Source organism: Centroberyx affinis, unplaced genomic scaffold, assembly GCF_046629955.1.
Source record: "Centroberyx affinis isolate AG114_WGS23_722 - 3 ecotype Tasmania unplaced genomic scaffold, CSIRO-AGI_Caff_v1 ptg000297l_1, whole genome shotgun sequence".
In the NCBI taxonomy this organism is placed as follows: domain Eukaryota; kingdom Metazoa; phylum Chordata; class Actinopteri; order Beryciformes; family Berycidae; genus Centroberyx; species Centroberyx affinis.
This window is the reverse complement of record NW_027278975.1, coordinates 237,561-359,253: the sequence shown is the minus strand read 5'-3', so window position 1 is coordinate 359,253 and position 121,693 is coordinate 237,561. Positions and strand designations below refer to the sequence as shown.

The 121,693-nt window shown below is 42.7% G+C and overlaps 3 protein-coding genes across 10 annotated transcripts; 1 reads left to right on the top strand and 2 right to left on the bottom strand.

The window, feature by feature from the left end:
• Window positions 1-44,844: 44,844 nt before the first annotated feature.
• rimbp2b (RIMS binding protein 2b) lies at window positions 44,845-77,596 on the top strand. Its single transcript, XM_071515018.1, has 23 exons — window positions 44,845-44,961; window positions 46,485-46,589; window positions 48,397-48,447; window positions 50,825-51,029; window positions 52,161-52,309; window positions 54,592-54,671; window positions 55,638-55,747; window positions 55,853-56,001; window positions 56,125-56,794; window positions 60,009-60,160; window positions 60,729-60,891; window positions 61,026-61,033; window positions 61,104-61,382; window positions 61,751-61,900; window positions 63,118-63,279; window positions 67,021-67,129; window positions 67,647-67,772; window positions 69,194-69,375; window positions 69,809-69,977; window positions 70,532-70,635; window positions 71,663-71,734; window positions 74,588-74,722; window positions 77,121-77,596. The coding sequence occupies exons 2-23, from the start codon at window positions 46,488-46,490 to the stop codon at window positions 77,313-77,315; spliced, it is 3,522 nt and encodes a 1,173-aa protein (XP_071371119.1). The 5' UTR covers window positions 44,845-44,961; window positions 46,485-46,487; the 3' UTR covers window positions 77,316-77,596.
• A 3,145-nt stretch (window positions 77,597-80,741) lies between these two features.
• Window positions 80,742-92,568, bottom strand: piwil1 (piwi-like RNA-mediated gene silencing 1). 7 transcript variants are annotated; one of them, XM_071515019.1, is made up of 20 exons: window positions 92,486-92,568; window positions 91,801-91,901; window positions 90,082-90,214; window positions 89,773-89,983; window positions 89,146-89,267; window positions 88,430-88,510; window positions 87,780-87,977; window positions 86,623-86,731; window positions 86,307-86,433; window positions 85,908-86,025; window positions 85,396-85,510; window positions 85,118-85,305; window positions 84,593-84,665; window positions 84,121-84,321; window positions 83,050-83,153; window positions 82,810-82,880; window positions 82,559-82,712; window positions 82,187-82,312; window positions 81,941-82,088; window positions 80,742-80,858 (listed from the first exon to the last, which is right to left on the bottom strand). In XM_071515019.1, exons 1-20 carry the CDS (start codon window positions 92,566-92,568, stop codon window positions 80,742-80,744), a joined length of 2,580 nt encoding a protein of 859 aa, XP_071371120.1. The 7 variants fall into 7 exon arrangements, with proteins under 7 accessions (XP_071371120.1, XP_071371121.1, XP_071371123.1 ...); XM_071515020.1 differs by having other exon boundaries at window positions 89,773-89,987; window positions 90,086-90,214; XM_071515022.1 differs by having other exon boundaries at window positions 91,801-91,903; window positions 92,500-92,568.
• Window positions 92,569-113,684: 21,116 nt separating this feature from the next.
• Window positions 113,685-116,778, bottom strand: fzd10 (frizzled class receptor 10). Of its 2 annotated transcripts, XM_071515016.1 has the most exons (2): window positions 114,684-116,778; window positions 113,685-114,620 (listed from the first exon to the last, which is right to left on the bottom strand). In XM_071515016.1, exons 1-2 carry the CDS (start codon window positions 116,130-116,132, stop codon window positions 114,381-114,383), a joined length of 1,689 nt encoding a protein of 562 aa, XP_071371117.1. In that variant the 5' UTR covers window positions 116,133-116,778; the 3' UTR covers window positions 113,685-114,380. The 2 variants fall into 2 exon arrangements, with proteins under 2 accessions (XP_071371117.1, XP_071371116.1); XM_071515015.1 differs by having other exon boundaries at window positions 113,685-116,778.
• Window positions 116,779-121,693: the final 4,915 nt, after the last annotated feature.

Sequence of the window (121,693 nt, the reverse complement as noted above, 5' to 3'; positions counted from 1 at the left end):
CAGAAGTGTGATCGGGGCGCCCTGGTGGATCACCGAGTAGAGCGCGTACCATAAGGCTCAGTCCTTCCCGCAGCGACCTGGGTTTGAGTCCGGCCCGCGGTCCTTTGCTGCATGTCCTCCCCTCTCGCTCTCCCATACCTTCCTGTCTCTCTCTAACTATCTCCCTGTCAAATAAAGCATGAAAATGCCAAAAATAAAAAAAAATCTTAAATCAGAAGTATAATCTGTTGAGCTCATCTTCCTAGTGTGTGTATCACAGGTAGAGAAGTCCCATCCCAACTAGTCCTGGTATTTGGATTTGGCGAGACTTGTTGCCATGTTGAGCGTTTTCTTTGCTGTTCTGTATTCCTCTCTATTTCCTGCCTTGGTTGCCTGCTCCTTAACGACCTTGATGTCTCAGTTGCCTGAGCTCTTTGGGTTGTTATTGTTGTACCTCACAGTGTTTTTTGTTGAAATGCAGGACCCATCACAAAAGGAAATGTCAAAACAGTTTTTCACACCTCCAAAAGTGTCCCAGTCAGTTGAGTTGAGGCAGGCCTGTAGCTCCCACTCTGCCTCCTGACTTCATCTTTTGACAGCTGTCTGAACAGGTTTGGCCCTCTTTAACATTTTAATGTAGGCAGGGATCCTCTGAGATTGTAAAAAAAAACGATTCTAAGAAGTAAACTTGTAAGAATTGACATCTTTGTAATACTAACACAAGCCTGGCAGCATCATTAGTGAGTTAGCTGCACCCTTCACGTACCTGACCTGTGTGTACCAATTGCATTGCTCCATCTTCTCCACTAAAGGGTCAGAAGAGGCCTTGGTCCCACTTTGGAGAGCTCAGACAGGAGCCACAGCTTGATGTTAACAGTTAATGTTCATTTTAAAGTGGTCTTTCAGTCTTGTAGCTTTCCCAGTTGACATGAACTTTAAAAGCACAAAGCCATTTGACCCGTGCAGCTTTGATATGTCATGGCAAGGCAAATACAATAAAAGATTACATTATTCTGTCTCATGGAGAAACATTAAATCAGCAGCAATTAAGCAAATGTCTGAAGGCCAGTCATTACATATACATTCATTAATTATGGAATAAAAGCAGATTAATGAAGACAGTTTCCTTGTCCATTATTACCAAGACACAAAAGAATAAAAAAAATCTGTGCTATGGTTTTAGTGAATTTACCCCTTGAGGAGAGAGAGCCTACAGTAGCCTATAGTAGTTGATGTTATAGTGAACACATCAGGTGTGCTGCTGGCTCATTGTCAGAGCTCAGCTCCTCCTTTCGTGTTTACAGTCCAGAGTAGAGGACATGGGCGGGAACATTTGACATCAATCGTGTGTAATGTCGCAGTGCCTTGAGTGTTAAACAGCCGCTGTGCAATATAAGCTCTCAATTGGGATTGCAGAGAGGGTCCCGCTGGAGGGGGAGGGAAGGCTCTAAACAGAGGAAAGGAGCCACTGCGGTTGCTAGGCAGCCAAGCTGAGGAAAGCATATCTGTTTTGGGCCCTGTTCCTCCTCTCCTTTTCCCACAACAGAGTGCAGCACCACTGACAACCAGAGAGGGCAGCCAAACTGCATGCTCTGTGCCCCTCTCCTCCATGTCTCCCTACAGAGGAAAAACCCAGGATGGCCCAAATAATCCCCCTTAATACCCTTCTGCGCTTGATTTCCTGATCTGTGATTGGATGGTAATGTTGTTGCTGCTGTTTGTGATAGCTGATTGGTCTGGCACACCGTGCAGTGAGCGAGGGTTTGTCAAGCTGAGCCTCAGGGGAGCCTCTTTAGCATAATGACCCACGAGGAGGCGAGGCAGAGTCCCAGTATCAGCTTGCAAAATAGCTGAGAAGCACTGCAAGAGAACGGGGAGGAAGGACCAAGGGGGACGCCAAAGGCCAACAGAACCTCATATGACCTTGCCAGCTTCAATCATGGCTGGTCATCAGTGGTGGGGAGGTGGGCTGGCGGCATGGGGGAACACGGTGCTAGGAGGGGTTATTGACAGGATTCCGTGTGACTGCTGAGAATAAGACAGAGTGACCAATTCTGATTAAGGAAGACGAAAGACATCCTGGAGAGAGAGCGCTGCTCAGTGCTGCTGCGCACTGCACTGCCTCTGCACCCCTGCGTGCCTGTGTCTGTGTGAGTAAGTGTGCGTGTGTGTGTGTGAGAGAAAGTGAGCGAGCGAGAGCTGGGGAGAGAGAGAGAGAGAGAGAGAGAGATAGAGAGAGAAAGGGGGCGTGTAGATGTGTGTGCTCTGCTGCACAGCCATGGTAGTGTGAGCTGAATGATGCTCGTTGGCTGTCTCTCTCTCTCTCTCTCCCTGCGCTGCCTGGCTGCGCCTCTCTCTGCCGAGTGCTGATGAACCATTTTATGCTACGGAGCTGCCATAGCCATCGTCCTGGTCCCACTGCTGGCTACTCCGTCCATCTGACCCAGTAGGAAACAGCTGCCTCTGCACTGGTCCTCTAGCCGCTGCTGAGGTACTGTACCGTCTACTGTCTGCTGTCAAGCCTTGTGTTTTTCTCAGCCAGGGTTTGTTGTACTGCTTCTGCTGCAGCATCCCTGTGCTGCTGCTGGGGGAATAAGGATGATCATAACATGCCTCGGTGTCTCAGGCTCTTTGCGGTGCCCAGAAGATAGAAGATAGAAGATAGAAGATTGTTGCACTGGCAACACAAGACAGTTGAAATTTGTCTTTCTGCTTATCATATGCTTCCTAGATACACACACGTAACCCCCTACCCTTACGCATTTCTTCAGAGACCCATGGATCTGCCTGTTTAGAGCTGTTCTACAGCGGATTGCAGAATATCCCGGTTTGACAGCACTGTGGCTAGAGGACATTGCACATCATTTGCATGTAATACAGATTCACTGTCATATTTCTGTGTTCGATTATATGAGTTTCTTGTCCTAATTGAGGACAAGCTGCAGTTTGTATAAAATAATACTTCAGTTGGCATAGCATGAGCAGTGTGTTTATTGTCTATGGTTGATATGACATGGTTTGACAATGTTAGTTCTGGCTATCACTACCATGCCTCTGAAAAGGCTGTCTATGTTGAGGCTACATGCAAGGGAAGTTAATGGGTTTGTGTTAGTTTTGAGTTGAGACAAATCATCAGGGACAATGAGGTTGTATTAATGAGTGGGAGATGTGAAATGCTGATTGTGAGACAGTGGGTGTCTGATATTGATTAATTTGCCATTTTGTCAAACATTTGTGCAGATTATCCATCAGTGTTGGGCTATTAGGATACCAGTAGCCTTTATTAATGCCTAGTGGGTCTGAAAACAGATGATATGGTTAGTATGTTATTTCAAGTATCAAAAATGTATGTGTGTGTGTGCGCGCGCACATGCGTTATGTGTTGATAGGTTGTAGGGGACATTAATGGATAAGGAAAGGAGATAACTGTTTATGTATTTTCTGTGTGTCCTCAAAAGCAGTTTGCAGTGAGACAAGATCCTATAGATGGCAGTCATGAGAGAAAAGGGTGATAGTGGGAACACATAGTGAAGGTTACTGTGATCTGTAGTTTCCACTGTGTGCATAAGAGAATATGTGGGCTGTGTGTATGTGTGTGTGTGTGTGTGTGTGTGTGTGTGTGTATGTGTGTCTGCGGGTATGCATGCATGTGTTTCTGCTGCTTCCCAAGGTCACTCATTTGAAGAGGTTCCATAATTAGTCGCGACCAACACCTAGAATGTGAGAGAGTACTCCAACCCCAGGCTCCCATTCATACTCTAGCTCCACCTGCCCACCTTGACAGGGAGGCACGGCCATTCATCATTCTACCGCTTATCCCTGAGCTGCCAGCAAGGGACTTTTATCTTCACTATGCACAGTGCACGGGTATCCATATTCCTAACTTAAAATTGTTTGCTCTGCAATGAAATGATAGCAAGAGAGAGAAAGAGACAGACAGGAGAGAGGGAGCCAAGGAGGGAGTAAGGAAGGGAGGGGGTGTACTGTTTAGTGTTTGAAGTCCAGACCTGGGTCAAATAGTATTTGCATAAAATTCTTAGCTTTTTGTTTTTTCCTACTGGGGGCACTAAATGGGTGGGGTTTACCGCATTGGGACAATTCAGACATTTTCAGGTTTTTAATGAATGAGAAAAGTATGCTAAATTGACTTTCAAAAGTAAATACTGTCTCACTGATTCCATGCATTATGGAATCCATCTAGTGCTTGCCCATCTGGTATTTGAAGCAGGTTAAAACAAATGCTAAGAATAATTTGCAAATGTCCTTTGAACCTGGTCTGTTTAGCTCTATATGAATGGGCTGTATCTTCCAACATGATGTTGTTGGGGAAACCAGCAGCTTTGGATGGTGATACAATAAGCAACGTTTGGCCAATATAGATGGTCAACACAGCCAGCAATAGAGCAATGGAATTAGGCACAAAAATCTATTGAAATGTTTCCTGACAACAATTTGCTCCTGCGTGATTAAAGCAACATGCGGCGGATGAGCTGTGTAGTAGGGGTAGTGTCTATGAAGCGATGTCCCTCCAGTACTGGTGTGAATAAGTCCACAGTGGCTGAGGCGGAGGCTGAGGCGCTGGTCAGGGCTGCTCAGTGGAGGATGGGGTTGTGTGAGAGGAGCGTGGCTCAGCGTGGTCCCCAGTGACTGAAGCTAGGCCGTAGTAACAGCTGGATCACTGCTGCCGCTGCTGGCGCCTGGATGTGGCCTGGATAAGGCACGTGACCGCCTCGCCATGGTGCGAGGCATTAGTGATATGAACAGCAGTGTCCACGGCCGCTGTTACATAACACCATCTTCACTGGGAAATCTCTGTAAAGATGAATCCGGGAGACTCGGGAAAGTGCATAATCATCGTCCGCAGCCACATCACTGTCATTGTTGGTTTGATATTGGACTGTCCTGTGCATGACAAAGCAAGCATTTTTTGTCTCTCTCTCTCTCTCTCTCTCTCTCTCTCTTGTGTGTCCTGAGGGTATTTTCATGTGTGGGCTGATTTATGTAGATGTTCTGCGCTGTAGATTTATAAACCCTGGTTTGTAATGCCTCTCTACACTAGATCCTCTCTACACACATATGTTCAGTGTGCTTGTGTGTGTGCGTGCTTGTCCATATGTGTGAATCTATGTGCATCCGGTTTTCTAACTGTGCCTGTTTGTATCTATACATATGCATGCGTGTGTTTGTGTGCGTGAGTTCATGTGTATATTTACATACAGCACACATGTTTGTGTTCCGCCGCAGCTCCCTGAGCACAAATGTAATGTAAGTGGATATGTTGTGCCAGCTGTCGTCATGTCGGCAGTTTGACTGCTGACTGCTGTAGTCGGGCTCAGACGTCAGGGAGGGGCTGGCTGCTGACTGCGCTGGAGGTCAGAGGAGAGTAGCCAGTAATCACCTCAGGGATCTGACTGCATTCATAATTGATTGTTCCTGGAGTTGATCAGGGCTGTCCACTCAGTCAGATGGACCACACTGATCTGGCTTAAAGAGCATGAGATTAGATGAGCCCCAAAAGTTTGGTTCGGGAAATTAAATGGGGGTTGATGAAGTGGGGTTGTTGTTAGTACTAGCTGGTGACGCTAATATGTCACCCCTGTTTACTGATGTGCAGGGAAACTCTAAATTGCTTTGCCATTTTCACAGCAGGAACATGTTTGGATGGATTAATAGTTTCAGGCCCATAGGGATACAACCTGAGAGATACACAGTATTTCAAAACCATGACCACAATGTTTGGTTGATTTTTGAGAGCTGTTCTGTATTGAGCCATTATACCTGCATAGATATGGCCTATGCTAATGCTTTAGCTTTATCAGTGTTTCTGTATAATAGTCAGGTCATTGATTGTCTTAATGAGGATACAGCGCAGGGGAGGAGGTAGAACTCCAAGGCAAAGCGCCATTCTTGGGCAACAATGTGGTTTTAGTCAGCATTAGCCAGTCTCTCATTTACACAACTTATAGTGCCAAGACAATCATTTGAACATGAGTATGGAGAGAGCATTCAGATGAGACGTCCAGTTTTTTAGAAATTCCTCCTGTTCCCCTCTAGCTATCAGTAAGCCTGTGGCTGTAGTCAGCTCAGAGAGGTGGAGGGCTATTTGGATCTGTCCTGAAAGGTGGCAGATCACGCCTGGGGGTGGGGGGGTGGGGATGGGGGGTGATTATGTTGGCCTTGCCAAAATCCAGAGGCAGTGGCGATTATTTGCCAGGATTTGCTTTGTAATAAAAAAAGCTTATCTCCACAGGTTCAATCTCTGTCTCCATCTCTGTCTCTGTCTTTCCCTCCTCAGGTTTTGCTTACTGGCTCTGATTTGTCCACACTGCTTTAGCATGTTCTTTTTAAAGGAAAATGATGCATGTTGCATAGTTGCTCGCAATGCAAGTATATAATGTCGGATGGTCTTCCTTTTAGCAACATTACTTTGTATGTTTGTTAATACAACTCAAATGCCCAAAATTGTTTGTGTCTAAAATGAGGGGCTATTTCTAAAAAAATCCCTCATCCCTCATCACCAAGAGACAGATATTGTATTGATATGACCCCGGTCTGTGGTGTGTTTGATTTATTTAGCTTACTGTTGCCTACAATAGGCAACAAGAACATGATCCTTTGATGCATGAGGTGTGTGGTGAACAGCATATCTGTTCAAGTTCCTCCTTCATACAGACATGTGGTGGCTAGCTCTTCTCTGTGTATTGTCCACCATGTCGGAGGTTAATTGCACAGGCTTGTCTTTGATAACAGCATATTATTGGCAGGCAATGTTACAGACACACTCTGCCAGTCAGTTCAAGGCACACGTGCTGTTTCCACACCACTTTTAATGTTGAGGATGATTAATGGAATGCTAATGTGCACTGGTGTTAATGCTTTTTGTTTGTGTGGGGTGTAATTGATTCTAATGTCCTGATCAAGTGGAATTTCACACCAGATAACTAGAAAAAGCTTTGCCAAGCAGTGGGTGCTGCAGCACGATGATTCCTGTTTTGCAGTGATTCATCTTTGTTAACCGTATGGTAGGGCACGCTACACTGTAATATGTTATAGGTCTCTGTGGGGTTGGTAAGCCTCAATCTCCAGTCTCTATGCAGACCCATCAATGAACAGGGGCACAGGGTAATTGCATGAAGAAGCTGTAATAAGCTGGATTGAATTAGCCTTGCCCAGACTAAAATGAATTAAACAGACAGTCATGACATGCAGACTCCTAAACTGACTCATTACACCTGCTCAGCCAAATATACCATAATATATTATCTTATAAATGTTGACAAACTAGGACTACAACCCAGCATGATTTTTGTACAAATGGCTGTATACTGGAAATCATAAACAGTGTTTAATCCAGCCTTAATTAGACATGCCTGTATGAATGTCGATCCTAATATGGATGAAAACAGAAACCAGCCCCTCAGTCCTGACAATTATGATGACAGAATAGTGCACTCCTATTGTTCTGAGATTTCATTCACTCTCTGATCCAATGTCCATGCCTGAGCAGGCCACTCACTTACATAGTGAATAAATGTTTGTAAATGTTACCTCTCAACAAAAATTGCAGTTATAAATAATTTATGACCATATAGTGTTCTAAACCATGAGTACATGATTACTATGAATGGCCCCTTTGACAAACAAGTAGGTCCTTTGATTGTGAAAATCAAACCTAGACTTAACCAAGGAGTCACTATCGCTCAGATTTAAACACGGCTGCAGGAAGATTTCATCTTCGGCCAAGGCCATGAAGTATTATCTGGAGAGAAATAGTGAATGAGTCACCTAGTTCCCAGATTAAAGATTAGTAGATGTTAGAGAGAAGAGCTTCTGAACACCTATGAGGGTTGAGGTAGGACATAGCGGTAGGACTAGTGCCTTGCGGCAGGGGCACGGGGCGGGACAAAGACAGCCTGGGTCCAGATGTCCGTTTGCGTTAGGGAGGTTACGGCGCTGCCTCCTGCCAGGAGAAACAAACACTAATTGCCCATTGGCCTCGGGTTGGAGATGTGCAGCTGGGGACAAGCGGCTAAAAATAGCACTGCCTGTTCCCATGAGTGGCGGGCACACAGCACCATAGCATTAGTATTCAGCACTAGAGCATGGCATGGACAAAAAAAAGGTCATCTTCCGGCCATGGCCACAAATGTCAGGGCGGGGTACAGAGCGACACCAACACAGGGTGGGTGAACTGCAAGCAGCACCTTAGGCTTCGCCCCATATGGACCAACCTACTGAACCATCGTCCTCTGAGCACTGGCAGGGAAATGTCACATGGAAACAGCCAAGCTAGTGTCATGACATGCAATGTTTTGTTTGCCGCCCGGCGACATCCAGGCTAATTCCTATGAAGTCCAGCACTTCCATGCAGAGATGGCCTACCGTGCTTGAGTCGAGTTACAGCTCTTCCTCTATGACACAAAAGCAGCATCTGGTTCCACCTGACTGGAGCCATGAATAATTTAAAAGGGGGCATTATTATTTCCAGCTAGCTCCACTGGCTTGGCAATAACAAGCAGTTTAGGTAGTGCTATCAGCATTGCCTGCTAAGTGGTTGAACATGGAGAGAGGATGTTATTTTACCACGTTGGCATCTTATACTTGTGTGGGTTTGTAAGTATTTGGTTGAATGAGTACTGAAGCGTTACTTTTCCCTGATATGTCAACTTGTTCATTACTTGTTTACAGAATTAGGCATGTGTGTAAACAGAGCTAGGCGAAGCATACCCATTTAGTTGACTTGCATAATACAATGTGGATTTCTGGTTTGGAATATTTTGACCATTAGACCAATCTGTATTTCACAGTTGATGTATTGTGACCATTTTGTCGCACAGTCTTACAAGCACACTGTTCTCTTTCAACTCCATTTTGCGACTCATCCGTAATGAAAGCATTAATTTTCCTTTTTTGTTATGCGTGAGTGTTTTCACTGAATTGCATAGTGGTCCATTTCAATGCATGTTTATTTTCCATGTAGTCAAAGCTCTTTGGGACACTGTTTACTCAATGCAGCAGGTGGGCAGGTGGTCTAGTATAGCTACTTAATCCTTTGTATTGTGAAACCCAACCTATGAGGAGCAATGGAGGGGGGCAAACACTCACTATGCACTACATGAGCATAGCTGTTTTTCCACTCCGACCACCTGCTGGCTTTAGGCTACCACTCACCTACACTTATGGATACTAGGATACCAGATTTATTACCAGCTAAATGTAGCAGCTCATTTGGAATAGCTTAGCCAACTAGTTTATGAACTACCATCGTTATAGATCACTAGCCATTGAGGAAAGGTATCCTGAAAGCTTTGTACAGCACTGCATTCATCTGGCTGGAAGAATTCAAAAGACTGTGACTGCAGCTTTTGTTTTCCATCTTTTCCCCCACAGCTGAGAAATGAAGTTTTGCCCCTCCAGTTCCCAGGCGTACAGCGTTTAGACAGCTTTCGTCTTCTAGAGGACAACAACAGAGCTCTGAGACTCAACCCAGGGACCCTCAGCCACCAAAGGCTACAACAGAAGTTACTGGTGAGTTTTCTGTGTGAAAGGGAGATAAAGGCTTGTTGATGCCATAGTGAGCATAGGCCATTACAGAGCAGCCGAAGACTGCTGTGGAGGCATTTTGCTTTCAGCAGTTGTCTGGCTTTCATGTCATTTTCCCCTGCTTTGGATTGTGAACTTGTGAACCATGAATTATTTTTCCTCCAGTTGTTGGTTTAATTTTGAAATTAGTTGAACTCGCCTCTCCTCTGTTCGTTTGGAGTCGCCTGGGGGATTAATTGGGGTCAGAGTGGCGGTTTTCTCAGTATTTAATGATCACTGATCATGTCCGGAAAAAGTCAGGAGACAGAATGCTTCTCAACTTATGCCAGTGCTTTCCCTCATCCCTGTCTGTGAGAAGGCCAAGCTTAAAGGAGCTGGAAGTTTGGCCTGTTGGTCAGCTCACCCTTTAGGCTAGGTGATGAAAACATAGACACCAAAATCATCCATGTGTCCCTGGTAGATCATTTGCTCCAGTGCTCCATGCTAACTCTTTAGCATAGGCCTATGCTATGTTGAGCGATAGGAGGAGACTAGCATTATCTCAAAAGTGAAAAAAAATGAGAACTTATAGCAGCGCTAATGCTTAAAGGGCAACTTTGCCGATTTTCAACCAGCTTTGTATCAATGTCGGTAGTAGATGCAAATGAACAATGTTTAACTTCCCTCCATGTTGCCTGCAGCCAGAGCTCCCAGTTCATTTTCCCGCAAAAAGCCCCCGGGTGACGCGAAACGTGTCATCCAGGGGAACTTTGGAGCTCGGCCTTAGACTACAAACTATGTTTCCGCATTTTCTGTAGTGGTGCCTTCAAGGACGGTAAAATGTGGGTCTCCCAAAACACTCCCGTCCCATGCTACGCTAGCGATAGGGAAAAGCAGACACTAATATATCATACTACTAAATACTTTAAAATATCAGTATATTTGGAAGAAAACTAGTTTCATGATACGAGGCCGAATATCGCGCTGTTGAATCAGACACAACAGAGTCTGGAAGAGGAAGCGACCACCGGAGCAACGTTTCAGCCGCAGCTAAGCTAAGCTAAGCTAAACTAAGCTGCTAAATATCTCCGTGATTCATCCAGAAAAGCTGAATCTAACACAGCAAAACAACTAGCCATTAATGTCAGAGCGGAGATGTGGCGCCACTATTACAACTTATGAGGCCGAATATAGTGCTATGGAATCAGACAAAACAGAGTGTGAAGGAGAGGGCGACCACGGGAGCTGTAACAGCGTCAGCCGAGAGAGACGCGCCTGCAGCCAGGAGAGACGCGCTGCAGCCGGGGAAGAGGAAGCGACCACTGGACCAGAGCGACGTTTCGGCCGCAGCTAAGCTAAGCTAAGCTGCTAAGTTTCTCCGTGATTCATCCAGAAGAGCTGAATCTAACACAAAAAAACAACTAGTTTTACAATATAATGTCAGGGCAGAGATATGGCACCACTATTACAACTTATGAGGCCGAATATAGAGCTGTGGAATCAGACAAAACAGAGTGTGGAGGAGAGAGCGACCATGGGAGCTGTGACAGCGTCAGCCGAGAGAGACGCTCTGCACCGGGGGCTGCACACCTGTGAACGCCCGGTGATGATCGTCAGGGGGACAGACAGAAAACTCTGCGCTGCAACAAACTTCACGGTGCTTTGGTGAACCTGACTTTGTTTTCTGACAGAATATTATATCGGACTTTGCCAACTCTGAATGCAGAACAACAGCGAACAGCGACTGTGTTAACTTTACCTGTAACTTGCGGCTACATCCAGCGGCACCATTCAGCACTCGGTGAGTTGATCCACATAACGTAACTGACTCCAGCGCGCTGGTTTGTTTTATGATCCTTTGAAAACGGGTGCGATTTGTCCAGACTCGATGAGGAAAAACGTTTTGTAAATGAAAATAAGCCTCAGTAAAGAGATATAATGCTGCTTTCTCTCTGCTAACTTTGTCTTTGGTGCTACACTGACCGTGAACGCACCATCAGAGTCAGTGACGCGCGCAATGCATTCTGGTTGTTGTAGGATTCCCCCTTAACAGCGATATGGGGAATCTACAGCCGTTTTCTCAGTTTTCTCTGGTCATAGGGCTCCAATTTCAAAAATAATTGCACATTTCTACTAATGGGTGATCTAGTTTTAATAAATCATCATATTCACAGCAGTGAAATAGGCCTTTAATGCTAAGTAATCTTAAATGATATGTTGCCAAGTCTGGCAGTTTTGTGTAGGAGACTTGTAAAATTTACATAAAATATGTTATAACACACTGTTTTGAACTACCAGGGACTACTTTCCCTATTTCCATAAGAAGTGAAGGTGGTGGGTGATGGGCTAAAAATCACTGCCCAGCGGATGAATACGTGGTTGCTCACCTGAAATAGTTCCAAACCTAACCCTACCCCTAAATGACTACATCAGCTAAATTGGGTTAATGATATTTCATTTTTTAAATGCATGATCCTACAGACCATGTAATAAAAAACACTAACAAATTTCAATACTAAAAGTCAGTCTTCTTACTTTGGATAATGCTAGTCGCCATGAATGGTCTACAGGGGGTGCATGGATGATCTTGGTGTGTATATTCTCATCACTTTCCCAAAAACTTGGTGTGTTGTTTTCATGATCTGGTTTAGTGGTGTTGCACTTGTTTAGTAAAGAGTGATATTTCCTGTGGTGTGAGGAGACACAGTAGCCATGTTGTCTTGTCATGGACAGTAAACAGCAGGTTTCGAGAAGCAAGCTGGCTTCCTGCTCCTCAGGCTTACTCCAGGCTGCGACTTCACAGCAGAGGCTGCTTGTAATTCCCCTGGCTTCCCCTGACGTCTGTGGTTCAATATGAATGAGCTGCATCGATTAGCCCAGTGTGGTGCTTGTGCGAAGGGGATGAGTCGTGTGTGTGTGTGTGTGTGTGTGTGTGTGTGTGTGAGTGAGTGTGTTGAGGGGGCTCCTCTTGCCCTGTCTGTCGGCTTTCTCTCCTCTGTCTCCTCAGCGCTTAGCAGACTGTTGTTTTCACTGGAGGAGCACATGATGATGGACACCTTTTGGCTGAACCATAAACTGAAGCAAGCAGCTGCTTCCTAGTTGTTAATGTACGATTGATGTTAATAACTGACGTTTTCTTGTAATGTTGGAACTCTAATTGCTGACAGTAATGATAACATAAGCCAACAAGACTGATAGAAAATGTTGCTTGTACTCCATTTTCTCTCTTTAAGTTTCAACCATGGTTCCTGGTTTTGATTCGGTTGCATTGCATGAACATACAGAAATGCAGCACCCAGACATTCTCACTACCCTTCTCACAACCCTTAAATGTCTCACACACTGAAAGTGTCACCTTCTTGTGTTAAAGTCCTTCAGCTGTAGTCTTCAAGGGTGCGAGGTTAGCACTACTGAATGTGATTGTTAGCATAATCAGGGCGATGTGAACTTTATTTTTAACCTCTCAGCTGGCTTGTGACAGGGTTACTTGATAATTAGGTTGTCAACATTTCTTAAAGACTCGCCTGCCTTTTCAGTCTTAAAACCCAGCATCATGTCAGTGCAGCAGCGTTTTCAAAGCAACCAAAAGGGAAGAGTAATATCTATTTAAGGAGTTGAATGTGAGATGAATTGGTGGGAGTGTTATCTTCCTAAAGAACTCTGTAATGCGTTTGTGGAAAGAACACTTGACTGTGCGATCCCCTTCATGTGCTTTTGCAGTGAATGGACAGGTTGGTTGACATTAAAGAGGGAGTTTGTGGTATTAGTTGGCAGGTGTTGCCTTCATCCAGCCTTAATGCAGTGTATCTCCTGATAATTGTAACATCCTTGAACGAGGTCTGGTCACACAAAAGCTCTGCCCTTGTACCTGTGGCGGTTGCCGGGAAACGAGCGCTTTCAAAGTCAACGTGCATCCTATCGTGTCATTAAGCTGGTGTTTTGCATCGCTCAGTCAACAGAGAAATGGGCTGGGAGTAACAGGGGTGTTGGAGAGAGGGCTGGGTGGGTGGAGGGTTGGGAGGCGGGTGTTGTTAGTCCCATGAAGTGGAAAAACAGCCGATTATGGATTCTGAAAGATTGGCGTGGCATCAGTAATTACCGATACTGCATGCTCCCACGTAAGACTGAGTGAAGTGGTAATGAAAAACTGACAGAGCATGAGGCACCTCTGCAGCAAGCTCCATTAGCCTCTAGCTCTGTTATCTTCTGATGGAGATGCAATCAACAAACCGCAGACGCGCTCTGGCAAAGGTATCATCCTCATGTACACAGCTGTCTGCGGCCATTACATCTTTTCATGCTACGCAGCATTTCTATGTATTTCTATGAGGAATCTTGATAAGGGAGTCGCTTTTTTTGTCTTGGCCATAGAGTTTTTGTACCTTTTTAGGCATTTAGGCATGCAGCTTACAGTTGAAGAGGGAATTTCACAGATATTGACTTCTAGGATGTTATTCTGCAAAAGTCTCCATCTTGCCTAAATTTCCCAAGATTTTTCTCTGTTGTTAGATGAAGTTTGAGTATAGGTTTAATTTAGTTTATGACTGTATGAGTTCTCAAAATGAAGGAAATGCATTCCTATGATGCCATTGAATGATCAGTACAGTCACTTCCCTGTACTTAAATTATGCATCTACAATTTTTGAAAATTGTAGGTAAGTGCTAAATATACTGTATCTTTCAATCATCTCACACAGTGAATTTTATTATTGTAATGGGATTTTCCTTGATCTTGAGAACTCACAACTCATAACTCTTTTATTTTTAAGAAATTTTAGGAAAATGCCCAAAAAATCAATAATGCTACTGACCTCAAAGTCGATTTCGGTAGAGGTGCTCTTGTACATCTCTGCTGTTACCTCGATCTGCTGTGCAACAGACTATTCCTGTCTCCATGTCCCTAGGTTTCCTGTCCCCATGTCCCTTCCTGTGCTGTGATTGGTCCTTTATTCACCCGCATATTAGGCAGGTGAGGATATGACCCATTACCCATCTGTCTCTGGGAGCGTCTTATTCTAACTGTGGAGATGGTAAGGGGAAAGACTTGAGGACAGTAGTTGGGGACGCAAACTACATTGGGTCTTCAAGGTCTGTGCGATATTGTAATGACTCTCCTTGGTGTACTGCTGTTCTCATAATTATTCATGACTGGAAGTAGACCTACAGTCAGGCCTACAGGTTAATTCGGGCTGCGTTCAGATTGATGGTCAAGAGAATCATCAGACCAAGGCATGCTGATCATAAATATGCATCAAGCAGATTGGGAAAATCACAAACAGTCATCGCTGAGTACAGATGTCATGACGGTGGCACGGCCATCAGGCGCTTCCAAACAAACACAGCTAAAAACATTCTGAAGGCTTATAATTCCTATCAACGTTCTGTCTTATGCATGCTCTCTTCTAGCAGTTATAGTACCACCACTGCCCAGATTTCATCATGACTCTTTGAATCCTTCACCATAACACGCCGTGGAGTAGATGGTGAAATAGCTGACGCTGCCCTGACGCTGTGTTCCTGTTTTTCCTGTGCCACACAGTGCTACATTTCTTCCCTCTGATCCGTCTTTATTCCTGTGTTAGTGCAAACTCAGAAATCTCACAAACACACACGGGCAGAAGCCTCTTTATGACGAACAGGATGCTGCTATACGAAGACAAAAATCTATGGATGTAGGGTTATGGTTTGAAAATTTGTTTGTCTGTGTGAGTGTCGGTGTGTGTGTGTTTGTGCATGTATTGATGTGGGAGGCTACTGCGCTGGGGGCCAGCCTCCAAATGCCCCATGTTTACATCACTTGTAATGAAATTAGAGCCGCGTGGCGCCCACACTACAGGCCTCCACTGATCCTCTAATTCAATTACCCCCCTTATTAACGCTCTGATGCTGCTGGCTGACCCAGGACCGCACTGCTTTTTGCTACACACCATTCACTCAACAACCCTCTCTACTCTGCCTCTCCAATGGACTGACTAGTATGGCTCCATTGTCTAATAGATGCACAGACGGAGGCATCCAGGTTTCTGCTTGCTACCAATCTCTCTTCATGCCTATTAGCATTACCAACTTTCCAGTCCGTTGACGGCAGAGACTGCCAAATAGGCAATAGTCGACTTGCCTAACATCATGACAGGCATAGATGTTTTTGGTTCACTGGCAATCTAAAAACAGGTCGTTTGGGTGGGAGTCTAAGAGCGTAGGATGTTTTCTGTGTTTTTTTCCCACTTTGCCTCGCCTCTCTCTCTATTTTGTCTATCTGCACAGAGCAAAATCCATAATATTTATATGGACATGGTTCTGAATCCTGTGTTATTTCCAGTTGAGAATTGTCCATTGTAACTATTGAGTGTAAACTGTAACACGGTGTTACTACGGCTGGAACAAGGCCCATTCCTTCTTTGCTCTAACAGGTCTGCAAGGAGCGGGTGGGATGTGTAGCATAACTTAAAACACAGGGTGATATGGGGAGGTTGGCGCGGCTGGTGTCATGCCAGCATGCACGCAGACAAGGACACACACACATGCCCAGCACTGTGTATAGCCAGTGGGAGAGCCTTTATCAGATTACTGTACACTTATGATGCTGAGATAACATTTATCACAGCCTTATCAGAGATAGCAGAGAGAGAGAGATAGCAGAGAGAGAGAGAGTCCTTCCCAGTCTCCTCCAGGGTCAGGTATTTCCAGGCCTGCTGACACCAGCCCACTTCATCTACAGTCTAGCCTGTCATGATGGCCACAGGGCTTCAGCATCACAGTGCTTCCTCTGTATTCATTCAGCAGTGGTGTGGTACCACAGCAAAAAAAACTAAAGATCACCTCTGCTAGAGACTTAAAATAACAGCATAATGTATCCTAATGTACAGTAATATACCTCCAAAACCGAAATAAATGTAGTACTATTAGCACCACTGCTGCACAAAATACTAGAAGAAACATTGCTTTATATCGCAGATTAAATGCCAGGGGAAATGTCTTAAGTTAAGCCGGTTAATGGGTTTATCACAGGTTCATAGAATCCCCTGTCTTTTGACCCGCTGGAGTGTATGCGTGATACCAATGGGTCTAAATCATCTCAGTGCCCATATTCAGGATTGCAAAGCTAAATCTCTGCCAAGTTTCTCAATCTCCAGCCACTGCATTGAGCTTATTAAAATTTCAATCTGCTGCAGGCTCTCTTTCTCGCCTCGCAGGATGAATGTGCCCTTTTAATAATGTAACTGGTTTTAACAAGATCGTAAAATGTTCATCTAACTTTCATAAGCCCTGTTAGCCAAGTGACGAATTCATGCAATGGCAGGAATCACTTTGGCAGTCCCTCAGTTTTCGAGATGAGAGCACAGCTTTTTTTTTTGTGGCGCTACACAGAGGCTAGAGAGTTGTGCCTAAGTTTAGCCTGCAGGGAAGGCTGAGCTTGCTGCTGTGTCACCCCTGTGGCTCTGAAATAGAGGTTAGTCGTGATGGGGGAGATTTAGATTGGCCTACTGGTAACTGATAGCGCTCCACTGAACACTCCCCTTCTCCTCTGCCTCATCCATAATGTACATATGTTACACTGGGCTAAACCCTGAAAAGTCAGCCTTTTCAGGCAGAGTGTCTGCCGTGTGATGGCCTTCATAATCCATTTATGGCTGATGAGCTGTCTCTGTTTTTTACTCTCTTTAATACAGTACGTGGTCCTGTAACATTAGTTGAACTAGGACAGGGTCAGGCCGGCGTGAATGCAAAAGCTGCCGGCTGATTTAGCCGAGTGTGTGTGCCTCATCCTCTCAGGCACTGCTGGAGTAATGTGACCTTCATAGGGAGATTAAAATATGTAGCAGGCGTGCATTGATTTTTGGACCGGCCACTGAGATTTATGGACTCAGCCAGTGCATAAATATTGATACTTGCTCTCCTAAAGAGAGATCTGACTTTGTGTCTGTGTGTGTGTGTGTGTGTGTGTGTGTGTGCATGAGCACTTGAGATCTGAGAACTTGAGATCAAGAAAAAAAAATAGGATGATATGATGGCATCTGATAAAAAAGAATCATTGGTGGTAGCACATAAGTTTTGGTAACCTGAATCTTCTTCTGACCCAGCAGCAGCTTAATAAGGTCATTCCCATTAAGTGATGGCTAATTACAATGCCTGTCACTGAAGTCCCCAAGCTGCATTGTCAAGTGAAAGTGCAGTTTAAGATGGGAGTATTAATATTTAGGCTAGTATCTTCTGCTTGTTTTTTGGCCAGAGATAGTTGTGTTACTCTGTCTCCCTGTAATCTTTTCCCTCTCCACATTCCCACTGTATAAATACAACTTTAAAATAGTAAAGGTGCCCACTCTCCTAACAGTGTGTTTTACTGTGGAGCACGTTCTTGTTCAATACACAATGGGAAAATCATGTCAGTATGCTTTCTTGGTTGTTTAATAATGCACACCAATTAAGGACCAACCATAAACAGAGCAGTACACAGTTGTATTATATTTACATGCACTGTGACATTAAAAATCAACTAGAGCCATAATCTTTTTTTTTTTATAATAACCACTTTCATTGTTATTGTTTTTTGTATTCTGTTTTTTATTTCTTGTACCTGTTTTGTATTTTATTTTCACTTTAAGACATTTTGCCTTTTTCATGCTGTCAGTGATTTGTAACATTTATTTACAAAAACACAAATACTAATAAAGTTTATTATTATTATTATTATTATTTAGATATTATTATATATTTAGATGTTATTATAATAATATAGCCATCATTCGTATTCTGCACTTACAGGATACACAAGTGCTCAGTAAAAACAAAGTGCAGGCCAGTATTTTTTATTTGGCTCTGCTGTTTCATGCATGTCTGTATCATGTCTGTATTAATGTAACCTATTCTGTCATCATCATCATCATCTTTCTCTCTGATCTGTCAAACATGCACACTGCTTTGCATACACACTTAGAATATGAAAACGTTATTAGATTGCGTTTTCAAATCTTTTAATATCTAATTGTACACCATCAGAAGGTGGGATGTGCTCAATCTAGTGCTCCTTAATTAGATTGGTGTCTGGGTGGAGGCAAAGGGCAACGATGGCTGCCAGCATTTCTCAGATAGATAGAGGAGCTGACTGTTAATCTGGCCACTCAGGGTGTCTGAGAAGCCGGGATGAGCTGTGATTGTGCCGTGGAGTTGAGTATTGTTATTGTACACTGCCTCTAACGCTCCTTTGCCTCCTCAAATTGTTCCTTGGTTTCATTGAGGAACGCTTGCTCATCAGAGCGTTGTTGGTGGTTAGGCGGCTTTCTCTGAGCTTGTTGACTTTTAAGTTCAGACTCTCGCTACTTACCGAGTTTGGGACGTTGTCCTATGCGACGTTTTGTTCTTAGGAGGTAGTTTAGGATGAGTGTGAGGAGCAAGTGGTCCTGACAGGCCGACTCGGGGTGACTCACACTGCTGACGTGACTTTTGTCCAAGGAATTCACCAGAAAAGGGTTGTTTTCTGGGTCATTTGCTTAGATTACGTCTCTCTCTCTCTCTCTCTCTCTCTCTCTCTCTCTCTCTCTCTCTCTCTCTCTCTCTCTGTTTCTCCATCCCTTTCTCTCTGTCTCTCTGCCGCTGCCCCCCCATCCCCCCTTTCTTGCTGTTTCTGTCTCTGTCCTGGCGTTGGTGCTCAGTTGATGTCTTAGGTGTCACAGGGCTTTCCGGTGAAATGGAAGCCACTTCAGGATCTCCTCAGTATGAAAAGGAGAGTCCTGGGAATATGTCGATTAGAGAGCAAAAAACACTAAGTGAATAACCATGCTCTATGTTTTGTATATTTTGTCAACATCCAAACAAAGATGGCAAGGGACTAATCTCCCACTCTCAGAGCTACATCTACATTTACTCTACAAACTCAAAGCTTAATCTAACAGAGGTCTTACAGAGCAAAATATAGGATTGAGCCACTTACAGGGCCATCGGTGGCTGCAGGTAAAGGAAAAACGTCTTTGCCCTTTTGTTTTTTTAGTGTATGTCCCTCCTGAATATCTCCCTCACAGTCAGACAGCTGAATAAAAGAATATCCTTCACCACTTGGACTCGTTATGCTGGCAGTGAGTCCATATTCATTTACTGTGTCAAACACGCTGCTTATCAGTTAGAGTCTGTCCATTGCCGGCCGATGGTGTATTATTGGGCGACTGGAGAGTTGGCAGCGCGCAGTAATTTAATCAGGGGGCTCGGATAGCACCATGGACTTCAGCTGAACTTCAGGATCAGGTTGCAGACTTCTGTGGTGGTTTCAGGCTTCGGTGAAGAGAAGTCTGTCTATCTCTCCCATCTGCGCTCTGGTCCGGACAGTCGTGTGGAGACCGAATCCCGCTGCTAGCTACCTGCTGCTGCTCTGGATATGAGGGAACTAGTCTTTCAGTCTTGCACCGTCTGTGTTTGGGAGAAGGTAAGGCCAGTGAGAGTGCTTGGAGAAAGTAGCTTTTGTACAGTGTTGGTGAGAAAGTTCAGGGTTCAGCTTCAAGAGAGTGAAATGTGACTGAATTGTGAATTGATATTCTTACGATGCTAAGAGAGGCCAGCTTATTTCAGTGCCACACAGGCTCCATCACTGTCCTTGAGTCACAACAAAAGGGACTGCTGGCATTCTAGCACTGGTTAGTTCAAAAGATACCCTTTTGTGCTAAATTAAGCATTCTTGTAGAATTTAATAAGCATGGAAAATTAAGATTTCATTGACAGCAAGTATTTGTTTATCATGAGTTTTCTATTTCAAATTTCTATTTCAATTTCTATTTGGGTAATAAAGTCACATTATATTGTTTACACTGCAAAAATGTATTTCTGAAAACATCATTTAGTCTCATATACAGTCTTAAAATCTTATTTTTCTTAAAAGCAGTGAAAAATTCAGTCAGTGGGATGAGATAATTCCACTTGTTTCTATGCAGTTACACTATACACTCAGGAATTTTCTAGAAACAAGCGTCAGTAGGCTATCGTATAACAAGGCACAATAAGGCAGATCACTCCACTAGTATCAAGAAAACGGACACTTGATTCAAGTAAAAAAAACGTTAAAAAAAACTTGCTTTACCTGTGTTTTGTATTTGCCCTACGCCCTATACCATTTCATACCGTGTGAATTTGTCTTCATTACAGTAACATGACCACAGGCGTCAATGGAAAGTCACATCTCTCATTATTCAAACAGTAAGCCTAAGCCTTGGCCCAACCCAGCAGTGTCTGATGCCCTGATCACTCAGTAGGCTACATGGAGCTGCTGTGCTGCCCTGTTGTTACATAACACTGAGCTTGCATATATTTTCACCGGGCAGCAGTCCATTACCTGCCGTTGTTTGATGTTTGTGCCTTGGATTTTACCCCTTTTAATGGGTTGAAGTAGGGCTTCTGGTGTTTCCTTGCTGCATTGCTGCCGTAAGCGCTGTCTTCGACTTAAAGAATGCCTCTCTCTCTCCCTCTCTCCCTCTCTCTGCACTGATGATGACTCACACTCCAACACACCCCTGCAGAAATCTCTTCTCCAGCACCCGCGAAAGAGAGAGACAGAGACAGAGAGAGAGCGAGAGAGAGAGAGAGAGAGAAGGAAAAAAAAAAGATGCATTCTTTGATGTGGCTTTAACACACACAATATCCGTTCATGCATCCTGCTCCACCTGCTCTGTCTCTGCCTCTGTGCTTCTGTATACAGGAATACCTATACTCATCACTATTCTCTATGGTTCCCTCCTGGGTGGGAATGCAGCTGGTGTTTTCGTACTGTTAAGCCCCTGAGTATATTGTACGTTTATTCGGACAACAGATTCTCTTATCTGCAACGGAGGGACTTCAGGAGTGCATTTACATTCATCAGATACATTTAATGCCTCTAAGAAGGAGGCAAAGTCAAACCTTGAATTACAATTGACACATTTATGCACAAATTTAGGCCTTTATTGCAGCCAAGGCAGCGGAGTGTCAGATCAAAGAATTACCAGACATTGCACACTTGAAGAGTAGGGTGCAAAGGTTCCATTTATAGGTTGTCCTTATGATCCCCCATACCATAGTTGTCACCGTAGGCTGCCCTCCAGTGAGCGAGCTAACACTGTGTGACATTTGCAGTGATGCTGAAGTCCAGTCTGCACGTGCTGCAGTGCCGTAGGTCCGCTGCCCTCAGGCTTCCGCTTCTCTGGAAATAGGAAAAGAGCAAAGAGACCGAGCGTGATTAATGGCCATGTATGTGCGGCAGAAAACACAACAGGCCCGCCTGACGCCATTTCCTAACACACAGCCCCACAGGCCGAGAATTACATAACAGATCTGCAAAGTTACTCATGCTGATTCTTAATTGCTTCAGTTCGTTTATTTTCTGTGATTGTGGCTGTGCGGCCTCGTACGAAGCACGGGTGTCAGGTGAGATCACAGTCACAGACAGATGTGAGAGGTTTCTGCCCTGCCCGGGTCGCTGTCCTCTTATTTACCATGCCCCCCGGTTCAGCTCTCAGGACTGTCTTTGGAAGAAATGTTTTATCTCTCTCCCTCGTGCTAGTCTGGATTTGACTGGCACTCTGCTTTTTTTCTATTAAGAATCTGCTATTTTTAGCACATTGTGTCAAAACAAGGCTGTCTCATCCTGTGTATGTATGTGCTCACTGAAATAACTTCCCTCCCCCAGAAGGCTGGAGTGGTCTCTTCAGCTACATGTGCTGAAGCCCTGGCTGCTGTGCTTCACCCTGCATGAGGCCCATTATGCAACCCTGTGCATCAGCCGCCGGGCTGCAGGGCCAGAATGGTAGCCAGCTACCAATCACTCTCCCTCTCATGTTCTCTTTCTCTCTATCTCTATCGCTCTCTCTCCCAATCTCTGCTGCCCCGCTCCCCTCTTCTTTCCTCGCAATTTTGGTGTTTTTCAAAGGAGATAAAGGAGAAGGCATGGTGCACTGATTTATTTGTTGCATACCAAATTATCTCAGTCTGCGTTGCAGAGATTCAGTAAATGCTGTGGATCGCCGTTGGCATGCAGCATGGCTCTCTCTCGGTGTACTGGAGTGTGAAGGCAGGTCAGTGGGGGCCAGCAGAAGAGGAGAGGATGATCTGTCCTTTGTTGTCAGTGAGCTTCCTGCGTACTCTGCCTCATCTTAGTGCAAACTGGACGGTTGAGTTTTCAGAAGTATCGGACATCTGCATGGACATAACGGGCATTACTCCACTAATTCCGTCATCTGCCATGTTGCGCAGTGCTCTAACCAGGTGTAACACAGCCACATGTGCCGTGAAGTCCTAATGTGCTGCTATCTACTGATAATAACATACTGCAGATTGCAGACTATATCATATAATGAATAGTTATAGTAGTGGTTTGGAATTCATACGTCCATTTCGACAGGTCTTAGCTGCACTTATCAAGGTGTTCCTGAGGAATTTATCTCAATCTGTCAGTCTGTGTGAGAAAATTTATGGTTTTCGTGTCGAGACAGAATTGTTGGCCATACTAGCAGGACAGCTGTATTTAAGCGCTGAATCAGAATCACTTTATTCTCCATGTACATATACATTTACTAAGGCATTTTTTGCCTTGGCGAGTTGGTGTACATTACATAAATATAGCAAAATGAATGGAAATATATTGACATAAAGCACATAGTAAGAGGCAAGAGGTTTTATGCAATGTACATAACACACAATATAATAGTCATGGTTTCACTGATTGAATTTGCACAGATAAATTACAAGTAAATGTTCCATTCAAGTGCACTCTCTATGGAGACGCTTCCTCAGATGTCTGCTTTGACATCTCACACTAGCTCTGCCTTGCACGGCACCATTTAGCCGAGCCTATATTAAAGGGGTCAATTAGCGTAATAGCTTATCTTATACAGTTACTTGAAGTAGTTGGGGATTTTAATTGAATGGACTGGAATATCTGAGAGGCTATGTTGACCCTCTCACACCCTCTCTCACACACATACACACACACACACACACACACACACACACACACACACACACACACACACACACACACACACACACACACAGTCTACCTATTTTCCTCTTTCTCTCTGTTTCTCTCTCACAACAGATGTTTTATAAATTGACACATTCTGTATGTATAATAAAACACTGCCTTTGAAATCTTAGCAGTCCAGACCATTTAAGACAGCACATAAACACCTTTGACGTGGCATGAAATCCTATGTAGAGAAATGAGGGCCTAAGCACAGTAATGCCAGTTCTGCAACAACTTAAACTTTAGTGCCAAAGCCTGTTACAAACCACCATCTATTCAATTTCAAATAAAAGCTTTTGCCTTGCCAGCATGAATGCCATGGTAACTATTGAGTGCAGTGCAACATTCGCAAAAATGCAGGCATAACAACAGGTTGCCTTTTCAGTGGAAAGATAATAAGTATGCTCCTGTGTAGCTGAATGGGTATGTGGCACTATGGCATTAACATGACCAGTTAGTGCCATAGTTAGTGCTGTATGGCTTATTTTGCAATGAGTGTGCTCTGCTTGTACCCTGCATTTTGATAGAAGCATCCACCAAATAACGTATATTATATGATATATTATGATCTATGCTGTGTAAGCCATGTAAAAGGCCATTACAATGTCTAGGAAAACTGCTCCAGATAAAATGTGTGCCTGTTCTGGACAGGCTTTTAAAGTGTGGTTACCAGCAGTGTTGTAAGGGCTTGTGAAAGATATTCATTGTGAGTTCTAGTGGCACTGAACTGTTTGGATCTATACTAATACTGGCTCTGTTCCCTCCTAACCAGCCTGGCACTGCCCCTGCTGGGTGGAGGCAGATGAGATGGATGGCCCTACAGTCATGCCCTTTCCCAGAAACCACACACACACACATACACAAACACACCCACACACATAATCCACTATTATTCTCCACGTGGGATAATGAGGCATGCTGCCCTGCCCTCAATCAGATCCTCTGGGTCCCGTGGTCTCCAGGCATATGTTGTCACCTTTTATGGGAGGGAGCATTAAATCAGGGTGGCCATTCACAGAGTCATAAAGAGTCATAGTGTTTGCATCTCAGTTCCAAATTGACCTTAGATGTGTTTGTTTTTTTTCCTGTGCTGTTTGCTGAATAAAGAAAGGAATAATGACTTTCAGGATTAACCTCACTGCTTGTATAGATTTAGCGCAGTAGAGTGGAGTATCGGGCCGGGAAAGCAAAAAAAGCCCATTATGGCTATTATTACGGCATTATGAAATTGCTCTAGCCTATCTCTGTCCTTCTTCCACCTCCGCCCACCCCCCTTGCCTGTTTCAGTCTCTTCCAAGTCTATTTTTCCAAAAGCAAAAGTGAAATTGGAGTTTTTTCAAACTGAATACTGAAATTGGAGTTTGTTAGTGAAAGGAGTGGAGAGCCCAGTGATTGACAGGTGGAGGTCTTGTTTTTCTGCTGTTTATCCTCTCCCCAGTGTGCAGGAATCAAAGTCCTGTCAGGCCCTCTCTGATCCCTGGATGAGGACCAGTGAGCATATTGACAATTGAGTCTTCAGTAGCACCAGCCATCTACTCCAGGCTGTTGTTTATATGCTAATGCCAGGCGCTGACACGCCTGCACGGCCGACTCGCTTTCTGTTATGCTGTTGGTGGTGCACACCAGGCGTTAACTCTTCATATTAATCTCAGCTCCCATCCCGCCTGACAAAAATGTCTCCTGTGACGATAATCATCTCTTTTATGTAGAATGTCAGTCAGATCACAAAGGCTTATACAATACCTGCTAAATTTAGTTTACCAGCGAAGGTCCGTTGATTGCGAAATTTACTTCCCTGTGGCTTATGGGAAAACACAGGCCAAAACAAAATTAGATTCAGATTTGCAGTCCTCATCCACCCTGGAGTTACAGGGCTCTCTGCTGTAAAAATAAAGTAATTTGTTTTCAATAGAGCCTCAGCAGGGACGCCTCCTCATTTGTTCCACTCTACTATGTGTGTGTGACCCGAGTGTCTGTGTGAGTGTGTGAAAATTTGCGTGTTACCATTTCATTTTTTGTGATACTCTGTGTATGTTTTGCTCCATTAACTTAATTGCCCGGGCACTTTTGTTGCGCTCCTTTTGGTCCAAAGACGAACAGACAGATATAAAATAACTTGAAATACTATGGAGGCTACACCCTGTTCATGGGAAAATTATTTTTATTTTGGTGTAAATGCACTATTTATACACTATATAGTGTATAAATAGTGCATTAGATCGATTCATTGTATGAAATGTGCTCTCTCTGTCTCTCCCTCTCTCTCTCTCTCTCTCTCTCTTTCTCTCTCTCTCTCTCTCTCGCACACGCACACATACGCACACACACACACAGCTCTGGCCCTGTTTCTTGGAGTTTCTGATTTACCCGTTATATCTCTTGCCTTTTCATTTTCCTTGTTTTTATCTGTTTTGTGTGCTTTGTTTTCTGTTAAGCATTTTGTGACAAATAGATGATACTAATAGAGCAGAATTGAATTTGTCTGTATCCATTGCTGGCATTACTCAGCTTCTCCATCTGACCACTTGTGTGATTTGGCACTTGGAGGTTGTAGGCACTGGCTCCTCAGTGTTCGCTGCTCAAGTAATGACCAGTAATTGAGTGTCCTGTAAATTGGCAGTGAGGGTTAGAGAGTGTGCCCAGATGGGAGGCAATGGCGTCTGTTTCTGCTGTGATTGTGCCAGGCTCCTGTGGGGTGAAAGCCTCACTCTTTATCTCCTCCTGGGCACCACCTGTCTCCCATTACAGGACACGGGGTCTCCTCACCCGCACCCCAATGTGAAAATTCCTCACATCAGAGCCTGTCTGGTTTTCTAAGGGCAACAGCCAGGTCTTCTGACACCTCATAACAATCCTTTTACAGATAGACAGCCCTTTTCACTCAGGTTTACAACCTGATGACCCTCTACAGCAGACCATGTACATCCTCCCCCCCCATTTTCCTCTCTCTCTGGCATGACGGAGCTGTTAATGGGCACCTGTGTGTGTTGCCGGGCTGACAGCAGCTCTTGGCAAACATTGAAGATTGGGCTGAGGAAGGGATGCCACAGCCTGGTGCTGAGATTCAGATTCAGAGTAGAAAAAGTGGGGATCTACCCTCCTGACATTTAGGCCAGTCCTAAATTAAACTGGAATAGTCTGATGCACTAAAACAGGCAGGCCAGCTCTAAAATGCTGCACAGTTGCAGCATTTGACGTTTGCAAAATAATATTTTGCCACTGTAGGTTTTGGTCTGCTTTGACAAAGAATGTGAAAATCAAGGTGTGTTCACGATACAGGTTTTGCAATCCAGAGAGCAACCTAAATGGCCACCAGCTGTTGAAATGTATTTAATGAATAGAGTGGAATGGAGTGCTGTTCCCTGCACCCAGTACAACTCCTCCCTGCAGGGTGGAACAGCATATGTCTGTGGCTCTGGCACAGGATCAAACGGAGACACTGCCACCTCAGCCGGTGACAGCCCCTTCGCCTATAACAGCCTGGGCTCTCTCTGTCTGGGGCAGGAAGACTTTTAAATTAGAGGCAGCCAGCACCGAATTAGCCTTTGTTAGGAGTTAAGCATTTCATCCTGTGGAAAGGACCTTCAGCTGAGGCAGAGGAAGGGGATGTACCACCAGAGCATATGCTAGTTAGTGCAGGCTTCACTTCAAAGGCTGCCGACCTCGTGATGTGAATTTCAATACTACCACAGAATCAACACACAAGTGCTATTGCTGTCTGATATGTACAGTAGCATAATCCAGTGGGCGGGAAGAGGGAGCCCTAATGCCCTTGTGACTTCGGAATAATTTTATGAAATGTAGGTGTAGATAAAATGATTGGACTTAATTGTCGCAGCTAATGATCAACATTTCTTGTCGTGCCAAGGGGAGCACTAGTTCAGATCTGAAGGATCACTGTATTTGCCTGTAATTATCCATCTTTGTCTACCTTGACATTTCATAGGTCACTGATTTTGCATTACCAGGGACATTGTGATAACACTGGATCAGAACAAATAGGACAGCATGTAATATTTTGTGTTATAATCAGCTTATCTGGTTGGGGCCCAAGTGTGCAGACAAACAGGCAGCCTGGTTCGATGTGAATTAATGTGCTCATGGCAGGTTTGTGAGATTCTCTTTCTCCATGGGCTTCTGACTGAGAGGGGCTCAGATGTGACAGCACAACTCCCTGCAGAAAGGAGTGAGTGTTTCTGGCAAAGTCATGACAGCATGAAGGGAAAGATGGCTGCTCCCTCCACCTGCACATCCTAGGCCAAGTCATGGCCGTTTTCTCAGAAACACAAGCTTTCTGGTTGCGTTTGTGTTCTCTGTTTAGTTGTGACAAAGCTGTCCTGTAATTTGTAATCAAATGCTGTGTACGTTTGTAATTATATGCTGTGATGATTTGTATTGCTTATCTATTACGATAGAGCAGTGAAGTTGAGCTTAAATACTTGGAGGACTCACATGATTTTACAGAGATCAACAGCCTACTGTAAGTGGCTATTTAGTCTATCTTTAACTGTATAAAGCCATTGACCCCTGAACTGGTTCATTTTTGTATGCCACTGGCCATTTTGGGTAATGACTGAAAGCAAAATATAGGTACAGTCCAATCTGTAGAAAAACATATTTTAGGCATCCTTTAACATTGTTTTCACATTTTTTTCACATTTTAAAATTCGAAAGGTTTAATTTTAATTTAAAGCAGTTGTAGAGTATCATAGACTATTGTAGAACATCATACTCTTATACCATAAGCCTATTTATTCATAAGCATTTTAACTGACAGCAAATCAAAGTAATTGTCGGCACCACAGAAGAGGAGACAAAGGGACAGTTGTGTACATGCTCACAGATGGGAGTTTTGCTTTGGTTAGTGCACAGTGGAGAGGGAGGTGTGTTAGTTTGTATTGTTGGTCAGTTGAGGTGTGAAAAGAGTATGGGCCAAGATAAATTGATATCCAAATTCTAGCTGCTAGCTTTAAAGAAATAATTTCATCATACACCTAATTGCAGTCAGTAAATCCCACTTTGTGCTCCCTGCACCTGTATTTGTGGCTGAGAGGCTGCTAAAAAGAACAAAGAGACCAGTAGTATTGCTAATGAGTTAGCTATGCCCCACAAGTGCCTGGATTTCCTGTGCGTATTTACAGTTGCATCATATAGATGAGTCTCTATTTATGGTGTGTTTATGTGTAATGCGTCAGTGACAACAGAAGCTCATCCACTCCCCTGTGCTTCCTGTGCTGAGAGCCGGCCTTGGGCCCCTGCTGAGTATCCTATGTAGAAGTTGTCTCCCGGGGTCGGGCTGATGAACACGCTGTCCCTACTGCTCAGAGAACAGTCGATCATCTCAGCAGCTCATCTACCTGGCTAGTGGCCATTCGAATGGGACTGAGCCAGCCATGAGACTCTGGCACTCAGTATCAGTGTTGTGTATTGATACACACGGGCCATCTGGGTACTTGAAGGGTACAACTCCGCCTACCAAGTGATGCCACACATATCTGTTTATGCCTGTTAGCATCACAGTTATTTATTCAAGTAATTTTATAGTCTTTTGACAGTAAAATATCCCAGCAAACATTTTGACATTGAATAGATGAGACTTGAGATAGTTGAGAGTCGACGTGTGTAATTTTGTGAAATTGGGACCTGAATATTTTTCTCGCATCAGTTCAGAACAGTTGCTAAAGCTTTTTTAATAGGATTTTTTTTTACCATGCCATAATGTCATGTTTTTTCATATATTTGTGCTTGTTTGGGTCATATGTCAAATGCTGGCTGGGATGTTTAGATTTGGTTAACCAATAATGCAAATGTACATGGTTTGGATGGGGAATCGAAGAGCAGGGAATGAGTGCATACACCACTAGCATTTTTTCAGTTAAGTCCACTAAGCTTCACATCTGCGTGTATCTATGTGACTGAGCCAGCCTTGAACGAGGGTGTGTACTGCAATCTCCAATAAAGAGGAATAACATACACGCCACCACACTCTTCTTTGTGGTGCAGGGTGTCAAACCCCAAAGTTTACAGTCCATATAAAGAAAATAGCTTTCCTGCCCACACACATCACCTCGCCGCATCTTTTACTGTGTGTTTGACGTTTGGTCAAATGAGTTTTCTCAAGACAAAGGTCACAATGAAAGATGCAGAGGTGATATGTGTGTTTTGTTATGTGGTGTTTACTGCTCTGCCATGAGAGATGAAGGTTACCATGTGAACTGAATGACAGTCTGCAGAGGTTTGGCCTGCAACTCCAGTCTGAGGATGAGTAAGCCGCTATGTCTGAGTGGGCAGCAGCAGTGGGTTTCCAGCGTTTGCTCAGTTGCAACAGTAATCATCAGATGCTCTCTGTGAACCTTTAGTCAGCTAAATGGTTTCAACTGCCAAAGTGTAAAAATAACTGTTTGCTCTCTTGTCATAGTCGCTGTATGTAATGGTGCATTATTGATTCTAGTACTGTCATTTACCACATGGTCAGATTAATAGACATTTCAGCAATGCACAGCACCCTCCCTTATCTCTGCAGTAGTCTTTTGTGGCACTATGAGTCATTGTTTAGCTTCCATTAAGGTAAAAGTCTCATCTGAAAGCTTGGTGTTCATGCAGTGGGATTATCAGAATTACAGCCCTCTCCCTAGAGCCACGCATATACCATTGAGCCTGCTCTCTTCCAAATTAGCCCCCTGTTCCAACAGCCACACATTTTGTGATAGATCCCAGCTCATCCTTTTTGTTCTGCTCCTGTCGCTCCCCTTTCATCATTCCTTTTATTACAGAGCCCTTTGATAGTAGTAGTAGTAGTAGTAGTGTAGTGTTCCTCGTCGTTGTCTTCTCTCTTTTCTTCTCCTTCTTGTTCTTCTTGTTAATGACATCTTCCTGCTTTTTGTGCTTTCGCCTATCCTATCTTCCCTTTCTTCTCTGTCCCCCTGCCTCCTCCTCCTCCTCCTCTCTCTATGGTCTTCAGTAGTAGTGTGGCAGACTGATAGGCCATCAGGTAGGTAGTGTAGCGTTCGGTGGCTTGGGGGAGGTCAGACCCTGGCGATAGTTGCAGCTTCATTTTTGATTCTGCAGCATGCCGACGTTTCTGGTTCCCGGTGGAGGGAAGGAGGGAGGGAGGGAGGGAGAGAGGGAGAGAGAGAGAGAGAGAGCGAGAGAGCAACAGACAGGTAGAGAGAGAGGCAGAGAAGGAAGGATAAGCACTGGAATCCAGACTAGGCTACTCCTGCTGCCACTAAGGGCCGCCTCCACTGCCACTGCTGCATGACGTTTAATATGCCTGATAGAGGACGCCTCGCTGAGGTCTAAGACACTCGTACACTCGGGACAAAATGCTGCAGAGCTGAGGAGCTTAGACGGTAAATCCTGACTCCCTCCCATTTTTCATTTCTCTCATTCTCCCTTCCTTTTCATTTGTTTTCATATCTCCGCCTCTCCTTCTCTCCCTCTCTCGCCTCATACACACATATTCATCTACTATCACTGTTTTCTCTCCCCTCACTCTTTACCCTGTCTCCTCTGCTCCGCCTGTCATTTCTGTTGTCCGTCCATCTCTCTCTCTCTCTCTCTCTCTCTCTCTCACTCTATTTTCTGTTCTGTGCCCTAGGCAGCGTGAGTACCAAGGTGGGTCTGGTCATGTGAGAGGAGTGTGTAGTGGGCTCTCTGACGCTGAGGGGAGGGGAGATTGCTAAAGGCTCAGAGTATGTGTGTGTGTGTGCGCGTGTGTGTGTGGAGGGATGGGCTTAGCTTCCTCTGGGAGTTATACTGGGTTTTCTGTAAATCTGTGATTCAGCAGTCAGCTTTCATGTTGATGTGCATATACACACATGCACACACACAAGCAAACAGATACACACTTGCAGGCAGCAGACGAGTACAGTATTAGCAGAGTGCAAGCATCTGTGCCCGCGCACACAGACTTAAGCTGTAAGGGTTATGTAACTTACTCTGCCATTTCAAATGATTTGAAATCACGACTGCTTGCTGTGCTGGACTAGATTACTATGTGTCTGGGCCAGCAGTATGGTCAGTATAGTCAGAGGCTGGATGCGGCTGGATTCCGCCGAGTGGAACTGGTGCTTTGGTGTTGGGTAACAGAGGGGAATCCTCTCTTAAAGCCCCTGACAGCTCAGTGGGGGCATGCTAACACTCAGCATTGGTAGCCTCTCCTTCAGCCTGATAGGCTACAGCCTCCCTAATAGCTTTCTCCTTGGCTGCAGCTCGACTGTAGAAAAGAAACAGGCGCACACAATAACAAGGAGAAGGTGTCTCAGGACGATGTGTATATCTTGGGGTGCAACACTGGCATTTTGAGAGGCAACAAATTAGCTGTAAAGCTGTGTGCCGCAGTCAGAGTTGATGTACTGTTTGTTTCTGGGCGTTACTCCCCCCAGTAAAAGGTCAAGTGTTCTTGTGTTGTGCGACCGTCAGTTTGATTATCATGTAGCTTCAGCTGAGTTGTAGCACGCAGTGTGCCTGCATATTTGTTTAGAGGATTAGCATTCAGTGTCATAATTAGATGTGAGGTTAACCTAAGAGATTTTGCTATCATCAAAGCAAAATCCAGTTGCTTATTTATAACAGGGGCAGCTTTAAAACCCATCCCGGAGCATGCACTCATGTGCATGTCTGTCTATATTTGATATCTTAATCAGATATCTACTATTTGCATACAGTAGATCGCCCCCTGATAAAGACATTTTCAATATTTTACTCAGCCATAGGCAGGATTATGATCCATCATTATGCATCATGCATATTCAACACAACAGGGGCTAGGCGAGAGGGAAAGAGAGAGAAGAGAGAGAGAGTATAATGAGGTTAACCCTGCTCACCAGAGATTGTGAGCAGAGCTTTTCCAACTATAAAAGATCAGAAGACCAAAGGCTGAGAATAAGATTGGGGAAAGCCTCCTGTGTTAATTAGTCATTGCTGAAAGAATAGTATCTAAACCTCATTTTACCAGGATGTTGCTGTGGGAGACTCACAGTGGAGAGTCAGCAGCAGCAAAAATAGCTGAAAATAGTTGGAGTAGACAGTACACCACATGCTACTGTTCTTTTGTCCCAGGGGAGCTCTCCATGGTGCTGAACACCAAGACGGGCATCAGGGCTCACAGCTGAGGCACAGTTATTCCCAGTTCTTGGCTTCTTTTGTAAAACCGTTACTAACCTCTGTGGTCTGCTGCAGTGCTAATAAAAGATTTGTGGAAAATGTACTTGTAACCTGTAGCCAGTGGTAAAAAAAACATCTCAAAATTAATAGATAATGTTGGAAAAAGTGAGTGGAAGAGAGAGGAGTGAGATACAGAGAAACGTACAATGAAGTTAATGACAGCATCCATAAATTCCAATACATTCATCTTTCATGCTCCTACTTTTTTTGTTCACTGAACAAGTTGTCAGACTGGAACTTGCCATAATTTCCACCTAAACCCTAATCATAACCTGATTTATACCTATAATCTGAACTTTAGATAAAAAAAAGCAAAATCATTGACATATTCATTGATTTTTAAAAATATAGAGCTGTTTGCCAGAAAGTGAAACCCCTAGTTACCAAACAGGCAAATCAGTTCCACTATGGAAAGTGGTGGAAAGAATTTCACTCCCACCTACTCACATCATACAGGGGAATATCATGGAGGGAATATAGGGAATGTATATCACTATGGATATACCTCTGTTGTGCATGCATTTGCATTAGCGCCATTGAGGCACAAATGCTAGATCCAGCTTAAGGGGTTGGTCTCCCTCATCTGTCTTCATCTAATGTGCAGTAAACGCCTCTTCACTTTATCCAGGAGCTCATTACTCACAATGGCAGCCATTTGAATCTTTTATCAGAGGGATTTTTAATTGAACATTGGCAAATGTGTTCCAAACAAATGGTCCTGAGCAAGCCTGAGAGCTGTGTGTGTGTGTGTGTGTGTGTGATATATTCATAGCGTGATGTCGAAGCCGTCTGGTTCTGAAAACTGTACACATTAGATACCAACCCACAAGGGAGATGGCAAGCCGTCTGCTGAGGCGCTATGTGATTCACTCAAAGGAAATGATATAGATGGAATGTTGAAATACAGAATCACTTCACATTTAGCAGGGTAGGATAGACTGTAAATATGTATAAAGAGTCCAATCTTTTTCAATCTTTTTCCAATATTTTTTGGCATTTCTCGCCTTTTTGCATTTAGCTTCTGTTGACAGTGGGCTACATAGTGATGAGCAATAGGAAAGACAGAACTGTCTAGCTTGCCTGCCTGTTAGAAATCCCATAGAGGTAACGGTAACTAACCTCTGTAGTGGCTAATATGACTCCCAGGTAAATAAATGAGTCATCACTAAAGCATACAGTATTTATTTTGTTTATTTAAAGCATCAGCACTGTTTTTGCAGATTTTAAAAGGAAATGCTTGGCACAAAGACCTGACGTTTAAAGTGTGTCTTGTGCCTTTTGGTTGAGGAAAACATTTCACAACACATGGATTTTCTTCATCTTGCTATCCCTGTCCTTATAACGGGAGAACTACTAGAATACACACACACACACAGACACACACACACACACAGCTGAGCATGATCACGGCCTGCTGGACCTGCTACGACAGATAAGAGGTCAAAGATGTAATCATTCCAACTGTCACTTGCCTGGGGTGAAGTGCCACAAGGTTAAAGAGCATGAAAGGGTCAAAGCTGGTTCCTCCTCCTCCATCCGCTCTTCCTGTTCTCTGACCTCACTACTCGCTGTCTTATTAAATATAGCCAACATCCTAAGGTCAAAGGGGGAACCAGCAGATGTAGCAAAGCAAAATGTCCTCCGTTTGAATGAATTCCAATATCTATTCAAAGTCAAACCGAGCCGTAAGCGTTGCTGTGATTAAGTGCACATTCATGCGTTCACACATACAGCACGTATTGTGTGCTGTGGACTTCTGGTGGCTCTACTGGTGCTTATTTTAGTCCTGTTTAGGGACACGTGTTTGCACGCGACCAGAGAGTGTGCACTGGTAGAACACACTGACACAGATAAAATCCCTTTTTAATTCTATACACTAATCTTTGAACATCCAGCTGCACTTTAGCACCCTTTCACTCCCATCCTGAGTAAGGATTTTCCTTGTGTGCTGATATGTAGCTGCTGAAAACAGAGGATCTGGTTGGTGATGTAATACTAGTCCACTGATGCTTTTCATGCAGACAGTGTAACAGAAGGGGAGGTAGTAGTTGGGTTGACTATAGTTGGCTATACTCTAAATACCCATAAAAAGAGCTGGGTATTTTCTGTTTAAGTGTGTATACCCTACACTATGGATGCCTTCGAGCCTGCTAAAATTGAAGTGTTAACTCTTGATTGGATTAGAGTCACAGTGAGACGTGGCATCTCCAGAGCGGGCAGATCACCCAGGCAGCTTTGATGGGGATATCTCATTTTGAGCTGTCTGCTCCCAGTGAAAAGCCAATGGTGATTAACTCTCTGGATAATACACTGATAGACTATACAAGTCATCCTCCATAGTAATTGCAGCCGACTTCAACTGTGTTTTGGTTCTAATCGCACGACGTGAAGAAAGCTGAACTTCTCTCCATTGTAATTCACCAGCAAACGCAGCATTCAGTTGTCAGCTCAATTAAACGGCTGCTCGATGGAAATAAAAAAATAAGCATGAAAACAAGCATTCAGAAACATCAGGAAATAGCAAAGGTTGTATCAGCTGTCAGGTGGACACTGGTGGAGCCTTGTGTGCTGTGACTCATAGCAGAGAATGCAATAAACACATACATTTTCAAACAATTTTTAAATATTTGAGTTTGATTGATCAAGGTTAGTTGTGAGATCAATTTACATCTCATTTACAAGGGCGACGTGGCACAAAATAAACTGAACAACAATACAACCATGGAAATCCAAGGCACCCCAGTTGTTAAATTACAGTTATGACTTTTTGGAGTGCCGAGGATCTGTTTTTTTCCCACATTATTACCAGAGGACCCTGTTTTACACCTCACCCCACGATCTTTAACATTTGAGGCTGAGAATCATTCCAGCCTCCTATCTGTTTTCCAACAATAAAAGCATTTTGTAATATGTAATAGATAATCTCAGAAAATCTCTCTCTCTCTCACTTACTCTCACACACACACACACACACTCTCTCTCTCTCTCTCTCTTTCTCTCTCTCTCTCTCTCTGACTGCCTAGTCTCACTGAGTTCTCTCAGGAAGCCGCTGTTCCTGACAAACCATAGCAGCCGTCCTCTGCTTTTTCTCTCCTCAGGAGACTGAGATCAGCACCAGACGGAAGGAGTGTGAAGCACTTGAGGCGGAGGTGAAGAAAAAGAATCAAACATGTCAGACTTTGGTAAGTGCTCCAAAAATATACCCTGGCCTCTGAGTGAAAGGACGGGAGGCTACAATTGATTTGCACCTGAGAGCCATGCCCGCTATCATCACACACAAAGGTCCCCAGAGGAAATGAGCTGCAGTCTACTGTTGTGATAGCTTGGTTCTCTGGTTGTGATTACTGAAATTGAAAAAGGGTAGCAGTTAACTTCAATTTGCATTATCTGTATGTTGTGTTTTGTTAGCATGGGAAATATATTTCTGAATTAGAGCAACACTTTCTAGCTTGCTGTGTGTGATCCTGCAGGAACGCAGTGGGGAATACAGTATAGGGTGCTATGGACTGTATTGTGTGCACAGTGTACTATGAGCAGTGTCCTCAGGCTGGGGCTATAGTGCTGTCTTTTTTTTTATACAGTATAGTTCATGCAGCTACAGCAAGTGTTGTTCCTTATGTATACAGCACAGTTGATGCTGTATAAGTAATGGTCACCCACTGAGAAAGGTCAGAGGTATGTTACACAAGTCCTCTGCTTCCACGTGTCGTTCGCTGCCTCTGGAAGGACATTTTCTCAGAACGTACTAGAAATGTCATTCTGCCTTGTGGGCTGGCCTTGACTCAAGACAAAAGGCCAGGAAAGGGAGAAAAGATGAGGCGCAGAGAAAAAAACCCTTCCTAACTTCTCTTAAGGTCCTTGTCTACATGTCTCACCTTGACATTTGACATTTTAACATATGGGCGTATTGACTGTGCATAAAAACAAGTTCCCTGTTACTCTTCATTGCTCATGTTCTAATAGTAATACAATAACTCACTCCAAAGCGATGGTTGGTTACAATTGTGTTTAGTATTTTTTGTTGATCAGTCAGAACTGATGCTACCTGCTAGCGAAGTAAAGGAACATACCTTATTCAGTTTATCTAAGATACTTGCACCTGCTTTGCTAGTTGAATTGGAGGGATTGCGGTTTGAGCCGGGCCAATGGTGCTGAACGCCAAGCACCCTCCAGTGACCACTGACCAAGAGTTACAATTGCTCTGCATTGCTGTGTCATTTAATTTTCTTGAATACATACATACATGAGACAAGAGAAATCATCAGGCTTTATCATTATCAGTATCCCTCTCACAGCAGGAGAACATCAGCAGTGTGAATCACAGCACAAAAAGGCTTAATGGTTCTGGTCTGAGGGGTTTTACCATCACAGCCACAGGAGTCCCAGCATGCAGACCAATCACTCCACATTATACTGACATGGAGAGAGCTCTGCTCAGCACAAAGCTTCTGTTATATGTTATCATATGTTGAAAATTAAATATTTCTGCTTTGTTGTGTTATGCATTGGTTCTCAAAGTGCGGTCTGGGGACCTCAAGTGGGCATCAGTCAATACTAACTCAACAACAACAGAAATCAAACTCTTATTAAATGGGTGTCTGTAGCCTATTTATCTATTTTGGGGTCTGTGACGTGAAAATGTTTGAGAACTCCTGTGTAGGAGAAGAGCAATACAGAGTTTCTCATGGCTGACATAAACACCCCTTTCTATTAGAGGAGGATGAAGCTTAGCACTGGGTATTTGGAACACTGGTACAATAAATAAAAATTATACATACATGTTACCTGTAGAGGTAGGAGGCAGAGAGTAGTGCAGATGGCCTGGACTGAGATTTTTTTTTCTCTGAGAGGGAGAGGCGCTTGAGGAATTCAGCAGTAAGTTAAATGGCACTGTTTGGTCCTGGACCATTTGAATTCATTCCCTCATGCCCCGAAGCCCTCTTCTTTAGATGAGCTGTCTTTGTGTGTGGTTCTGTGCCCCAAATAAACACTCCATTAGGACTGTTTTCTCCGCTGCCGTCCTCTCACGTTCCCTGCCCAGAGCAGCACTTCCCTCCTCGCCCATTGTCAGCCTGCTCAGTCCGGGGGAAACTACCCAAGGACAAACTGTCCCCAAATGGCGTGCAGAAATGGCAGGCTGGTCTCCGCAGACTGCAGCGCAGCTCTTATCTCCTCCCGCACTGAGCTCTGAGAACAGAGACGCAAACAGAGACAAGACCAATGAACACCAATGTGAGGGGATGGTGGGTTGACAGTAATGTCACTCCCTGTTTGGTCTCAACTGGCTCACCTCTCTCTCTCTCTCTCTCTTTCTCTCTCTCTCTCTCTGCCCCCTCTCTCTCCCCCCTCTCCTCTGTTTTTCTCCTCTCACTCCTCTCTCTCCTTAGCTGCCAGTCTGTCTGTCTGTCACCCTCTCTTTCTCTCTAACTCTCTCCTTCTCAGGTGAAAACAAATGCAGGCAAGAGTGTACATACAGTTAGAGTAAGAGCATCCTGTAGCCTCCCAGTGCATAATGTCTCACTGTGTTTGGTGTATAATAATGTATTCACCGAACACCGACTGCCTATACAGGAATTGGAATATACAGGTATGGAATTAACGTTTCATATCTAATGTTGCAATTCCGGCAGTTTCCTCGCAGTGAGCATAGTCGTCTGTCGTGTATATAAACACACAGTGTTTGTGAGTGTGTGAGTGACAGTAAACACTGCCATCGCCATCTGGCACCTCCACCTTCCTGGGTATCGAGTGTATATTAACTACAAACCATCACCAGAGCGTGCCTCCGCTAGCATTTAAGGCCTGTTACCATGGCGACAAGCATCAGCTGCTGCACCAACATCACCCGAATACGTATCAGTGCTAATCGAAGATCAATAGCGAGGCAGACAGCAAGCACAGTCAACAAGTCAAAGGACCAAGCTGTGTAGCCGGGCTCACAAATCTAGCTCGATAGCTGGGTGTGAAATGCCTGCCTCTGTGGTCATGAAGGGCATACTGCCTCTGAGCTTTCATTAAAGATTGTTTGCAAACACAAACACCTTCTGTCAAAAGCATGTTTTGTCAGGTCTCATTGGCTTTTGCTTGGGCACATGGCTAGGCATGCATTGTATGTGCAAAAACAGAAAAATCTAAAATCTCATTTCAAGATAGAGGGGTCTATTGTGTGTACTGTCTCATTTTATTTGCATTTTACACAGTACAATAAATTCAGTTATACATTAGTAGGTGCATGGGAGCACGGGCATGGGCTCTGTGTGTTTGTTGGTTCGTTCATGCATACTTTTTTTCAGTGCCCAGGGGAATTACGGTATCATCTTTAGGCCGCATAGAGCCCTAAGAGCTCTGTATAAGGGGAAATACAGTGTGCGCTCATACACCAGGCGGTATGGTAGAAGTCACACAAGCATGAGCCAGCTCTATGTTGGTGCGCAGTACATTCACATACCAGGAAGTAGCTCAGTGACTAATTACGGTCAACACATGAATTAAATATTTTGTGCAGCGATTCTTGGATCTTAGTTACAGCACTGTCCTACCACAGTGATGGTGTTAACAAGTGGAGATTTAAAGTCAACGTAGTTTCACTCACTCAATCATGCATGCTGCACCCCCCACCCACCCCTCTATCCGAGCATCTATAAAGTGCTAGCACACTTGTATCACCTTACATTTTATGCATTTAGCTGACACTCCAGAGTAACTAACAGTGAGTGCGTCAGTACAATTACCTATTGTTATTCTTTAAGGTTATTCTAATTCAACATTCAACATTAAATCAATAGTCCCGAGTGCAAAGTCACACACTCAGATAATACCTGTAATGAGTATATGTTTGTTCCTAACATATTCAGGCATAATAGAGAAGTGCTAGTTAAAGAAATAAGAGCCAGTACACTAGTGATTGGCTGCCTGTGGTCTATATTGAACAGGAGTAAAAGGTGGTGCCTGCAGTAATTGAGTCAAGAGAACAGAGTAAGTGGGTGAAATGTTTGTTGTGCTTGTGTGTTAAAGAGCAGGGCTGCTTCTTCTGTCAGGCTTGCAGACTGCAAATTAAACACACAGCACGGACACACCGGCTGAGTCAGACCATGTCTGGACAATACACATGACTGCATCTGCACTATTAGGCTTCCAAACAGAGGAGAATCTCAGGCATTCTGCACCGTGGGCCTAATTATAATGTGCTATAGTGCATGTATTATTCACAGACCTACCCTGGCTCATCAAGAATGAATAGAACACATTCTAATGACTTCCCTATTGGTCAAACATCAAGTGCCTCTTCTTATCCTCAGAAATCACTAACTTTTGGCACATCAGCTACAGTTATGTTGTTTCTGTTATTGAGGTTGTATTTCTTAGAGTACTGCTCTGATCCAGTCTCAAAAGCATTACAAATCAATAATCACATTGGATATACAGTATATTATGTACAGAATGTATAATTTTGATGTTTGCACTTCAGGAAAGGGTTAGTGAAGCAGAAGCATATCAGGTTTTCTGCTGAATAATGCTGTCGACAGCGCACAATATAGGCCGCACGGTATTCTACATTGGATTCTTTTCCTCATTAGGCTCACAGTCTCTCCATAAAAAATGTCTTGCCAAGGGATTATGATGTAAACTGATCTGTTTAAAGCATTAACATGTTGACAATACAGGACAGAGAAACAGCTGATTCCCTGTGTTTAGGACAATTCGGTGTGCTTCGCCATGCGTGTGCTATAGATTCCAAATTCCACAAAGGGGTTTTAAATAAGGATAACAGGCATGTTCAAATGCTTAAATCAATGAGGAGCTGAAATCAAAAAGCATTTCAGGCCATTGCTCTCATCAGTGTACAATGCGGCACCTCTGTTTCTTCAGTAGATATTTGTCCCTCTGAATGAACCTGGAGGCTTAGCCAGCCCACATTAGCTCTGAATTGGATGATCAATGGATATGAATAGGAATGCCAATGCAATCCAGTGCTCGTACGGGAAAGATTAAAATTGACTGGTTACAATTGATGCAGGTTGAAATGCCAATACATTTTTTGATGCAAGCGAATTGAAATGAATGGAAAAGCAGTAGATCTGAGTTGTGACTTTGGTAGGTCGTAGGGCTGTTGTTTACTTTTGGCCATTTGTCCTTCTCTGACAGTATTTCTCCACTATGGTGTGCATATGTCCGTAGTAGTAGTAGTAGTAGTATCAGTAGTAGCAGTTTTAGTAGTAGTAGTAGTAATAGTAGTAGTAATAGTAGTAGTAGTAGTAGTAGTAATAGTAGCAGCAGCAGCAGTAGCAGTAGTGATAGTAGCAGCAGTAGTATGCATATATTATGTGTATTATAATCACATCACATAATACCATTATGAATGCAGTATGAATAAGTGTTAGGTGGCTGTGAAGAGCTTGCACAAATACAGATGCTTCAGTCAGTATTCACACCATTTCACATTTGTAGATTTTGTTGTACAACAATTATGACAATTTTTTGTATTTATGCAAAAATGTGGCTCTTTAAAAATCTTGCAAATTAATACATTTAGACAAGGTTGGACCACCTTGGACCACCTGCCAAGGTGGACCACCTTATTATGCCCCATTCAGTGGGGCATAATAATATGGGGCATAATAATATAATATGTTTCCTTTATTTATAGATGACATTTGAGTCCAATGCCAAAGAAAATAACTGCAACCATTACATCACTATATATGTAGATTGCAATACGTCTGATTGGTTTCTCTTGACTAATTTCCCTAAACTAATTTACATTGCTATCTATAGTCCTAAAACATATACACACTCATACCAAATGTTGTTTTATAAGGCATTATCTAATGGGATCAGTGGCACTCATAATGTTCTTATAATGTGCTTATGATGCCTTATAATGCCTTTTGAACAACTGAAGTATTACTTCTCATTCTTGGATGTGAAGTCTGTTAACATGTGTACACATACAATGATACATTGATGTTAGTTTTTATGTTTGCTTGTGTCTACATTTTGCCCTCTGTTGAAACATGGCCGACTTTCATAAGTAAAACATCAGGAAGAAGCAGCAGCAGCAGTACAACACCGTGCAGCATCACTAGCCATTAGGAAGCACTGTACTCACTGTAAATCTATCATGCATGAGCAAGGAGGTTTCTTAGCTCCCCATAAGAACAACACTTGCTGTGCATGCTGCTGTAGCTAAAGCGAAATGCACATCAAAAAAAGAGAACTCTCCAGTTGACACTGCAAATTGCATCCACGGCACGCCTCATGGCTGTTGATTGAATGTAATTAAGTTTTCCTCCTCTGCAATGAAGGGATGTTTTTTAATCTCCCCCTGACACACTTGGTGGGAAAAAGGGTGGGGGGAAGGAGGCTATTTGTGTGTGTGTGTCGGGGGGGTGGGTGGAGGGGGGGTATAAGAATGCATATCTGATGTACATCCTATCACAGGGAACAGGGATTCTCATCCCAACTACACTACATCTAACACATTGCGGTAAAGGCTAATTATTGTATTATTATTATTCCACTGTAGTGGTGGCTATCATTTTTATTAAAATGGGAGCTTTTTCGTGGTGCCACACATCTTCTCCTTTTAGACATGCTTTCTAGGACATAGGAGAGAACCTCAAGCAGTTTCCTAGGATGAATAATGCATGGCCTATCGCTAACAATACGTTGAGTTGAGTGCTATGCTCTGGTCTAATCACGCCTGTCTTGTGGGGGTCTAAACACTGTTTTCTTCCTGACTCCTTTGCCTAGGAGAATGAGCTTCAAGATGTTCTCCAGGAGAAGAAGCACTTGAGTCTCCAGTTGTTCAGCAATAGCCAAAAGGCATCCGAGTATGAGAAGGTAAGAGACGACTAGGCAGTGGTTTTGACTGTACACTGAACTTCTTGCCTTATCTACACACACGTCTCAGGGGTGCACCATTCTCACTTGTGATGTTTCCGCAGGTTGTAGGCTATGGTATATCTGTCCTGTGAGCGGGCCTAAATAACCAGGTTCTTCTTCATGGACTGTGGCCTTGGGCTGCACCTCCCGTGTCTTTACATTAACACACTATCATATGAATTCCTGGCTCCTGCTGGCACTCGGCCAAAGCTGCCCTGGGATGCCGTAGAGATGAATATGTTGAGGATGTTGAGCTGTTTCTCCACCATCCCGCATATCAATGCGAGCCTCAAGCCTCCGATTCTATTAGAGCACTATCGCCTTCCTTTTAGCCCCGAAGACCTCAAAGGCCTTCTGAGCTGATAACACCGAGGCAGAGGAGATCCACAAACACAGAGCACCCGGCCTCTCTCTATGGACAGGAAGGCAATTTCCTGGAGGAGTTGATTGGCAGGTAGTTGCTGTGGGGTTGAAGAAGGGCGGGATGCTGGTTATTGATGTCTTATCAGGACTGGGGCGGCTCTCGGAGCAGCTATCCTTCACTGTTATCACACAGACGGATATGAGAGCAGCACTCTGCAGGGCAGTGCGGATATTAGCCCTCGCTTACACCCCCGTGTTCTGATCCCTATCATCTCTCTGAGTGAACTAGGAGGGGCTGCAAACGGCACCTCCCTCTATCCATATTAGCTTGTCTGTCGACCTGCTTCTGCTGAATCCAATATTGTTTTGTTCAATCTGTCTACGTTAGGCCTGGCAGTTGCTCTTATCCATGCAGATACTTTTAACTGTGTGGGGGCAGGCCACACAGAGGCAGACTCACTGCCTACTGTTTGTGTTGTTTTCGTTGCTGTTGTTGTTTGTTGAAACAGCCTCCTCAAGCAGTCATTAGTCATTCATGGCTGCTCTGAGGAAGGGGCATTACCACATTATGGCTGCAGGAACCAGTCACCTTGTTGCTGATTAGGGGCATCTAAAAAGCTGATTGCAATATACTGCCTCATGAGTGGCAAGACAACTGGCCTGTGCATGAACAGAATATGAAAAAATAGAAATGGTCACACGTTTGTCAGATATTATATACAGTGGCAGTATAGGACTCGTTGCTTTAAGTGTTGAATTGCTGTACAGTGTGAATATAATGTGCAATCTCTTCATTCAATTGAATGCTTAGCTCTTGGTTAACAATGAAGCATGAATAATTTATTAATGTTTTGGTCTACAGCTGTGGGAGGGAGTGAATTATGTTACTCCCACATTATTGCAATATTTAAAGGCTTTTATCACTGAAACCAGCCAGCTCCCCTGTCTGCCCCGTGACAATTTCTGCCTATTAGATAACATGCCATTCATATACTTTCTGCCCACTGCTAACTGACTGTCTGTTAACATTCTAAAATTAGCTATGAATCAAATATGTAAGAGCTGATTATGACAGACTGATACAACTACAAAATAGGTGTTTACATTGATTGATCACTGATGTAGAAAGAAGTGGTTTGGACAAAAATCTATGAGCAGGGAATAATGTGTTTTTCCGGCTTAACCCCACCTCTACTATGCCAGGGTGCATTCACACCAAGCATGTTTGGAGCAGTTTATTTGAGCTCTGGAGTGTTTACTCCTTTATTTTGGTTCATTTGGGCAGGTGAGGACAATGTCATTTGAACTTGGCTGGCGCCAAATAACTGTACTGAGATGCCTGAAAATGCCTCTCAGTCCTATTGAAAATGAAAATGCCTCTCAGTCCAATTGAACTGTGATGCAGTTTGTTAGGAGTGAGAACGTAATCCGAACCAACTACAGGATAGGATATGACCCCAAAATGCAAAGTTTTATGGGTATAAGGAGATGGATGTTGACATCTGATAGCCAACAGTCCCTCATGCTTGGAAAACCTAGAATAACAAAATGAAGCGAGGCAAACCACAGCCTGGACTGATGCTCATATTCAGCTATTTCTTCATGATGATATGAACACCAGAGAAGAGACAGACAAGTCAATCATGCTTAGCTAAAGTTACAGGTACTGGAATCAGATTTGTTTTGACTCTCCCAGCCATGAAAATCTAGCCTGGCAGGATGACAGGTTACCAAAACCCTGTCCAATAAACAAGCTACTTGTGAGTTTTGCTTACAAACCCTGGTTTGCTTGTAATCAGGCAGTGTGAACCTAAATGAACCAAATACAAAAAGGCAACAAAGTAAACTATTCCACGAGGGTTCGGACTGCAGAAACCGAACTGTAGGTGTGATCGCACCCTCAAACTCTGGCTCCTTGCTCCTTGCTGGTTCTGTATGTACAGGTGAAGTCTGAGTATGCCCAGCTCAGAGAGACCCTCGGTGCTGTGACGCAGGAGAGAGATTCAGCCCTGTGGGAGAAGAACCAGCTCCAAGGCAAACTGGAGAACCTAGAGCAGGTGCTCAAGGTGAGGAAGGCCAGGCATGTCCCCGCTATTTGTCACTATGTACTGTATTTCTAGCAGTATGTCTATCCCGGGGGCCTGATTCAGGTATTTTTACAGAGCCTGACCCTCTGCCAGTCTCCTCTCCCTACCTGTACTGCACTACCTTCACCTGGTTATCTTCCTCTATACTGTCTAATGTCCCTGACGTGTCTGTTGCCTTCCAGTGCCGTGTTGGGAGGTCTCACCAGGAGCTGTGAAAGAGTAGAAGCTTGGAGCAGACTGCCCCCCCCCCCCCAACCCTACCCCTCATCCTCCCGCCTCCTACCCCACCCCTTAATGTTTTCCAACCCTCCCTGACCCATCCCCCCCCCCTCCCCCTCCCCCTCCCCCCTCCCCCCTCCCCCCTCCCCAATCCCCCCTCCCCAATCCCCCCTCCCCAATCCCCTCTCCCCAGTCCCCTCTCCCCCTGCTAGAATTATAAGGTATCACTGCTATGTCCATCTGTTAGGGAGCAGCCCTACTCAATCCCATTCCGAATGCTTTTTCTCCACCCCAGTGGCTGTGCTTCTCTTTCCCTTTATCCGTGGGCTGCTTACCAGACATACGAATGGTCACCTGGCTATAAGACCAGAGCACTGTGGAATGTGATTTTGCATGAGGCAGGACAAAGAGTTTGGCTTTAGGAGGATGGGTGGGGGGAGGAGGAAGGGATAGAGAGTCGGGGTGGGGTTGTGGGGTGGCTGGGGTGGGTGGGGTCACCCCTCATGATGATAATGTCACCTACAAGTTTGATGACATTACCTATCCTAGACCTTAAGTTTTTTATTGGCATGAAAATGTCATTTGCTTCTTTTCCCCTAACAGTGTTGCAAATACTGTATGTTTGTCTGGTTATTCACATGTAATGAGAGCAGTAAGATGACTGGATGACACTGGCATATTGGGCTATGAAGAGCCTTGCATTCAGTCCCTTGTATTGTATGGCTTTTGTTGTTATGGATGACCACAGACAAGTGAGCACGCTATGGAGTTTGCTCACCCTTTTCATGTAACTAAAAACCCTGTATTGATCATGCAAAGACAACATCGCTGAGGACAGCTTTTCAGACAGTCCCAGTAATGAGACTTCTAACAGGTATTGTGTTACCTAAAGGGGGCAGCAAACCTGACTGTGGATTGATGATTGTTTTTTTTTCGCACAGCAAAGCATCTCTAGTCCTCATCCATAAGCACCCTTGTGCAAAATTTGATCTGATCTCTCTAGAGGATCATTTGACATAAACTGTTCTTACATGACACGCACTGTGGCATAGTTTATGTCTTTCTTGTTTTTAAGGGTTTTAAGGTCAGTACACTGTGAACCAGCCTCTGTATGTGTTATTTGTGTGCACATGTACACCTGTGTCGTTTCTGAGTGTGGAATAGAAGACTGGAGATGCAACTGTTTTGGCTCAGTGCCATTGGTTTTTAGTTCTACTAACAGCAGCCCTCTCTATGCCCCCTACATCCTCCCCCCGCTCTCCACCCCTGCCCCCTGCGGACAGCATATGCGTGAGGCTGCAGAGCGGAGGCAGCAGCTAGAGTTGGAGCATGAGCAGGCCTTGGCTGTACTTAATGCAAAGCAGCAGGAGATTGACCTTCTTCAGAAGGTAAGGGATGCCAGGTTACACCATACTAACTGCACCGCAAGGCTGGCCTCTCTTGTTTGCCCAGCCTGTGCCCATGTCAGGAGTCAAAGAGCTTTGTGTTGAGCCGTGGCGCTATACATACAGTACAACAAAGGTGAAAGACAACTCAAAGACTGCATTAATGAACTAAACTGGTATGAGAATTATCGCCTGGAGATTGAATTTGGTTTTCAATTCTGTCACTGTGCTGTCTGAGAATAGAGCAATCTGCTTTTCATAGACTAGGACGCCCACTCACCTCTATCTACATATTCATCAGGGTTCAAACAGCTTTGGGTTCAGCAGTTTTGCTACTATAGCCACTCCAGTGTATCCTCTTAAACCCCTTCCTTCAGCTGTCTATCACACTCCAAGCCTGCCCAGACAGAGTGTTCAACATCTCAGGAGTACTCCTCTTGTTTGTTACAGCGAGCGAATCAAAAGGCCAAAACCTAGAGTAGATATGACACTTTCGGAGGCTTGCTTAAAAAAATGCTGGCCGAGACTATTTGATGGTTGGGCTGCCTCCTCTGCGCACTGGAGCCGACTGTAATGTCAAAGCAAGCCCAGCGATGGCTGAGATGGCTGATAGTGTGAACGTGATAGGAATTGTCACCACGCCTCCTCTGGACCCACAGCTGAGATCCGCTACCTCAGTGTTGCTGTTGCAGTGTGCCTCCAACTTTAGAGTCAGCCATTAACAGGCAGAGTTCTCCGCTTTTCTCTCATTAGCAGAAGCTCATTACTGTGTTATCTTCCTTCAGAGACACTGGCTGGTTTCTGCATTCTCTTAAATTAATTGCCTACGAAGTGGATTTATGAAATTGGAAAGTCCACAGATGCGTGTGTGTGGAACATTCGTTTTTCTCAACAGATGTTTCTAGTCTCCAAAAGTAAACTAGCGTGTATTATGCTATGTTTTTTTTACAGTACAATGGTTCTGTATTACTCAAATAGTATTGTTATTGAGTGGCCTGGACCCTTAATGTACTTTTGGTGGAATACTATTTCAGATTCATTCAAAATCATTTTAACCTCATTTTAACCTTTTTTTAACCTCAGTCCAGACCATTATTCTCATATGGCTTTCCCAACCATTCAAACACACATTCTGGCAACATGTTTACTGTTTCACTGAACATCTACATTACTACTATAAAAGAAAGATTAGCCAGGACCTGGTGTGCAATGTAGCAGCAAATCATTCTTACCATTTAACCTGATTGGAGTAGCTGAGGTTTACAACATCAGGACAATTCAGATGATGGCAGTCAAACCTCATCCATGTGACAACTAATTAGGCTAAACAAACCATAACAATGTGAAAATGGTAGAAATAAAAGCCACAGTACCGGGAGTGTGGTATAGTGAGTATGGGCTTTTCCAAAAATCAAGGCACTCCTGTATGGTGAGTCTTATGTCAAAGTAGCTTCATGTCAAGCGTGGGGAAAACCAAAAAGCCACGTTGGCCTTCATCAGGGCATCGTACCTCACCATAATGTGCACTCTTTCTATCTTTGTGTCTTTTCCATTTTTTCCATTTTAGGTACCCTATCAAAGTGCAACTTGTTTACATACCTGCTTACACACATTTTTACCACACACACACAAAGCATATCAGCTTGCCTTTAAACCAAAGTTTGAAGTTTTTACTGGTTCTGTATGACCCAGGCTTGGCCACAGTATATAAATGTAAAATAAAGAATGGAAAAGTGTTTCCAGAGGTTTGCAGAAGCCTCTTACTGGTGTTTTATTTTGAATCTCACTCTCTCACACCTGTGTTTCCCAGGCTCAGGTTGAGGCTAAAAAGGAACATGAGGGCGCCGTCCATCTGTTAGAGGTGAGTGTCTGGACACCGGGGGGGTGGTGGGGGCGGGGTGGCTGTGAGTGTAAGTGTGTGACTGCTACTGGAGTGAATGGAGCGGGTCAGCCTGCCGGTCAGACATGTAAGCCTGGAGCCATTTGCTACTCCTGTTGACCTCACTGGCTGAAACCTTTTGCACATTTTCAGTTCTTCATATATTTAATATGGATCTATATGGATTTTTTTTTTTTTTCCACAATATGGTTTAAATGACTTGGTAATCACCCTTTTCAACCCACTGAACAGGGTTTTGTAAATATCAGTCTCTTTCAAATAAATGTGTAAATCATAAACAATAATGTATTTGTATCATACATGACCATTATCTATCTATTATTTCATCTTTCTATAATTATTGTAATCAAGTGATACGTATGCATGAGTGCCACAGCAGACCTTAATTTCCAAAGTGTTTTTCTTTCAAGATGTGTATGAGTGATCACATGTGTAATTGTGCTTAATTTCTTTCCAACATCTCTTTTCACTGTATTGGTGTGTGTTTATGCACATACAGAACCACTTGGACAGCATGCAGGTATTTCAGAATTGTTTTTATTTATTTACTTGATATTTCTTCCACCTCTCCCAGTACAGTCCATAGGATATACTGTACCCCTCTGTTTTCTTTGGCTCTGGAGGTATGGTTATGGAATACCATATTGCAATTTATGATTTCAGTCTTGTATTTATGGTAAAACTAATCAGTTATGTTTTGTTTACATGTGGTACTGAAAAGGTACAACTCAAAGACTATTTTAATGAACTAATTTGATGTGAGAACTATTGCTTTTGGATTGAATTTGGTTTTCAGCACTGTTACTGTGCTGCCTCAGTATAGAGCAATCTTCTTTCCATAGGCTATAACACCCACTCACCTCTATGAACATTTTCATCAAAGCAAACTGCCTTTTATTAAGTCACAAGTGGTGGGCTTTTTGAAGGGCTGGAACATTACTGATGGCATAAATTGGAGGTCTTTCAGACTTGAACATAAAGAAAATTTTAGCTACAGTTGCTTAACAATTAATGAAGGAACTCTAGTTTCATAATTAATATGCATAGACTTCAATCAAAGATGGCTGCCTGAGGAACCCACTGACCGATCTCATTTCCACATGCTCAAAGCTCATAGACACAGTGGGTGGTGCAAATTTAACTATTTACAATCAGCAGCATCAACAATGAGGCATTAAAACTCTCAATGCATACACATAGAAAAAAACCCCATCAGAATACATTTAGTAAGTGCAGAAAAAAATAAGTAAAATACATTGCAATAATAATTCAGTAGTCTTCATTCATTGCAGGTCTTTCAGACTTACCATCTAGAACAAGCCCTTTTATTTCTTGTCTATCATGGAAATAAAGTCAAAGTCAGCTCTGTGCATTGTGGCAAAACTCTATCAAAGGATCACAGTGGATATGATCCTTTTTCATTGTAGTGGTAGCATTGCATGTATGTTATCCAGCATGTGTTTCAAACAGCGTCTACTCGTCATACAGTTGTGAACTGTATGATGCCAATAAGCTAATCACCCTTTGTGTTAATTCACTAATTTACTAATTTGCAAATGCAGGAATTAGAAAGGTCACCCCTCCTCTAATAGCATGTCCATGTCCAGCCAAACAATAACTTGTCTGCATGAAATGCACTCGCAGTGCTTTAACAGAACAGCTTAGAAAGTAGTGCAGCAGGCATTGCTGTGCATTGGGCAGTGCTGAAAATTCCATGGTCGCTGCAGTGTCCCCCTCAGTGTCTGTGGTTTAGATTGTCTTAGATGGAAGATTACGTGGTGTTCAAGACCTGATTGTCAACGAACCATCATTTAACTTCAGAAGAAATCATGCACTAGCACCTGGGATTTCCATTATGCCTGCCCATGCAATTACAGTACGTTCAGTTTGTCAGTTTCATTACTTCTGATGAATCTTGCCTTTGTTTTACTGTTTCTGTGCAATGAAGTTGAGCATTTTTTGGTATGCTTACTCCCTCATAGAAAGAGGCTACTCCTCAGAATCATATGCATTAACTGTAGTCTTGCATGTGATTTGTATACTGTACTGTGACTAGTAGTTTAGGAGTTTAGGAAGTGTTTCTCTGTAATGACTGATCTCCATGTTTCAAGTCCGAAATCCCATTCCACATTCTATTTGTGTGTAGATGTTAGACGTGCAGCGCCATATACGTATGTACGTACGTATGTGTATAATTTTCTTGTGTGGAATGTTCACTCCTGCATTCCGCTTTAACCTAATTTCTTCTTCTTCTGTCACTTTCTTTTGTTTGCCATCCTCTCTCTCTCTCTCTCTCTCTCTCCCTCTCTCCCTCTCTCCTCCCTGACTATGTCATCAGGCCAAAGTCCGTGAGCTGGAGGAGAAATGTCGGACTCAGAGTGAGCAGTTCAACCTCCTGTCCAAAGAGCTGGAGAAGTTCCGGCTGCAGGCTGGGAAGTTTGATATCCTTAGCACTGAACCCTTAACCGTATGCGAATCCCCTGGATCGCCCAACAAATCCCTGTCCCAGCTCCTTAATGGACTGGCTGCACCCATAGGGAAAGGTGTGTGGGATCTTACTGATCCTTAGTGCTTTCACTCCAATATGCTTTATGTCCAGGTTTGAAAAATAAATCGTTATCTGATGTTCATTGCTCAGTATTTCAAAAATACAGAACATTCTTTGAAATGAATGTTTTGTAAGTAAAGGTCTCAAGGTAGCTAGCAGCTTTAATAATAATACGTAATAAGTTTTACTTTCATGTCTGCAATAATTTTACAAGAGCAGGGGTCACATTTTCAAACGATGGATATCTCCTTAGGGAATGAAGCTAAATAAATGAGAGAGAACACCAGGTTTTTTTTTTGTATGTCGTTGCCCATTCTTAGAAAAGCACAGTGCTAGTCAATAAACGTATTGTTGAGAGCTGTTTTCAGTAACTACATATATACTTCAGAAGAAGAGCCAGTACTATATAGTGGTGCAGGTCCGGGTAAACGATCAAGTAGCGTATAATGAGGAGAAAGACATCACTGCTGAAACTAGAAGTCTGGAAGTCAGTGCTTCAGACTTACACTGGAATAAACACTGAACTGCTAATGAAATAATCAATCATAGTGAAAAATAGCCTTTAGCCGCCAAAGCTTGTTCTCTGTTTGTTTTTGACTCATTTTCAGTCAATACACAAATGCTGTAGCAATTAGTAATTATCTTGGGATGGTACCAGAGACTGTACCTTTGGTTAACCTACATATTGCATACTGTAAATACTGTATGTATTTGTAATTTGTACTCTTGCTATGAACTAATATATTTTATGCAGTAAGAAATAATAGGAAACTGAAGAATGATAAATGAGAAAATACCTGCTCAACAAAGTGATTGCTGGTGTTAATTGCTACAGCATGCAATAAACTAAGAGCGAAGCAGGCTGTAAATTAAGGGCATAATTACTGTTGTTCTGGATTGCATTACATTTTGACACACTGTATATTGCATTGAATGAGTTTACATCATACAACACTTTTACACCGTGTTGAACTTCAGTTTATGTTTTTTTTCATGGATACATAATATAGTGTTTATTTAATGAACTCATATTACTTTTGGTAATATGATTTTATTTGGCACAGTTTTTATATCATTTCCGTTATATTTTTATGTGAATACCGTATCTGCTTCATTTGTTCCCCAGGCAATGAGACTCCAATGAGCAGATCTTTGATATCTGAGTTCATTCGACCTCTCCAGATCAGTGGGGACAAGCCTGAGCTCCTGTCCGTCAAGCCAACATTCCTCACCCGCAGTCGAGCCAGCAGCCCCAGACGGCCTTTCCTCTCGGAGGTATGCCTTCTCATTGTGTCTGTTTGTACACTGTACGGCACCTTTCTTCATTTGCATTTTAGCCGTTTAGCTGACGCACTTATCTAGAGCAACTTACAATGAGGGCAACAGTCTAATAAGCTTAAAGCTGCAGGAGGCAATATGTTTTAAGTAAAAATAGACCCGTCTTATCAGCCTAAATCACAAAGTGGGGCTGCAACAGAGGAGAGTGTGTCATCCCCACTAATTGAGACATTATAGATTTACCCCATTTGCCTAAATGAAATTCTCACATCAGGTATGTACACCTCTCCCCCTCCGGAAGTGACAAATCAAATCTTAATAGTAACATACAAACTGTCTCCTACACAGCAGTGAGTGAGCGCTCCGTCCAGAGAAAGCTGGATTCTTTTGCCTCTCTTGTCCCTCTAGTAACCTTTGGTATCAAGCATCACAGACCAGTCAGGTTGGTAAACATGAGTGTGATGTGTGTAGTTCACTGATGTCACGGTACAGGATTTCTGGGTACTGAAGTTCAAATTTGTAAAACTATTACCTGTCACTGCCATTTGGAGTTGCCAACATGTGAAGTTTCCTAGTGCAGCTTTAAAAACTCTTTCAGATACTATTCGATTTTAATCTAATGTGTTAAACTGAACAAGAGAAAATCCACCCATCAGTGATGCATGAGACTTACTGGATTTGTCCATACGAGCCCATGTGGTTGGGAATGACCACTGGTGTGGAATATTCTCTCACACAGGAAATGAAACTAGAAAATGCATGTTTTATGAGCTGCTTTAAAAGAAAAAGAAAAACACAAGGTATCAAGTTATCCTACAGCAAGATATTTCCACTTTCAACATTAAATATAATGCCTCTCTTGTTCCTTTGGTATCCTTTGGTATAAAGCGATCACAGACCGAGTTGGTAAACAAGAGCATGATTTGTGCAGTTCACTGATGTCACCTTTCATGATTTCTGGGCATTGACTTCCTCAAAATTAAAATAGTTACCTCTTGCTGCCGTTTTGGGTGGCCAATGTGCAAAAATGGCATGGTGCAGCTTTAAATTCCTAGAGCACCAACATTACAAGTAACCAATAATAAGGAATGCAAGGGTCAAACCCATAGAGCCCTGAGAATAGATGCAGCAAATATTCCTGTGTCCCTAAATTGATCCTGTATGGTAGAGAAGTGCATGGTAAAGAAGTAAGAATTAAAGAGAATAGATACAACAATTTCAATCAGGAGAGACTAGGATGAATGCTCGAAGGTAAGCACAGCGACTGGAATGACAGCAGCATACGGCATAGATCTGAGAGAAGGGCAATAGCATAGTAGGTGACGTGTATATACTCCCGTCACTTAGACGATTTGCTCTTTGAAAAAGAGAGGGAAGTGATGGCTAACTCTGATTGGTTCTCTGGAAAAAGAGGGAACATGTTCACCAACTCTGATTGGGTAAAGAGAAAGCATGAATAAATGAATGAATGATAAGTAGTCTTCCTGATTGAAATGGTGTAATACTTCACTTGTCAAGCCATACTTTCTTATTCTTGCTTCTTCTCTATCTTCAAACGTCAATTACATTGGCGCATCAGTCGAGTCTGCTTTTTTCACCAAGCACTCATTCATGATTATGAGCTTGCTGAAGTATCAATGTGTGAATGGCTGACAGCGAGAATAAGTGACCCTGATTTCCTAAAGGAGATAGATTTTTCATTGTGTTATTATTTCCAACATGGTTACTATACTATACTGTTCTCTGCCATTCTAAGCCTGAATTTTATTCATCCATGAAAGGTTTGCCGAGAACATTTGGTCTTTGTCAGCCATGCACTACTTCACTGTCATACACACCTGGGAGCAGTCCAGGACAACCAGTCCTCTACTACAAAGAGCGTCATTCACTTTCCTTGTCCCGGTTTGTCCAGGGATTTGAACCGGTGACTTTCCAGTCACAAGCCTACTTGTCTAAACCTAAAGCTCATCTCACTGTGATAGAGGAAGGTTGGCTAAGGCAGCACATAATGAAAACCCATCATTCTCCCAGTACAGAGCACTGAAATTGTGTGAAAGACCCAATGTTTGTTTTTACACTTTGCCTCTGAAGGTTTTGGCACTTATCAAATTTTTATGGGAATTTATGAGTCTCTACTTTCATAAGGGGCAAAATCATTTTAACTTAGAAAGTATGTTACTCTGGCTTTCTGTCCATAAAGTGAAGCTCCAAAAGAAAACACTGGGAAGGATTTTCTTTTTCTTTAAACAGGGTATTTGTGTTTTCTTTTCCTTCACTAGATGGACAAAGAACTCAGCTCAACCACCAGGTCCAAGCCGAAGTTCACAGGAAAGGTTCGTCTGTGTATTGCTCGGTACAGGTATGTATACACAAACACTATACACACAATTACTTATTCACTATCTATCCACAGTTTATCATGTTTGAATTGAATCAAACAAAATTACAGCTTAAATTATATCACATAATTGTTTTGTTCCAGTGCAGGATTCAGCTTAATACGAGATGCCTTAAAAGCGATTCTCAAAATTTTTAGAAGCCTTTGTTATTGATCAAGCCCTACGTTGGGCAATATTTCAGTTTTTGTTTCTAACAAATTGGCATCAACCTCTTGTTTGCATTTGAATTCAAGTCAGTGTTGCATGAAATCATTACTCTCAAAATTGCCTACAAGCCCTTTCAAGTCCTTGTAATGCTCTAGCTATGGAAGTACAGTATACTGAATGGTTTATATGCAGTTTTGAGAGTAAATGCTAGCCGGAGCTTTGTGCCAATATTTTAGACACCCAAACACCAAAGTGAAGTGATGCCCAAAGAGAGGGCCTGGGTAATGATCAATAGGATAGGCTGCTAAAAATCCTGAACCATCCCTTTAAAATGAACTGGTAGCTCAGTAGCCTGGCATGGATAGGCTTTGTGTAGAGTATTTGCTTTGTCTCACAGAGCTTTAAGCTCTAGTCTTAAAAATGATGCAGTGTTTCTCTCACCAAAGAAAATTACCTGTCAGCACAAAAAATAATTGGAATCCTCAGAACACAAATATGTGAAACAGGCCCAGCGCTTTCCACCCACACCATCTTTAGCTCTCTCATTTTGCCTGAAAAAAATATATTCTTCATATTTTTGAAGCAGCCCTCAGCAAATTCCTATTTCCTGGACTTACATATTAGGGTAGTGCAGTGTTTAAAATGAAAAAAAAAATAGACATTGGATACTTGGATGGGTAGTAATTGTTTGAATTTCTTTCAAATTAGTATAAAATATAATACAGGGACTGTACATCACCTTGACAGCTGAACTATCTATTTATGTTTTTTCACTGTAGTTATAATCCCTATGATGGGCCCAATGAGCATCCTGAGGCTGAGCTCCCCCTGGTGGCAGGGAAGTACCTCTACGTTTACGGGACGATGGACGAGGATGGCTTTTATGAAGGTCTGATATGCCCTTATATAGCCCTTATATAATTTAATCTGTTCTTCTCATATCACAGCAATATCAACTGTCTCTTCATCCTCTCTTGTCCTCTTTGTTCCTCAGGAGAGCTGCTGGATGGACAGCAGGGTCTTGTCCCCTCCAATTTTGTGGATTTTGTCCAGGATGAGGAGACGCACTCTGTTCAGCACCGAGACGGGGCTAAAGAACCTGGCTACCTCAACCACAGTAGCCTGGGGACTCCGAGACTGGGTGTTGGCATGGGCACGGGCTTGAGCACAGGCTTGAGCACGGGCTTGAGCACGGGCTTGAGCACGGGCTTGGGCACGGGCTTGGGCACCGGCACGAGCATAAGCAGCCTGCTGTCTGACAGTAAGCTGGACTGTCTCAGCACCAGCAGCCTGGGCATGGACCTCCTGGGCACCTGCAGCAACGGGACAGGAACCCTGGATGTCAGCATTGACGAGGTTGGCGAAGACATCGTGCCTTACCCCCGCCGCATCAACCTGATCAAACAGCTGGCCAAGAGCGTGATCGTCGGCTGGGATCCCCCCGTGGTCCCGCCGGGCTGGGGCTCCATCAGTGGCTACAATGTCTTGGTGGATAAGGAGGTGCGCATGAGTGTTCCCTTTGGGGGCAGGACAAAGTCTCTCATCGAGAAGCTCAACCTGGCCACCAACACCTACCGCATCTCAGTGCAGAGCATCACCGACAGGGGCCCGTCGGACGAGCTGCGGTGCACTCTGCTGGTGGGAAAGGACGTGGTGGTGGCGCCCTACTACCTGCGGGTGGACAGCATCACGCAGGTTTCCGCTGAGCTCTCCTGGATGCCCAGCAACAGCAACTACAGTCACACCATCTTCCTCAACGGTGCGGAGTACGACATGGTCAAGGCGGGGGGCTACAAGTACCAGTTCTTCAACCTGAAGCCCATGACGGTGTACAAGGTGAAGGCTGTGGCGCGGCCGCATCAGGTGCCTTGGCAGCTTCCTCTGGAGCAGAGGGAGAAGAGGGAGATCTCTGTGGAGTTCTGCACTCAGCCTGCAGGTCAGCCTCCGCAACATTCCTCAACTCGCATTTCACTTTTATCTGTCATACTCTGTCATACTCCCTCTCATGTAGGGGCAGGCTTTTGTACATTGTTTATGGTTTGCTGGTTGATACTGTATGTATGTAACCTCTGCCATACCTAGAAGGATGTTCTTAGCATAACTGTTCATCAGTCTGTATTTTTCATTCATAGGACGTATTTATGATGAAGAGGAACTGTAGTTATGCAGTTCTCTCCCAGTCTTATTGTTGTTGTTGCAGTACATTATTGCTTGCTGGCTCAAAGTCATCTGATAATTTACAATGAAAGCCATCTGATTATTTACAGCAGACACAGCAATCTATTTATTTACTCACTGACAAGCTTTGAGCCCATTACATTTACAAATGCAAACCTGACAAACATCTGAGAGCTTGTTTTCATTTTTTCCCCAGACACTTTTAGATTGCCCTCAAGGACTTGTGTGTACCACTGCGATAAGAGACATGCATGGTAGAAAGAGAGAAAAAAAAAAAGAGAAAAGTGTTATGAGTAGACATCCAAGAAGCATTCGCTGAAACAAGCAGCATAACATCGGAGACAACAGGCGAGAGGGAAAACAGAACTGGTTGGGGAGAGGCAAACTGTGTAAATAGTATGTGTATATCTCTTGGATTCTTCTCCCATGAGGCTCCTTAAGGCTTTGCTGGTGCCAGCACTATTAAACTTGGGTCTCACAGCCTGGCTTTCCTGGTACAGAAAATCTTTTTACAGTAAGAATGTAATGAGAGCGATTTCTCTCCAGACAGCCAACTATATTTCTGGCACTGTTTTTGTGGAGGGGTGCAGAGGTATAGGTATAGTTAGCCACTTGTACAAATGAAATACAGAACACAGAGACATCAGACTGTTGCTTTTAAAGTGACTAAGTGCTCCAGAGGATGGGAGGAGGAAGAGGAGGTGGAGACACACGGGAGAGGCAGATGGAGCTTCGGGTGGAGGCTCATCACAGGGAACACCAGGGGGCCACAACCTCACGTTTTGATCATGGCACATGATAAGATAAAGACACCGTTTCAGAGGCTTTCAATTAACAGGAATTGATCTCATTCCCTTGGATGAAGACACCAATTACATGACCCACTTTGTAGCCTCCACATTGTTGTGAGTTATTCCAGTCCTCTCTAAATTTAATGTCTTTGATGCTTCCACTCCCTCACTATTTATACAACATGCGTTTTGGGGTTGTTGTTTTATTTGCTTGAAACTGAAAGCTTAATGGGCTGTTTTATTTTATTTATTTAACCTTTATTTAACCAGGTAAGTCCCTGTGAGACCAAAAATCTCTTTTTCAGGGGAAACCTAGCCAAGACGGCAGCAGCAGTATAAAAATACAATACAGTTTAAAATAGTGAACAGAAAAGAGAGAAAGAGACAGCAGGAAGGAAGGACATAGAGTGAGAAAGAAAGAAGGAAGGACAGAGGGAGAGAAAGAGAGAATTGTTGAAGTTTGAATGGACTTGGCAGCTGACATGCTGAGTGAGAGTTCATTAAATGATCTGCTATTGAACATGTTAATTAGCGGCATCTGAAATGGTCTTAGTATTGGTGGTTGAGGACTGCTATTAATAGGGAGCATAGTGTACGTAAGCACTGTATTAGGTTTTCATGCTCAGCATGTGTTCTTTAACAAGTGACTTCATTACTTCTTAGTGATACAACATTTGTATTAATATTAGTCACACCAAGCAACCTCAATTCCCTGCCTGGAAATCAGTGTCTGCTGCATGTGTCTAGTATTAATGAAAGTGGCTCCATTGAAATATTCATTTAAACACTCATCTTAGCTCTCGCAGGAGCTTGTTGTTTATGACAGGCATAGTTTAAAAATGACAAGAGGAAATGAATTCTCCAAACAGCTCGTGCTCCTGTTCCAAGACTGTGTGTCTGCTGACAGTCAGTGTAGAAATGTGATTAAGATTGCATTGATGTAGGTTCTCAGACACAGCTGTGGGTTGCAGCTCTGAGATACTGCTGACTGCATCTGCTCACTCGCTGACTGTGTGACTGCAGGGTAGCAGCAGAGCTGCACAGATGGGTCTTGTTGGTTAGTATGCAGGCAGCATTGACAGACTGTGAAAACAGCAAACTGTTTTTTTGGATGCTCCATAGAACATTATGAGTAAGAATCTGGCAGCAGGATATTGCTGTACTTCCATTCATGGCAGAATGTTGGCAAACTGTGTTTTCTCAACCAACGTAACGCCTGCGCAGTGTTGCATATGAATGAACACCAATACACACATCATGAACCACGCACTGAGATGGGCATAAATATATCAAAAGGGATCTTTCTACAAATTAATTGAAATATAATAAATACTACATTCAACTAAATAAATGTCTTTAAAATAAAAAAATACATTTATTGGCACAAGTGCTTTGTAATTCTGATATATCATAATTTTGATTTTTTTTTTAATCTAAATTAATTACAAAATACTGGTCACATGAGATATTTATTAAAATACAGATTTTCAAAATACATCTGCAGCACAGCAGTGTTTTCCCTGCTTAGCCCAGCCTCTGTGTGTGTGTTCATAGTGTCTCCATTTTTATGGGAAATTATGAACCTCAGTTTACAGATTTTAACTCAGAATGCCCTTTAATGGGATGACATCCATTGAACAGGCTATCTGCCCTTTGAGTCTTCTCTTCCTGTACTGGTCCTGGCTGAGGCCTTATGGTTCACTGGTCTGATCACTGTTTGTCTCATTGCATCGTATCATCAGACCAGTATCACAGCACTGACTTGTTCATTACAGTAAAAATGGGAAATATGTTTGAAAATGCAACCATTGCGATATGAAAACCGATTTCCTGCCAGAGAATATTTGAGTTATTAATTCCTTTTAATTTACATGATGGTTGTTCTAATAAATAAAATGGAAATCATGCCCATTTCTGGCTGTATACATTCTGCCTACATTCAGTATACCCAAAGGCAACATTACTCCTAGATAACTACCTGTGAGGCATATTATGCTCTTCCCGCAGCACTGAGAAAATCCTCATTTCATAACATTCTGTAGTGATTATCGAATGTGAGAACTGCATGGTACAGTCAGGTCAACACACTGTGATTTGATCAAAGAGGGCAGAAATGGTTCAGCTAGTGTTACGTTGTTTTTTCTCTCTCTCCTTATCCAGTGTGTGTGTTGTGTTCCCCAGGGCCCCCTTTCCCTCCCCAGGAGGTGCAGGTCCAGTGCAGTCAGACGCCTGGGGTCCTGCAGGTCAGATGGAAGCCGCCGCCCCTGACACCCGCAGGGACTTCCAACGGAGCCAACGTGATCGGCTATGCCGTGTGCACAAAGGGACAAAAGGTATCAAATGTTTATTTTTATTTTTTAGAGTCATAATGCATTTTGCAAGAGTCAGCCTTTGCCATCCTCAGTAGTGACATTTGGAAGTAAGATTCTACTGCCATCTGCTGGAGATATAATATAATGTTGACATCCAACCCATGGTGACGGCAGAAATTATGTAAGGCATAGATTTGCAAATAGAGCTGTAATGGGCTCCATGTTGCTGTGTCACTGTAACATCCCACATCCACAGAGGTATTGTGTTTATTGTGTGCGTGCATGTGAGTCAGGAAACAAAAAACAGAATAGACAGTAGAGATACTGGACAAAAAAATCACCATTTGGCCTGAGTGGGTGCTATAATCACAGCTGAAATATGGTAAAGTCTGCCATGATGGTTTTTCCAACATTCTGAGTTTTAAAAGAGCAGGTATTTCCCTACACTCAATATGTACGAGAGCTGCAAACACATTTATGTAGGTCTATATGATGGCCTGTATGGGTTACAGAGTACCTGCTTGTGCATGCTGACATTCTGAATTGCCCTTTGGTGAGGACTTTTGTTCTGGTTCCTGTGTGAATGCAGATAGCAGAGGTCTTGTACCCTACGGCAGACTATGTGACCGTGGAGTTAAACAGGATTCAGTGTCTGGAGGCCAGGGAAGTCATTGTAAGGACGTTATCAGCACAAGGAGAGTCCCAGGACTCGCCCGTGGCCATCATTCCACACAATCTCCTGGGCTCTCCACGTCTCTCCCACCGCACCACTGCGCCTCCCCACCATATGCCCCACCCAGTGCACTCACAAACCCACCCTCCCTACCCGTCCACCTACCCCCCGAATCACCCTCAGCCCCAAGTGCAGCCCCTGCCTCGAGCCCAGCCCCACACGCTGCCCCACTCGCAGCCCCACTCGCAGTCCGTCCACCACCCCCCGCCTCATCCCCAGCCTCATTTCCAGTCCCACCCCATGCCCAAGTCCAAACCCTTAGTAAGTGCCAGAGAGCCAGAAACCAAAGAGCACGAGGTGGGCCTGCGGCCGGGCCAGCCCTGGGAGCGCTCCCCCTCTCCGCTGCCTCCCATGCGCGGACCCAACCTGGAGCCGCCCCACTTCCAGCCGCGGCGTTCGCCCTCTCCTCAGAGGATCCTGCCACAGCCTCAGGGAGTCCCCATCCCCAACACTATCGCCAAGGCCATGGCCAGGGAAGCTGCCCAGAGAGTGTTTGCCGAGGGCAACCGGGTGCGTGAGGACCTACTTAAAATAATCAAAATATCCATCTTAACATGTCATCTAGTATGGCATCTTAAAATGTAATTTTTCAGAACACAAGTGAGAAAATCTGCCAGAATGATGAGATAATTTCACTTGTTTCCAATGGAAACAAGATACTAATGGAGTGATATGCCTCATTCTGCTGTTTCAAGATACTCTCATTTGTTTCTTGAAACAAGTGAAACTGCATTGTAAAAAAAAAGTGGAATTATCTCACCCCATTTGCAAAATTTCCCCCTTGGACTTATTATGAGACTAAAATGACTGCAAGATGGGCATTTTTGCTATGTAAAATTACAACAATATTTCTACTCTGTGTCTATATCGTATGTCAGGTTGAGAAGAGGAACATCTTCAGTGAGCGGGGTAACTCTCTGCAGCCACTGAACTCTGACGAGGAGGAGGACGGCTACGACTCTCCCCATGCAAGGAGGAGAGGAGCTTCAGTGGATGAATTCCTCAGAGGCTCGGAGCTCGGCAGACAGGTACCTTACAGAAAACACAACAAGCGGTGCGCAGGCAATCAGTGTATGCATCACTTGTTTCTGTGAAAATTAGATATCCAGATGGAGTCAACAGCTATATATAGGCAAAATCAAATCAAATTGAAGTCCCTCTTAATGCTTTTCTCCTGCATCCACCCTGCATCAACACCACAGACTATTATTTCTTGAATCTTACACAGTAGAAACAAATTATTATATTTTAAAACAAAATTCACTTGCCTCTCGACTTACTAGTTACCAGACCATTCCTTGTAACTTCCAATGCCTTAAAAGACTTGATTTTCAAATAATTCCTCTTGGGGTTGGGTCAGAAATGCAGACGTGGTTCAGCAAGTGTTCACTAGAAAGTGGGACTTCTGCAGTGGCCTCATCTGTGAATGTCAACCAGCTTAAAGCGGTTATTTTAGCTTGGCAGAACATTTGCACATAAGTGCATATAACTGTAGGAGTGCATGAGTGGTCAGTCAACAAAACACCCACCTTTGTGAGAACCACTTTCCAATTTTCATTAAAAGCAACCTCGTTTAAATAATTTGTACATTTACAAACAAGGAAAATTAGGTAATAATTAATTTCATTCTGTTTCCCGGATCTGACTTTTCAAAAGTTTCCTGAATCCTGAATGTCAGACATTGACAGTGGATCCGGAGGGCAGCAAATGTTGGAGGTTGAATTATTTTGAACTTGTATGGAGGTGTGCATGGTGAAAAGTGAAAACGTTTTAGAAAAGTGAAATGTTGCTTTAAAGTAATAATCTAGGACATTTACATATAAATAAATGTCTGTTTTGCTGCTGTCTATTGCTGATTGATATAACACAATAGCCATTTAACATATAGCCGGTTCATGACAGCTTTTACATTTGCTGTTCTAAACACCCGGTGTCTGGTTGATCTTTCCTGGGAAAAATCCTCTGCATTTTACATTTCTGGCAGCAGCAACAGCAGCTTGTTTGGAATAAATAGAAGAAGAACTGGGTAGCAGCAATAGCCACCATGGCTGAACAAACAAAGAAAAGAGCGCTACCTATAGAAACTCAAACTACCACAACAATGACTGATAAGCAAAGATGTTGCCAAAATAAAAAGAAAATGACTTGTGGAACTTGCATATTACCACTTTAAACTAAGTCATTCTCTGCTTGCTTTCAACTCTCTCTCTCTCTCGTTCTCTCTCTGCCTCTCCCTTCCCTGTAGCACCATCACCACCACTACAGCCACAGCGAGGAGTACCACACAGAGAGCAGCCGCGGCTCTGACTTGTCTGACATCATGGAGGAGGATGAGGAGGACCTTTACTCCGAGATGCAGCTGGAGGAGGGCCGTAGGCGCAGCATCAACTCTCACAACACTCTCAAGGTACCTGCTGCACACCTCCAGTCTGTAGTGGCCGGGGAGGAGGAGGTGGGGTTGTGGGGGTGGAGGGGCGGAGGGTGGAGGGAGGGTCACATCATCTGCAGAGGTTCCTGCTCTCTCGCAGGCTCCACAGTCAGGCCCGCCGTGTCTTTGCCTGGCTGAGCTCCCCGGCCCCGCGTTAGCTGAGTGAGCCCCCCCCGCCCCGCTCCACCCCAGCACTGCTTTATTCATTCAAGGCTGAGCTCACATGAATGGCTCTGTATACATAACTGTACAGCATGCAAGAAGAAAGGCTGTAAACTAAAGGCATAATGACTTTTCTGGTTTGCATTGCATTTTGATACACTGTATATTGCACTGAATGAGCATTACAACTTGTAGTCAAATGTTATACAAAATATTATATATAGAATGTGATATTGAGGTGCGAAATGTACTATGTCATCAGCGATAAGGGTCATGGCATATCAAGTGCATATGGGAATCTCATTTAAGTGAGTACTTAAATGGAAATATTCACTTTTGGTTATGTCTGTCTCATGTCCTACTGTTTAATTTCTCTGTTGTCAATGTAGATGTTAACCTTGTCAGTACATGATCCTGTCTTCATTGAGTCTGTGCAGTGGGTATGTGTGGATGTATGGCCAACTGGCCACTGTGATAAAAAAAAAGTATAGATTAGAGTAATTACATGTTATGAGAGTGAGAGCCAACACTTGAGATGATTGGCTGTCAGAAGCTAAAACTTTATCATTACAAATTTGATCGTGTTATTCCTATTTTTGTCAAGTAATATCTGTACAGTAACATGGTGTTCAAGAACTGTATTCATGGTGTATTGACTCTGTTTAAATACACCAATATTGCATCTCCCTTTTTTCATTGCCATCATTTTGTAAATCACTGTTGAACATCATTATCCATCCCAAAATATCTCTACAAAAAACATTTTACTCAAAAAAAAAAATCTGTGCTAAAAAAGAGCAATTAGGTTGGCTAATAAATGTTTGTATGGATGTACAGAATGAGAAATTCAGTTAATATTGCTAAAACTGAATTACTTAAAGATTAATTGTCAAATTTGCATAAATATAGTCTCTAATTGTTTTCTATTAGCACATAGATGGAAATACTGTACATGTTTCATTACATTTAAATTTTACAATAGACCTGTTCCTATTAGCAGTTCTTCTCCTCACTCGGCTTAACGCAGTTCATTTACGTTGCAACGCTTTTGATTTATCGCACTTCATCCACCTCAGTGTTTTGTTTATTCCTCACCAGTGGCACTAACTGTAAGCCTGTCACTTATTTTTTCTGTATGGATGTTTCTCATTTCTCACGAGAGAGATTTTGTGTTGACGGTAACGCATCATCACCTTTTCCACAATTACCCTCCACAGCCACGCTCAATTTGATTATCAGTCATCACTCCATATTTGAGCCTCCACAGATTCCTGTTCAGAGCATGCCATTTCCTCCTCACGGAATGAGACTGCATGTCTTACTGCACTGCCACAAATAACTAATTCTGTCTTTATTTTGTCTTTCCCCCCATTTATTTCTATTCACACACTGTGTTGTTTCCTGCCTGTTCTAAAACCTTCAAAAACTATACAACCCCTCCCTTCTCCCCAAATCTAAACTGAACCTTTTGAATTGAACTGAATCTGATTGAACTGTGCAAATGTGGAACGTTGCCCGCCGGTCATGACTGAAGGCATATTACAAACGTCAGGACCTAGCAGAGGAGAGAGACTGCTGGGACCTCCAGAGGGAGGTGGTGAAGCAGAAGTCGCTCCGCAGCAAGCGTCTCCACAGCATCCCCGAGGTGGCCGAGGAGGAGCTGGACGGCGTGGACGGCTTGGGCCAGCGCCTGTGCTTTGAGGACGGAGGCCGGCCGGGAACGCCCCACACTCAGCGGAGGAACGCCCGCATTTACCAGCAGGACGTCCACATGCACAACCACCTCGCCCCCGGCAAGAACACCCGCCACCTGCAGCGCCAGCGCTCCTACCCTCGCTTCCCCGACAGCCGCTACGGCTACGCCACGGAGGAGCGCAGCCTGGGCCGACCCAACCGCCAGAACACCAAGAGCCCCGACAGCGGATTGGACTGCGGCAGCGAGGAGGAGGGCTCTCTGGGCCGGGGTCACCGAGGGTACTATGCCCACGGGAGCCCCATGCGCGGGCCCGTCCGCATCATCCACTGCGAAGGGCCGGTAGAGCGGCGGGCCTTGGCCATGGGCCGTAAAAGAACTCTGACCCGCCAGTGCAGCGTGGAGGAGGACTTCTGCGACGTGCCGGTGTCTGCACCCACGTCGGTACACACGGGTGACTTTAGGAACAGGGAGCACTTTGGGCCCAGTCGGGAGGCAGGGCCCCGAAACTACTCCAGGGAGGGGGCCCTGAGCGAAGGCAGGCTGAACGAGCTGGACAGGGTCTATTACAGTCCACACAGGGAGGCTAGGGCCCAGTCTATGTCCAGGCTCAACCGGGACCAGCCGCTGGTGTGTGATTCAGACTTTCTGCTGTACATTCCATCAGCAGCAGCCATTCTATTTTCTTAATGTTGTCTTTTTTTCTTTATGGGTATCCCCCTTCCTTTCATTTAGCACTTTTTTTTTGTTTCATTATTAATATTCTGACAAGTTATCACATGTTCATGGTTGTTCTTATTTGATGTTTTATTTTGTGTGAATTGGTTTGCTTGTACTTAGAATGTCAGGTGGATTTTCAAGTAAAGCTTTTGATTACCTAAAGGCCATTTAACTAAGTTTTGGTTTCTCATGTCTTTGAGGGGAAAGGTTCCATTAAAAGGAAAGTGGCAGCTCAACCACGGCTGTTTCTCTGTGCAATGCATGGGGATGTGCTGTTCCCGTCTCCTCCCCTGCCCTCGCCTTCTCTCTGCCAGCTGTGGGCTTTGATATGTCTTCCTTAACGTCTAGCCCTCTAGTACTGCAACCTTATTGCTCCGACTTGCGCTGGGAGCTTTATTCCAGCATGTTCTGCCTCTCATTGCCTTACATACACAATAAGGGCAGAGCAAGTCTTCTCTAGCCTGCGCTGATTCATTTACTCTGTCTCAGCCCTCAACCCATTTGCATCATGTTTTTTGCTTCTCTCGCTCAGTCTTTCCGGCAAAGACTTCTCTTCTCTTGTTCATCATTATCTCTCATATGTTAAGCCTTAGTCCTTTATCTGTAGTAATAGTGAGCCCCGGGCTGAAACCGTAATGGTTTTGCTCAGCTAACCACATCCTTTTCCATTCTCTATCCCTTACTCACTCACCCATCAATGTTTTATCTTCACTCACTCACCCGCTCTTTCTCCCTCTTCTTCTTCTCTCTCATCTCCTGCCCTCTCTCTCTTGCGCTGTCATTTGCTTACTTTTCTCATCAAGGAGCTGACATGCACAGAACAAAACAAACAAAACAAATGGTCTTTAGCTAAACATCTGACCCTGCCAAACCCCCCAGTCCATGTTGTTGTGTTGGGGGTTGATTTGATTTAGTTGTGTTGATGGTTCGTTGGTTTATTGGGTTTTGTTCCTTGTTTTATGGGTTTATTACTCTTATTTTGCCTCCCTAAGGACAAATGGAAGCCACATCATTTGCTCTTATGGTTTTTCAATTGTTTTCAACAGGGTTTTTGGGGTTGTTTTACGTGTTTTAAATTGATGCTTTTTTCTTTGCAGGACAGGCAGTTGGTTCTAACGTATTGCGTGTTGTGTCTCACTCCAAAGATCATTGGGAACTCACCATCACACGGACGCTCCGATCGTCTGGACCACTCAGGGAGGAGGCCGGTTCACATCGGCACCCCCCCTCAGCGACGGCCCATCCCATCCATTGGTTAGTGAGGTCACCACACGAGGAGACGCCCCATCCCCACCTGCAGGGCCACTGATGTTTGTGTTATTGATACCATGTGTTTCCCCTTACCCATGTGAGCCGAGCTGTACATCTCTCCCATAGACACATGAGCTTAAACAACCACATAGACCTTTGTTGTGGGGTGTTTGCACACCCTGTAGTTGTCCATCCTCATAAGTTGGATTTGCCAAATGTTCATGTGCAGTTTGGCAGGAAATTATCCCAGATTACACTCTTTTATGCCTGTGTTTACTGTGGGTTAACATGTTTACATGACCACCCAATTTGACCCCCCCCCCCCTTCTGCCACAACAGTGCAAGCATTGCTGTTTTACACCAAGTAACTCCAGAGTGAAACCTGTTGCCCTCTACACCCCCACCCCAGGGCAACCTCATCATCCTCCCCTCTCAGCATGATTGAATGGGCCATGGGGTAGATCAGAGTGTGTGTGCGGGGGGTCTCTGACCGTAACGTTGTGATTGGTGTCTTCTGTAGAGATCACCATGGACAGTAACAGTGAGGGGAGTGAGGGGAACCTCTCACCTGTCAAGGAGGATGTTTACTATGGCAGTGTAGCTCGGCGCAGGATATGGCGATCTATGTCCTCAGAGCATCAATATGGTATGTGGTGCAGCTTCTCTCCAAGATGACAATTCACCTTGACAATGACAGAAAAGGCAAAGAAACCTTTGTTTTTTGAATACATGCAGTGATATCATCGGTGAATGGTGGTCTTTATGTTCTGTGCTGGACAGTTAGCTGATTTGTTTAGTTTAGCTTAGCTGATTAAGCTGACGGGGGAAGACAAGATTGGCCACTTTTCCCGTTGCTGGAGAATGAAAATCCCCTCCCTGTATGTACTCCTACAGCTTCAATCCCAGAAACCCCAACCAACCCACCCTTCCCATTCACACTCCATATCCACCCCTCCCCTCCCCTCCCTCTCCTCCTTGTCCTCTTCCTCAGCTCCTCCTCTGCTCCTTCTCCTCCCGCCTCTCCGGGCCAATAGCCTTTTTTCACTATTATTTTTGCATGACTCGTTCACAATACAGTGAGAAGGAAAGAGACATTACTGGATGAGTTAGTGCATTCTTGCCTTGTTGGTATCACTCCATTGCACATCCATAAATCTGCTGCCATTGAAATCAAACAGAATTGTTAAACCATTCAAATATTATATTAAATATCTGCTACGATGCATATTTCAATTGGTTCAGAATTGGTTGCAGTGTGACCGAGACGTTACTCAGACCGACAGAATTCTGCCAATGGAACATTTGATTTAACATGGTGATCCATGAGAAGCATGGGTAACTGATATCAGGTTCATCCCTTTCCCCTCACTGTCCCTGATATCTGCATAGCCAGGAACTGCTGTGGCATTCAATGTCCTAATCTCTAATTGGGAATGTGCCTCCTCTGCCCTTTTGTGCTGCAGATTGTTTCCAGATGTGGACTAAGCATGACATTACCCCTTCTGCATTGATATTTGAATGCATACCTCCTCATATTCAATCCCAGGGAAGCATGCATGTTAGTCAGCCTCTGTGAGATAAGGCAGTGAAACAGCAATGAACAATAGTGCAGTGTTACATCTTTCCTCCATTCTCTTAATGTGCACGGCCATTTGGTTTCCCTTGCACCCAAAGACTGCTTGAAATGTGTTTCCTCTCTGTTTCGTGTCGGTGTTGTACTGTTGTTCTATGACGTTTAGTGACTGTCATGCCAGCAATCAGAGATGTGTGAACGAAGAACCCCACTGTGCTGCTACCAATCCACCATACAGATATACGCTATTTTATAAAAGCTTCCTTGGCCTACTGTGCATGAACCAAATAGGATTTAACTTTTTAAAGTGAACCAGATTAAAACTAACAGTATATTTATCGCATTCGATCTGTGGCTCTTTTTTCACACATGCGTCTCATCGCCCTCTCCCCTGTCAGCTCTAACAAAGAGACATCTTCTGCTCCCATTGCCTCTGCAGCCAGCGTGGCTGTACAAGGCTGGTAGTAGCAGCAGAGGCCTCCTCTGTCTTTCAGACGGCTACGGCGGACGCAGGCAAGGGCGGGGACGGCGCTCCCCGGATTACTATGAGGAGTCCGAACCGGAGGACCTGACCCGTATATTTGTGGCTCTGTTTGACTATGACCCCCTGTCCATGTCCCCCAACCCCGACGCCGCCGACGAGGAGCTGCCTTTCAAGGAGGGCCAGATCATCAAGGTGGTGGCTTGACTCTGAGACGGCTCAGCTGTGCCGCTGGATCGGTTTGATACCGACTTAAAAATACACTAGAAGACAAATGTTAGCTTTCCCATCTGACTTTTATTAGAAATATATAGATATATAGAAATTCTCTATAATGCTTAAACATTCTAGGAGCACAGGTGTATTTGTTGAACACTGTGGCTTTGACCCTTGCAATCTTTGCTTTTATCTGCTTGTAATACTGACAATGTAGGAGTTTAAGCTTATTCTAGTGTTATAGCCACTGGATGACAGCTTTAGCTTTAGCCCATTACACAAAGACCTTTACACAAGACCCTTTAGCCCTGAAATGTAAATGTAGAAACATGATGCTAAAAGGAGTATCAACTTATTTTCTGGCATGCATGCATGCATGGCTTCCCCTGAGACTTTGTTTTTGGTTCCTCAGGTGTTTGGGAATAAAGACACGGATGGCTTCTACAGGGCGGAGATCCGTGACCGGGTGGGTCTGATCCCATGTAACATGGTGTCTGAGATCCAAACGGAGGATGACGAGATGATGGACCAGCTCCTCAAACAGGGCTTCCTCCCACTCAATACTCCTGTGGAGAAGTTAGGTAGGACACCACTTCCCCACCTCACCTTCTCCTGTCTCCCCTTCTTTCTCTTTACTTTGCTGTTACCCTCTGCGTCTATCTGGCCAGCTGTATGCTCTACTGAATTGTCTTTTACTGATATTACTCGCATTTCTCTTTACCTATACTCTTCCCTCTTAATTTTTTCCCTGCTTTCCTGTGAAGTGAACTGCAACCGTTTCAAAGATGGCCGCTCAATAAATCGCAGGTCCAGAAAGTCCAAAAGAGGTCTGTGCCCAGTGAGATGCTCTTCTGCTTCATCTTTACTGTTTTTTTTCAGTCTTCACCATCCTTAATCATCTATGAACTGCTTCTAGTTAAATTTCGCCTTTCACCTTAATGTGCTGTCACTGAAAAGCATTCCTTCATTATGAACATGGGAATAGTTCGGCTTGCGAGCCAGATGATCTTGTGAGTAGATCACAGAGATTGTTTGGCTGGCGTGTCATTGGTCATCACATACTTCAATGGACATTTTTTTTTCACTCCAATTGATTACTCTCGCTTTTCTCTCTTTTTCCCTCTCCTGTTCATAGAAAGGAACAGGCGGAGTGGGCGTCAACACCCGATGTCAACGCGCAGAATGGTGGCCCTCTACGACTACGACCCCCGAGAGAGCTCTCCTAACGTTGATGTAGAGGTACTGTCCCCCTGGAGCGCTCCAGCTCTCCACTTTCTTTACCTTGACCATTCTCAGTTACCACCATCACATAACTGATACATAAACCCATATAAAAAACCTTGAAGTGCACAAGCAATTCTAAATGCACTACTAACAAAAACCTAAAACTTAGGCACTAAGATGATAACATTCTCTGTACTTTGTGAGTTCAGTGTTTAAGACAAGTCAGATTGGGGGCAAGATATGCACAGATGAGGTTGAACAAGTTGAAGTGTTGTTGAATGAGGAGTTATTTTAGTCCTGCTCTGTTGAGTTACACATCTGACTATTAGACATAATTGCCTTTTTTTAAAAATATAAACAGGAATTAATTATCACCCTGGACAGACAATGGACAGACCGTATGTTAATACTGTATAAGCTAGTTACTTTTCCCGTGCTTTATTTGTGGCCCTTCCCCCCTGGTTTCACTCACTCTCACCTTTCTATTGGCACTGCCACCGACACAGTATGAGGGCCACAGGCTGACTGAGGAGGTGAGTGAGGGTGAGGAGGGTACGGTACTGTCTGCTCTGTGTGTGTTTCCTCCCCGTTTGTTGGAGTGCAAAGAGGAGGTGGGCTTCAGACGACGGGCCCCGGCCCTCTACCCCCGGTGGTCATGAACACAGCCCCTCATGCATTGCCTGAGCCAGCATCTCCCCTCCTCGGTTTGGTCTTTGTGTCGCGCTGTCTCCTACATACACCACGTTTGGTTTGTGTGTTTTAGAGCGCCCCGTAGGAGAGACGTGCCCAGTGTGTTGCAATCCTGTCTTCAAAGTTCCAACATTTGATGCATTTATAGTTGCAACAGTCTGTCTGCCGAGACTGAATTGACACTCAGATTTGCGATGCATCACATTGATTTGGAGAAGGAAGCACAGCATTTCACACTCATCAAACCCCAGTAGATTTGATGTTTTGGAAGGTCGTCTTCAGCAGACTCGAGCTGCTGTGAACAACAGAGAAGCAGGTCAAACGTATCTCAAGTCTCTTTCTTCTTTGACAGGCTGAATTGACATTCTGTGCCGGTGACGTCATCACAGTCTTTGGTGAAATAGATGAAGACGGCTTTTACTATGTAAGTGCTGAGCTTTTCTATTTCTATTTCCATTTCCATTGAGCATTCATGTATGATTATTCAGAGCACAATGAATCTTTAAAGCTGCACAAGGCACCATTTTATGTCAAAATGCACCCGTCCTATCAGTCTAAATCACAAATTGGGGCTGCAATAGAGAAGAGTGTCCCATCCCTCCTTCCTGAGACATGGTAACCCTAACCCAATTTAATTTCAGGTGGTGGGTATAGTCACTGGCAGGAAATCTCCCATCAAATATATTCTCTCCCCAACTGATATTCCATTGGTTTACACTTTTGAATGATCCCTCCCCGCATTATGTCCTGCCCAGTGGCGTTGCCAGGGTCTTTCTTTTGGGGCTTAAGCCCCGAAATTTTGAGATTAGCCCCAAATATTTTTGATCAGTTAATATGTAGTCCTAACTGAAGTTTTACATTGTTCAAGATTTCTGTCGCCTCTCACCATCCACGCTCCATTGTGAGCACTGTCTACAGAGATCTGCCCGCACAGAGTGCAGGGTAAATTTGAGTTAGTAGTCAGAGCGGGCCGGCTTTTTTACGTGAGCCAGCTTTGAAGCCCGGCTTTGGGTGCATCGAGGTACATGTCGGTGTCGTGCCAAAAAGTGATTGTCTGCCAAAAAGTGATTGCAGCATCTACCATGTGACTGAAAGGTTGTTTCTGCCTCAAAATGACTTGATTTAATTCATGAGGGTTATATTTTAAAGATTATAGCCCACCCAGTCCTTTTTACCTGTTGAAATACCTTTAAAGGGCCAATACAACCAGTAACATGCATTGCTATTACCACGGACATAAAGTTATGTGTATTTGAACGTTACGACTGTTTGATCCAGATAAAAGCAGCTGTAGACGTATATAAAATGGGCGATACAGCTTTAACAGGCGCGCTCCTGCAGACGGCAATCACTTTTTGGCACCTGGACACAAATCGAACTCACCTGTCGCTGCTTGCTGTGTGTATCTGTTTGGTAGGGGGCTCTGCCAATCTGTCATCGTGTAGTTTGAGTTGAACTAAAGGAATAGGCTACTTTATGGATGATTTGAATCGGTCGGTCCTAGTCTAGGTCAGAGAAGGCAAGGTAGGCCAGGAAACACAATGTCAAGAAAAGGCAAGAGAGGTTATGGATCTTCTTCACGTTTTCAAAAGAGGAAGAAAGGTAAGATATGTTATAGGTTAGTTTAATCAAGTGATTGATTATCCATGTCTGGAAAGACAGTAAAAATCAGGCAGCTGTGTGGTGGCGAGTTGACTAACAGGCGGCCAGATGGACACTGGAGTGTTAGCTTGGACTGACACTTGGTTGATAGCTTCATGGTTAGATGCCTACAAGCTACAGCAGTTTTTTCTTTTTAGCTCAACATCTACAATATAATATTGGATCACTGTAAACAAAATGTTACCATTTCTCTCCAGTCAGCAGGTTAGTCAGTTAGTTACTGAATCCTCCCATTCAGGTCTACTTATGTGGGCTGCTGAACATTAAATGCAAAAACTAATTCTCTTCACATGAAACATCTATATTATTTTCTACTTAAGATATTGTTTCCCTTAAACATGAGAAAATGTTTAAAAATGTAATTTTTAATTTGTGCCTCTGTATATTTTACTATGCTGGTAGACTCCTCCAGCCATTCAGAATGGATTAGGCTTTTCATGGTGATCTTTGATGTGGCATTGAAAATATCAGCTTCCTAACAGAAGGACATCACAGGTTAAATAATTTACTTTCTTAAAATGAGTTATGCTTAAAGTTAGGTTTCCATACGTAACAAACAAACCAAAGTAGCCCACTATTAGGTTGTAGTAATATAGTGATATAGGTAGTGAAATATATAGAAATATAACTTTTGATTAAATATAACTCACTGGATTATGATTGGATTTGATCTTTTTTTACAGTAAAGAGACAGATGAGGAGTGAGGAGCACATACTGCATATCATATATATTTAAAGTTTTATATATTAATTGATAACTGTCTGTTTTTGCAATTTTTGCAAAACCTGAAATGAACAAGAGAGAGGAAGAGACAGAGACAAAGAGAGATGAGGGGAGGAGACAAATAAGTGTCAAGAGAAGAATTCAGGAGTCAGGCCTGAGGAGAGAGACAGACAGGCTACAATATACTGTATCACTGGTGGCCTGTGCGGACTGCTGCTCAAACTGTTTACTATGCTGCTTCATTTACACCCATGTATGTTCATGTCAAATTACACCAGATTGATGCATTTTGCTGTTGAAATTTTACAAATTTTCTCCCGGGGGGGGGAGATGCCCCCCGGACCCCCCTACTATGGTTCTGTGACTTCCTCTGGGCTGAGCCCTGGATGTTCTGAAATCCTAACAACGCCCCTGGTCCTTCCCCAGTATCCTGTTTCAACAGTGAATACACCACATTAAGGAAGCAAAATGCTCCCAAAATGCAGTTTCCTTGTGACTTTAAGATTGAAATACAAAACATTCTCCTAAACAGCAGCGAGCAAGTGCTTTGTCTAGAGAAACTGGACTCACCAGCGATGGTTGAACCTGGTACTAAACTATTTTTTTCACCATGTCCACCCCCACCAGCCACTAAAAAACAGAAGAAATTGTCCTTCAAATGTTCCAAAATTCATTTATCTCCTGCTGCCACCTGGGGCCGCCAAAGAACAAAGTTGCCTAGTGCAGCTTTAAAGTGAAATTACTCGCTATAAATTTACCATGAGACTCAAACCCCTTTAAAACACAACTCCCTACCTCCCCTAAGAACGTGGAGAAACACTTAAAACTACAGCGTAACAGTTACACTCAAAGAGAACATGGGGAGTCTCACTGTCTTTCTGTACTCCGCAGGGCGAGCTCAATGGACACAAGGGACTTGTTCCTTCCAACTTTCTAGAAGAAGTGCCTGATGATGTAGAGGTTTTTCTCACTGACTCACCATCTCGATACCCCCAGGACACTCCAGCACGGATAAAGACCAAAAGGGTACATGCTCCTTCGCAGTACTAGCCCTCTGTCATCCATTTACTCTTTTCAGTTCCCTCTATCTCCTTACTCCTTTAGTTTTGTGTCTGTGCTTGTGTGTGTTTCATTGGTCCAAACACAACGGGAATTCTGACTTTGGAGCATTACACTGTAAATACTGTAGATGTCTAAGATCTATGAAAAAAAAATAAACTTTAAGACTAATACTTGACAGAGGTACTTTTATTTTTCATGTTTACTGCTGTGAAAGGGGGGGGAAGATATGCATTGTAAAAATATCTGGATTATACTGTATTCATAAAGCATTCTCAAAGAGTAAGATGGAGGGGGAGAAGCTCCTGTGACTTTTTACCTGTTCTGTCATGTCTTGAAAAAGAGCAATTAACATTTTTTTGCACATGCATATTTAGCATTGTAACAGATGCTTTATGAATATATTCTGTGTTTGATCTCAAATACTTTCTAATAGAGTAAATAGTTTTGATGTACTGAAAGATGAACTATGTAGTCTGTAGCTCAGCATGTTCTATATTCCAGATGCATGAATTCTTGAACATTTTATATAAAAAGAAGTCTAGTATAGTACAACTTTTGTATCTGCTCCTGAAAGCCTTGTTTTGTATATTGCTTTCTTGTAAAGTAGCACGCAAAAGGTCAACTAGCCTATGTTGCCATCAGAGAATAATTTCAGAAGTAATTATTTACTAAATGTAAATATGTGATGCTAATTCTGTGTTTAACAAATAATGCAATTGTTTGAATATTAACAGGTGTCATCAGATATTTCTTTCCTTGTGTTATGATTTACCATTTTCATAGTGCAGACTATTGAAATGCCATCACCATATTTTTTTTATTTCTTTTCCTCACCCGCTTGGCAAAACAGAAGAAGAGTGTTCATTTCACACCTTAAAGGCTCTGTTTCCGTCACGTAAGTGAGCAACTGAGGATACCAAGATTACGCTCCCCTCGTCTAATGCAGATGACATGGGTTCCCTTAGTTTCTGGTATGCAACATGTACACTTTATATGACATTCCTTTAGTGTTAACATGCATTTAGGGTTGCTTGAGTCGTTTTAGGCCTTTTGTTTTCTTCCAAAAACACTCAATTCTGTTTGTTGTTGGAGGATAGTGTCCCTAGCCAATGCATTAGACAAGAAGTATGGTATCTTCAGTTGTTTCTCTGAGTGTTGTACATGACAATGTCCGTCTCTGCAATAAGTCTCCTGCTGTAACTCATGGTAAGCTAAAAGGCCATTGTTGCACACCCAATTACAATTCAGTTAAAATGAACAGTACCGCTCACATGTAGACAGTACCTTCTCTCTACTGTGGGGCAGTGCACAATGACACAGCTCATCCAATCAGGAATGACAAAAACTACCAATTCTAGGCTAACAAAACACACTCAATGAAGGGTCTAAAAATAAAAAAAAAGTGATGTTCATTTGGCTTCATTATTCCAGTTAAGTTGGATCTTTGCTCCAGCCCAAAATAAGAAAGACCCTTATTAGCATGTCTGTCTAGTGCACTTTTTCTTTCTCTTATAAGGAATACTGTGAAATGGTAAAGAGCTACTAACAGTTTTCCTCATAGAAACTGGAAACTGAAATTTTATTTTGATGATCATGAGAAATAGAAACTTATTTCCAGTCATGTTTGCATCTAGGTTCTCGTTACCAGTTTTGTAAACTTTTTTAAAGAAAGTTGAATTGCTTCCACCAACTTTGAAATTAAGTTGATGAAAAGCCTCAAAGACTTCTCCTTTTAAATACAATATAATAAAATAATGTGCAGAATGATTTGGACATGTTACATGTTCTGGTATATTATATATTGATAATATTCACATGCAGCCTCATGCTAATGGAATCTTGAACCATCCACCTCCCCAAAGTGCAATTTTAAGGAGCCTTTTAGCTCATGATTACAAAAAAGGAATAGTAAGATATTAGTAGTTTCTCTGTAACCCAGTTGTATGAGTGAATATATATTATATATTTAAAAGGAAGGAAAGTGAATGTGATATAAATATGTCCCACTTGTCCCAAAATGCAAATGTATCTCTGTTTGTGTGAGAGGAAACTGCCCTTGCCTTTGATTGCTGTGGAAGTTAGTCGATATTTGAGCTGAACGAATCATGCATAAATTCTGTGGTGTTGTAGCTTATTTGTAGCAGCTTCATAAAAAAAAAGACTGTTTCTACCTGGCAGAGAGGAGGGCGGGAGGGGGGTGGATAACCTATACCTGAGTGCACAGAACAGGAGGGGGGGATTCAGAGCTATGGTGGCCATGCTGAGACAGAAAGGACTAAGTTGAAGGAGGGGAGTAGTGACTGAGGTGTGAGACGGCTGGCTTTTTAACACCCTGAACTGTCCCTTACGGGTCTCCCATTAGGTTCCATTGGAAAAATCGGGTCCGCCCAGAAGAGCAGCCTCTCCTACAGTGCGCCCACACATCCCAGGCTCTGGCCCTGCCACCGTGGGGCCCGGCAGTCCCATCAGGGCCCCACTGGACATGTACTCCAAAAAGAAAAAGGGACTGCTCTCCAAAGGGAAGAAACTATTGAAAAGACTTGGCGCTGTAAAATAATTCCTCGACACACCTAATAAGAGTGTGTTGTCAACTTCCTCGTAGTAAAACAACCCTTCATTACATCGATTTCAATTCAGTTCACAAGAAAAGAAAAAAAAAAAAAAACTTACAGTGGACAGGTGGCATTTGTGAGCTTGGCAAATGCTTTATTCTTGTACATCTGTTGTTGTATACTAGAATTTGTATTTTGTTAATTACAGTACATATTTTGAATAATACATTTCATATTACGGTCCAGAGACCTCATGCTGTCGGCTGATGTAGTATCTGAGTGTCTTACCTCTTAAGTCTTTGGCTGATAAAGTTTTATGAGAAACTAGATAGGGATGTGGCCCGGGACATTCTCCATTTTGCACTTGGTCAATCTGATGGCACTTATAGACCACAGTATGCCTCAGAGTATGACCAATGTCTCTGCTTACGACTGAGATCGCTGACCAGAACTCAGAATGTCACACACACACACTGAGGGCTCGTGTCCACTTTGAAATCCGCAACGATGCGAGGAAAAGATGGACTTGGAGGGCTTTGACTTGAGCTTGTTCAAAACGGCCCAAGTCGTATAATAATTGTCTGAGAGGTTTGCATGCTTTACTTCAGCACATTCCCTCCTGACCCTTGAAAGCACATGCACAGCGATGGGCTCGTCCGTTAGGAAAAGTTAGTGTGCAACTTGAAGCGTGCAGTACGGCTGATTTGCAGTGTAACACTGCGGTAAATCGGCAGAATGAATTCCTACTGTGCTGTCCTCATATCGCAACAATTGTGATGATAGAGATGCGAGAGGCAAGACTTTACCCCTAAATAGGACATTTGTCAGACACCAACTAAATAAGCACATACTAGATGCTACAGGGTCTCTGCAGTAAATTCAGCATCATGTTATTTATGTTCAGTTGAGTGGTGATGAAATGCCTAGTAGATCCAACCTCCATGTATTTGCCTTATAAATGCACAATGGTTTGTACTTTGTCAAGTGGAGCGTGCAGTTTTATGCCCAGTATTCATTCATGTTGTTACTTCACAAAATGAAATGTCTTGGCAAATATGTTGATCCAGACTTGTGATGTGCAGGGTATTGTGACCGTCATGTTTTCCAGAGGAGCAGAGCTCACATATTTGAACTCTCACAAAAAGACTCCTACATTGTCTTTGTCCATCGTCCTTAGTTGAGCCCAAAAAATAAAGATTCAATTATTTTTTAACCACAGTGGAGACAAAATAGGTGAGACAGAAATACGTAAAGCTGAAAGGAAAAACAATCCTCCCCTACTTAGAAATTTATGTTGCGTCAATGGCTACTGCAAATGAAGGCACTTTATTTTATGTGATGTGTGTATATCCCCTAGAGTTCACTGTGTGCAATGCCACATCAGTGTATAGCTGAGTAAGACGCTGACTCTGTAAAGGAAACGGCACTGAAGGAACCGCTCCGGCAGGTTTCAGGAGCAGATGGAAGAAAATGAACAATCTACATGTGTAATATAGCATCTGCAAGTAAAGTCCTGTTTTGTCATTTTGTTCCATTTGATTCCAAACTTGCAACTTTTTTTTGGGCTTCACTGAGATACCAAGTTTCCAGGTTTGCTTGCGTAACCTCAAGTGGATTAGCCCTCTTTTTTTCATAGTAGTATTGTTAATAAGACACAAGGCTACCTCTACAGTGCCCCTCAACTTGCTCCCAAAATCTAGAAAATCTGGAATATATTGTTTATAGGAGCCAACCATCTGTTTCAGTCATTAATGATTCCTGTTCTGTATGTCCTGTGTTAAGATGGTGCAGGATACAAGTACTGTATGTCAATATATCAACACCCTAGCACATAGAGTAGTGAATGTATGATGAATTGAAAGCCAATGTATTTCTCAAAGCTACCCAAAAGGATTGTGCAGATGTCCAAGTCTTTGTATGTGAAATGAAACATTTTCCTCCTTTTATCTCCTCACACCATTCTGTTCTCCATTCCATCCTCCCATCCATTAAAAAAAAATATATATCTAGCCTATTTTTTTTCTATATACAAGATTTGAACTGAAACTGCCAAAAAAGAATGTATGAAAAACATTCTGTAATACTTTCTGTACAATTCTCAGCCAAACAGCCATGTTAATCTACAGTGAATTGATGTACATCTTTTCCTATTTATGGACCATGTTATCAGTCATTGCTTCTATTCAGTTTGAGTGACTGTTGCTCTTTTTGTACTTTGTCCATTTGTAAATTGTTTTTAAATGTTTATACTTGATTTTCAAACTGCCTTTTTTGTACATTTAACTTTATAATCAAACAGTGCAAGCTTTCCCCATGGTGTCTTCAATACCATATTGTTTAAAAGTCTGCAATTGTGTGCTAGCTTTATGATAAGAAATATCAGCCTAAAATATTGATGGTTACAAATTATTGTGTGGGTGTGCATGTGCAAATTTTTTTAAAAATCTAAATAAATTTGATATTTTGTAATGTTTGCATGCCTGCTGATTCTTTACCTAAAAACATTAATGACAGAAATGTCATACCACTTGTGGAAATAATGTTTATTACAACCATCTGTAAAGCAATCTAACATGGCTGACAGGACCTAGAATAGATCAATGAGCCTTAGTAGTAATTCCAAGAAACTTAACATCTCAACATTGTATTACTCCCCACTATGAACTACAAACATTGGAGTACATAACCAACTTAAAAACAAAAAAGTATATACACATCACCAGCAGGCTGATTTGTACAACCAAAATTTCAAAGAATAAATAAGGCAGTTAAACCTTGGCTACTGATAAAAAAAAATATATATATATATATAGTTTGGGCTTTTGACTTACCACAAAGTCAGAAAAACCTTTGACAGTAAGAGCAATTTTCAGTTTTTGCTATTTTTGTTGTGCACATTTTTTGTGCATAACCCTTTTGTGAACAAGACCCCAGGTAACTTAAGACTTAAACACCATGTTTCTTGGTCCTAGAGCACCATCTCCTGAGCATCGAGTTTCCTTTTCCACACTATTTCTCAAATATATTATTTTTCCAGACATGCATTTCAAAATTCGTCTCTTGTTTAACAGCATCTCTTATTTCAGGAAATGATTGGATCAGCTGGACAGATGCAGCATCTCAAGACGTTTTACAAACCTCAACAGTCTCTTCCAAAATGGAGGAAGTGTATATTTGGGCACATGGCTTTTTTAGCAAATGTGCTATCTTTTGACCTCTCGTGGCATTGAGTACGAGTTTGACTTCAACATGCATTATAAACTTTTTGGAACAGCATAACTTAACATATATATCATAAGTCGTCACTATGAATGCAAACAAACCCTTAACAGTGTCTAAACACAACTTATTTTGTCATCTATCCTGAAGACAACTTTTTTTTTTTTTTTTTTACAAAGTAACTTAGACTCAAACAAAATGCATGTCAGTCCTTACAGGTAGAAGAGGTAGTCATCCAGGTGCATGCTGGGCTCTCTATGGATGCTCTGACCCACAAGGAAGGCCAACTTGTGGGCATACTGGCAGGGTGCAGGCACTCTGATGATCCCCTGAAATAGAAAGAAAATGGGGAAAAATAAAATTATGTTTGACCTGTGTTCCTGCAGTTTCAATGTCAAAATTCCATACTCCTAGACTGTTATATCTGTACTGGACGATTTTGATTGTATTCAATATTATGTGTGTGCTGCTTAGGGTTGCAAAGGGGTGGAAAATTTCCGGTAAATTTCCATGGGAAGTTAATCTGGGGAATTTTGGAAATATTCCAAATTGGAAACTTTCCATGGGAATTATGGGAATTTATGGGAATTAAGGGTAATTTAATGGAAAGGTATCATATCCAAGCATAAATATTTGTTTTGTTATAAGCAGACATCCATCCAAAATAATACAATTAAAACAGATTTATTTGTAAGTAGAACTTTATCAAGTGTTAAATATTTTATTGAACAATCAATTCTTTCATTGAAGAACAAAAACATGAATGTTGAGTTAAATATTACTCATCCCCCCGACCCAACCCATTCAAAAATTAATAAAAATGCAACAGGAATGCACAGTGCATGTAGGGGGCGTGGTCTCAATAGCCCTGCAGTAAGCAGTGTGCTATGTGTGCATGTGATTGAGGAATAGCATAGATATTCAACTGTACTTGCATGATATCTGGTTGTTTTAGTCAGGATTATGCTAAAATATATTTTCCCCAACTATATTTAAGTTCCCTATTAAGAGCATACCTTCAATTTAGTAAATTCCTGGTTTATTCCTGTTTATTCCCATAAATTCCCGTTAATTCCCATAGAAAGTTTCCAACTTTGAAAATTCCCGGAATTTTGCAACCTTAGTGCTGCTAGAGCTACAATACCTTCATAGTTAAAAAAACAAAATATCACAATAAATTCAATGGCAGTGGCCTCCAACTTCATGAAATGGAGGTGAACATTTTTCAGTACACTGCCAGACTTTGCAAATTGCAGACTGCAATTTCCATACTCTTACGACCTAGAAATGATCAACTTGTCAACTTCCAGACCTGACGAGGAACTTTATGACTTTATGAAACCCAAACATTTCAATATATTGATTTCAAATCAGAGAAGCTTTATGGGAAAGAGTGAAAGCTGCAGCCTACCTGCCAGTTGTAATACATGTGGCACATTTTGTAGGTAAGCCTCTGCATATGATCGGGCTTCAGTCCGCTGGTGTCGTACACCACGTTGTAGTGGGTTGGGGAGACGCTTCCCATGCGAACAGCCTGGCTCACGATGTAGAAGTCATACCTGGGGATCGAAGGTTGCAGAGTAACAGATTACTACTTTGGTACGGGACAAAAAAACCACACTGCTTCGCGCGAGACGTCCTGGAGTAATGAGCGTACCACTCTGGTCGGGTGACCTCCGTGTCGACGATGGTTCCTGGGGGAGGGTTGGACACCTTGCCATTGATGTGGGCGAAGAACCTGGAGCTGATGCGCTTCTTCACCACCACCACAGTTAACTTGGGCCTAAGATGAAAACACAGTGGGGTCTAAAAATCTGAGTCCACTACCAATCAAAAACTAATAAAACATGTTTAGTCAAATGATATGTCTCAATCAAACAATTTTTCATCAACATAAGTAAAAAAAAAAAAAAAAAAAAAGTTTTGTTCAGATGCTCACCCTATGGATTGGGCCTTGCAGCAGCCCTTGTGTAGGCTGCAGATTTGAAGTGCTTATAAAAGGCATAAACTCTGGGCTTGCAAAACTCACACATAGTCATGACCCATGGACTTGATGGATTCAATGATCTGGGGAACCTCATAGCTGACCACACTCTGCAGCATGCCATCTCCCACTCCGTCTCTGTACACAATGATGCGTGAAGGCAGGCAGTTGTTGAACTTCAGATAGTCTTTCAGTGCGCCTGGAAAACAAATATCAACCCCAAGACTGTTATGCTGAGGAGATAAAAGCATACCTGGATTTGGTTAAAAAGAATAAGAAAAAAATAAAATACTTGCCAATTAAGGCCATCTTCAGTCCATCCATGATTTCCTGTCCTCTGCTCTGCAGCACACACTTTGAGAACCACCTTTTCAACAAGATTGACATGTTACACAACTGCATGTTACAACTTTTACTAATGCATTAAATCCGAGACCAGGGGCTCAGCTCAACGCTAATGAACAGCATTAATGCAGATGTGTCAAGAAATCAGTTGAGATGTCAAGTGCCACATTATTCAGATTGTTGACACCAACCTGGTCATGCCCTGGTTCAGACTGGCCACTAGAGCTCCAATGGACCTCTTTCCAGCAGCACTGTCATGGTAGCAGTCGATGCCCACAATCATCAGCTGCTTGAGCTGCACAAAAATGAGGATGGTTAGCAGCATAGTGTCATTTGGTAGTTCAAACAACCAGGGTTCTTAAAAACATTTTCCATTTTAAGACTTCTTCCTTATTCCAAACCTAACTTGGTGACTGGATATGAATTTTGGTTGGTGTTCAATATGCTTTGCTGGGCCCAGTTCCTCATACACCACTTAATTCATCCAGCCTAATATGATGCAAGCAGATTAAAATTAGTTTGCTAATCCGCATCCAGTTAACTCCTCGAACACAGGTGGCAGATTGATTTGTCAAACATGGCTGTAGGTATCTTGGATAACTGCGCTCCAGTTCTGAAATAAAGGAAACATCAACATTGCAATTTGTGCTCATTTGTCTAGCTAATATTAAAACCAAACTAATTTGGATTGGTTCAATACTTTAAATATTTTATTAAAACAAAAAAAAATAAAAAATCAACTTAATCTTTATCTTAATACCCAAGAGCAAATGTTGATTCTTTTTTTTAAATGTATTCAGGTATTAAGCCACTTCATTAGCCTCTTTTAGATCACTTCTTAAAAACAGTTTTTTTTTAGTTTTTTTTTTTTTTACTTTGCCATCAGGTCTCCCCTGCAACAAAATGCCCGAGGATGTTCAGCAAGTTAATTCAGTATCGTCACTTCTTAAAATGCATATTTACAGTATTTAATTGTTTTTGCCAACTTTTTAATCTTTTTTTTAACCTTGGATTTTACGCATTTCGTCCACGTTTGATTTCCTGTTTTTATCTTCTCCCTATATCTTTTACCTTTACTTTTTTACTTACGGTAAAGTGCTATTATTTATTATTACTCCTGCAAAACGTAACAAGCAGCATCTTCAAATAAAAAACACTTGGACAGATGTAACCCCCTGATTCAACATAGTATTCAACTTCTCTGCATGAAATTAAAATCTTTCCTATTCACAAAGTGGAAATCTAGTGCCAAAGTGTCTTACAGGGATCTCCACGCTCCATAGCTCTCCTCCCATCTTGCAGGCCATCTGGAGAGCAATTTTGGTAGCCACGGTCATAAGCGCCTGGGGCCGGCTGAGGGTGCGCGACACCACACACTGGCTGGGAGTGGGGCAGTCCACACAGAGGTACTTCTTAACGCTGTCGTACTTGTCTTTCCTGTTGCTGGGGAGGACCACCACCACCTAAGGAAGAGAAACAACTCACATCTCAATTACTCGAAGAACACTGGATGCACACAAGCCATCCAGGTTCTTGCGAGGAACAGCTAATGCACTAGCGATGGTACCAGCCTGTATTTATGCCAAAGTTATTTTTATTGTACACGTAAACAGTGAAGTCTATCAAAAATAGAGGTTTAGATACGATTCACAGACATGTCAAAATGTTGATTGGGAAGTGACGAGCTTGGGATGAGTTTGCCCCACTGGTGCCATTATATCTTCAGTGACTAACCATCTGTGTGCGTTGTCCAACGTTGTGCTGCAGGGCTCTAAGGAGAGACTCCTGATGATCCTCATACTCCACCCTGTATGAAAGGAGAACTCACAAAAATGAAATATGACATACCAGTCAAGCAAAAGCAGAAGTCAGGGATATTTTAACTGACTATAGATGAAAATTAAAAATTAAAATAACTCCTTTATAATGTCTTGCTTTTGGTGTTAAAAACATGCATCATACTGTCAATCTTACAATTTAAGACATGACATTTTAAAACTTTCACAACCTGCAGACAGCCTGGTATCTGGACAGATTACTGACAATGGTCATCCTCACAAAATCAATTGCTTTCATGACCTTGAAAATACCCACTCAAAATTCAAGCAACTTAAGGATTTTAAGCATCTGTGTGAACCCTGTTAATGCTTCTCAACAATTCTAATCTAAATGGCAGTAACTGTCTGCTCCTACCACAGGGTGGTGCAGAAACCCTACACAATTTATTATATGGTACAATGTGCTGGCGCTACAACTCACATGACGGCCCTCTGTACACGGAGGCCAAGAGGACCTGAGACCTTGTTGAGGGTCTGCAGGAGGGACTGGGCTTCGTTGGCGTTGCGACGGGTGTAGAACATCAGCCAGTTCTCCAGTGGAGGGGAGCTGATCAGAGGCACCCCACGCATCTCCTTAGACCAGTCAGCTGCCCAGGGGTTATACTCGTACTAGGTGACAAACAAAATTATGTCCACCAACACCCTCCCAACCACAACACCATACACAGCAAAATATATGTAACGACGAGCATATTATACCGATCTCGATCCCTGGAAAATCCTCTCCCCTGGGAGGACTCTGCCGCTCAGGTTCAGGAGCTGCCTATCAAAGTTTAGTCCCCAGGTATCCAACTCTGCCTGTGCTTCGGTATTCCTACAAAATCATTTTTAGAATTAAAATCAGAGCCTGAAATTATGCTGCCTTTAGGTGCTGTCACAAAAGTTGTAATTGCGAGTTGAACGCACATGAATGGCCCAATAAGGCAAATTTGCCTGGTAAAGTTTGACTTTTCTTTGTTACCAGAGTTGTTCAGATATGAGGATTAGGTGGCCTTACTTGTTGTTAGAGTCCATTTTGTTAACATTTGACCAATAGTACTTTAATACACAAGTTGAATATACTGAAACTTGAAGGCAGATTTTTCATATCAAAGCTTGGTTTGCAAATTTCACCTAGCATCTTCAATTTTAATATAGCCCAGGATTAAGACAATTACAGCCTTAAACAAGGTTAACTGACGAGTCCCTGGAAACATCTGAATATCACCAACGTTTGGATGTTCATGACGAATCTGTTGAGTCGTCCCTCTCTCTGCTCTGGGGTCAGTCTGGTGTGGGTGGACAAGTCCTTCATGATGTTGAAGTCAGCACGCATCTTATCAGTCAAGCCTGTGGAAAACATTGACTTTCACTTTAAATTTAATATATGATGGCTCCCACTAAAATGAATACAGTTCAAAGTGGACATTCATACACCCAGATTAGTGAGTAAACTTCGAGTAAGACAAGTGACCGTGAAATGCTCAAAAAAAAAAAAAAGAAGACCTTTCTACCTCTTCACCCGGGCTCCAATTTCTTTACCCAGCACTTCAAGCATATTCTTCAAACAAATATTGTAATTGTGTTAAATGTGAGTATGGAGTCGAGTGCTGCCTGAATGAGCTGGTAACCTGTAAGGTAGCAGAACTCTGGGATGAGCATGGCTGGGCCAGGAGGAGGACCGCCGGAAGGACCCATCCTCTTCACATTGCTGACCAACAGCACCTGGTTCTCATCACTGATGTCCAGGCCATATTGCTGAAGATATACGGCATTATTATTCCAGTGCAGAATGATACAACAGGGTTTTGCATAAACATTCAACCTCTAGGGAGCAGCAAATACTCTCATCGTCGTGTGCAGTAAATTTAGGATACTGCAATTAAGATTTTATCGAACACCTTCCCACAATTACAACAATGCACTTGTTCAGAGTACGAAACCTACAGTCTTGTAGTAGCTCTTGAAGGAAACTTCAGCGTCTCCCCTCTTGAATGTGTTGTTGGGAGTGTGATCCCACGCAATGTCATCAATCCTGTAGGTTTTGTTGTTGTACCTAAGGAAAGAGAAGAGTGACAAGTTAATTTTGACCTTGTAGGCGAAGTGAAGATTATAACTAAATTAGCTAGAGATGGTAAAAACAGACACAGTATTAGGGATGTCAAGATAAAAATGTATCTAGTACTCCGAGCTTTGATGCGTGGGGAAAGGCAGTTAGCTTCAGTGAACTTTAATTACAATACCAAACTATGTGTGTCCTCTGCCGTGCTTTTCTTCGAAGGTGCTGGTAATCGCAGGAATGAGCAACGTCCATATAAGTAGGTTCATTGCACACAGCATAGACTAACTTGCTTTAATCTTCAAGAGCAAACGTGAGGAAGCAGATGCGAAATGCGTTGTTTGCTTTTCAATGTTTTACTTGCTGAGCTTCACAAAAATAAAAGATTAAAGCAAGTTAGTCTACAGTAGTGTGTAGTGAACCTACTTATATCTGAATGTTTATTACCGTCAAATCTTTGCTAAAAACAATTTGATCTGTCAGATGTCCATCCTATTTTTTCCAAAACAGACACGCTATGACCAAAATAAAGATAAAACAGAGAAAGCCTGGTATAACGTTGGGGTGACTGTATGTTTTCAGGGTCAGTTTCTTATTTAATTTATACTGTATAGTCTGTGTCTTTTATTCTATGAAGTAGCTCCGTTATGAGCAAAGTCTTCCTGTTCTTCTGCCTCGCCCACCATGTTGACGTTCCAAAACAAGCCAACGGACAGAAATCTATACGTCAATAATTCTGTCCGTTTTCCCGACGGATCAGTGTGGCCTGGCCCAAGGTGTTGCATTTAATGTAACTAATGAAACACGAGTCAGGGGAAAAAGCTTTTACACACTGAATTGTGAACCTCATGATTCAAAATTGTTGTACATGGACAAGTAGTAATTTAATAGCGTTATTTGTTGACTGATAAATCAGCACTTTTAACCCATTTAACAGAGCTACTTTTGTAAACGATTATTCAAATGATGGAAAACTTCTGAATAGTTAGGCAAAGCGCTTGTGTACACCAACGGTATGACAGCACAGGTGACATGTGGATCTTACTTGGTGAGGACTATGAGTCCAACAAGCTCCTTGGCGCAGGCCTCAGGGAAGCGCTGATTCCCACAGTGCTGCCTCAGGTTGGCCATAAAGTCGAGGACCGTCTCACTACGCAGCACCTTGTGGCTCACATCAGTGCACATCATGATGCTCGACTCGTACTGCAGGATTGTGGTAGTAAAGCCTGGCCAGATGGTCAACCTGGGAAACAATATGTACAAAGTTCACTGGGTTCAGTCTGGTCAGTGCATTATCCTATAGAGTGCGTATTTAAAGGAATGGGACTGCACCCAGACAAGTATGACATGTTTTTCAGTTTATTTCTGATATTTATTATTCTTTAAAACGTATGTAAATAGTTTTCCCTTGCAATTATAGTTTTCCAATTTGGGAAGCAGTGAATCTCTCATCTGATTCAGCTGATGAAGTGTGTGTAGGAGGAGGGGGGTCTGCCATGAAAATCAATCTTAAATATACTAGTGATAAGCAATCATTTGGATGTGCCATTTCACTGACAGGAAAGCATCAAATTGTGGGATTTACTAGCCACTGGCTTGTGGTCTAAAGTCACTTTCCTGCCCTGTACTGCAACACTGACATTTAGGATAACTAAGCGATACAGAAGAAACAATGGTGAAGCAGGTGAAACGTACCTGTGCTGTGGGATGTTGAGAGGATCACTGGGGCTGTAGTAGTTGCGTCCAATCTGCTGCATGTTGAGCATTCTCAAGATCCTGAACAAGTAAAGTTGTATTATAGACCTGATTTCTGCAACAGAGGCCATTCTAAAACCTCCCATACCACAACTCCACTTGCCCATCAATTACACCTCACTTTCAATCCCAAGCAGTACTTTCAACTGGGATATAGCACACCACAACTGGAGACAAATATTACTACATGTGAACTTACAAGAGGTCTTTAACTATATACAATGCTAATACAATGTGTATTAGAACTGAACAAATCCCCCCCCCCCCCCCCGCCAGATTTTACTGCAATTCCTTAACTTTTCAAGCCCTGTCAATCAGATCATTTTTTTCCCACACATCCTGTCAGAGGTAGCTAATGTAGCCAGAGAAGGTAGCATGCAAACCACGAAATGGGAACATTTTAGAAGTTTGACATTATCACTTGACTTTTTCACTATTTTATAGTTTCACTGTTTTACGGTTATCACTATAGATTTAAAATGTTAAAAAAAGTTACTGATGTGCACATCTATCTTGGCATCTAGCAATTTGCAATGTGGAAGCCTTTTTCCAACTTGACTGTTCAATACTTTTGAACAACACAAGACCTTAAAATTGTTCAAAACATTTCCAAGACTATCCAGACCTGTGAAGGCCCTGTCAACTGGAAAACTGACCTTCTAAAGATGATGTTGTAAAACTGAAGACACACTGGTGAAGTGGGTGGCAGTTCATTTGTCAGGGTAACCGTTATCTGGACCTTCTCTCCATGCCGGGTCTCACTGTGTAGCACGGTCTCCTAAACACGAGTGAACAACATTTAAGTGCAGGGCAGGAAATTTACTTCAACACTGGCTGTTAGATTGCAAAATTCACCAGCCAAATTCACAATTTTACTACTCAACTAAATGAGAATAGGACCTCCAAATGATTGTTTGCACAAGTGTCTGGTGGAGTATGCAAACTTACCAACAGCCAAACTTTATGGTGCTCATTGCCCACCCTGTCAGCATATCACTGACCAGCATTTCCCACAGTGCTTTCTAGCCAAGGCAGGCCACTTTAGCAAGACTTGTCGCCCGCCTTGGCTGAGAAATTCACGCAAAATGAAATTTCAAATTAACTTTGTTGTAACCGCACATTTATATTCACTGCACATCAGTCTTTGTGTGCATTTAGCCGTCATCGTAAACGAAACCTCACCATGCCTACATTTTTGCTGGTTCTAAGTTTTTGTACTACCAATTAAAAAGTTTAGACTTTAGACTTTTAACAACAGGGACACACTCTCCAACCCAGAGTACCTTGCTGTGCAATCTGTTAGGCAAGAAGAGCGTGGCTCCATCAAAGCTGCGTGCTGAGCCCAGTACTTCATCGTGTTGAAAGAGGAGGGCAGAACGCAGGCGGCGAGCCTCCATCGGGGGCTTGTAGTCCACATGGTACTGGTAGAGAGCCCACTGGGGGCGGGACAGGATGCGGAAGAAGTTGGCGCTCAACTGAATGGCAGAGCCAGTGCTACCTGAAGAAGTACATACAAAGTGGTCAAGAATTATTTAATTCTCCCTACCAACCACAACACATGTACACTGTATGTGAATTCTTTAAATGTTGACAGACCAGTTTTTGATTCTTTTACATGCTCCATAGCCTGCCTGGTGTTAACTCCTGCATCATGAAAATCACGGCGGCGTCCACCTCTTTCTCCTAGCTTCACCTGCTGAAAGCCAGCTGAGATCTGTAGAACAGCTAATAAAAACAAAACTGTCAGTTTCAGTTTCTTACATTGTGATTCAAAATGCTAATTCTGAATGAAACATCCTGTGTTAGAACCAGAGTGGCTGAGAGTAGGAGTAGTTTGCACTCTTCACAATCCTGAGGAGGTGTAATACAGGTGCGTAGACACTTGTTACACTAGAGCACAATTTGAAAATAATTATTTTTTGCACCAGGCTGATTCAGACAATTTTACTGATCTCAAGAAGGGCAATTCATTTGCACCTTACCCAGTCCACACAGTTTCCAAACTCAGACAAGGTAGTTATATGTCAGAGGCAACAGATCAACATACATGGATCAATAAAAAAAAAAAAAAAGGCTGGACATTTTCTTTACTTTTTTGTGTTCATTTACAGTGTGCAAGCTGCTCTCATTTCCCCATGCTTGGAAACAGGGTGGGTATGCTGTGGTTACTGGGTAGGATTATCTACTCTTAAAATACATAAAAAATGGTGTTGACAAAGATAACTAAAGATATAATTAAGCACAAAATTTGTGAATACAGTGACAACACCAATATACAAATTCAATAATTTGGGTCTAAAAACCCTGAGGTGCCACATAATTAGTCTCCTACAATAGATTGTGAAGCAGCAGCTTTACAATTTGACACTGTCAGTTTTGTGTCTTAATCCCTATTCACAAGGGACTAGTATCACCTTAGGATGTCCAGTAATTTGTGATAATTGCAGAGACTGGTGATAATTATCCTGTGCCAATCTGCCATGTCTGTAACTTGTGTAGCAATAATTCCAGCCCAAATTACCCACTGTATTTGTGTGATGGTCCCCTGATAAGATTAGTCCTGTGTGAATTAAAATCTTGGTACTTTCAGCCATAAATGCTGTGCCATTTTACTTCTACACGCGTAATTTCTGTCTCCTCCTGTCATGAACAATGAAGACAGCAGTAGAATCTATAAAGGTTTTGAATACATTTTCAGAACAAAATTCAAGTTTTACTTTGCTAAACCACAAATTGATGAATTGTAAAATCTTTACGTTTTATCTGGGACACCAGCAAATTCATTATTGCATGCAAATGCATCTCATGAAACGCAGATGTTGGGAGGTTATTCATTAATTACGTGAGGTCCCCACATAATACTAGTCCCATGTGAAAAAGCCTTTTGTTGTCTTAATTACCAGCTTTTAGAGTTGTTCATGTTAACAAATATTCATTGAACTGTCTTTGACAACAAAATATCATGAATTTATTGACCACAGAAATACCATATAGCAGTGTTTTTCACTCCTGGCCCTCAGGACCCAGAGCTCAGCAGGTTTTCATTACAGCCGTTTAATAAAATGGACTGATCTACACCTGGGATTCCAGGTGAATGCAGTTAACTGCAATGAACTACCTGGCAGGATAGAAAACCTACAGTACTCTGGCTCCCGAGCACCAGGATAGACCACAGCCATGTAGGTATTCTTCATCTGAATGAAACTAAACAGAATTAAATCCACCAAATTACTGTAGCTGAATAATAAAGTCCCCCTCCCTGATTAGAAAAAAATAATTCTGCATTAAATAAATTTAGGATAAGACTGTACCTTCAGTAGAAACGGCTCCTGGAGCAGTTTTCTGTCTTCCTCTACCAACCAGCTCCCCCTCAGCAGGTGGGACAGGCACTGTTGGAGCCTCTCGTGCCTGGCTCTTCAAAAACATTGATGAGATTGTGTTAGGCATGACTCAGCTCATGCATTTTTAGAATTAGGTCTGCTCAGGTGTTTCCAAAGAGGGGCTTTGGTAATGCGGTGGGAGTAAGTGGGGAGGAAAAATCATCTATCCTTTCAAGTGAAAATTTTCAATATTTTCATTGCGAGCCATTTTCTTTTAGACCCAAACATGCAAATACAAGTCCTTGTGGGTTCACATTCTTTTAAGTAAATTATTTTCCAGGACACTGATCAAACTGAACTACATATGGCAAATCTCAATTTGATCATTTGCAATCATGAAAACAAGGTCTTTGGTGACAATATTGTTGCTATGCTACATTTTGTTTAGTAGTCATTTTTAAAACAAGTAAAATGTTGGTATTCTGACAGCACTAAAAGGCTAGTATTGGTCTAATAAAATAATATAAACAGACATTTCCCCTACCAATATTCTCAATCTCCATGTCTACCTACAGAACCATATTAAACCTGTAATCTACATTAAACTAAGACAGAAATATCTAAAACCAAGAGATGATGTTTTGTTGTGCCCTGACAATGGGACTAGAATGAAGACGCAGCTTCCCTTACCACTCCAGGCGGCCCGGTCTCTTGGCCGCGTGCTCGGCCTCTTGATCTTGCTCGTGCCCGACCAGTCATTTTCAGACCGTCTTAAATGGTGTAGCTGATGGAAAAGAATTATGCTAACTTTAGTGCAAAGTTATGAGCCTTGTATTGAAGAGAAACTGTTAATATACTATGACAGGATTGTTCTGTTAGTCTACCTCAGAGCACTCCTTACAAAGGTTGTGTTTGATGCAAGTTCACACCAACTTCCTATTTTTTGGGGGGTTTTTTTTTAATAATATATTGTGCAAATACCAAAATCCTGATGTCATGTGAAGCTTCTCAAACCACCAAAACACCAAAGTGTTGGCACCTGGTACTATTGGCCACTTGGGAAATTACAATACTCCCATTAAAAGATAAAGTTAATCCTCAATTAATCTCAACTATTTTATTTTCCACAGAAATTATAACTCCCTAAATAAGATATCCGATAAGTGATTAAAACATCATACTCTAGAAAATAGTCAAAGCAATTGGAAAAAAAGGGTTAAGATATTAACTGTTAAAGTATAAGGCTGGTGTTTTTTAATGCATTGTCAACAAATCCTATGAAAATAACAAAATCAACAATGCGTTTGCTCTACTCCCGTTACTTTCTGACTTCCCACGTACCGTTGTTTTTAAGCCGTCAACCCGGAAGTCATTGGCTCCAATTGTAAGCTAAAAACCTTGAAATACAGCTCACAAAGACATAGTTTCATAGTTTTAAAAAATCGCTGACTGTTACCACGAAAAGTCAAGCTATTGTAGTTATTACCAAATCAAATGGAAACAAATTCTTCATTACGCCGGGGACTATTTTCGGTGCTATGGAACTACTTTCCTGAGATCGCAAAGTGTTTAGCCAGCTTATTAAATTGATTGAGGAAAAAGTCGGCTGGCCCGGTGCATCGCGATGATGAAATATGCTGCCGGAGAAGCAGCATGGCTCTTTGACGTGTTTTTAAACGTGTTTTTTTTAATACAACTGAGTTCTATGGCTGCTGGGACATGGCGTCATTGGGCACGGCTACATGGACGAGACTTGCTGGCAAAACAAAATCATTACTGATTTTGTTATTTTCATAGGATGTTGACGGTAAGCAATGCATTAAAAAACACCAGCCTTATCCTTTAAGCCATCCCTACTATATTTATTATTTTTTAGATTGTATTATTTGTATCATCACTAAATTATTTTAATCTATTCATTATTATTACAATTTATTTTTGTTTTCGCTTATGATCCATATTTCTTATATTATGTCCATATTATATGTCTCCCCAGTACTTTTTCTGAGTTAACGACTGTTTTTCCTATGAATGCAGTCGCTTCAGCGCCATCTGCTGTTCAAACAAAAAAGTGGTGACATGGGTCACTAGGAATTAAATTTAATGAGTGAAACCTTAAAATATCAAATGTATCTGCACTACTTCAAATTAAAAATGTCAATTTAGTTTAGTAAGACTATGATTTGGGATGTAATTCTTTTTTTCTTCAGCTTGCGCATTTTAGCTCCTTCATGTTTTACAATGAAAATAGTTTTGGGTTGAAATAATTGGTTTTTGGTTGGTGTTCACAAATTTCTTTACATTATAGTAAATTAATGTTCTTGGATAAAAAAAGTAACATTAGCTCATGTAATCTCCACTGCTCCACATGCAGACAGACTATGGCGCCAGCCTCCAACACACGTGGTGCAAAACTTAGCTAGCATGCCCACAGAACAAAATCACTTTTTTTTCCCCTTAGCAGAACATAAGACACTTACAAACTAGCGTTAACGTTTGCCAATTTAATTGGGTAACCGCAATAGCTAACATTACAGAACTGTGGGGACAGTATTAGTAGACTCATCTGCTAATTTGCTAGGTTTGCTAAATTGGCTACTAAATCGGCCAGTCATGTCCCAGCACAATTTAACATTCACTCGCCATCATTTCAAATAAATTTAGAGTTAGCGAAGAAAGCGGATTCACACACGAGTTGTAGCGTCAAAATATGCCGTCTAATCTTTGATAACAGCTGTGTACTCACCTTTGCTGCGATAAGCTTCTTTTAGCACAGCTTCAAATTGAAAATAGATTAGCACAGGTGATTCAGCTTTGCGAGGGAGAGGCCGCAGTGGAGCTTTGCCGCTCATTGGATAGTTATGGGCCTTTTCACTTGTGGAAATTATTACGCTTACATTTTACTTTTCTCCAGTGTTTCACCAGTTTTCACGAGACATCATCACTTATAGGTAGTAGATTTTTTCAAACAGAATATTAAGAATCTAACGAAAATGTCATTGAATGGCTGTTGAATAAAAGGTTGACTCATCAAAAAAGCATGAGAACTACTTTTTTTCAGCGCAGTGATCGTAATGACCATATCCTTTTTATTTTATGAGTGAGATCTGACCTGTCGCCACTAGATGGCGGCAAAGCATGTCCACTAAACATGTAAAGTGTGACTTTCTCTGGGTTACATGCACTTCTCCACTAAGGATTCGGTGAAAATCTGGCTGACATATGATGCTGCTGACCTAAGAGTATCTTAAGTGAAAAATCTCCAATTGTATTTTTCAAGCCACAGTGTGAACCACAATACAATAATAATAAGTTCCCCCAAAGTGCCACTTTGACCTCACACTATTGCTCATAATCAGTGGTGTAGTGGAAAATAAATCCAGTTGGTGATCATCATAATAGAGCCATCTTCCCCCCCCCCCCCCACCAAAAACAAACAATTATACATATAAAACAACAACAACAACATTAATTTAGGTTTAAAAGAAAGATTTAAGTCAGATTAAAGGGAGTTTAGGTGGCTTCAACCTCTACAACATCCATGCTGAAGAAATTAGTTTTATGGGGGAAGCAGGCCAGTACGGGTTCAAACTGGAGGCACAAATGGAGTAAAGTGAGAGCAAGATTTTTCTGACAAGTATTGATTGATATGTGTTGATGTTGCTGTTGACTCTTTTGACTGCTGTTGTCTACAGTTAATAAGATATGGGTGACCTGCTTTGGGAGTAACTAAGGCCTAAAGTCTGGAATGGATAATTCCCTTTCTTGTTCAGGGTTCCTCATGACTTTGATGAAAAATTAATGATTCAGATGTATAAGCATTAAGGATGCTATGACAAAGTCAAAAAATCCTCTTATGCCCTCTTTATAAGAGGCACCTGATTATAAGCCACTATTTCTTCCCCAACTTTTCCTCTCCTTTCCCCATCCTACCATTTGAAACAGAACTTGGCACCTTAGAGGGCATTTTGAGGAAGATGTACGCAAGTCTTTCATGTCTGAGATCTAAGAGCGATTACAGATTCAGACCTGAGGGACCAGTCTGGGAGGAATTGCTTCAGTCACTGTTTACCTGTTGGAGGAAGAGAGGGGGGAGAGGGAGAAGGAGGCAGGGACATCAGTGTCATCAAGGCTGATAGTGGGTAAAAAAAAAATATATATCTTATTGATGACTTTTCAAATCTCTTTTTTAAGCTCATTATTTTGAATACATAAAACAAGAGTTATACAAGAGCAACATAAGTAAAAAGACATCAGATACGGTTTGGTTGTGTTTGTGAGCATGTGTAAATGTTTATTGATTATGATAGGTCAGGTTAACACCATTAAAAGTAAATAAAAATCCATACAATCTGCTACTAGAAACACTTAGAAATGGCTGTTAAGGTGTGATACTTTATTGATTACTATAGGGGAATTCTCCTTGTGCTTGCCCCCCTCACCAGGGAGGTCAGAGGTCAGGCTCAGCTGCAGAGCAGCAGCCCTGGAGCTGGTATAGGGATTCAGTGTCTTGCTCCAGGACGCTTCAGCAGGATGGATGCTTTCCAGTACAGGGCGTGAACCCAGATCCTCTGTATCAGGATGGCTTCTCTTATCACTAGGCCTTTTTCTGGAGAGTGAGCAGTTACAGATGCAGTTCAACACTACGCACTCATCATATTCAAGGGTTTCTTATGGAACTGATTTGTCTTTCACCCTGTGGCTGCTTATGCAAGCCATACCTTTCTGGATTGCGAACATTACATAAGCACGGCATAATAAGCACGGTGAAATCTATTGTCGAAACGTTCAACAATATGCATCTGACACATACAGCACAGTGCTGTAAAGGCCTTTTGGCAAAAGAAGAAGAAGAAAAGTTTTCTTCAAAAACCACGCTATCTCTTAAAAACAACAAAGGCCAAAGCCTTGAAAAAGAGTGAAAATAAAAGGAAAAGAAGAAAAGCTGGCCAGAGAGTGAGCTGCAAGCTGAGCGGTGCGAGGCTGAGAAAGGTGCCCCCTGCCAGGGACGTTGATGAATGCGCTTCAGGCTTCAAGCTTGCCCTGCAGCCCCCAGCAGTGTGGATTCCACGCTTACACTAATCAAGCACTGTGAGATACTGAGGCCCAAAGCTGATGAGAAGAAACATGCAACACGGTTAAATACGGCATATCAAACTGACTGCACTGTTGAAAAATATATGCCCTTCATCCTCACAATCATCATCATCATCATCATCATCATCAACATCATCCTAAAGAGCATGCTTCTTTTTCAGTGCATGGTGTATATCTATAGTATTCTGTATGATATTCATAGCCATTCGACCTCACTTCCTGATTTGAAAGTATAAGAACAAAACAGGATCAAAGCCTCCGTACTACATGAATCACAGTGGCCCCATTAAGCTCAAACTCCTGATTGCAAAACCAGAACAAGAGGGGATTCTGAATAATAAGGATCTACCATGCCATGATATCAGTAAGCGGGTTAGGAAAATTAGATTACTCTTTCGCCTGCCGTGGAACCTAATCTGCTCTGCATCAGTGTGTTCCCCCTTAAAAAGGCGCAGGCATTGCAGCACATGCGCGCATGCACACACACACACACACACACACACACACACACACACACACACACACACACACACACACATGCATGCAGGCATGATTGCACACACACTATGGTTTTCTAAGCCTGTGCTGAATGAACAACCAAACCTAGCATATGTTGGAATCCAAATCAAACTGGCCTTCCATTTATAATGAAGCCAGAAAACACCATGACAGTTTCAGGCTCTGTTAGCAATGGTACGCAATGTGTATAGTCAAAATCACAGACTTTCCAATAGCACAAACAGTTCTCCATCAAAACAACAGTCAAGCTGCTTCAAGCTGATTCAGCATGAAAAGTACCTTAGTTTTCTTTCCCAAAACAGTTAGGTCTGGGCAAAGCCTGTCATTCTTCCTGTGATAGATGGAAATGTTTCTTGCCTTTAACGTTTAATAAGCACTAAATTGTACTATGTCTCCATTAAATACAGCCATTGTTAAAAAGTAGGAACATTTTTGAACTGTAGTCCGCTAAGTGGAAACAAATGGACAGTGAGATAAAGATCCCCCTGCAGGATTGTGACTTTGATGGACGTTTATTCACATTTCATCCTCATCACATGATGTCTGAAATAGCACTGTTTAGTTATCATGCTCACACACACCAGTGGATCAAAGTGAAATCAACTCAAAAGGACCAGCTTGTGCTGTTAAAGGAATACACCAAGTTTTGGGGAGATTGGCCCTGAAGACCAAATTTAAAAAGTTTTTAGTGTTTTTTATTATATATTATATCCTTCAGATTTAGAAATTTAAAAATAAAATAGCATGAACTCAATACAGCTGATGTAGCATCCACGCTGATTTTTATTTCAGGTGAGCAACCACATATTCATCTGCTGCACTTCTGATGTAAACAAGGGAAGTAGTCCCTGCTAGTTCAAAACAGACATCATATCTTGTGTCTCCTACTCAAAACTGCCAGAACTGGCTGCATATCATTTAAGACTACTTACCATTTAGCTTTAGAGCTAAATTCTCAAATTCTCATTTTCTCACTTTTGAGATAATGCTTGTCAGCTATTGATAGTATTCTGTTACATCACCACACGGCCATCTAGGTAGGAAAATAACAGCTGATTGAAATAAATTAACAGGTGATTACAATCAAATGACAAACACAGCCAATGAGCTGTGTGTATTGTAAAGCGCCATATTGGTAGGAAATGCATGTGACATCATGGGAATACTATGAATTATCACTCAAAACAGTGTATGCTTAAGTGTTAGCATGGATCACCGGAGGGAGAGGTGGATGATTTGGATGTTTATCTCCCAAAAACTTAGACCACTTAAACTAAGAATATTCTTTTTTACTTAGTGTTACTGTCCATGTACAGTACGTCTTGCACTCTCTTTGCGCTGCGAGGTCCTATTGTTGCTGTAGCATGTGTGCACCATATCTACAGCATATGTGCTGTGAAACTCTACACTGTAGATTCTCTACACCACAGCTACCAAGACAAATTCCTGTGTTTATGGTGCCTGCTGATTAAGTGATCATGTGAATGATCCTGTATGTAGAAAGAGGGGTCATTTTGTTCATTTGTTCATTTGTTCTTTGACTTATGATTGAATCTTATAACTCCAGCTGTTTTGTGGGCAAGGGGAAACTAGACAAAGTATCCGAGATAGCAGAGATGACAGGAGCTTGTAGGTCAGAATGACACTGAACTGGGCGCTCAGCCAGCAACAGAGAATACCATATACTGGTGATGTCAAGGGTTTAAATCTGACTCACGGCCACTGTCACGTGATGCCTTCTCTTTCTTCCATGTCTTTCAACACTGCACACTCTCTAATAAAGCAAATAGCTATGAAAATAATCGTTCAAAAAGAGAATAACGCTGGCGTGTTATGACAGAATCCAGCTACCACCACACTATGGGTGCCAAACTGATTAAAACCAAAACAGCAATAGGACCCACATGCGTTATCATCATGGCCTTCAAAATATAGAAGCCTTCATTCATAAAGGAGTCAACCCCTTATCCACACTTCCTCAAAGCGCGAGTGCCAAGGACATAATCCCCTTCAAGTTCCAGTTTGTTCATATTTGGCAAATACCGTTTCCTCTGCATTTGATAACAAAGACCTTCCTCAGCTAAAGGCCTTGACTTGGCTCGGGACTAACAAGTTGCTGATTTTTCAATGATAGAGATACAGCAAGCCTGAGTAGAAAAAGACTTGATTCAACATGGATTTGTCCACTCAATACCGCAAAGGACGGAGAAACTACTGTTTGTCGTTACAGTTTGCTAGTTAGAGGAAGTAACGGCAAAATTTGTCCGCCAAATGCAAACAAGATTCTGAGTAAATGTTTTTTTTAATGCTGTGTTTCAAGAAATGCTCGATGTGCGTAAACATTAGCCAGTCAGACTGTTATTTTTGGGGGTAGAGGCAGTAGGAGGAGGAGGAGGCCCATGCTGACCGTAGCAGAGTCCTGCGGAGGCAGAGCCCCCTCGGAGCCAGCCTCAGAGAGGATGCCATGTGATCTTTGAAAAGTCAACAAAGGGCTGGTCCACAGCTGGGCTGCAGGGGAACAGAGAGCAGACGCGTAGCAACACCCTCCTGCTGGGAGCAGCCGGGGAGAGGCAGGACTCACACCGCCTGCCCGCCTGCCTCTGAATCTACAGTAGATTTCTCCCCTGAAATGCGAGAAGACAGCGGGGAGGAATCTTCCCAATTCAGTTTTCACGATCTCAAAAGCAAGTTCTATTTTTAGGTCTCATTTCGGTTCATATTCGGTGTTGGATGCTAACACACCGAATCAGTCATTTCCTGCGTTTTGCTTCTCCCACAATAAAGATTACACCGTCTCCTCCCAGCAAACTCACGATCCATCTCCTCTCCGCTGGATTCAGCAGAGAGCCACCGCACAATGGGAGAGCCGCAGATTTCATTTCCACAAAAGATTAAGTTGCCCTCTGCATCAGTGAAACTGTCTGGGGGTTTGAAGTTGAGATTTCAGTGGTTATGCCTCTCTTTGTCCAAAGCATTGGCTTGAACAAAGGTGCAGTGAAGCATCGTGCAGCAAAGAGTCTAATAAGCATGATGGGGGAATAAAGCAGAGGGAAGAGAGCATCAAAGGCAGCCAGGCACAGCATGACTGGCATGGGTCTGAACTCCCAACCTAAGACACTCAGCACGCTCTTCAGCAATCGCCCCCTTTAGACCGGTCCTGGGCAGTAATTAAAACCATCATTCCCACTGCCTCGGTATCTCATTAGCCACAGGACCCTGGGCTTTCATCCCTGCTTGTCCCAAAATATCACAACTCCACACCAACAAAGAGGAGTCCCACACAACCAAAACACACATTTGTGACATTTCTGAGCTGAATAGAGCGTTATCTAACTATCATCTGAATCCAGAGAACAGTGGGAGATCTCACAAGCTGGTCTCTTCATGTCCACTTAAGTCGAGATAATTATTATTGCACTGATCAGAGTTGATTTGGAGGAAAACTGTAATCCTGCTGTTGGTTGATTAAATCTACCTGTATAGGAATCAAAGGATAAATACAGATGTAAAAGAATAAAAAAAAAAAAGCAGAACTATGACAAAGTGAAAAATATTAACCAGAGCACTTTTGTATAATACTGTTTGGATTTTGTGTGGATCGGTTGATGTTCGCTATTGAAACCCATTAAAAAATGAGGACAAACTGATACATTTGAAGCTCCTACGCTTTCAGTATCAAAGGGAGGATTTGAAATGGGTGAGTATCAGTTGCAGTGGTCAGATTTAGCACTTTGGCTGTAGATAAAAAGAAACTCTTCTTCCCATGTTTAATTCAGTAAGAGCCATGACTAACTCATGTACTATAGCAGGCCTCTGAAGTCAATCGGAAGCTTCTTCCCTCGCTTTGTATACTGTAGAGAGAAATGAATGTGATATTGTATTTTGATGGTGTTGTACCTCAGCATGGGGATGCAGGTCAGCGAGTGAGAGGCAGATGTGTTGGGATAGGTTTGAGATGTTATTTTATTCCCTAGCAAATCAGTTCTCCAATATAGCAGCGGTGCACAGCCATACTAAAACCTTAATCCAGTGCATGTTATTAACCTACTTGGCATCACTGCCAAGCTGTTTTAATGCTTTCAAAAGACAGCAAGAGAGGTAATGGAAAAGACAGGTTGTCAGCTACAGCATCACTACATGTTCCTTTTAATACTGATGCAGGTAAACAGTAGCCTGTCTGTCTTCCATTGACCAGCTCTATACAGGGATTGTTGAAAGCTCCGTTCCATGCTTCACAATAGCTAGCAGAAATCGAAATCAAATCATCAGAAAAGTTGCTTGAAAAAATATTCTATCGGAGAGTTTCAGAAGAATTGCGGTGGCGAGATGGGATTTGCCCCACCCAAACATGAGGCAAAATCTATCTGTTCTTAAAGTGTGCTGTTACATACCCTTCACAAACATGCCAGCCACTCCTCCCCCTGCTCTGTGTGTGTGTGTGTGTGCGTGCGTAGGATATTTGAAATGGAGTCCGCCCATTCTCTGGTCACGAGAAGCCTCTGATCTTTCAATGACACAAAGACTTGTGCAAGATGAGGATGAGCTCTCAACCTTTGTCAACACCCAGTCTGAATCCAAGGCCCTTTAATGACTGCAGTGCATTGTTTATGTGAGTGTTTGCTTAAAAGGCCTTGATGCCACAAAAACCATTACAGACCGGGTCCCCATTTCCTCCTCAATGCCATTATGAGTCAGTCGAAATTAAAACCCAACCACAAGCTGGTTCTCAGCCAAATTCAGCTAACTGACTCTCTCCCGCTCTGTTTCTTTGAGAAGCCTTTGATGTTAGCAGGGGGCTTTTGCACTCGCAGTGATGGTAACGAATGATACTTTAAGCGATTCTTTTTTATCCGGCGAGCTTAATGAAAGATTAATGGGTTTGATATTTTCCCTTGTTTATGTTTTATTTAAAAAGTAAGCCGTGGTCCTTGGAACCTGTTAAAAGCTTCTTGGTAATGATTTTATGGATCAGTGGAAGTCATGTTATGGTCTTTGGCTCTCAACACAATGAGGAGTGTTGATTGTCTTCTTAGCAACATTATCTCTACAAGAAGAGTGCTGACCTTGAGTGCTGTGCCTACATCTCTGCCTGATATGGATGGAGCATATTGCCGCAGCGGAGAAATATTCATTTCCATATGTCCTAATTCAGCCGGCTGCAGCCTCCCTCCTTTCACTCTATTTTACAGTTCAAAGGATGAAACGAGTCAGACTCAGTGGGTTTTGTACTGACAGTCTGTATAGATTTTCCTTCCATCATAAGCTACTACTTGTTGAATAGAGGGATAATGTATGGTTTAATGATATAGAGGCAACATGTACATGTCCCTGCCCATGAGGAAAGATAGTTTCTCCCCTTTCAGATTTCTCAGTGGAGTTGACATCATGTATTTCAGATTAAATTGATTAAACAGAGTTGACTGCGTGAAAAATATTCAGAAAGGTCTGTCAGGCAAATGGCAAAATTATAATAATCCAGCAAGTAATATGCAAATAGAGCAACTCTTCTGTGGCATATTGTGGTTTGATTGCAGTTGCTAATCCTTTGAGATAAAACACAACATCACTGTGTTTTTTTTTAGATTTTATACCATGAACCTGCCTCACATTATCTCATTTAAATGGTCCAATAGACTTTACTTAATTGTATAATAGTTTATGTGTGACCTAAGTCTTTTCCCTTATGGAATGAATGAAGAGTTTAAGATCAAAGACTTCCACTAAACATTGTTTTTAATGCAATGTAGTTTACTGATTAAGCATTTTTGCTTCATTTATTGAATATTTTCTGAAGTCTTTGTTTTCTGGTGTGTACGCTGTATGATTTCAGACTTAAATTTGCACCTTCAGTTATATTTATTATGTATGTAAAGATTGGGTTGATGAAGGTTATGGTACCTGAAACATTTTTTCATCTGAAAAGTATTTTCATTCGTTGTGTAGCTAAATATTTGCTTTTGTTCAGTTTACTGTTTACTTCAAGCACCTTGGCAGAACTGCAAGGTTGTGCCCAACAATATAGTGGTAAATAAAAAGTTGCGTAAACTATGACCTTCAGTTTGTGATCATCAGGAAAACAACCACAAACATAAAGAAAAAAAACATTTCAGAAAAGCATGAATTTATGCCTTTTTACCCTTAAAAGACCCTATCATCATATCATTTTTATTGGTTTGATACTGCTTACAATGATATATACAATTAATTTCTGTCGTAAATATTTATGTCAGCCATTATAGATGGGTAACTTTCCATCTATAATGGCTGACATCCCATTATTCCACAAGTAAAAAGGAGGATAAACCTGGTTTTAGGTAGGTTTACCCTCTGCTTCATCCCTGGTTGTCACACATTTTGTTTCCCTCACCCCTGAGAAGGGCTGACATGCACCATGGAGAGTTTGGGATTTTCCCCTCAGAGGGAGTTGGCAGTGGGAAGAGTGGTGTTGGTTCACATCAGCAGTCAGCAGCATTACTTCCTATTGGCTGGTACTCACCTTTAATGTGTCCGGAATGAAGGAGTGTGGTATGCTCTGGAACCAGTTGGACCAGTGAAGGACCCAGTACAGTCAGACTGCAACTCTGTGTGTGTGTGTGTGTGTGTGTGTGTGTGTGTGTGTGTGTGTGTGTGTGTGTCTGTGGGTATGACTTAAGTCACTTTCAGGGACACACACCAGACTTAAGACCAGTTGATTGGGGACTGCTTGTGCAATTGAGGACAAAAGCCGTGTCCCCAATTCGTAAAAAGCTGATTTTTGGGTCAGTGGTTAAGGTTAGGGTTAGGTTAAGGTTAGGGTAAGGGTTAGGTTTAGGCAAGTAGTGGTTATGGTTATGGTTTGGGTAAGTCTCCAGGAAATGTAAATCTGTGTAAATACCCCAAAAGTGACATAAGTAAGACTGTGTGTGTGTGCGTGTGTGTGTGTGTGTGTGTGTGTGTGGGAGATGGGTGTAGGGGTGGGGTATTCAGACAAAGGGAGAAAGTGGGGGAGTGAGAGAGAGAGGGAAAGAAAGAAAGAAAGGAAGAAAAAAGAAAGAAAGAAAGAGAGGGGTATGTAGGAGGGAACAGTATGTTTCTGACGGTTGAGTCCTGTCAGGGCCTCCTCTGGCCCTGAGGCTATACTATACACTCTCTCTCTCTCTTTCTCTTTCTCTCTCTCTGTATTTCTTTCTCTCTCTATCTCTCCCACCTCCTGCTCTGTAATTTATGGCTAACTTCTGTAATTATAGTGCCAGCCGCAGCAGCCGTCAGGTTCAGGTGGGGTGAGGCACAGACATGCCCCATCACCTGAGAGCAGCAACTCGCCAGCTCCACTGCTTAAATACAGCTGCAATTTTCCCTTCAGCCTAATCTCTTTGACATTGGCTCTGGGAACATATTTGTGTGACAACAAGACGCCGCAGAGGCCTACTGCCAAACATCAGTCAATTGTTTTCCATTAGATGACACAGTAAGGTTATGAGGAATGTATGTTTTGTGAGGGAATCAAATGAATTTCTGTTGATTGATTTTTGCTCTTATCAGTGAGCTTTACTCGCGGTAATTTTACTGTGGTCCATTACTATTAAATGAACCAGTGTAAGGATACAATAGTAGCTCTAAGTAATAATGCGTATGACACCAGCCTACTTGGCACCAAGCACGACTGGTGCATCAGCCCTTCACTCCAGCTGCGGGAGGAGATGTGATTGGCTGCTATTTGGACTTGCCACCTGACCCGACTTGTCCTTGGATAAATAACACACTCCACCCACTCAGATCCCACAACAGACAGGAAATATATCTGTTGCCATGCATACGGCTTTTTGGGAAGAGAAGCCCTTGGATTTCCAGAGCTCGTTCTTCTCTGCACTGTATATGATATGGGATGTCCATGACTCACCAGGCATTGTCGGTGGACAGAAAGCTCTCTTTGGCAGCCCCCTCGGTGAAGCAGCAGGAAAGAAAGTCAGAGGAAGAAAAGAAAGAGAGGAAGAAAGAGAGAATGTGCCCACATGAGTGTGACAAAGTGCTGCCGGCTTGATTTGCTCACCATGACAACCGTGCGTAGGGGGGGCGGGGGCCGGGGGACCCCCTGGCTTTTCGGCCCGGCACAATAAGGAGAGGCGCGGCTGTCTTAACCTTAGTGACATCCCCGTTGTCGGCGGGTCAAATCCTTGAATATCAATGAACTGACTCGGTGCCCCTTGTGACGCTCCTCAAAAGTGTCCGACTCACATAAGAAGCTCCCCCTGTCCTCCCTGACCTCTCCTGACCCGCTTCCAGCCACTCGCTGCATATAGACCAGAGAGGGTTAAACAACACTTCATCAGTGCACATGCATTCCTGCTTCCAATTCAAACCCAATTCAATTAACTTTTTGTCCTCAAGGGGAAACCATTTTGGCTTCAGAGTGCATAAAACTATGTAACACATAAAAAAAACAAAGCACACTTCTGATAACACCAGCACATAAATTCACAGTAAACTCCTGCTGCTGGTTGCTACAAGAGCAGTGTTCCTGAAGAGCAGCCCATCATTTCAATCCCCGTCTAAAGCCAGTCATGTGTTTCGTGCTTAATAGAATACGTTGTTGTCTACAGCGCCGCTCCTTTCTATCCTTTGAAGAACAGAAAGAGGCTTGTCTTTATGTTGTTTTGTGAATCTAGCCATGTTGGTTCAAAGTGTTGTCCATGACCCGAGGCGATGATCAAACACAGTGAGCTAAATTTAGTCCTTCATTTCCATGTCAGCCATTGTTGCTTACAGTACACAGTGTTTGTGAACTTTCATGAGCATACTGTGTAGGTGTTGTGCAAAAAATATGCGGACGCATACTTTGCATGCTTTCATGGGGCATAATGGTACACTCTTTACCACAGTGTGGTGGCATGCCTTTGGCTTAGGCCTCTCTTACTCATGACAGCTGTTGTACAGACAGACTTTAAAGATACAATCAGCTTTTTATTTGGCCATCTAGATCCTGGCTATATACACACCTGTTCTTGAAGACTTGGACTTGTATGGAAGTAAACCTTTTTGAAACTTTCTTAACCCATCGCAACTCAGAAAATATAAGTGTACCTCACTCCAGTGTTGACAAACTTAGGAATATAAACAAACCATTTGCAGCCTCAAGCCTTACATCAAAAGCTCAGGAAATAAATTTCAGTGTGAAAAAATATCCTAAAGCCAATAAGTCGCTATGTAAACAAAGACAGTATAGAGGGACAACTGTGTTTCAACTGGGATGCCATACTGCAATCACAGATTGTCCCTTTAAGTGGGCCTTTATTTTCCACTCAGGCCAGATAAGTGGGTCCTGACCCCTTCTCTGTGTAGATTAGCCACTGCTGCCATCACACCCATTACCATTATCAGGACCAGACAATCTGGCCCACCACCAGTGTCCGGGAAACTGAGATTCTTTCGCCATGCTTTAGCTTGATTACTCAAAGGAACACATGCACTGGTATCAGATACAGTCACAAACTCAACAATAAAGTAATTTATCATCTCGTCAACTGTTCCTCTGTACTTATCCTAAATTGCTTCCAGTCCTGTCACTGCCTAAAGTAAACTAGGGAGCAAAATGGGACATTGTCTTGGACCAATGTAGAGTAACACATGTTATGCGTTCTGCATGCCCATTCATATTAGCTTGATGCCTCTAGCAAAAAAAAAAGATAAAATAAAAAAAAGAGCTTTTTGCCGCAGATTACTGTAGCAGTGAAAATAATCCATATGAACAGAAACACAAATGGGGAATAGATGTGCCCAAGAACGGCAAAAACACAAGCAAGCTAACAAACAGCAACTATGTTACCTTGTATTTTAGATCTGTTCACAGACACAAGATAAGTCTTTCAGTTGCAAATATTGAGGGGCTACAGTGTTTGAACTGGACAACACACAGAAGACTGTATTTGCAAGTCAAATGCAAAAATAGAGATTGTATTTTAAAGTTAGTATTTCTTTTGTTTGTTTCTTCCTGCTCTCTTCTTCTTTTCAAACACAGGAAATTAGCTCTCTAATACAGCTTCTCTTACAGTATGTGTTGCTTTGCCATTGTCCAACAACAGGGTGGTGTAGAGTGGATCCGGAGTAATTATTACTACTACTATTATTATTATTATTATACACAGTATGTCTTTGCCACTGTCCGTTGCATAGAATCTATGTAAAAAATAGTAAAATGTCTGCATATATTCTGCCGGCAGGGCCAAGATGTTTTCTCCAAGTTTATGTGACAGTTGATTGTGTAGTTTCCTTTCATGTGCTCCCCCTCTGTGCCATCTTTCTTTGTTAAGTTTGCTGAGAGTTTCTTTGAACCACAGGCATTTTCTCTCAGCGGTGCTCATGAGCCCTGCCAGATCCATCATCATCCCTCTCCCTCTGTCTCTCCCTCTATAGCTCCTATACTGTCTGTACACACACACACACACACACACACGCACGCACACGCACACACACACACACGCACGCACGCACAAATATATAAACATGTAGACAGTCTCCTGTTGTGCTTGCTCTCTCCACTCCACCATCAATCCTGTCACTGCCTTGGCAACATCTCTGGAAATGGCACTTACATGTGACACACACACAGACACACACACACGCACACACACACACACACACACACATACGCATGCATGCTTGCATACGCATTCAAACACAAACACACATGCACATACCCTTGCACGCATCTACACCCACACACACACATTTGCATGCACTTGCAAATACATGCAAACACATAAACACGTATGCACGATACATCAAAATGTGCCTTGGGAGACCTTTGTTCTGCAGTCATATTAGATTCAGTAGCATATCAGTGGCTATATATTTCTATGCACTAAAACAAAGGGCTAATCAAACATAAACATCAACATGAAAGGGGGGGGGGGGGTTGTATGTGTGTGTGTCTGTGTGTCTGTGCATGTGTGTGTGTATGAGAATGTGCTCAGACAGAGGAAAGCCATCCCCAGTTCTGGGCAACAATGAGATTCTAGGCGTAGGAATTCTGATGGGTTTTTATTATCGGAGCACTTTGCAGTGCGGATTAGGAAGGTGGCAGATTAGAGCGTCACAATCTGCCGCTGCTAAGTCACCATGGCGAAAACCCTGCTTCCAGCTGACACCAGACTATTCACATCCCCCTTCACCACACAATCTCTTGACTTTTCAGTCACGTTGCAGCCCATGGGTACCACCACTACTAGTAATGCTTCTCCCTTACATCCGACGGTGTTGTGTTGAATGCTGCATATCTGTCTGTCATTGTGATGTTAGAAGATGTACACCGTGTCCTATTTGCCCAGTTAGGTAAATATGATCGCTACCTTATTAAGGATTAAAGATGGCGCTCATGCTTCTGTTGGATACAGACATTTCAGTGGCCGGTATGGACGGTTAAATCTTTGCTATGATGTCTGGTAATAAGTAAAAAACTTACACTGAATGCTGAATTTTGTGATATGTATAATTTGCACTGTCTCTTTGCACCTGTGGGGTCCTGTTGTCCATGATTTATGTGTTTTGTATGTCTTATGTCTCTGCACTAATGCCACTCAGACAAATTCCTATAAATATATTGCACGTATGCAATGAAGCAATCCTGGTTCTGAATCTGCTTCTGAACAAAAACATTCTGAAATTCAAGAAAACATCTGAATAAAATATGCTGCCAGTTATTCTGGTACTCATCCCCCGTATTGTTCACCTGCTATCAGTATGCATGTTTTCACATGTAGGCCTAACAAACTAAACAAGCCAAAAATCTTTGAAAAGAAAGAAGACAGATACACTTAAGGGATGAGGCTGGCATACGAAAAACAATGGCTGAAAAGTAGCAGGCGTTGCCTTGCTCTGGTCTGACTGATGTTGTATTCTGCCTAACTAGTCCTCCGAGGAAGTGCGCTGCTGCCCAGCTTGTATGCAGGGGGAGTGTCTGTTTGCACAGGTCTCTCTCAGTTAACACTAATCTGCCTGATCTCCACCTCAAAGTCACTCACTTCTCCACATGCAAATAAACATATTCAGTCCTCTTTCAAACCAAAGCCACTATCAAACACTTGTTTGATCAGCAGAGGGCCTGCGAGGCAGTTCATTATGCATTTGAAAAAAGTGCCCTGCCCCCGCCTTGCAGGGAGAGAGCTCATTGTTGCCAGGTTTTTTATGTAATTACTCTCACCTTCAGCAGTGAATGGGAACTACTGCCTCCACAGCAGACTGAGGTGTGTGTGTGTGTGTGTGTCTGTGTCTGTGTGTCAGTCTGTCTGTCTGTCTGTGAACTATTACCATGGGTTTGTTATTGCAGATTGAGCATATATACTGTACTCTTAGATTGCCCTAGATTCTTTGCCATAGATCAATTTAGAACATGAAGCCCACCCACACTTCCTTCAACCATAATCCTCTGAACTCTGGGATTTATGTACCAGCAGAACTTGACGGATGAGAGGGTGCTTTCATTGCATTCTATGATAACACTTCGGTCTCAGAAACTTGCCGCTCTCTCTGTAAATTTTTTGTTCAATAACCCTCTTACTCTCAGCTACAAATAATATTTCTTCAGCGGGAAAAGGAAGGCGTTTTATTTGTCATCTGATACACCAACTATTTCTTCCCTTATACAACCAAAGGAGGCACATCTCTCCAAAAGGCAACAGATTTACATTGGAAGCGCTTGTCTAATAAGAGGAAGAGGTGCCAAAGATCAATCTGAGATGAAACAGGCTCTTTCATATGGGTCTACTGCATTCGGAGCATACATGTTGGTTGAACCCCCCCCCCCCCCCCCCCCCAGCAACAGACAAATTCCTTTGTGTGTGTGTTGTGTGTGTGAGTGTGTGTGTCATGTATGGGCCTATGACACTGAGAGGCTAAGCACTGCACTCCAAACAGACAGGCCTGAACTAGTAAACAGGTGCTGTTGGAGCAGCTGAGGATGAGGACATGGGGCGTCTCCAGAAAGCCTGATCAAAGAGAAGCTGCCTGAGCCGCCAGTCATCCAGGCAACTTGATTTATGTCACTGTGTCAGAGAACTTTATGACTGCTTGCAACAGCAGCAAAGGTACACAGGTTCTACCACAACCTTGCATACAATGGCATGGCAACTGCAGCGATACGCAGGGAGGGAGATTTGGTTATTTATTGTCGTGGAGGTTTGATGATGGTTTGGATGTGCTGGTTTTTAAGGCTTTTGGCTAGCGAGGACGTTTCCTTGCTGCTTTCTGAGTCAGCCTTTGACATGCAGAGGAGGCTTAATTGTTCTGTCATTTCAACTTTATGTTTGTAATACTGCTCTGTTCCACAAAGACACTTAACATCAGCTCAATTACAGAGTGTGAAAAGCTGAAAATCCTGGCTCGGTGGTAAACCAGTCAGATTAAATTAAATCAAGTAATTATCAAAGGTTTGAAGCCGTTTCAACAAAGCTGATCACAAGCAGAAGCTCCTTTTTTGTCAACACATCATAAGCCCCCTCCAATGAGGAACTGCTATCAAAAAAAAAAAAAGATGTGCGGTGTGGAGCTGTTGGGAGGGGAGTGCCATGGTTAGGTGCTGAGAGAATGAGAGTTAGAAAGTGGCTGAGTGCATGAGTGGGGGGTGGGGGTGTTCATCCTGACAGAGGCCATAGTGCAGCTTGGAGATATGTGGACCTAAGATGCCTCAGCCTCAGTCACATGGTTGCTGTGGGATTCCCTACTCGGACAAACAAAACACACCAAGGCCAGGACCAACTACAAAGCTCTCTGACACACACAGACATCATCTAATGACTCACTTGACTGCTTCAACACAACTAAGACATTACACACCACCTCGGAACAATCTTGCGAGCATCTGCAGGTTTGATCATCTGCGATCTGATAAAAAAAAAAAAAGATCTATACTTTTCAAAAATCTAAATCCAGCGATACATACAGTTGAGTGTGATTTCCAAAAAAAAAAAAAAAACAACCTTTCTTGCCAGCAGTACTTTGCCCTTGCTCTGAGCAGGATTTTTCCCTTTGAAGAGAAGAAGAGAAGTGAAGCCTGCTTGGCTGAAGAAGCCCTGAGGGGGGTGGTAACTGTCATTTATATTTACAGCCTTCCCAGACACCTTGGGGGCTGTTATCCAGGTGGCCTCTGTTGAAGCTCTCAGAAGCACTCACCTTTTTCGCAACACAGAGTATCAATAGACACTGCATGACTTTGATTCAGCCACATAGAGGCTGTGAGTCATGTGCTTTTGACTGTTAAAACGGGTTGGGTTGACGCTGGAACTTGAATGCCCTCGGGGTTAGCGCATTACTACACTCCTGCAACTTTATTAGACCAGAGAGTACTGTCTGCCACTAGGTAGAAACTCTCAAACATGATTTGAAAGGGAGGGCAGATATAGGTGTAGAAAGTCTTGCGCTCGCAAAATGCAACTTTTTGCAAGGATTGGGAAAACGGTGAACTCACGCTACACTGGTTAACATTTGATGATGTGTCAATATTCCTGTATATGGATTTGTGTTTGGTACCAAATGCCATACAAAATGACACTATGTGTAATCCATGCCTTTAAGTATCCACATCTTCTTGTTGCTCTGGCAGCACAGTCAGGACAAAAGTCAGAGCGGAGACACACAAATTGGTGTGGCTTACACTCAAGACTAGACTTGTGGTTCTGAGACGATGTACCTTCAAAATTGTTTACAGTGTGAGGATCGTTTAACACCAAACAAGTCAGAGTACCAGACAATGCATTCAGTTTGTCCATACTTTAGAAAACGGCTTCAGTCAATATGTAACTTACTCCAAATCCAGGCCAGATGTGTCTATAGAAATGTCACTATGCCTTGCTGATAAGAAGAGAGGAGATGACAGATATTCTGTATTTTGGTTCGCAGCTATCCTCTTTTCAAAGCCAGACCCTTCAAACAGTCTAATCCTGTCCTGAATGAGTGCTGGATTATTGTATAACCCCATCACTGATACGCACCGACACATGCAAGAGAGAGAGAGAGAGAGAGAGAGAGAGAGCGAGAGAGTACTGAAACTAAGTCTTATATTCACTCCTGTTCAGGTGAAGAGCTACATAAACACATGGTAGAACTGCAATGAAAAATTAAAATACATGGTTTCAAAAATCCACCGTAAAACAGAAGTCACATCAGACAGCTGAGTCAAGATTTGTCAACATGAACAACTCTCTCCTAAAACTACAGACAAAACCGTCATGACTCTTACTTTCCAGCTCCAGGTTGTGTCTCTTTTTGATGACATCACCAATTACAGTCTTGGTTCACAAATATCGATTGAACTGACCAGTATCAGGAACGATCGTGAATGCTGTTTTAGGGTGGATTTTCCAGCCAAATACTGATTATCTTCATTGCAGAATTAAAGCCACTAAGCCGAACTTGGTATGCGGTAATTATGACTTCTTAGAGGTGGTCTGTTTTTGTTTTTATGAATCAAAGCTACTAAAATCAAAGGCTTTACATCAAAACCGACCCGATTTGATGTTGTTAAAAATATGCCGGAAAACCTTAAACCATGAACAAAAGTGACTTTGTTGCCTTATTGTTATAAATAGAACATAGAACTGAATAGATACGTTTTAAAAGGCTCTTTTATGTCATCAAGCCGTTTTGCTGTTAGTCATCTTTAATGCGGCCGCAGCGGGGCAGGCGACAGATTTCCCATTCTTGCCTTATTAACAATTAAAAACAAGAATAGAGATGCACTATTTATGCTTTCCATGCGCTATTCCATGCTCTATTACCATTTATCTTCTTTGAGATGAAAAGGTGCCGTTTTCCATAGTAAGAAATACAGTATGTGCTCATATGAACCCAATTCAACTGCTCATAGTGCAAATGAGTTATAGCTACAATTGTATGTGACAGAAGTTACAACAAGTGGTGTAAACTGTTGAGTTCTCTATGTCAATAACTGGCAAAATGTGTCACTTTTTCTCACCTTTTCTTCATGTAGAGGATATTTTCTTGCTCAAATATTCTTCGGGATGCCAAACATATTCTTAAAACCCAGCACTGACATACCATCACATTAATGTGCACAAAGTAAGGTTCATGATGTGTTCCATTTTTATAATGTATTCAAAAATACTAATACAAACTGTCAGGGAATAAGAGCAATTGTGAAAAGCACAAATGCTGCAATAGAAAACACAAGCTTTATGCTGTCGTATGAAGATGGGAACTCACTCAGAGGGAATAAAAACACAGTTACAGTACACAATTCCAGTTTTAAAAACATTTAAAACTAGAACGTTTTATTAATTTTCTATAAAATATGAACTTTTAGAAATATATACAAATGTTCCCTTGTGCTATAAAACAGCAAAGAAAAAAATGGAAAACTCAACTGTGTGTACAAATAACTTTTCAATAACGAGTGCTTGATTAATTTATGGCATGAATTTGCCTCACAATGGGCAGTTCATAAGGTCTTGAGCACTTTTCAGCAGCTGCTCTCACTCCAGTTCAAACATATATGACACTGCCTCGATTTCCATTAAAAAGCTTCCAAACGCAACACTCATCTCTCAGACCATTTGCTTCCATTGTCTGTGGGGTCCTTTCATTGTCTGTAATCTGTCACTAACAGTACAAGTGTCTTTTTTGCCAGTAAGGAAAACATCTATTGCACATTATTCAAGCAACCCCATGCCACATCCAAATGGTTTATTCCACTCTTTTTGTCTTGGGAACAATAAGATTTTTTTCTCTACTAAGTTCCTCAATGGGATAAGTGATTCCAGGAGTAGCAGATTTTTTTTTTCTCAAACAAAGGCAGCTCTTGTTGCATGAGATGGTTCAAGATACAAAAAACTCACGTTGCATTATCTTCAATGCAGTTTGCATAAATAAAACATGAACCTTGTTTCTATTGATGGCACTCTGATTACAAAGTCTCGTTTAGGTAAGGGCTTTACAAGTATTTTTGGGTTTACGCAAAGAGAGCCAGCTCATACACATGTGGGAGGGGGCCGTGTGGGCTCATACTTAGTACTGTGCCCTTTGAGAGATGGGTGAGGTTTGATGTAAGGCCCGCTGCTGGTGAACACACTGGCAGCCTTCCTCCTTGTCCTCTTCTTCAGCTTCCGGCTGAACACGTTCTGCCATGACTGCAGGGTCTTTGAGGTCCAGATCCACATGCCGCTGGTGATGCCCACCACCAACAGCATGAAGATCTTCACCATGAAGATCTCAACGGCGGGGATAGAAGTCTTAATAACACACTCTTCTGACTCGGGCCCGCTGCTGTCGACACACTTCTGCTCCCCTGCCAGGATGCGCCAGTAGTCCATGTTGAGCCGCTCATAGAAATAGCAGGCAATGACGCAGGTGGCCGGGACAGTGTAGAGCACGGAGAAAACCCCGATGCGAACCATCAGCTTCTCCAGCTTGTCTGTGTTCTCCCCCTCTGTCTTCATGATCTTACGGATGTGGAAGAGGGCCACGAAGCCAGACAGCAGGAAAGAAGTGCCGATAATAAGGTAGCAGGAGAGAGGAATGAGCACGAAACCTGTGAGAGCTTTGACGTCCATGCTGCCCACATAGCAGACGCCCGTCAGCTCGTCCCCTGCCACCTTCCTCATGACCAGGATCATGATGGTCTTCACAGCAGGGATGGCCCAGGCTGCCAGGTGGAAGTAGCTGCTGTTGGCCTCAATGGCCTCGTGGCCCCACTTCTTGCCTGCAGCCAGGAACCATGTGAGGGTCAGGATGACCCACCAGAGGGAGCTGGCCATGCCAAAGTAGTAGAGGATGAGGAACACGATGGTGCAGCCCGTGCTCTCCAGACCCTCCTGGATAATATACTGGACCCCACTGTCCCTGTCACAGGCGATTCTGTCCGCTCCCACAAAAAGCCGGACGAGGTAGCCCACGGAGTAAACACAGTAGGACATTGAGAGGAAGATGATGGGCCTCTCGGGGTATTTGAAGCGCTGCGGGTCTATGAGGAAGGTGAGTACGGTGAAGGAGCTGGAGACGAAGCAGAGGATGGACCAGATGGCCATCCACACCAGGGAGAATTGCTTGTCTCCCTGACTCCAGTATACATCCACTTTGGGGTAGCATTTGGGGGCGCAGGACTCGCTCTTCTCTACATAGTGGAACTTGCCAGGGTTGCTGCACGTCTCCTTACTGCTGCTGTCCTTCAGGTGCAGGTCCTGCCCGCTCAGAGGCCGCTGTGGCCTGAAGTCCGGAGGCTGGGTGTGGGAGACTTTGGGAGGCTCGTCCGAGCCGTTGTTGGGGGCCTCCATGCAGAGGTTGTTGGGGTCATTTTTGGTTGGCAGTCGGGAGCAGTCCAGAGAGTCGGGCCAGGGGAAGTTAAACTGCTCCAAGATGGGCGAGCACTTCAGCTTGACCTGCTCACACATCACTCTACAGGCTGGGATGGGGTTGGACACCTGCTCCGTGCACATGGGAGCATACAGTGAGCACAGAAAAAATTTAAGATGACTGTGGCATCCAAACTCTATCAGCGGAGCAAACTCATGCAGCTTAATGGCTGCCTCTTTTTGGTCCTCATGGCCCATCAGATTTGGCATGCGAGTCATGTTGTAGCCAATGTCTTTACACAGGGGGATGTTGATGTGTTGACATCCCCCCTCTCCGGACCGGTCGGGGTCTATAGAACTAATGGCCAAACCCCCATCACTCCACAAGACTAGCAGCACATAGATCAGGCTCGGTTTAGCAGTTGAACACATTCTCGCCTCTTCGATCCGTCTCGTAATAAAAAAAGATTAAATGTTCACCACGCACAAGTTGCTTTCATTAAAAAGCAGGCTGCGATAAAACCTCCTTGATGTTTGTGTGCCAGATCAGTGTGTGGAAAAACTTACAGAACTGCCTGCTGTAAGACCATCGCTCCCTCTTTTTTGTTTTAATGATTTAGTAAAAAGATAATTCCAGTGACGGGTCCGAAAACGTTATCTCGTTGAAAACAGTGTGCGTTCAGGTCCATGCTTTCAAAGCTTTCAGTTTGTCGCTGAATTGTTGGAGCTACTAGATCAGTCTCTTGCTCCGTCCATCTCAGTCCACTACTTGTAAGTGGGAATGGTTATGTGTTCCGATCCGCTCCCAACTTGTTTCCAAAAGGCGCACTTGAGGACCGTCTTCAGTTTTCATGACACTTTCCGAGGTGTCTGACTATCTAGCAATACGATTTCAGACCGTGTGCCGCACAACTTGGAAAAACAACAAAAATAATTGTCCTCCAATGTTTTGCGCCGGAGCTGATTAAGTTCGCAAGGCACTCAGATAATCAGTCAGCAAAATAACCCAAATAAATATCCGCGATGATAAATGTGCCCCAGATATTCAGGATTATCCTCCTCCCGTAGACAGGCAGTTCATGCGTTTGGTGGCAGCGCTCGTCTGAGCTGGTCGGAGCCTCCGTCCCGGTCTAACCTGCCAAAAGATCCGCCTTCAAAGACAGCTACTTTGCATAAGAAAGATGACACTGACACGCTGATTATTTTCAAATCGTGCGGAACAGCTTGTTGGCCAATCATTACAGCATTTTCAAAGGTTTACAGCAAACTTCCCGTCCTCCGTTTGTTTGTGCTCGACCAAAAACTTCCAGCACAACAACATGAACACATTTTAATACATTTTGCGCAGATCCAAAATCTTGCGCAATGGCTCAAAGGCGCACACTGGTTTAGAGGCGCACCAAAACCAGTCCCTTGGTCACAACTGACAATTTTCACGGTCTATATATGTGAGAGAGCAGAATGAGTGCGGGCCGAGTTTTTTCTTTTTCCCCCCTTTTCCTTCGCTTTCTCTTGTGAATTAAGTTTTATACAGACCCCACGGAGACAATCCGACAAGTCGACCTTCATTTGCACCACTCCATTCAAATAGTGGTAAAATCAGAATAACCATAAACAGTTTTTGTTAACAGAATTTCAGTAATGCTTGATTGTGCAACTGCTGCATATTTTGGACCAGTGCACCCTCTGATTTAGTAATAAAGGTTTAAGTCCTCATCAATATTTTTTTACTGAAGAATGTGTCATAAATAGGCTATTATGGGGAACATTCACGCAAAAGCTGATTTCACATTATCCCAATAACATTGCACAGTTCAGTTATGATTTCACATGGTCAAGATAAACAGAGCTGCTGTTGCTCTCCAGAGAGAGTCCTGCTGCAGCTCCATTGACAGCTTATGGGAGGCGGACTGGAAACAGTAACAGTGTCCAGGGTAATTTTACGGGGATACTGGCGCATATTTTGGTTCATAATAGTTAGACTCTACAATAACATGAAGCTCATAGGGATGACGAAAACGCCAAACTCTCTTCTACTTCTCTCTGCTACTAGTGGCTCTTCATATTTGTTCATGTTAACAAATATTGATCAATTTAAGATGAAAAGAATAACAAAAATGAATTCTGTTTCAGGGTGGGTTTCTCCCTTTAGGTAACAGTATTTGTTTGTGTCTATACAACTATGTACATGAAAGAGATGGACATATACTGCATTGTTAAAGAAGGTAATACAGTGGGGGTTTCCCTGCCTGTCCTAATACTCCTCACTCAGCTACTGATTCACTTTAAATGGAAAAAACACCCTTAAATAGAATTCATATGATTTATTCTGATTATCCTGGACAGTTCAGTAAATATTTGTCAACATGAACTACTCTCTCCCTAGTCTTTGATGTCATTAAGGGCTGTTCCAAGAGGAATGTGAAGCTGGCTTTGGATATATAGCAAGGTTGTTTCAGCTTTTACATCTTAACGTGCTTCATATAATTTTAGAGCTAACAGGAGTAGTGGATTCTATTTTAGGTTTAAAAGTTTATGGGGTTGAACTGCAGAAACCCCGTCTGTGAAGATGTGAAGATTTGCCACCTTGTCTGAGCTACACAGTTAAATATTCTCACATATCAGCAATAAAACAAACATTTCTATATAAGAGCTATGACAAAAACCATTTGTGTGTGACTACATTACAGTAAATCATTGTATCCACATCAGTTGCTGCTGGTGGCATGCACAGGCAACAGGCAGCTCTGACCAGCTGCATTTGTTGAAGAGAATGGGGTTGATAACGATTATTCTCTTCAAAGCAGAGTTTTTCTTCTTAAATATTTCTGTATAATTGTTTTATTACTCTCTGAAGGCGATAAAATTCCTTGAGACAAGGACGACATTAAACACAGCACTAACAAAGTAAGCAAGTAAAATTAAAGGAACAAAATATATCAACACATAGGCGGCTATAATAAAAGATAAAAATGAACCCTGTTGAAGCCATTACAGTGAGTAAGTACTCCATCGTGGCTTTATGGCCTGAGACACGAGCAGGTTATGAGGCCTTCTGCCCTGTGTGTGTGTGTGATACCAGATCCCCCAGCTAACTCACATTACCTTGTAAAAGTTTGTGGCTGTAAGATTTATACTCCGGCCCGGCCATGGTCTTCATCAAGGGTGAAATCCCGATCACAAGTAAACAGGGGTGCTTTTAGTGCATTTTTACAAGAGTCACCAAAGTGCTTTTAGAAGTATTTCAGAAATGTGTTCGGGCAAGATGAGAAACCTGGCACCAGCGTGCCTAAATGGTTTAGCACAGCATATCTTGGTGGTGGCATTTCAGCTGTTGGTGCTCACTGTGTGGAGCAGGAGCATAAATATAGGGTATGAATGAATACGCTTATGAACATACGCCACTGCACAATACCCTCCCTCCTATGCTGCCCATATGCTGCTCGGATTTCACTTATGCAGCCGTTATGTTTGACTCGTATATGAAAAGCCTTGGCCCAAAGGAAAAAATACCTGGTGTTCAATCTAAAAATCATTACTGTATATCTGTATATCTGTGTTCCTGGTTTATAAGCAATGTTTTTTAGACTAACAATAGCTAACAATGCAGAAATTTTTTGTAAATAAGTATAACTAAGCATTCTGTAATTAAGTTGGTGTGAAATTTTTAACATGGTGGATATCGTTTTAGTGGGAAATGCTGAATGATATGGACAAAGCATCTTCCTTTGTCAAACGCATTTCAATATATATTCTGACCCCTCACAAAGACAAGGACAACAGCTGACATGCCTGCTCTGTCCCGCCCTCTCCACCAGACTTTTATTGTGGAACTGATGTGTAGAAGAGGAACAAAAAAAAAAAGATGACAGCTTTAATGTGGGGAAGACTAATCTAATATCAATGCGTTCCTAGGGCCGCGCCAGCTCTGCTCTCCATTTACTGATCATCTGGCTTTCAGGAAACCCTGTCTGGCATATTTTAAAGCAAATATCCGCCCTTATTATCTCTGTCTTTGGTGTAATGAAACCGACAAGATAATATTGTCACATAGTCTAATAAGAAGACACGGCCCACTGGTTTGTTGTAATTCAGCGCCTTTGTTCCGGCTCTGTCCTGTCTTTCTTTCTCTTTCGCTCTCTTTCATGATTGTTTTGCTGGTCATGATGATATCTCTTTGAAAATGAGAAGAAAAAGGGGAGGAATCGGACCTGTTCAGTCTTTTGCATCTGTAGCCTCAGCAGCTACTACTGTCTCTTTTATGATTTTTTTTTCTGTCTACCAACCCCCCTTTTTCACATATGCAACCCCCCCTATATTTCATTCCTACTAAATACACACACACACACACACGCACGCACGCACGCACACGCACACACACACGCACAGCAACTTTATCTCATCTTTGCAACCACAACAGTGTGATGAAGCAAGCAGTGCAGCTCCATCTCTGAGAAATCAGCAACTGTGAGATAATTCTGTAACTAATAAAGTGAAAGGGGGGCCCTTTGATGGCTGAAGCTGAAAAGATATTTTATTTTTTTGTGTGTGGGATTTGAGATGTGTGATTCTATGGAGCGAGCTCGCTCCCCTGCTGCTAGGCTCTGGCTGGAAGCTGGCCCCCCTCTGGCTAATGTTATGGAGAATCGGAGGAATTTTATGGCTGTCTTTTCCCTCAGCCCCCTTTTTTCTTTTGTTCCCCTTTGAAGAATGACTTTAGACATTTTATTTACATATTTAACCATGGATGAAAGAAATGAAGGGTGAGGAAGCAAAGCTCCTTGGGTTCTTTAGGGAATTTTGATCAGTTAAAATGAGTTGGAGCTAATACATTTCTGTTTCTGGAGTCTGAAATTAGATGAGCATCAAGAATGCCGGCGTGATAGTGACATTTCTGAAACTGACACCATCATTTGTCTGAAGGGAACCAAAATCTACTCATACCGACTTGTATCAGTGAGACTAAGAGTAACCATAGTATTTCCCTTAATTACTGTGGTTAGATTACTCGCATGCTGTTCCAACATGTGAGGTATGCCATGGGAGAGATGGGGGACGTTTTAGACATGTTTGGCATTGTTGCCGGCGTTGAAAGGGCATGTTGATTAAACGTACGGGTGGGGTAGGGCTATAATCTTCTTAACCAAGGCCCTCCTCTTCTCTTTCAGAGTGCACAATGAGAAGAAACAACACACTCTGTTGGAGGTGAGACTATTTGTCCACATGCCCCGCACATTGTCCGAGGATCCTGTTCTCCCTCCTGATCGCATGCATTCAGCGTTTAGCTCAGGATGATCCTATTTATCGATATAATCTGTTACTTTTACTCTCATTGCCACTCAGCAATTTGTGAAGTGGCTGTTGCCAAAAAGATAAAAAAGTCATGACAGTTTTGCAGCTTTTGGAATCTAAAAATGGGATGCAAACAAACTAGCCCGAGTCACATGAGACGTATGTTGAAAGAATGTAAAGAAACTGTAGAAGATGCTTGAGTTATAAAGCAGGAATCCAGACATATCCCACTTGAGAAGATTTTTTTTTTAAACTGCTGGCAAGGATAATCCTATTTAATATTATAGATGGTATTTTTCTGTCCCTTTTGAAATGCCGGCGCTTTAATAAGAGCATCAGTTTTCGTAAAGGGTCAGACGTTTTGAGGAAATGCATATGAATCGAGCAATTAATTATTGAGGAGCCCTGTCAACATCAAAGCCCCCAGTATTCTTTGCTCATATGGTTTAAATAGTTCAATAAAGTAACTTATTAATGAGCGCTAATTTGTCCCACTCTTCTTTTTCTCGTGGTGCCATGACAGTCTGCTTTATTTCCGTCGTGTAATATTGCTGTTGTTATGGGTATAGTCCCATCAGTTGATGTTTAACCCTCTGACCTCATTCACTGTGTATTGTGGTTGATAAGAGGAAGTCATTGAGCTATTGTAACCTTTTAAGTGTTTATAGAGTAGATGAGTATGATTATAAGGATGGTGGACC

Coding starts and splice junctions, on each gene's coding strand:
- rimbp2b (XM_071515018.1), top strand. CDS start 46,488: ATGCGTGAGGCTGCAGAGCGGAGGCAGCAGCTAGAGTTGGAGCATGAG. Junction 48,448..50,824: donor GCGCCGTCCATCTGTTAGAG/GTGAGTGTCTGG, acceptor CTATGTCATCAG/GCCAAAGTCCGTGAGCTGGA. Junction 69,376..69,808: donor AGGAGGGCCAGATCATCAAG/GTGGTGGCTTGA, acceptor TTGGTTCCTCAG/GTGTTTGGGAATAAAGACAC.
- fzd10 (XM_071515015.1), bottom strand. CDS start 116,132: ATGTGTTCAACTGCTAAACCGAGCCTGATCTATGTGCTGCTAGTCTTG.
- piwil1 (XM_071515019.1), bottom strand. CDS start 92,568: ATGACTGGTCGGGCACGAGCAAGATCAAGAGGCCGAGCACGCGGCCAA. Junction 85,511..85,907: donor TTCGTCATGAACATCCAAAC/GTTGGTGATATT, acceptor ATGATTTTGTAG/GAATACCGAAGCACAGGCAG. Junction 82,713..82,809: donor ACTGAAGATGGCCTTAATTG/GCAAGTATTTTA, acceptor TTTGTTTTCCAG/GCGCACTGAAAGACTATCTG.